Here is a 144,179-nt window from a genome sequence, read left to right as displayed (position 1 = left end):
TGTATCCAATTGGCTAGTTCACCCAAGAAACAAATGTAATGTCCTAGATAAGTCTAGTGCGCGGGGCACTTTGTAAGACCTAGCTAAAGTCCACGTAGCAACGTCTAAGCGTGTGCATAACCCCTCCATGATGTTTACATAATTAGCTACGAAACTAAATTTTATTTTTAGTTTTATAAATGATAACTTATTTGAAATTAATTAGCATATTATAAGTAATTTCGAACTCGTTACGTTTAGTCTTAACAGTTGAAACCTTGTCAGAAACATAAAATTCTTAGAGAAACGGTTAATCAGTAATCGTGAATTTTATAGTTTGCCGTAACCCTTGAGAAGGGATATTGCATGCTGACGAATTGAGTAAACCTAATTTATCATATGTTTGTTCAGTGGGCATGTCTGATGTATCCTAGGAGATGGTCACATGGCTGTCTCAGTGGGAGTTTTTCTTTTATATAAGTGCCCAGTACCCATCACCAGTACATGTAGGCATTTGGATATTCATTGAAGATCTTTGATTCTGCTGTGGAAATGGGATATCCTGCAATTTACTACATAGCGAGTATTTACTATCCTGCACTTGCAGCAGTCGGTATTCCTGGTAAGGTACTGGTTACTATTTGCAATTAAGAAAAAGTAATTACATGTCTTTTAATGAAATTTACAAGATATTTGAAGTAATCTGAATATTGTATAAAAGCTCTAACGTAGGATACTTACATAGGGATACACAGGAATTGCAAGATCAAGTTCAGCTTGACTTTTATTGTCATTTAATCATACCTATGCCTACAGCTAAACGAAACACCATTCATCTGGGCTGCAGAGGGTTTTAAATTTATTTGACTCCATCTTGGGTACTAGCCCACAAAGTACGCAGGACATCTTCAAGGAGCGGTATCTCAGAAAGACAGCATCCGTTATTAAGGACCTCCAACACACAGAGCATGCCCTTTTCTCACTGTTGGCATCAGGTAGGAGGTACAGAAGCCTGAAGGCACGCATTCAACGGTTCAGGAACAGCTTCTTCCCCTCTGCCATCCGATTCCTAAATGGGCATTGAACCCGTGACCACCACCTCACTTTTTTTTAAATATATATTATTTATGTTTGTGTACGATTTTTAATCTGCTCAATATACGTATACTGTAATTGATTTACTTATTTTATCTGTTATTATTATTATTTCTTCTTCTATATTATGTATTGTATTGAGCTACTGCTGCTAAGCTCACATATATCACGACACATGCCGGTGATAATAAACTAGGTTCCGATTCTGATTCAAGGTTTCAAGGTGCAAAACCCAGTACTTAAATTTACAAACAGTATATATAATTAGAATTCAGTACGGACTACGGCAGAAGTTAGGTTCTACTCGAACAGAGATTCTTCTGAAGGACTATCAGCAAATGCTATCTTAGTGACCTCTCCGTATACAGTACATGTTCGTATACATTTGCTGCCTTTGAATGTCGCCGATTAAGTGCCTGAGTAACTGACATTATGATATGTCTTCTTGATATTTCGCCTTTGTTTCTTTCGCTGATGTTAATTCATAGTTCACACATAAGTTCAAACCCCTTATAATAAATAGTCTAGTATTTATAGCAAATAAGCTATTGTCGATGCGCCATTCATTACATGATAACTCAGACTCTTATGCAGATATTTAAATCTTTCCTTTGTGAGTTACATACCGCTCCATTGCAATATGTTAATAACATTAAATTAAGCTGATAGTAATTCTCATCGCTATTCCATTCCCTCACTTCGGAAAGTCTGATCACCTGGCTGCACTTCTACTCTCTGAGTATAGGCAGGGATTAAAGTCTGCAGCACCAGTAGTGAGGACCAAGAACGTATGGACCAAGAAGCACAGAAGCGCTTACAGGACTGCTCTGAATCGATGAACAAGACTGTATTCAGGGATTCATCTTCGAACCTAGGTGAGTATGCTGCAGCTGTTACCGACTTCATTAAAACCTGTATGGATGAGTGTTTGCCTGAAAAGACTTACATTCCTAAACCAAAAGCCGTAGATGAACCAGGAGGTACGTGGTCTGCTGAAGGCTAGATCGCTGGCATTTAGGTCTGGCGACCAAGCCTGTACCAGAAAACCAGGTTTCATTTGCGGAGGGCTTTTTCAAGAACGAATAGACAATTTCGAACAAGCTTGGAGGCGACAACGGATGTACGAAAACTCTGGAAAGTTTGCAAGACATTACTTCCTATAAAGCGAAACCTAATAGCATGAATGGCAGCGATGCTTCACTACCAGATGAACTCAACGCCTTCTACACCTGCTTTGAAAGGGAGAATATAACGACAGCTGTGAAGATCCCTGCTGCACCTGATGTCCCTGTAATCTCTGTCTCAGAGGCCGATGTTAGGCTGTCTTTAATAGGAGTGAACCTTCGCAAGGCGGAAGGTCCCGTTGGAGCACCTGGTAAGGATCAGGAAACCTGTGCCAACCAACTGGCCGGAGATTTCAAGGACATTTTCAACCTCTCATTGCTACGGGCGTAAATTCCCACTTACTTCAAAAAGGCAACAATTATACCAGTGCCTAAGAAGAATAATTTGTGCTGCCTTAATGACTATAGGCCAGATACTTCTTCATTCGATTTATTCTTTATACCTGCAACGAAATTTGTATTGTTTCCATCGTATGTTCTTCATATGACTTTATCCAGTTTGTTAGAGATTTTGATTGAACAAGTCCATTTCTAAAGCAACCTTATTTCAGTGGTTTGAGATACCCTTGCACCGGCCTCGTCTTCTCCAAGAAGACCCCTGGAAGGAGTTTGTGTTTAGCCAGGCGTATGGCTACTCAGAACCCTTCCCTTGGGAACTCAGAATGAAATCTCTCAGATTGGGTTGCGTGCTTGCAACTAAAACTTAATTTTCTCTATGCATTTTTGTTTTCTTGCAGTGAATTTAATGGCAATCGTGATCCTCTCTCGTGGAAGATGCGGTCTTTCTAAGTGTATCACCCGCTACTTGGTGGGAATGGCAGTAGCAGATCTGATGGTTGTTCTCGTTGTGGCTATAGTGGAACAGACGAATAATATCTATATTTTTGCTCGTTGGTTGCTGATCACTCCGATTTGCGCACTAACACTGGTACTGAGAGTTGCAACAACCGACTGTTCCGTTTGGCTCACGGTAGCCTTCACTTTCGATCGGTTCATCGCAATTTGTTGCCAAAAGCTTCAGAAGAAATATTGTAGCGAAAGGACCGCGACTCTGATAACAGTAGCTGTGGTTGTGGTGAGCTGTGCGAGATGTGTTCCGTTTTACTTCTCAGTTGAGCCCTACGTCATAATTAACCACGTTCCATGGCGTTGCATAGATAAAGCAGAATACTATACTGCATCCGTGTGGAAAGGCTATGAGTTACTTGATAGTATTATAACACCACTATTACCAATCGGTTTAATTCTGCTGTTTAATGGGTTAACAATCAGACACATTTTAGCAGCAAACAGAGTTCGCCAAAGTCTCAGGAGCGGCACTGACAACCAGAGGGATCCAGAGGTAGAGAACCGGAGAAAGTCAATGATTCTGTTGTTCGCCCTGTCAACCAATTTTATATTACTGTGGATGCCCTATGTTGTATCTTCTATGAAATGGCAAACACAAAATTATTTTTACACCGATCGATATTTCAGCAACCCGATATATATCTTGCAACAATTTGGGTTTATGTTGAAGTTTCTCAGTACTTGCACCAACACGTGTATCTACACCCTGACACAGAGGAAATACAGAGAAGAATTAAAAAATGGGGTGACATATGTGTTTTCAAGGCTTGAACAGTTGTGTAAATGAAATAATAATCGAATTGTAATTTTGCTGTTTTCTATTATTAATTTTTTATTGCAGCACCAAGAAAGTACATTCAATACAACCAATTGCCAATTACATTTTGATTGTTTAACCAATCCCTCATTACTATCCCCCTCCACCCATCTCTCCCCCATCCCTCTCCCCTCCACCAACCAACTGAATAGTAGTACATACACAGACAAAGCATTCCTTTATTAACAAAAGATCTTTTAAGTTAGATATCAAATTTGTCCACATAAAGATTGTGTTTGTTCGTGCATCATTTACTCTTGCTGGTGAAAGTTCCAGGTAAGAAATGTCCAAAAAGCTCCGAAGCCAGTGCGTATTTGAAATATCATGGGGAGGTTTCCAACGCCAGATGACAGTCTTCTTAGCTGCAGTCAGGCCTGCCAGCCAGATTTTGCGTATTTTTTTTTCCGTAAGGGAAAGGTGGGAGTCATCATTTAGAAGATGTACAGAGGGGTCCATTGGTAATTGTACCCCTGTTAGTTCTGTAAGAGTACTGATAACCTTCCCCCACAAACCAAAAACCCCTGGACATTCCCATACAACATGAATAAAAGAACAGGAATTCCATCCCGTGTTCGCTGTTTGTTTACTAAACTATTCAGATAGTTGGTGATATCAGCTTTGCATATACTAGATCTAGTGGCCTCCTCTACTGTCGCGAGCAGGCCACACTCAAGATGGATGAGCAGCAGCTTTTCTACCCTTTGGACAGCCTCCAACCTGATGGCATGTACATCGATTTCCGAACTTCCGGTAATTGCCTTCCCCCGTCAACACTCCCTTTCCCGTTTTCCTGTCTGACCTCATCTCCTTACCTGCTCACGATTTTCCTCTGGTGCTTCTCCCTCTTTCTTTTGCTCGATGTTCGTCTCCCCCTCTCTTATCAGATTACTACATCACCTTCCACCTTGTACTTCTTTCCCCCCACTTTCCACCTTCGTGATCTACCTTCACACGCTGTTTTTCCCGTCATGATTAACGGTCTCAATCAGAAAATTCAACTATTTTCTCATTTCAATAAGTGCCGTTACAAGAATCACGCCTTGTAATAATGAGGCAGATACGGCAATTGCACTCATGAATATGCACGTGTTAGCTAATTATTATTTCATTGTGATAGCATTGAACTCCATTCATTCCAACGTAGTATTTTTCGAGACTTGCACACAGAAACGCTTCCCTTGCTGATTGCATTCTGCCTTTCCTTAGGAACTGGATGGTCGAGTCAACTGACTCTGAAGACTAGCTGCATTCGTTTTATTCTTAGTTGGTCTTTTTAGCCGCAGATTAGGCTTCGTTTTCCATTGGAGGATTTTAGTTAACGTCCCTGTTTGGACTGGCGTTTATTGTCTCCTTTTCCCTTTAACACTGTTTGCATTAAAGTCCGTGAAATATCGAATTTATTCACCAATAGTCATCACTTTTCATAGGCTATGGTAGTTTTTAATCAGAATTATTTGATTGCACCGAATTACTAACGGGATGGCTAGTGAAATAGAGAGTGTTGAGGTCATTTTGTCCCGCTTATGATGAAGTATAATTAAAAAGAGGAGAGGTGTCTGCCTCTAAAGGCTGATTTATACTTGTGCGACAAATTGACGCCGTAGGTACGGCGTAGCAGCGAACCCTAGGCGGATCATACGCGGATCCCTACGCCGTAGACTGACGCGCACCTCTCCCAAAATGTAACTACGCGTCGCGGCAACGCAGAACGCAACAACTGTGATTGGTCCGCTTGGTAGCGTCGAATTTCCTCCTTCGCTGCAATAGCTTCCCAATGGGCGACTGAAGGGCACGGAAGGAACTCTGGCTGCAATGCTTTCCATAAATACTTACATACCTCCGAAATTATGGAGGACACATTTCGCTTTTACGAAAAAAGACGCTCGCTTTAAACAACACCTTATATACTGTTTGGGTAGCCTCCAACCTGATGGCATGAACATTGACTTCTCTAACTTCCGCTAATGGCCCACCTCCTCCTCGTACCCCATCCGTTATTTATATACACACATTCTTTCTCTCACTCTCCTTTTCCTCCCTCTGTCCCTCTGACTATACCCCTTTGCCCATCCTCTGGTTCCCCCCTCCCCTTTTTCTTTCTCCCTGGGCCTCCTGTCCCATGATCCTCTCATACCCCTTTTCCCAATCACCTGTCCAGCTCTTGGCCCCGTCCCTCTCCCTCCTGTCTTCTCCTATCATTTTGGATCTCCCCCTCCCCCTCCCACTTTCAAATCCCTTACTCACTCTTCCTTCAGTTAGTCCTGACGAAGGTTCTCGGCCTGAGACGTCGAATATACCTCTTCCTAGAGATAACCAACAGGAATTCTGCAGATGCTGGAAATTCAAGCAACATACATCAAAGTTGCTGGTGAACGCAGCAGGCCAAGCAGCATCTATAGGAAGAGGCGCAGTCGACTTTTCAGGCCGAGACCCTTCGTCAGGACTAACTGAAGGAAGAGTGAGTAAGGGATTTGAAAGCTGGAGGGGGAGGGGGAGATGCAAAATGATAGGAGGAGACAGGAGGGGGAGGGATAGAGCCGAGAGCTGGACAGGTGATAGGCATAAGGGGATACGAGAGGATCATGGGACAGGAGGCCTAGGGAGAAAGACGGGGGGGGGGGTGACCCAGAGGATGGGCAAGAGGTATATTCAGAGGGACAGAGGCCACCTCCCCCTCGTACCCCAGCTGTTACTCATTTTTATGCACACATTCTTTCTCTCACTCTCCTTTTTCTCCCTCTGTCCCTCTGAATATACCTCTTGCCCATCCTCTGGGTCACCCCCCCCCCCGTCTTTCTCCCTAGGCCTCCTGTCCCATGATCCTCTCGTATCCCCTTTTGCCTATCACCTGTCCAGCTCTCGGCTCTATCCCTCCCCCTCCTGTCTTCTCCTATCATTTTGCATCTCCCCCTCCCCCTCCAGCTTTCAAATCCCTTACTCACTCTTCCTTCAGTTAGTCCTGACGAAGGGTCTCGGCCTGAAACGTCGACTGCGCCTCTTCCTATAGATGCTGCTCTTCCTAGAGATGCTGCCTGGCCTGCTGCGTTCACCAGCAACTTTGATGTGTGTTGCTTGAATTTCCAGCATCTGCAGAATTCCCCGTGTTTGTCGCTTTAAACTGGTTTACCCCGAGAAAGACGACCATGACCATGAAGCCTTGAACGGGCAGGTGTGTGCGCATGCGCATTCTGCGAATGCGTGACGTGCAAATGCGTGTACGTGCCCGATTTGCAGTCCGACGCAGACACGCCGACGCACAAGTATAAATGCTCACAGCGGCGTGGCCCTCTTGCGTAGGCTACGGCACAAGCTTGTTCGCACAAGTATAAATCAGCCTTAAGGCGGTAATACAATCATGCCACAGCGAGTGAGCATATGTAGATTTGTCTCGTGACAACTTAAACCTTTCTTCATGAACTTGTTAGCTAATCAATATGCACATGTGGTCTATTCTGCATTCAAAAAATGTTTACATTTGGAAAATGACAGGGAGGAGTAGAACGATGAGAACTTGGGTTGTCATCTGCTGTTGCATTCCTCCAGCCATTCGATGATGTGGACCGGTTTGAGGATGCTCTTTACTCGCTGCTGTCGTCGGGAAGGAGACAGAGAATCTTGAGACAACACACTGCCAGTTTCAGTACGAGTTATTGCCCTTCAACTGCCAGCCTCCTGAAGCAGTGTTTATAACTTCACTCAGCTGATTCCACAATCTACAGACTCACTTCCAACGAGTCTACAACTTATGTTTAGATTAATTAGTTCATTAAGTAATTTATGTATGTATCCATCTATTTATTGATCTATTCATTTATTTACCCATTTATTTGTCTGTTAATTTATTTAGCTATCTATGTATGCGTCCATCTATCCAACTCTTGATTAATAATTTAATTATTTTATTTGCCATTTAGTTTTTATTTTTTGAGTATTTGCCGAGTTTGTCTTCTTTTGCACGTTGAGTGCTTGACAGTCTTTCATTGATTCCATTATATTTCTTTATACTGTTACGAGAATACACATACAATTAAGATGTTTGCTGGCCTGGGCTAGCATCAGTGGTATCAGCAGTTGGTCTGCCACCTGCCCTCAGGGGAAGGAGAGATAAGGAACAATGGAGCAGCGTCTGGAGATGTGTAATGAAGGGATGTGGGAGGGAGAGCTGTCTGGAGCGGCTCCCCCCTTTGAACCCTGAACTGTTTGAAGTGATGGACAGGCGATACCCCAGCAGGGGGATAAAAAGGGGACAGGTTCGCTAAGACAGACACACACGCCACCCGAGGTAACGAGACCCTGGGAGCGGTACGCTTCTCACGAGTGGGTGAGAAGTATCAGACAACGACCAGGGTGGAAAGGTACGATCAGCGGGAACCCGGTGTGTGTCCGCCCTTGCCTGGGTGCCGGGGTCACTGCAGAGGATCGACCGCATCTGGAGGAGGGGTCACAGTCGGTGACCTCAGGTGACATCACCAAGGACCCGCCCAAAAGTTGCTCGTGAGCCATCCCGCCGGTCTGTGAGTGAAGCTGTGCTGAATGATGAGTTGTTCTCTCTGTCTCTCTTCCCCCACGTTGTCCACCGCCATGGCAACGATTACTGCGAACTGAACTACTAACTGGACTGAACTTTGAGTCATTTTCAAATTGGTCATTTACCCCTAGACAACGATAGAGCTTGATTGATGCTGTTATCTTAATTCTGTGCACATGTGCGTTTATCATCGCTGAACTGTTGCATTTATTATCCTTTCGATTAATGTGTTGCTTGTTTCTTTAATAAAACTTTCTTAGTTCTAGTACTCCAGACTCCAACTGAGTGATCCATTTCTGCTGGTTTGGCAACCCAGTTACGGGGTACGTAACAATACTACTGTAAATGCCTTTAAATACTATGAAAAAACTATATTTTGGGCTATTTTCAATCTCCATAGTAAGCGCTTACACCATTCCCAACAAATGTTTCAGATTGACTCCGTGGTTCTACTATCCTCAACTTATTCGCCATATGCGTCGGTGCAGGACGTTCAGCACCCCGGATTGTTGTGTTAACTGGTGACAAGGTAGTGATATCCAAATAAGCTTTGATCCAGTAAACAGGCAGGAATAACTCCTGCATAGGTCCTTAGGCCCCAACTGTGCAATATCCGCATACATGTCTTGGATGATATATGCATATTATCTGCAAGCCTGCCTAAAGTTGGAAGCCGGTTGGCGGTGTGGATTGTGAGGATGACGTAGAAAGTTTTCGATGTGATAATCTCTGAATCAGAATCAGGATAAATTATCTCGTGACATTTATTGTTTTCCCGCAGCAGTACATTGCATTGCAATACAATATTATAAAATCTATAAATTGCACTATATTAAAGGGGGAAAGTGTATAAAGCAAATATCAAAGCTAACGGAAAATATTTATTTTTACTTAGTAAAACAGCTATTGACTTCAATCATGGGATACTTCAGTGTCTTCTTCAACTCCTCTCTGAAGAGAGCCTGGGTCAGCGCGTACATAAATGAATTCGTGCAGAAACTCAGGGTCGAAAGAATGTTTGCGTTCTCTTGGAGATATCTCCAAAATCGATTCCGGTTACATAAGAACCACCTGTAATCCACACGTATACAAAAATAATGACGTACATAATCCACAAAACAGAAGATTAGCGGAAATGGTGAAAAGTAATATCATGGATTTTTTTCCATGTGAATTTCTCAGTGTCAACAAGACAAAGGATATGGTATCGACTTTAGGAGAACGCACATCACTCAAACCCCTCTTATATAGACGGCACCAGTGGAAGCTGGGAGTAGTTTCATACGCCTGGGAGTGCACATCTTTCACAAGCTGTTGTCTGTCCTGTTTGCTGTGGTATTTCATTAAATCTATTCTTTTTCTTCTGTTGCTGTCATTGACCACAATAAAGTGGATATCAGTGTCGTTTATGGTGACATATGATATAGTTTGAGAAGAAATATACTTTGAAATTTAAACAATACTCTCGTCCTTTTACGGATCCTCATTAGAGAGCACCATAGCAAGCTGCAATACTGCTTGGTATGGAAACTGCACTGCGGAAGACAGGAAGACTCCATAATGGGTAAACAAAACTGCCCAAGCCCATCGGTACTAGCCTCCCCGCCCTCAAGAGCAGTTGTAGAGAAAGATGTTGGAAAAGAGCATAATGAAGGATCGCACCCACCCTGGTCATAGATTGCTCGTTACACTCCCATCAGAGAACAAGCGACATAAAATCCACGGCAGGATCACCAGACTCAGGAACACCCACTTTCTACATCTCCCCCCATTAACCTACTCCACACCCCCACAACGACATATCCTGTCAGAGTCACTTTATGTACCGGCCAAGCGTCACTTTATGGACATACAGACAATCTATAGATATATTTTATCTAATTTTATACATATTATGTTTTTATTATTGTGTTCTTTATTTTACTTTTTTGTGCTGCATCGGATCTGGAGTGACAATCATATTTCTCTCCTTTACACTTGTGTACCGGAAATGACATGAAAATATCTTGAGTCTTTATTCCTGAATAAAGTTTTCGACAAAGGTGAGACCAGACGCTGCATTCGCATAATTTTTCGTTTGAGGCAATAAGCAATACAAGCACAATTAATATTACGGCTATTTTAAAAGATGGAGGGTTGTACGCCAAGGATTTATTTGCCCTCCAATCTAACGATCCACAAGCTCAGTCCTTTCAGATTTTATCTACCCCCGCCTCCCCGTTTATTATATCGGTGTAGGGGTACCCTATCGATCCAATCAGATATTATCTCTTCCACACGTTTAATTGACCTGTGCAAAATGATCCCGATATGTGCCATGGGAGATAAATAGCATGGCACAATCTTTCACTGATCCTCAACCCTTTCTTCGCTCAGAAATTAATGGTAATATCACTAATGTTTTCGGTCATGATATTCATTATATTCATCGGACAGTCCAACAGTGTTGTACGAAAGATCATCCCTGTACGCACAATGCGTCGCACCTTGTATTGGGTGGGTACAGAAACTGAAGACCAGAAACAAACACTCAGTGGCTACTTTATGAGGTAACGGAGCTACCTACTAAAGTGGCATCTGAGTGTATTATGATCAGTCAGTGAACAATTTATCCCCTTTTTAGTACTAAAGCTAACGCGTGGCAACATAATGCGATAGACAATTCTGTCGTTCTGTTTCGCTTAGGACAATTATTATAACCGCTAAAACCACAGTGAGCACTGGTCCAAGTGGTTAAGGCATTGGACTAGCTACCTGAAGGTCGTGAGTTCGAACCCCAGCCGAGGGAACGTGTTGTGTCCTTGAGTAAGGCACTTAATCACACATTGCTCCGCGACGACACCGGTGCCAAGCTGTATGGGTCCTAATGCCCTTCCCTTGGACAACATCGGTGTCGTGGAGAGGGGAGACTTGCAGCATGGACAACTGCTGGTCTTCCATACAACCTTGCCCAGGCCTGCGCCCTGGAGAGTGAAGACTTTCCAGGCGCAGATCCATGGTCTCGCAAGACTAATGGACAACTTTAATTTAATTTAATTTAGCTCTGTTCTTTCTTAGTAATGAAATGTTTGGAGAGAGAGAGAAAGAGAGAGAGAGAGAAAGAGAGAGAGACAGACAGACAGAGAGAGAGAAAGGGAGAGGGAGAAGCAGAGCAAGAGAACGAGGGAGAGAAATTAGAACGGCGGACTCAGAACATATACCACGTATGCAACTAGTACACATCTCACCTCTGATAACTGCCGGCCAGAAGGACAACTTTTCAATAATGATCTGCGTTGACTGTGCTCCCGATTTGAATGCGGGGTGAACCAAGGTCTAGCTTGGCTCCGAGGGAAAGATGATCTGGAAAGCCAAGGTGTAATTGACCGAAGCTGTCGGAAGTATTGAGAAGGCCCAGATGCCCCCCTAAACAGAGATTAGTATTCGTTTTTTTTTATTTTCCCATGTATCAAGATGTAGAGGCAAGCTTGTCTTGCATACTGTTTGTAAAGATCAAACTATTATATAGTGCATTGAATAAGAATAATGTAAGCTCGTGACAAGCAAATTACTCTGTAAACGTGCAGTGCAGGTAAACGTCAAGATCACAACGAGGTGGAAAGCGAGACCAAGAGTTCATAATGTCGTGGAAAAGACCTGTTCGAGTCTAATAATGCTCGGATAAAAACTTCCTTGAGTTTTCAAGCGTTTCTATCTTTTGCTCAATAGGAGAGTAAAGAAGAGAGTGTCGTGGATTCTTTGATAATGTTGGTTGATTTAGTGAGCCAACCAGAAATACAGACAGAGACCATGCAGCGGAGGCCAGTTCCTGTGATGTGCAGATCTGTGTCATGTACGTATCGCAATTTATTGCGGTATGTGCAGGTCACTTGTCATGCCAAGCCGTTAAGGATCCAGACGGAACGATTTCTATGGGGTACTGATAAAAAGTGGAAAGACTCGGCTTGTTATCTGTCATATTTCTTTATTCTCCTGAGAAAGTAGAAGCTTTGGTGAGCTTTCCTGTCCGAAACATCAGTGTGTTTGGAACAGCGCAGGCTATTGGCAATGTTCCCACCTCGGAATTTAATGCTCCCAACACTCAATCCGGAGGTCGTTAATGCAGACAGGAACACTAACCCACTCCTCTTTAGGATGTCAATGTGTCAATGACCAGCCCATTTTTGTTGTTGACATTGAGAGAAAGTTTGTTATCATGAAAACATGTCATTATGTTCACTATCTCCTTACTATACTCCAATTCATCGTCATTTGAGATGCGTCCCACTATAGTGGTATCATCTACGCACTGTTAGATAGAGTTAGAGCAGATTCTGGCCAAACCGTCATGAGCGTACAGGGAGTAGCAGGAATAAAATCAGAGGACACAGCCCCAGAATCTCCTTTTAAACGGAAATGTGGAGAGTGGTGAATCTGTGGAATTCTTAGCCATATGCGGCTGTAGAGGCCAAATTATTGGGTATATTTCAGGCAGAGGTTGATAGATTCTTGATTAGTCAGGGAATGAAGGGGTATAGAGAGAAGGCAGAACTTTGGGGCTGAGAGGGAAAATCGATAATCCATGATGAAATGGCGGAGTAGACTCGAGAGACTATGTGGCCAAATTTTGTTCCCATATCTTTTTTCCTTATAGTCTTATGTAATCAGTACTGCGAATATATCATGACGAGGGCTTGTTGTCTATCCTGACTGATTCGTGGAACATAGAATATAACAGATTATACCGCCGCCCAGGCCCCTCGGCCTACAATTTTGTGCAGAAGCAGCTAACTTAATGACTCTTAATGAATCTTAAGGTTTACTCGGTACAGTGTCTCTATCCTTAGAGTCATTGCATCTTCGTGTATCTATCTAAAATTCACTTAAATGCTCTTGTGCTCTCTGCTTCCATCTCCCTAGGACCTCGCCACTTTTTGTGCTATGAAATACTTGCCTTACATATCTTCCATTTACTTTCTCCTTCCACCTTTCAATACATGTCCTCTGTTCGAAGACATCTCAGTCCTAACCATCAAATCAAAATGGACACCATACATCCCCATTTTCTGCTTGAGCATCCCATTGCATTGGACATAAAAATATAATTGATCTGCTCCGGGAAATCAATAATATTGCCGATAGAGTAGATGGAGGAAGTGCAGAATAACGATGCAATATGAAGATATATTAAAATGTTTTAATGGGTGATACGTTTTTGATTTGATATCTAATGTAAACTGCTGGTTCGCTTCCTCTGCTCTCCATCTAGACTGTCCTCATCTGTCCTGTAACACGGCGATCCGAACTTCACGGAAAACTCCCAAAGTATTTTGGAGTACTGCAGTATTACTTGCGATATTTTTAAACTCAGTGCTTACTGATGAATCTAATTATGGCGTACACCTTCTTTGTTTGCCACCCTCTCTACGCATGTTAGCAAATACAGGGATATACGTTCAATGTCGCTAACCGCTCTGCCATTTACAGTCTGATTTGCCACATGTAAGTTCCCAATGTACATCTCTCCATTGTCACATTTCATTTGTTTAGGATAGACCGCCTGAAACCAAGCACAAATATAATTTCAGACGGCTTCTATTAGTAGTTAGGAGAAAGAAAATTAACAAATTGAATTCATTAGTTTCATTGCATAACAGCGCTGGCGCTAAGCTAAAATGCTATGTTGGTGATTTTCGTTTGTACTCAGTGTGCCTGAGGCTACTCGCTTGATTGTCCATCGATTACCTACAAGCATTAATGGATTCTAGTTGCCCTGATAGCGTTTCTCCATGACGGTCATGTTCTGGTAAAACCTTTCACTTTGTTCGTCACTGACAGCGCCAAGATATGCAGGGAAGAAGGATAAATGGGAATGCAGGAAATAAATCTTATGTGAGACATTGCATGTCATGGTTTTGTATGCTGGAAGCATGTTGTCAACTAGATGCACATCGTTTGGTGGTTTGTAGTTACCAAGAGAATTTTCAACAACATCCTTAAATGCCTTACATTTAAATTCCTTTGGTCCTAGTTGAAGTTCTTCGAATTGCCTATCGTCGCTGACCTGTTTGATTTGTGGACCAAAAATGCCTTCCTTAATCTTGGCATCAAATATTCTAACGAATTGTGAATTCAAATTTAAAAAATTAGGAATTTCAAATAAATTTTGCGTGTTCGGAAAATTTCATGGTGATTTTCATGCTCAGCAGTGCAAAATCCATATGATACAGCCAATAGCATTCAGAAAGCAAAATCCTTGTTGTTCAGTGTTATTCATAGTTAATTATGTGAGTAGGATTTCTTCCTCAGCACCTTTCTTTGCCAGTTCACTAATCCCTGTGCAAGATTCATTGGTATATAATTTCCTGGATTAAGCCATTGCCCTCAAAAAGAAAAAAAGTCATTATCTGTACAAGATATATACATCGGTGTTCATCCCCCGTCAATCTGCTTTCTCCCTTCTCTCAATAGCCTATGGTAGATAATCTCTGCCCCTGCAGACACATCCATCCTTTTGCTCTTCAAAGTCTAACACGCCCTCATTGTTGAGATCAACATGATCCGGATGGGAAGGAAGTACTTGTAATTGTCCTGAAGAATTGTCTCGGTACGAAAAGTCGATGGTTTGTTCAATTTCCTGGATACTGACTGACCTGCGGAGTTCCTCCATCATTGTCCGTGTGTTGCTTTGGAAATCCAGCATCTGAAGAACGTATCGTGTTTGTGATTGATTTCTTGATTCAGGGATGGGTTGATTGATATGCGAATATGGTTGATAGAGCAGCACCGGAAATGAATCTCCCACGGTATCTATGGTAACTATAATCCAAAATATAATCTATTCTTTTTGTTTGAACACAAAAACACACTTTATTTCCCTAAGTATTTACGTGCCTGTTTAGGTGCCTCATTGACCCTAAAGGCCACGCTGGACAATTTCCGGGGTTCGGTGCTGCTGATACGTCAGATACCTAAGGTTATCATTCATTTCCATTTATAATTCATTGCTTTCATGTAAATATAACTGATTAGATTATTGGACGTTATTGTACCTCTTCGTGCTTGACATTATTTTTACCGCCCTTTGCGCTGCGGGCATTTAGGGCAACAATGAAGATCGAACCATCTATGTCTGTCCATATTGTCGCACACAGATGTAGAAGACTTATTCATTACTGTTTATGTAACATCTTTCTTTTAACCAGTCAGGATCGTTAGCACTGAGCTGAACGCCGGAACTTGGAGGAAAGGTGGTCCACTCCTAGTCTATCCTTTCATATGATTGGCATGAGTAACTCTACCAAGAACCAAAATACAAGTCTCTGTCTCTGGTCGACGTAGTTCTCCGGGTCATTGCGGCACGCAAGCCTCCAAACCGTACAAGGCTGTGGTCCTCTTGGAGGTCGTGATTGACAGGTTAAGATATAACTTAGTGTCTTACCCATGAATCCACTTTCGCATTATACAGATTATTGAATGTAGGTTTATGTTTACATTATCACATGTATTCGTATCTGGATTGTTCAACGCTGTGCTCGCATGGTATATGCAATAGTTTTGCTGGGCAGGCAGGTGTTCTACCTTTGACTCCGTGAAGTGAAGTACAGCGCGTCATCCCGATCGTGTAGTTATCGCTGGTTATGGCTTAGTCCTGTGGTTGTAAAATTTCGTTGAGTTGGCTTATAGCGTAGAGGCTGCTTGACGTTCCTTGTATAACCGATCAGACATGGATACATTGTAGTTACTACCCGCGGCCTTGACCGATACTCCCGAGTGGCAATCGTGTTCAGGACTGTTAATGCTAATGTACCGTGAAACGTGGCGGCATCAAGGTCTTTGTTTCTGCCAAAGAAATCTGGGAGTGTTAAATTTGCTGCATCCGGTTGCTGTCATAGGGACGAGATAAGAGTAGCAAATATTGGTCAAGTGATACAGCAGGGGGTGGGAGTGGACTTATATTTAGCAGCATATCGGAATATTGGTGGAAGTCATTGTCGAGGTTCTGGTGGGTGGAATTTCTGGAACGCATGCTTCACTGACAGCCGTTTGTAACACTATACTACATCAAAACTTCGGCTGCACACATGGTAGTGTTAAACTGGCACCTCCATTGGTTGCTGTGTAACTGGGCCCTCCCTCCACAAAAGCAGTGTTAAAAGAGCATTGGTATCTATTCCTGTGACGTTACGTTGCCCCCAACCCCGCTCACAGAGCAGTGGAGAAACAACATTGTCCAAAGTTCAAGTCAAAACTGAAAAGAAAATTATCAAAGTATAGATAATGCATGCAACCAAGAAATTCATTTTCTTGTGGACATTCATCAGATAAAAATAAACACAATAAAGTCAATGATAAACGACACACAAACAAGGACGGATTAATGGTCAATCTGCAAAAGACGATAAATTGTACAATTACAAAAAGGGGAAACAAAATAATAAAAAATAATAAATAATATGGAGAACAAAGCTGAGTTATATATGGCGTTAACCTCACAGTCATAAGTATAAAGTGAGTAGAGTTGGATGCTAAGTACAACATTGTGGTGTAGCCTTACGTTTATCAGTCCCTATGACACCATGTATCTCCCTCCACAAACAGTAGTGTTTAACCAGATCAGAAAACTGTCTTTGCGACACTAGGAATCTCCCTCCACTCAGAGCAGCGCAAAACCGATGCTGGTATCTATCTATGTGTCGCTGGGACTGTCGCACCACACACATCAAGCTTTAAACCAGTACTGTTCTGCTATCGGTCCCTGCAGACGTTCTCAACCTGGGTTCCACAGACCCATCGGTTAATGGTAGGTGTTCATGGCATAAAAAGAATTGGGAACCCCTGGGTCTCTGTGACACCCTACCCTGTCGCTGTAACCTGAACAACGCCTGGAACTTTCCATTAATTCTAGCCAGTTTGCACAACTCATCTACACACAACGGATAATTTACAATGGTTATTTCGTCTCCCAACCAGCACAACAATGTAGTCTGAATGCAGGGCAACACAGGATGTAAATATGAACTGCACACATTTGACATTGGGCGTCAGAATTTAATACGAGCTCCTGGAGGTTTGAGACATCAGTTACGCTAACTTCTCCACAGTGCAGTGTTCTGAAAACCTTCAAGAACGGACTTAGTTGTAAATTTTCCCCCTTAAACATCCCTGGCATGGTTATCTTCACCTTTATGTCACCCCCTTCATGTTAATCTTTAACAAAGTGTCTACGTGGTAGGGAAACTTGGGGGGCGAGGGGTGTTGGCGGAGTGCGGGCTTCAGTCCACGGTTTTTGCTGACAATGAATATGATAATTGTTATTTGATGTTGCCTTCGATTATCTCCTTCGCAGCCTGCCAACATTCATTTTAACAGGGTCAGAGAGAACGTGGACCTGTGCAGCCCGAGATACAGATGCTAGAGAGCAGAAATTGTTAATGCCTACTCATCATTCCGCATGTACGACGCCAAACAAAAGAATTATACCAAATTTGTAAGTGAGTCAGTTCAATGATGCTGGATCACACGGCTATGATTGAAGATTTGGCTTACTACTGAGAGTCAATACTTTCATGTCAGATTTACAATAAATTTCATAGTGTTATTATATTATTACTTTAAAATCAACGACTGTGCCGAATCACAGACAGGGCGTGGCCATGTCAGTGGTAACCATTCTCCCTGTATATCCTCTGCAACCATCAGCAGACATGGGTATAGTTTCCAGTGAGCTTGAGATTCGCCTCACAGATTTGTACAGTGAAACGTCGTTACCCCCTGCGATGCCTGTGCTGAACTTTCTGCCCATCTAAACTAATCCAATCTGCCAACAATGCTAATATATCCTTCTCTGCTTTCCCCATTTGAACTGTCCTTCTGAATACTATTTACATCGCCTATAAGCTCTTCCATCTCGCGTTTATTTTTTTTTAAATCGCACGGCAGCAAAGGCATTCTGTCTATCTAACATACATATGTTGCCTGCTCTTTCATATTTTACTCTCAGATCACACTTAGCTTCATTCGCTCCAAAGCACACAGACACAGGCTATCCAATTTCTGTCCATAACTGAAGGCTCACGCCCCAGCAAGATCCCGATGTTTATCAAATGCATTCTCTGCTGTAGTTAACTGCTTATTGCTCTCTATACGGAAATGCAGACAATACTTAGTGAGACCGAACTAATGTCTTGCGACGTTGGAACATAACGACTGAATTCTAATGCGGGCCTATACAAGCAGGAAGTCTGACTTCTTCACCATCCTATCGATCTGAGTTACCACTTTACAGAAATAAAGGACATGGATTTTGCAATTAGTTAGCATAAACAGAGAAAGAGTGAGATAGATAGATAGATAGATAGAGAGTAGGATAGATAGATATATAGAGAGAGAGTAGGATAGATAGATATAAAGAGGGGAGGAGAGAAATATATATATATATAATAGAGAGGTGGGGAGAGGGAGGCAATGAGTGTATGAGAGACAGATAGTTGGCTGCAGGGATAGATAGACAGACAAGTAGACAGATAGAGAGAAATATATATATATAGACAGAGAGAGAGAGAGAGAGAGAGAGAGAGAGAGAGAGAGAGAGAGAGTGAGTGAGAGTGAGTGAGTGAGAGATAGAGAGAGGTAGTTCTAGTAGCATCATTCTGAATTATATCTGCATTTTTTAGGATTAATGGCTTCCTCCCTCTGCTCTTCGGAACAAACTGCACACAGTGCCCCTGTGCAGTCGGAAAAAACTATTTTGGACAACCGTACATTCGTTTCCCAGCTCTTTTACTCTTACAGCATTGTCAGCAGTCTGACAATCACAGGGAACCAATACTCACATCTCTATTGGTCATTTGTTTAACAATACTCCAAAGGACGTAACCACTGGGTGTTCATGTTCTGTCCTACTTCACCTCTCCAAAATGTAAAATCTTCAAGAAATGGATAGGCACACAAAGAACTTCATAGGAGCTAAAATAGGGAGGACTGAGAATTCTAGAACAATAGCAATGCTTCCAATAGCCGAGTGGGAAAATCACCAACGCTTTTCTCAATAAAGGTCAGTTTCCCTGGACAACAAGAGTACACAACAAGAGTCCCCCCCCATCCCTCCCCACTGATCTCCCTCCTGGCACTTATCCGTGTAAGTGGAACAAGTGCTACACATGCCCTTACACTTCCTCCCTTACCATCATTCAGGGCCCCAAACAGTCTTCCCAGGTGAGGCATCACTTCACCTGTGAGTCGACTGGGGTGATATACTGCGTCCGGTGCTCCCGATGTGGCCTTTTATATATTGGTGAGACCCGACGCAGACTGGGAGACCGCTTTGCTGAACATCTACGCTCTGTCCGCCAGAGAAAGCAGGATCTCCCAGTGGCCACACATTTTAATTCCACATCCCATTCCCATTCTGACATGTCTATCCACGGCCTCCTCTACTGTAAAGATGAAGCCACACTCAGGTTGGAGGAACAACACCTTATATTCCGTCTGGGTAGCCTCCAACCTGATGGCATGAACATCGACTTCTCTAACTTCCGCTAAGGCCCCACTCCCCCTCGTACCCCATCTGTTACTCATTTTTATGCACACATTCTTTCTCTCACTCTCCTTTTTCTCCCTCTGTCCCTCTGAATATACCTCTTGCCCATCCTCTGGGTCACCCCCTCCCCTTGTCTTTCTTCCCGGACCTCCTGTCCCATGATCCTCTCGTATCCCCTTTTGCCTATCACCTGTCCAGCTCTCGGCTCTATCCCTCCCCCTCCTGTCTTCTCCTATCATTTTGGATCTCCCCCTCCCCCTCCAACTTTCAAATCCCTTACTCACTCTTCCTTCAGTTAGTCCTGACGAAGGGTCTCGGCCTGAAACGTCGACTGCACCTCTTCCTACAGATGCTGCTTGGCCTGCTGCGTTCACCAGCAACTTTGATGTATGTTGCTTGAATTTCCAGCATCTGCAGAATTCCTGTAGTTTGTTGTACACAACATTACCTGGCTAACAACCTCAATAATATCTGAAAGATTTAAAGTCGCATTTCTATCTAACACCAGCATACGCTCGCCCACCCCCACCCACACACGCAAAATGACAGAGCGGGACAGAGATAGAGAGAATGAGAGGGTTGAGCCAAACAATAAATGCGCAAAACCACAATGTTCGTACTTTTTGTAGAAAAGGTTGGGATACATCGAGTCGAACTATGGCATTCTGTACCAAAAATCGTCGCTCTGCAATATTGCTGGAGCATACAGTTTGTTTTGTAAATGGGCTCACTGTGGTCTACACGGGCAAGTTCGATATTTGTTTGCATGCATTGATATATTTGGAAATCAGTAAATTTGTTAATCTCTGATTAAATCTCCAGTTATATCCTACTCTGACTTATTGCTTCACATTCTAAAACAGGGGTTTAATGGTATTGGTCCATGGCATAAAAAGGACTAAACCCAATGGAAATCCAAGACAATGCTGTGATAATTACATAATTAGCTTCGAAACTAAACAGTATTTTAGTTTTATCAATGGTATCTTGTTTGAAATGGATTGACATATTACTAGTAATTTCGAAACCAAGTTATGATCAGTTTAACAGCTGAAAACGTGTCAGAAAAATAGAATTCAGCGGTATGGATAATTGGTAATTGTAAAGTTTATAGCTTTCAATGTCCCTTGAGAAGCGAAATTCATTGCATGATGACGCATTGAGTAAACATACTTTACCGTATGTTTGTTTAGTGGGCATGTCTGATGTATCTGAGGAGATGGGCACATAGCTGTCTCAGTGGGATTTTTCTCTTTTATCTAAGAGCCCAGTAACCCATCACCAGTATACGTAGGCGTCTGGATATTCATTGAAGATCTCAGGTTCTGCTAAGGAAATGGGATATCCTGCAATTTACTACATAGCGAGTATTTACTATCCTGCACTTGCAGCGGTCGGCATTCCTGGTAAGGTACTGGTTACTATTTGTATTCTTATAGAGTACTATTTCAATCGAGTATTCTTATATTCTAGAGTAGTATTCAAATATAGAATTATTTTTACTCGTCTCCTACTGTATCTCCTGCATTGGAGAATATCATCCCAGATATGTATCACTAATGCTTCTTCACCTGATGTAGATCGAAAGTAATTACAGACTTTAAGTATTTGCAGTCATTTCAAAACTGACGTGTTCGTACTGCTTATACTGTTGCTGTAGATTACAAAACTTATTAATGAGTCTTATCATTAACCGAGAGGCCGAGTACCCAGGTTGGGAGCCCTTGTTAGGTGAATCCAATTAGTCTGAGTTTTGTCCTTATGGCTAGCACTATGCGTTACTCGGTTTTCCGAAATATCACTGCTGCATGTGGTCCATTGACATAGTCCTTATCAAGAGGGCCACTTGTATGCTTGCAGGACTAAGAGACGATTCTTGCCGTCGTTTCTGGTCTGTATCGAGAACCCTGATCTCTTCTATCATGTGTGTGAATGTGCCTTGTGTTTTATTTGCAGTTTAATTAGTTTTAAAGTTTCATTTTGTTTCTTAAGTCTAGAATACAGTTTTGTCATTACGAAAAAAGTTATTACATGTCTGAAAATGAAATTTAGAAGATACCTGAGCTGATTTATTGCATAAATATTCTACTTTGTAGTGAAATTTAGAGATTCTCAAGGTGTTCAAAATCAAGTTCAGATCCATTTTTATTGTTATTCAAACACACCTGTATACACGACTAAATAAAACATTATTCTTCTGGGCTCAAGATGCAAAACACAGTACATAAGGTCACATATCACATATAATTAAGATCCAGCACGGACCATGACAATAGGAAATATCTACTCGAACCGAGATTCTTATAAAAGAGATTCTTCTAACGCCGTCTTTGTGAGCTGTCTTTATACAGTACATTTTCACGTACATTTGCTGCCTTTGAAAGTTATTCATTCTTACGCGGCCAATTACAGAAGCAAATCAATGAAGCACGTTTTGACACCAAGTCTATTTAGAGAAAATAACTGATCAGGCAGAGAAAAGAAACGGGGGGATATCTTTCAGCCATACTTATATGAATGCCGCCCGATTAAGTGCCTGGGTCTGTGACATTATGATATACCTACTTGATATATCGTCAATGTTGCATTCAGCGATGTTGTTTCACAGTTCCCACATAAGTTCAGACAGTTTTTTGCACCATTCCTGTTAAAAGATTGAGTAATTGAGTTATACAATAGCAGACAATCCCTTCATAATAAATAGTCCATTAGTTATACTAAATAGACTGTAGTTATACTGCTATTCATTACATGATAATCCTGAAGCTTAAACTGATTTGTAAAATCTTTCCGTGGCGAGTTACATTCCTCTGCATTACAATACGTTAATTACAATAGGTTAACGTGCTAGTTGTTCTGATACATCTTCACTCTATTTGTTCTTTATACAAATTATTGATGTTTTCCTCGTATATTCTTCATTTCACTTTTTCAAGTTTGTTAGAGATTTTGATTGAACAAGTCTTTTACCGTTAGCAACCTTATGTCTGTGGGTTGGAATACGTCCGTCCCGACCTCGTCTTCTCCAGTGAGACCCCTGGAAGGGGTTCGTGTTTAGTCAGGTAGATAGTATCTTTCTTTGGCTACCCTGAACTAAATCTCTCTAATTGGGTGTGCTTGCAACTAAAACTTTATTATGTATGTACTTTTTTGTTTTCTTGCAGTGAATTTAACGGCGATCGTGATCCTCTCTCGTGGAAGATGCGGTCTTTCTAAATGTATCACCCGTTACTTGGTGGGAATGGCCGCAGCAGATCTGATGGTGGTCGTCGTTGTTGCTATAGTGGAACAGACTAATATTATCTATATTTTTGCGCGTTGGTTGCTGATCACTCCGATTTGCGCCCTAACACTGGTACTGAGGGTCGCAACAACCGACTGTTCCGTTTGGCTCACGGTTGCCTTCACGTTCGATCGGTTCATCGCAATTTGTTGCCAGAAACTTCAGAAGAAATATTGCAGCGAAAGGACTGCGACTCTGATAACAGTAGCCGTGGTTGTGGTGAGCTGTGCGAGATGTGTTCCGTTTTACTTCGCAGTTGAACCCTACGTCATAATTAACCACGTTCCATGGCGTTGCACATTTAAATCTGAATACTCTACTGCATCCGTGTGGAAAGGCTATGAATTACTTGATAGTATTATAACACCACTATTACCAATCAGTTTAATTCTGCTGTTTAATGGGTTAACAATCAGACATATTATAGCAGCAAATAGAGTCCGCCAAAGTCTCAGGAGCGGCACTGAAAATCAGAAGGATCCAGAGGTGGAGAACCGGAGAAAGTCAATGATTCTGCTATTCGCCCTGTCGACCAATTTTATATTACTGTGGATGCCCTATGTTGTATCTTCTATGAATTGGCAAACGCAAAATTATTTTTACACCGATAGATATGTGAACAATCCGATATATATCTTGCAACAATTTGGGTTTATGTTGAAGTTTCTCAGTGCCTGCACCAACACGTGTATCTACACCCTGACACAGAGGAAATACAGAGAAGAACTAAAAAATGGGGTGACGTATGTGTTTTCAAGGCTTGGACGGTTGTGCAAATAAAATGCAAATCCAGTTGTAATTTCTGTGTTAAAAATTCGCCCAGTCCCGAAGTTTTAGAAAATATACCTCCACTACATGTTGGTAGGGCCAATTACATTATCGCTATCACTGGATATGGCAATATCAGTGTGTACTCTGATAAGAGCTTATATGTGTATATATATATACCTACCACTGAAAAACTCACCGAATTATTCAAGAATTAAAGTAAATAACTGTTTAACCCTGATACATCTCTGTTCTCTTGCTAATTGCCCTCTCTACAAGCATAACCTCTCAGATACATTTCGGAAGGAGTGTCCTCTCAGTGTAAACATAACGGCTGCAATAGTTCAGTTCCCTCTTTATCCAGCAGCGCAGCATTAGGACCTGGAGTGCAATACTGTTCTAGGATTTTGTTCTTAAGCAGTTTCTGTTGTGTTTCTGTGGTCTTAAACGAGAGACCATAATTGTGTTCCTGGTTCTCGAGTGAGCATAACATCAAAGCTACTGCAGGATATTCTGAACGGGTGAACTGAGCAGTATCGTGATGCATGAAGTACAGATCACATTTCCAGTAGAATAGACGAGGTGCGCAACATCATTTTAGGCAGCAACGGAGCCCTTTTATTTGTGCCAAATCAGAGGTCGTAATTTCTCAGCTGTCGTTAGTTAGTGACTACTGCGTAACATGAGGAGGGCAATGCAGATGGATGTTCGATTGAAGTAATAGTGTTCAGATTTGCACATTGGGTTCTTTAATCAATAGAACGATGCCGGAGGACAATGCCACCAGTAAAAAGCAGAGGGTTGTTCATTAACTGGCTGGTACTAAATTCCTTGAGACTGAGTTAGAAGGATAAGGGGTGTAAAAAACCTCCCTAGAGTCAGAACAGGTAGGCAAATGCACAGCATCAAATGCAGTTAAAGGAATCGAACTCGGCAGCTGGATTGATAGATAGATATGGAGAGAGAGGAAGGGAGAGAGGGAGAGAGAGAGAATGTGAGAGAGGGAGAGACAGAGAGAGAGAGGGAGAGAAAGATACAGAGTAGTGAAGTGCTGTGACAAAGGAGCTGCACTCGCTCACATTTTGGAAGGGGATGAATTTTTTCAGTATTGAGGAAGATATCTTGGTATGCTACTTGTGAAAACATAAAACATAAAATAGTACAGCGGAAAAGCCGACATTTCGACCATTTCGACTCTCGATATCTGTACCGACTGTGACGTTACTTTAAAGTCTCCATTCGCTTGCACGACATCTATATCCTTAAATTTCCTGCCTGCTTGCTTGATTCGATAGCTTAGCTTTTGTTGCCTTCTTAATATCTATTTCCGCCACCTCACTCTGAAAGTGCGTGTCAGGGACCTGCTACATTCTGTGTGAAAATGAATGTCCCGAGTATATCCACTTTAACTTTACACTTCTCAAGGTAGAACTATTCCATCTGTTATTTGGTATTTATATCCCGGTCTCCGGAGATTGTTTTGCCACCCCTGCTCTCCATCAAATATATCTCAGTAACGTATTCCTTCTATGATAAGGTCAAATTTTTTCAGTTTATTCTACCCCGTCTCTGTCCTTCATAATTCAATATACTTCCAGAAGGCATCCGACGATCCAGAGAAAACAGTACGAGTTTTTGCTCCATCTCTTTATTGTTGCTACATTCCGATCCAGGTAACATTCCATTGAATCCTTTCTGCACTCTCTACAATGCCTCTGTCATTTTCCGGAATGGAACCACCTGAGGAGCAGAGAATAGACCAAACATGCCATGGCCTATGTTTTATACAACGAAATAAGCCTACATTAGAAGTTCGAACGAGAACAAGAGATATGCTGTCACTGCTGAGGGTAAATTACAAACCATCGAACAGTCAACAGGTAATAGAGACACAGATATGTAGGCAAACTGTAGATATGTAAGAAAAAAAGCAGGGTTATAATTTGCTATAATTTCGCAGTCTGTAGATGAGCGACGGAAAGAAAATTATCTTGGGGAATGTAGCTATAATGTGCAGAAAGCATGAGTGCAGAGCATTTGGGCACAGTGAACAGATCTCCGTACATTGCAAAATAGCTCTGGAAATAAAACGTGATGGATAGATTAGGAAAACACATGAATTTCATAAGAGGAAGATAATTTCAATAATCTAAGTGAGCGCCTTGCACTGGGCGCATATACTTGCAGGCAGCACTCTAGGTCTAGAGGCGTATTCAGATCGTGAGTATCATGATTGGAGCCAATGCGCTTCATAAGAATGAAAGGCTTGACTAGCAAGTACAAGAAACAGGAAACCAGTGGCGTGCCATCGAAAGTCAGGCAAAGAGCGAAAAGGAAACACATGGGCGGCATAAAGAGCTCAGGTCGTGGGAGAAGAGGCCAAGCCAGAAGATTAAAAGAAGTGCAGTTGGGAATTAGGCGAGCAAAGACGAGTCCCGAAATATCACTGGCAGACTGTATTAAGGTAAATCTGAAACTATGTTATGCGTATAATAAGGGTAAGGGACGGGCTGCAAAAATATACACAAACAGTGGTGACAAAAGGGTCAATGCTTTTATTGGACTCAAATGTTTCAGGTGAAGCTTTGATCGATTTGCCCCTTTTTTTTTGCTTATACCACACCAATTATGCTGCTGCGTAACGTTATTAAATGTTGCTTAAATAATTAAGGAGGGAGGGGGGAGGAGAAGATCGCAGCGCGACGCTGTGCGCGCAGGTCTCCGGTGTAATGATATCGTATCTGTTAAATAGGGGCCGTGGACAATTCTGATTTGATGAAGACAGACAATAGACAGTAGACAATAGACGCAGGAGTAGGCCATTTGGCCCCTCAAGCCAGCACCACCATTCACTGTGATCATGGCTGATCATCCACAATCAGTATCCAGTTCCTGTCTTATTCCCATAACCTTTGATTCCGCTATCTTTAAGAGCTCTATCCATCTCTTTCTTGAAAGCATCCAGAGACTTGGCCTCTACAGCCTTCTGGGGCAGAGCATTCCATATATCCACCACTCTCTGGGTGAAAAAGTTTTTCCTCAACTCCGTTCTAAATGGCCTACCCCTTATTCTCAAACCGTGGCCTCTGGTTCTAGACTCACCCATCAGCGGGAACATGCTTCCTGCCTCCGGCGTGTCCAATCCCTTAATAATCTTATATGTTTCAATAAGATCCCCACTCAGTCTTCTAAATTCCAAAGTATACAAGCCCGGTCACTCCAATCTTTCAACATATGACAGTCCCGCCATCCCGGGAATTAACCTTGTGAACCTATGCTGCACTCCCTCAATAGCAAGAATGTCCTTCCTCAAATTTGGAGACCAAAATTGCACACAGTACTCCAGGTGTGGTCTCACCAGGGCCCTGTACAACTGCAGAAGGACCTCTTTGCTCTTATACTCAATTCCCCTTGTTATGAAGGCCAGCATGCCATTAGCTTTCTTCACTGCCTGCTGTACTTGCATGCTTGCTTTCAGTGACTGATGTACAAGAACACCTAGATCTCTATGTACTTCCCCTTTTCCTAACGACTCCATTTAGATAATAATTTGCCTTCCTGTTCTTACCACCAAAGTGGATAACCTCACATTTATCCACATTAAACTGCATCTGCCATGCACCTGCCCACTCACCCAGCCTGTCTAAGTCACCCTGAATTCTCATAACATCCTCCTCACATTTCACACTGCCACCCAGCTTTGTGTCATCGGCAAATTTGCTAATGTTACTTTTAATTCCCTCATCTAAATCATTCCCAACACTGAACCCTGCGGTACCCCACTGGTCACCGCCTGCCATTCCGAAAGGGAGCCGTTAATCGCTACTCTTTGTTTTCTGCCAGCCAGCCAATTTTCAATCCATGTCAGTACTCTGCCCCCAATACCACGTGCCCGAATTATTTCCACTAATCTCCTATGTGGGACTTTATCAAAGACTTTCTGAAAGTCCAGGTACACTACATCCACTGTCTCTCCCTTGTCCATTTTCATCGTTACATCCTCAAAAAATTCCAGAGGATTAGTCAAGCACGATTTCCCCTTCGTAAATCCATGCTGACTCGGACCGATCCTGTTACTGCTATCCAGATGTGTCGTAATTTCATCTTTTATAGTTGACTCCAGCATCTTTCCCTCCACCGACGTCAGGCTAACCGGTCTATAATTCCCTGTTTTCTCTCTTCCTCCCTTCTTGAAGAAAGGGACAACATTAGCCACACTCCAATCCACAGGAACTGATCTTGAATCTATAGAACATTGGAAAATGATTACCAATGCGTCCACGATTTCTAAAGCCACCTCCTTAAGTACTCTGGGATGCAGACCATCAGGTTCCAGGGACTTATCAGCCTTCAGACCCAACAGTCTATCCAACACTACTTCCTGCCTAATATAAATTTCCTTCAGTTCACCCATTACCCTAGGTCCTTTGGCCACTATTATATCTGGGAAATTGTTTGTGTCTTCCCTAGTGCAGACAGATCCAAAGTACCTGTTCAACTCGTCTGCCATTTCCTTGTTCCCCATAATAAATTCATCCGTTTCTGTCTTCAAGGGCCCAATTTTGGTCTTAAATATTTTTTTCCTTTTCACACACCTAAAGAAGCTTTTACTATCCTCCTTCATATTCTTGGCTAGTTTACCTTCGTACCTCATTTTTTCTCCGCGTATTGCCTTTTTAGTTACCTTCTGTTGCTCTTTAAAAGTTTCCCAATCCTCCAGCTTCCCACACCTCTTTGCTATGTTATACTTCTTCTCTTTTAATTTTATACTGTCCATTACTCCCCTTGTCAGCCACGGCCTCCCCTTACTCCCCTTAGGATCTTTCTTCCTCTTTGGAATGAACTGATCCTGCATCTTCCGCATTATTCCCAGAAACACTTGCCATTTCTGTTCCACTATCATCCCTACTAGGGTATTGTTCCATTGAACTTTGGCCAGCTCCTCCCTCATAGCACCACAGTTCCCTTTGTTCAACTGTAATCCTGACATTTCCGAGTTTCCCTCCTCCTTCTCAAATTGTAGATTAAATCTTATCATATTATGGTCACTACCTCCTAATGGCTCCTTTACCTCGAGGTCCCTGATCAAATCCGGTTCATTGCCCAACACTAAATCTATAATTGCGTTCTCTCTGGTAGGCTCCAGTACAAGCTGTTCTAAGAATCCATCTCGGAGGGACTCCACAAACTCCCTTTGCTGGGGTCCAGTACCGACCTGATTCCTCCAGTCTACCTGGATGTTGAAATACCCCATAATAACTATAGCATTACCTTTGCGACATGCCAATTTTAACTCTTGATTCAACTTACACCCAACATCCAGACTACTGTTTGGGGGCCTGTAGATAACTCCCATTAGGGTCTTTCTACCCTGAGAATTTCTCAGTTCTATCCATACTGACTCTACGTCTCCTGATTCTATGTCCCTCCTCGCAAGGGACTGAATATCATTCCTCACCAACAGAGACACCTCACCCTCTGTGCCCATCAGTCTGTCCTTTTGATAGGACATATACCTTGAATATTCAATTCCCAGGCCCTGTCCACTTGAAGCCATGTCTCTGTTATTCCCACAACATCATACTTACCAATTTCCAACTGTGCCTCAAGCTCATCCACTTTATTTCTCATACTCCGTACATCCATATACAATACTTTTAATTTATTACTCCCCTCACCTCCTATATCAATTCCTATTTCACTTGGCCATACTGTACGATCCCTTCTTGAGCTTTCTGCTCTGTTGATTTGCTGTCTTTCTTAACTTTTCTTATTCTCACTTTTCCTTTACCTCCATCCTTATATTTCCAGTTCATCCCCTCCCCCTCCACTACTTAGTTTAAACACACCCGTGTTGCAGAGGCAAACTTGCCTGCCAGAATGCTGGTGCCCCGCTTATTAAGGTGCAATCCGTCCCTTTTGTACAATTCATCCTTACCCCGAAACATACTCCAGTGGTCCAAGAATGTAAATCCTTTCTTCCTGCACCAGTTCCTCAGCCACGCATTCAGATCCATTACCTCCCTGTTCTTGACCACTCCAGCACGGGAAACTGGAAGCAAACCGAAGATAACTACCCTCGAAGTCCTGCTTTTCAGCCTTCTTCCGAGTTCTCTGAAGTCACGCTGTAGAATATCTTTCCTCTTCTTCCCCACATCATTTGTGCCCACATGCACCACCACTTCCGGATGTTCACCTTCACTCTTGAGGATTCCCTGCAATCGGTCCGTGACGTCCTGGATCCCGGCACCAGGGAGGCAACACACCATCCTTCAATCTCGCCTGTTGCCAGAGAAACCCCTGTCTGTAGCTCTGACTATGGAGTCCCCTACTACCACGGCTCTGCCTGACGTCTGTCTGCTCGGCTTTGCTTCAGCGCCAATTGTTGACTCGCAGACCTGACCGCCTCTCAGGCTGGCATCATCTTCTATCCCGACAGCTTCCAAGAGGGTGAACCTGTTTACGAGAGGCACATCCCCAGGGTCTCCTGTACTTCAAGACGTGAGAAGCACAGGAACATCTGCAGAAATTTCTGAAATGCCTGGTTTCGCTGCCGTTCTTAATGTGCGATCGACAAACTCCGGAGTGAAGGTCCCAAAATCCCTGGCTTTGCCTGCTGCTGGCGACCGAGGCTGAGGTCGAAGCGTTCGGATAGAGACGGTGCTCGGTACTCGGTGTTGGAGGGCTGGTCAGAGCTCAAAGTTTTCGGACGACTCAGAGTCGAACTGTGGTCGGGCATGGCAGGGAGAGTTTTCTTCCTTCTTTCGTCTGCGTGAGATGTGGGACTTTCGAGAGACTTTGAACTTAAACGTAAAGTAGATCAACGACGGAAAGAAAATTATCTTGGGGAATGGAGCTATAAACTACAAAAAGCATGAGTGCACTTTAGGCACAGTGAACAGATATCTGTACATTGCAAAATAGTTCTGGAAAAAAATGGCAAATCGATCAAAGCTTCACCTAAAATATTTGAGTCCAATAAAAGCATTGACCCTTTTGTCACTACCATTTGTGTATGTGTTTGTAGTCCGTCCTTTACCCTTATAATACTCATAACATAGCTTCAAATTTACCTTAATACCTTACCTTAATTTTCTCTGCCAGTGATATTTCGGGACTAGACTTTGAACTTAAACGTAAAAGTTTTTTTAGGCAGAGAGTGTTGAGTGCGTGGAATAGGTGGTGGTGGAGGCGGAAACGATCGGGTCTTTTAAGAGACTCCTGGATGGCTACATGGAGCTTAGGTAAATTGATGGCTATGGGTAAAGCCCAGGTAGTTCTCAGGTAGGGACATGTTCGGCACAGCTTTGTGGGCCGAGGTGCCTGTATTGTGCTGTATGTTTTCTATGTCACACACACACACACACACACACACACACACAAATTGTCTTGTCATCCTGCTGTTGTCGCGCCTAGCATGTACACTCCAATATATTTCCCGCTATATTTTCATACGGCGTCCTAAACCAAACTGAAGAGTTCGGTTTTTTTTTGTCTCTTTCTCGCCATACACGGCGGATTATTCCAATTCTTTAGTAATGGAGCTGCGTATACGTGTATATGTTGTTAACATATCATATTTAACGTCGATACCTCTGTTCCTTTTGTAATATGATTGTAACTACGTTGTGGATGCATGATATCTAATCCACACTTAGTCGTAAGTTAACTTTGTGGGTAATTAAAGTTGGTATGTCTTCGTGCGTAAGAAACGGGGCAGCTCGCTGCCAGTAGGAGAGAAAGATCGGGGCTGCCAGGAATTCACACTGGACAAAGTAAGGAGATATTATTGTATTTTGTGGTGGAGTTTGTAAATACGGGCAGATTTCTTTTCACGACTTTTCCAAAAAATTTTTAAGTTTCATTTTGACGTATCTAATAAACGCCCTTGCGCTAAAATGATAAGGTACTCCAGCCATTTTACCTTTGTTTATCTTGAGAGAGGAATTGGATTGTAGTCGCATGTTAGGATCCCCATGAGGCTAAACGTGAAGCAGATGCCTGGGAAACAACGGAGACCTCAGAGGTGGAAGAACTGAAGCCCAGGACCAAATTCAGGCTAGAAGTAGAAGGGCCTTCAAGTGACATCGTCCCTAGAAAGTTTGTTCTGACCATTTTTTCTGTCTGGCAGAGAAGAGATGGTGCTTTCACTGAGAAACTCCAAAGCCTACGGAAGGGTTCAAAGATCCGTTCTTATCAACAAAGTGACGATTTTGGGAACTATCTCCTCTGAAGGGGGTGGAGCTTAGGAGGAATGATGGCACCTAACGGCGACTCCTTTGTTTACATCTTCGGAAACAGCTCTGTTTCTAACTTTAGTGCCTTTATTTTTTTCGTTTCAGGGTTCTTCTGAAGACCCTGACCTGGAGTTACACGCAGGCTTCTGTCCTTTCCCGGACTGGGACCCGTTCTCGGTGTTCAATGACTGGCCGCTATTCGACATGCCAAGGGTTTGGCCTGAGAATATCGAACGTGTTCGGAAGCCTAAGATCTCAGGGCTCTGGAGACTCAGGGCTCAGGGATCGAGGGTCGGTGTCACGGCCGGAGACTCGTTTGTCGTCAGGGAGGCCGGAAAATCTTTCGCTGTGGGCCCGAAGACACGAGGTCCTTGCGATATTTGGACACAGAGCTCAAAAAAGCGACGAAGCGGACTTTTAAGATCGTAAACGAGCGGGTTGTTGTTATGCAAACAACAGGAATTCTGCAGATGCTGGAAATTCAAGCAACATACATCAAAGTTGCTGGTGAACGCAGCAGGCCAGGCAGCATCTATAGGAAGAGGCGCAGTCGACGTTTCAGGCGAGACCCTTCGTCAGGACTAACTGAAGGAAGAGTGAGTAAGGGATTTGAAAGCTGGAGGGGGAGGGGGAGATACAAAATGATAGGAGAAGACAGGAGGGGGAGGGATAGAGCCGAGAGCTGGGCAGGTGATAGGCAAAAGGGGATACGAGAGGATCATGGGACAGGAGGTCCGGGAAGAAAGACGGGGGGGGGGGGCGGTGACCCAGAGGATGGGCAAGAGGTATATTCAGAGGGACAGAGGGAGAAAAAGGAGAGTGAGAGAAAGAATGTGTGCATAAAAATGAGTAACAGCTGGGGTACGAGGGGGAGGTGGGGCCTAGCGGAAGTTAGAGAAGTCAATGTTCATGCCATCAGGTTGGAGGCTACCCAGACGGAATATAAGGTGTTGTTCCTCCAACCTGAGTGTGGCTTCATCTTTACAGTAGAGGAGGCCGTGGATAGACATGTCAGAATACTGTAAAGATGAAGCCACACTCAGGTTGGAGGAACAACACCTTATATTCCGTCTGGGTAGCCTCCAACCTGATGGCATGAACATTGACTTCTCTAACTTCCGCTAGGCCCCACCTCCCCCTCGTACCCCAGCTGTTACTCATTTTATGCACACGTTCTTTCTCTCACTCTCCTTTTTCTCCCTCTGTCCCTCTGAATATACCTCTTGCCCATCCTCTGGGTCACCCCCCCCCCATCTTTCTTCCCGGACCTCCTGTCCCATGATCCTCTCGTATCCCCTTTTGCCTATCACCTGTCCAGCTCTCGGCTCTATCCCTCCCCCTCCTGTCTTCTCCTATCATTTTGCATCACCCCCTCCCCCTCCAGCTTTCAAATCCCTTACTCACTCTTCCTTCAGTTAGTCCTGACAAAGGGTCTCGGCCTGAAACGTCGACTGTGCCTCTTCCTATAGATGCTGCCTGGCCTGCTGCGTTCACCAGCAACTTTGATGTGGGTTGTTGTTATGTCTCCCGCTCGCTGGGAAGATCTGGGACACCTCCCCCTCCCTTGCCAGGGAGAGCGAGAACTTGTGGGTTGTCGAATTCGGATGAAATGCGAAGCCTTTGAGGTAACTTCGGTCTGTGTCTTTGCAATCGCTTAGTACACGCTTGGGCTCGGTGATGGTACCGATGCGCGCTTATTTTTGCTGCTAGGGAGGAGGGGAATTGTTGTTCACTGTGGCTTACGCGCGGGAGGGGGGAGATGGGGGTACTTTGGGGTTCTCAAGTTTAACTGCCGTTAATTTTTTGGGACACTTCTCTTTTTGCGTGGATGTTTTACGAAGAAAAAGCATTTCAGGATGTACATTGTATACATTTCTCTGACATTAAACTTGACCTTTGAACCGTTGAACCTTTGAACGTTCGAGAGGATCGATTGGGTATTGCAATGGCCAAGGAGGAGTAGACTTGGCAATCAGTTCCACAACTGACGGGTAATACTCTCTAAGCCTACGCTTCACTGAATGAAGAGAGGTCTAACAACTAACTGGACCTGCAGATGGCGCTGGTGGCTATATCTGATATCTCGGCGGAAACCTGTCATGAACGCTTCCGATTCAGTACTCTACCAACAGGGGAGGCACCCACTGAAACGTATCATCGCCTGAGGGCCTTTACTGCCGATGGATTCGACTGGAGCAGAAGTCCAATGAAGAGATTGGTGAGGCCGTTGTTCTGCAGCAGTCGCGGGTTCTTTCTCCAGACAACAGCACATGGGTCCGAGAGCATAAGCCAGCGGATGGACTCACATTAGGTCCGACCCGCCCTGCAGCACCCGAATGATCGCATGGAGGCGGGAAACACAGACTCCTAACTCTCCAAAGGCCTCTCAGGGTAACTTCACAGAATTGGGGGCTTGGAGAAAGCAGGGCAAAGAATATTTGGTAGTTTCTTCTAAGGTTTTTATTTGCAAGGATTATCAGCACCTGAAGTCCTCTGTGTGTCCTCCCAAGAAGTCCAATTTTTTAGGCATGTACTATGTATCAAGAACAGGACAATGTGATGATGATGATAATGACTGTACCGATTGTGAGTATGATGATGGAAAACAAGCGGAATGTAAGGAGAAAGAGTTTATGTTTGTAATAGATAAAGTTAATGGAAAACCTGTTGAAACTCCTTTAGATTTAGGTAGCTACTGTCGTTAATTAAATAAACGTATGCCTCGTTTTTAATGTTGACTACCGTCACCAAACACCTGTCCAATGTGGCCATAGTGACTGGGTCTGAACCACGGGAAGTACACACTACTGAGCTGGATCACCACAAGTACTTGACGGAAGCCAGGGCGTTGGAGAAACCACCGGTTGACACTATTCTGGGGAAAGGTTTGCTTGGGTTGCGTGAGTTGGTAAGGAAATGAATTGGTAAATCGTATCCATATGATACTCCAGGAGTAGATAGTGTTGTTTCGTATTCTGGCACGACTCTGCCTGACTTGAATGCTAGTCTGTACGAGGGAGGAAGCAAAAGGCATCAGCGCCGGGGGAAATATGTTGTTTCGCCCGCATCGGTTGATATCTGTACATTGGCAATGACTTGGAAGGGGTCGGTGAGGCCTGGAAAGGACCTTTGGGGGTTGTCCTCTCCCATATCGATGTCCTCCAACCAATGGAGTTGCAGAGAGAGGCTGTTGACTTTCTACAGCTGTTCTAGACGATATCATGGCTGACAAAGTTCCGAAAACATTTCACCAGGATCCGACCTGATCAGGGTTCAGTCCGGCAAAGCTGCTACAGATTGCCAGAGCGACTTCGAGGACCCTGAAGGATGAGATTCGGATTTGTTTTTTGATGCTCATCCTATGCTCCGCATTGATGACCTGCTAGAAAGAATTGGACGGGGACACTGTATTACAAAACAGACCCTTAGCAAATACTATTGGCAGGTTCCTATGGATGACCAATAAAAAATCCTCACTGCCTTACACATACCCCTGGATCTGTTCCAACTTAGTATGATGCCCTTCGGTCTTCATGGTGCACCAACAGCCATTCAGCGGCTGATGGACTGTGTGATCCAAGACTGTGAGGAATGCAGTGCGGTCTAACTATATAGATATTTAGATTATGAAGACACGCAGTCCTCTTTTATTGTCATTTAGTAATGCATGCATTAAGAAATGATAGAATATTTCCTCCGGTGTGATATCGCAAAACACAGGACAGACCAAGACTGAAAAAACTAACAAAACTATATTATAACATATAGTTACAACGGTGCAACAATATCATAACTTGATGAAGACCAGTCCATGAGCCAGTAAAAGTCTCTCAAATGTCCAGCATCTCACGCAGACAGGAGAAGGAAGAAAAACGCTCCCTGCCATGCCCGACCAGAGTCCGACTCTGAGTCGTCCGAAAACTTCGAGCCTCCGATCAGCTCTCCGACACCGAGTACGGAACACGATCTCTATCCGAGCGATTCGACCTCATTCTCGGTCGCCAACAGCAGGCAAAGCCGGGGATTTTGAGGCCTTCCCTCCGGAAGATTCTCGATCATGCAGTAACAGCAGCGAACCTGCGTTTCAGAAATTTCTCCAGAAGTTCCTCTGTGCTTTCACGTCTGTATCTATCAAATCAAATTGTCCAGGGCCCCTATTTAACGGATACGGTATCATTTTCACCGGAGGGCTGACGTGGTAGCCTACAGGCAGATATGTTCAAAGCACCTGGACCATCTTCGTAGGGTCCTGGGCAATATACATACTGCCGGTTCTACCCCTCAATCTACAGAGATGTGAGTGGCCAAAAAAGGAAACCAGATACCTTGACTATCTGTTGGGACATAGAAAGGTTCCAGCACTGGTTGCCAAAGTGGAAATGATCCGCAACAGCTCTTGACCTGCTTCCTGTGTCTGGTAGGGTGGTGTCGCAGATTCAATCCCCAATTCGACACTCCGGGCAGTCCACTGACTAATCTTACTGGGAAGCTTTTAAGCAAACCAGTGACGTAGAAAAATGCGAGTGAAAACGCTTTTCAAGCCCGTAAATCTCGCACCAGTTCTTCAACTGTTCTTCAAGAGACTAGACTTTTGACAGATTGTTTCTTGTCTTCAGGAGTAGGCATTGGAGCAGTGCTGACCCAAGGAGAACTTGGAGAAGAGCGACTTGTACTTTACATGAACTCAAAACTCCTCGCAAGGGACACCACGTATTGCGCAATTGAAAAGGAGTGTCTGTCCATTAAATGTTCCCCAAAAAGTTCTATTTTAACTTTATCAGTCCACAGGACTTGTTTCCAAAATACATCAGGCTTGTTTAGATGTTCCTTTGAACCTCTTGAATAGAACTTTCTGTCCACAGTGAGCAAAGGTATGTTTGGAGAAAAAAGAGTGTAGAATTTAATGAAAAGAACCCCTCTCCAACTGTTAAGCACGGGGCTGGGTGGATCAATCATGCTTTGGTCTTGTGTTGCAGTCAATGGCACGGGGAACATTTACTGGTAGAGGGAAGAATGAATTCAATTAAATACCAGCAAATTCTGGAAGCAAACTTCACACTGTCTGTAAAAAAAGCCGAAGATAAAAAGACGATGGCTTCTACAACAGGATAATGAACGTAAACACACCTCAAAATTCATAAATGACTACCTCGAGAGGTGCAAGCTGAAGGTTTTGCCATGGCCCTCACAGTCCCCTGACCTAAACATCATCGAGAATCTGTGGATAGAGCTCAAAAGAGCAGTGCATGCAAGACAGCTTACAGAATTAGAAGCCTTTTGCAAGGAAGAATGGGCGAGAATCCCCGACACAAGAATTGAAAGACTCGTAGCTGGTTACAAAAAGCGTTTGCAAGCTGTAATACAAAGGGGGTGTTACTAAGTATTGTTATGCAGGGTGCCCAAACTTTTGCTTTGGGCACGTTTCCTTTTTTTTTTGTTATTTTGAAACTGTAAAAGATGGAAATAAAGAAGTTTTCTTGCTTAAAATATTAAAGAAACGTGTCATCTTTAACTTTATACTTTTTGGAATTCAGTTCATTTTTTACTCGCTTGGCTATTCACAGTAACAGAAATTTTGACCAAGGGTGCCCAAACTTTTGCATGCCACTTTGTATATATATAGTTATTTATTTTATTTATTAATAAGGCCCGTCGTTGATCGTCTTTCTAGGTGACCGCCATCCTGTACGGAATCCAGAGATGTTGATTGATAATTATTATTGTTATTTGAATTCTTGCATTGGCGCTGTTTGTCTTCTTTTGCCTATTGCTTGTCAGTTTTCATCTGAGGTTCTTCATTGGTTGCCTTGTATTTCTCTGTTCTACTGTGAGTGCATGCAGGCAAATAAAATGTGGATGTAAAACTGAGCACCTAGAGGAAGATAGTGCCGCCACAGGGAGAACAATGAAAATTCCACACAGAGCAAATCAAATGTTCCAGCTCCCTCGAACTGCGGCAATTTGCTGCGATTACTTCGAATGCTCAGCGTCTAAGTGTAAACGCAGTGCATAATTCCGATGAGAAAGCTAACTCTACAGCATATAAAACACAAAGGGCCAATTCATATGTGAAGAACAGTGGGCGATATCGAATGGACACCCAGTTCTGAGGATCTAATTCAGCACCCCGATATATATGCAATCAAGACACTCTTAGATAGGCATATAAATAGTAGATATATAAGAGGGAAGTGTTTGATTACTCTTAGAGTAGACTAACAGTCGCCACAACATAGTGGGCCAAGTGGCCCGTGATATGCTGTACTATTCTCTGTTCTATGTCAGACTGAAAAGTGGTTCACAAATAGCCGAAGGATTTCTGATCGTCTGCACATGTATAACAGACATAATTAATCAAGGAGATATCCGCTGAGATTGATATTTTATTTCTCGGCTGTCGTCCAGGTAATTTGAGTTAAGGGTGAGTTTCTGACCTGAACCATGTGTTTTGTTGTTCTGATGATGATTAGCATCGTCAACGTCGTCAACAAAATCATCGACATAGAAACATAGAAACATAGAAAATAGGTGCAGGAGTAGGCCATTCGGCCCTTCGAGCCTGCACCGCCATTTATTATGATCATGGCTGATCATCCAACTCAGAACCCAGCCTTCTCTCCATACCCCCTGACCCCTGTAGCCACAAGGGCCATATCTAACTTCCTTTTAAACATAGCTAATGAACTGGCCTCAACAGTTTGCTGTGGCAGAGAATTCCACAGATTCACCACTCTCTGTGTGAAGAAGTTTTTCCTAACCTCGGTCCTAAAAGGCTTCCCCTCTATCCTCAAACTGTGACCCCTCGTTCTAGACCTCCCCAACATCGGGAACAATCTTCCTGCATCTAGCCTGTCCAATCCCTTTAGGATCTTATACGTTTCAATCAGATCCCCCCTCAATCTTCTAAATTCCAACGAGTACAAGCCCAGTTCATCCAGTCTTTCTTCATATGAAAGACCTGCCATCCCAGGAATCAATCTGGTGAACCTTCTTTGTACTCCCTCTATGGCAAAGATGTCTTTCCTCAGATTAGGGGACCAAAACTGCACACAATACTCCAGGTGTGGTCTCACCAAGGCCTTGTACAACTGCAGTAGTACCTCCCTGCTCCTGTACTCGAATCCTCTCGCTATAAATGCCAGCATACCGTTCGCCTTTTTCACCGCCTGCTGTACCTGCATGCCCACTTTCAATGACTGGTGTATAATGACACCCAGGTCTCGTTGCACCTCCCCTTTTCCTAATCGGCCACCATTCAGATAATAATCTGTTTTCCTATTTTTGCCACCAAAGTGGATAACTTCACATTTATCCACATTAAATTGCATCTGCCATGAGTTTGCCCACTCACCCAACCTATCCAAGTCACCCTGCATCCTCTTAGCATCCTCCTCACTGCTAACACTGCCACCCAGCTTCGTGTCATCCGCAAACTTGGAGATGCTGCATTTAATTCCCTCATCCAAGTCATTAATATATATTGTAAACAACTGGGGTCCCAGCACTGAGCCTTGCGGTACCCCACTAGTCACCGCCTGCCATTCTGAAAAGGTCCCGTTTATTCCCACTCTTTGCTTCCTGTCTGCTAACCAATTCTCCACCCACACCAATACCTTACCCCCAATACCGTGTGCTTTAAGTTTGCACACTAATCTCCTATGTGGGACCTTGTCAAAAGCCTTTTGAAAATCCAAATATACCACATCCACTGGTTCTCCCCTATCCACTCTACTAGTTACATCCTCAAAAAATTCTATGAGATTCGTCAGACATGATTTTCCTTTCACAAATCCATGCTGACTTTGTCCGATCATTTCACCGCTTTCCAAATGTGCTGTTATCACATCCTTGATAACTGACTCCAGCAGTTTCCCCACCACCGACGTTAGGCTAACCGGCCTATAATTCCCCGGTTTCTCTCTCCCTCCTTTTTTAAAAAGTGGGGTTACATTAGCCACCCTCCAATCCTCAGGAACTAGTCCAGAATCTAACGAGTTTTGAAAAATTATCACTAATGCATCCACTATTTCTTGGGCCACTTCCTTAAGCACTCTGGGATGCAGACCATCTGGCCCTGGGGATTTATCTGCCTTCAATCCCTTCAATTTACCTAACACCACTCATCATCATCATCACAATCATCATCAGTTATCACCATCATTATCATTATCGCCATAAACATTGTTATGTAGTTCAATAGCTTCTGAGTCAATTTAATAGATACCAGATCACAAGCAGAAAATTTAGTAGAAACAGAATATTCAATCCCTGCTTCACTCTTTAGCCATTCAAGGTGATTAGGGCTGATTTTCCAAGGCCAAACAATCCAATTAATGGTAACGTGGTGCTTTCTTTCTAGTCCAGTTACCTGTATTTAATGAAATTAATTTCGGTGAATTGGCTGGAAGTAATAGCCTTAATGGTCAAACATCAACATAGATTGATCTACGGGACAGTTCCTTAAACGGCAATATTTGTGCCGTTGTTCCAAAGTTACCATCAGGTCTCTGGGTTATTTGCACAGCCGGCCATTTATTTTAAACACATATTTAACACCTTTTTTAATTTCTTCCCTGAATTTCCTTTGTGTCACAGTGTAGATACACGTGTTGGTGCAGGTACTGAGAAGCCGCAACATGAATCCACATTGTTGCAATATATATATCGGGGTACTCAAATATTTGTTTGTGTAGAAGTAATTTTGCACTTGCCAGTTCGTGGAGTGAACTACATACGGCATCCACAATAATATGAAATTGGCTGATAGAGCGAACAACAAAATCATCGACTTTCTCCTGTTCTGCACCTCTGAATCCTTTTCATTGTCAGTGCTATTCCGCAGTCCCCGTCGGACTCCGTTTGCCTCTATAATATGTCTGACAGTTAAAACATTGAAAAGCAGAATTAAACAGATAGGTAACAATGGTGTTATTACGCTGTCAAATAACTCATAAGCTTTCCACATGAAGGAAGTATAGTATTCAGGACTTTGGACACAGCGCCAAGGCACATGGCCCAGTATGACGTAAGGGTCCACCGTAAAGTAAAACGGGACACATCTTGCGCAACTCACTGCCACTACAATCCCTATAACTATCGCCGCATTTCTCTCGGTGCAATATTTTTCACGCAGCCTTTGACAACAAATTGCAATACAGCGATCAAAAGTGAAAGCGACCGTGAACCAAACCGAGCAGTCCATTGCTGAAAACTTCAAGACCAGTGTCACAGAACACACCGGAGTTATGAGCAAGAAATCGACAAACAAGTAGATATTATTTATCTGGTCTAGTATGACAGCGACAAAAACAACCATTAGATCTGCTGCTGCCATGGCGACAAGGTAGCGGGTGATGCATTTGGAGAGACCGCATTTTCCGCGGGACAGGATCATAATCGCCATTAAGTTAACTGCAAAAAAAACCACGTACAATTAAGGAGTTAAATATAACAATATTAAACCCATCAGTTCTAATCGAACAGCTGTCTAAAGATAATGCGTTTTTCTACAGTGGGATTCCGTCGCCTATAGTTAATAACTGGCGAGATATGAAATGTATAAAGACACGATATTCTGCAGGTGCTGAAAATCCATAGTAACATGCACAATATTCTGGAGGAACTCAGTTGGGCAGGCAACCTCTATGGAAATGAACAAAGGATTGACGCTTCGAGCCAAGACCCTGATCACGACTTGAAAGCTAGGGTACGGAATAAGCCTCAAAGTGCGAAACCCAGACCACTACACTATCACTTACACCGTTCCGACCGTGTTTCTTCCTGTTCCACCTACTTCAAATATCGCTCTGCAAGAATAAAACCTGACCAACTACTTTAAGGACGAAAGCGTTAAACATTGTAATTTATGTAGTACTTAAACTTTGTATAACCATATAAAAAGTAGAATGATCTGGAACATGGAGTGCTTTCTTTTCCATAGATGTCGTTCTGAAGTCCGAGTTCTCACAGCATTTTCGGTTTTTTTTTGTTGTTTGCAAAATATTTCAAATTGCTCAAATGAGCATCGAACCCAGTTCCATTTTCACTCCAAGTAGAACCCCAAATCTACTCAAACAGATGCGTTACAATGGCTGCTTCTGTCATGGCAAATTAAATTCGGGAACCCAGGTACAGTCCACCCGTCAGTTCCTCACAGGACCGTTTCTTGGCGCTGTACCCGCTCTTCACTTCCAGAATAATTCTTACTGCTCTGCTTTGGAGTTTTCACCAGCTGTTACACTCAAATATGTTTCAAACATATTTTTATAAATGTATATCAACAACAAAGAAGTCACATTACTTTCAATAGAAGTCCAGATTTACCGCCCGTCCGTGAGCGGTAGAGCTGATTACTTAGAAGCAACACACATCAAAGTTGCTGGTGAACGCAGCAGGCCAGGCAGCATCTCAGGACGGTCCTGACGAAGGTTCTCGGTCTGAAACGTCAACTGTACCTCTTCCTAGAGATGCTGCCTGGCCTGCTGCGTTCACCAGCAACTTTGATGTGTGTTGCTTGAATTTCCAGCACCTGCAGAATTACTGTTGTTTGAGCTGATTACTTAGGGAGGCGGGCAAGAGGAGGAAAAGAAACATTTTTATCCATTGAATGTGAGCCGAAGGGTTGGCGAGTACGGGGTGTGTGATCTTGGACGGATGTGCAGAGACGAACAGGTTACTGGCAAATAGCGAACTTGAAAATATGGAGCTTACAAATAAAATTCAACCCCTTTGTGCAGCTTCAAAGTTTCCAACAAATTATAAACACGAGATATTCTGCAGATGCTGGAATTCCAAAGCAATATTGATTAACTGCTGGAGGAAATCAGGTACTTGGGCATCATCGGACTGGAAAGAGGAAGACGCCAGAATATATAAACAGGTAAACAATGTAAATAAAAAAGAAATGGTCGGCCAGAAAAGTCGACTGTTTCTTCATTTCCATAGAGGCTGCCAGCCCTGGCGAGCACCACTAACATTTTCAGAGTGTTGCTTCAAAAGGGGAAAACTTGTTTCTTTATTTTGTTGCAAAACGGTTCTTCCCTATTGGCATCTACAAATTCAGAAACAAGACAATAAAACAATACGCTACACTTGATTCAACGATAAATTTAACGATATCACTTAACAAATCATCTAAATTTTAAAAGAGTAGTCGTGTTTGCATCTTACCAGGAATACCAATCGCTGCAAGTACAGGATAGTAAACGCTGACTATGTAATATACCGCCGGGTATCCCATTGTATCCGTGCAGCAGTGATAGATTGAACTGAACCTTCCAAACGCCCAATCTGTTAACAACCTATTTAAGGAGGTCTTATACAGCAGAGGGAAGATAATCAGAGCTAATAAGTGCGAATATTTGCTCAATTGTATCAGTCACAACCCATTGAACTAATGATGTTGATCTATTTTTACTCCGTATATCACAGTGTAAGAAATTTCGCTCCTCGAGGGATTTTACATAAAATCGTTTGTTTAAACTTTGTGATGGGGTTTGTAAATTCTTATTTCTGTGACACGAACTTCGAGTTGCGTAATCTCATGGTTTTTCAGGAACTTTGTTATTTAAACTGTGACATTAACTATCCCAACTTAAATTGCATGTAACATATTAACTCGGAAAAATATGGATGGGGTTTAATATTGCGGTAGCTAGAAGGTATGACATACTAGTATGAGAAGATCTGATTCAGTGTGATCAGAGATAGTAACATTCGGCGAGATTTAATACAAGAAGGGCTGCTGTATTCTTTATCCCCAAAGGTGCAAGGAGTGAGGATGCTTAACAAGCTGCGTGCTCATGGCATTTGAGGAATGTTCTAGCATGGATAAAGCAGTGGCTGATTGACAGGAGGCAAAGAGTGGGAATAGATGGAGTCTTATCTGGTTGGCTGCCGGTGACTAGTGGTATGCCTGAGGAGCTAGGGCTATATATGTCACAAAACGTCCATACATGATAATCAGTCTTTGAAGCGCAAATTTACACTTTACAATACATTTTTAAAGCTAGTTCTTGTGAACTACAGCATTTAAGTATTTCATATTGCTGAAACCTGCAACTTCATTTTTTCACTGTACAGCATTTGCGAAATCAATGGTTGCACAGCAAACGGCTTACAATCGCCGCTTTAAAACTAGTTTACATCTGTCATTTCCAGCTGATGCAGATCTTTCTACAAGCCATGATAGCCTTCCTCACGGTCCACTGCACCCCGAATCCTGGTTTCATCCATAAACTTACTGACCACATTAACATCCAGATGGTTGATATAGATGACAGACAACAGAGGACCCAGCGCCGATCCCGGTGGCACACCATTAGTCACATGCCTCCAATCAGAGAGGCAACCTTCGACTACCACTCTCTGGCTTCTCCCACAAAGCCGATATCTAATCTAACTTGAATGCCAAGTGACTGAACATTCGTGACCACCCAGCCATACCCAACTTTGTCAAATGCCTAACGAAAATCCATGCAGACAAGATCCACTGTTTTTTCTTTCATCCACTTCCTGGTAACGTCCTCATGAAACCCTAGACGATTGATTAGACATAACCTACCACGCACGAAGAAATGCTGACTATCCTTAATACGTCTATGTCTATCCAAATACTTCTATATCCCGTCTCTTAGAATTCTTCCCACAACCAGCCTATAAATACATGATTTATGTTGAGAACCTTTTCTAAACAGTGTGGAGGATCAGAGGGATCTTGGGGTCCAAGTCCACAGGACATTCAAGGCTGCTGCGAAGGTTGACACTGTGGTTAAGAATCCATACGGTGCATTGGACCTCATCAAATATAGGATTGAGTTTAGGAGCCGAGAGGTAATGTTGCAGCTTTATAGGACCCCTGTCAAACTCCACTTGGAGTACTGTACTCAGTTCTGGTTGCCTCACAATAGGAAGGATGTGGAAACCATAGAAAGGGTGCAGAGGAGATCTACAAGGATGTTGCCTGGATTGGGGAGTATGCCTTATGAGAATAGGTTTGGTGAACTCGGCCTTTTTTTCGTTGGAGCGACGGAGGATGAGAGGCGACCTGATAGAGGTGTATATGACGATGAGAGGCATTGATCATGTGGATAGTTAAAGGATTTTTCCCGGGGCTTAAATGGCCAGCACGAGAGGGCACCGTTTGAAGGTGCTTGGAAGCAGGTACGGAGGAGATATTAGGGGTAGGTTTTTATGCAGAGAGTGGTGAGTCTGTGGAGTGGGCTGCCGCCGACTGTGGTGGAGGCGGATACGATAGGGTCTTTTAGGAGACTCTTGGACAGTTATATAGAGCTCAGAAAAATAGAGGCCTATGAGTAACCCTAGGTAATTTCTCAGGTAAGGACATGCTGAGCCAGATTTGTGGGCCGATGGGCCTGCATTACGCTGTAGGTTTTCTATCTTTCTATGTAAACAGCAGACCAATATCCTCCAATCCTCTGGTACCTCTGCTGTCAGTAACGATGAATTAAATACTTCTACTATGGCGCCAGCAGTTTCTGCACTTGCCTCCCGTAGGGTCGGACGGAGGACTCTGTCAGGCCCTGGGGTTTTATCCACCCTTGTTTTTACAGGGTATCAAGCACCTTCTTCTCTGTAATGAATTTGCTGCTGCTTTGCCTCACTTCTATGGATCCTACGTCCGTATCCTGAGTAACTATAGATACAAAGAATTAATTTAATATCTCCTCCATCTGGTTTGGCTCCATACATGGATTACCATTCTGTGCTTCCAGAAGACGAATTTTGTCCCTTTCAATCCCTTTGCGCTTATAGAATCGCTTAGGATACTCCTGCACATTGTCTGCTAGAGAAACTTCATGTTTTCTTCAGCCTTCCCGATTTCATTCTTCAGTGTTTCCTTGCGTTTCTTATATCCCATAAGCACCTCATTGTTCCTGCTTGCCATACCTACCATAAACTTCCCTTCTTTCTCTGAACGCGGGGCTCAATATCTCTTGAAAAATGAGGTTCCCCACACTTATCTTTACCTTTCATTCTGACAGGTATACACTATACACGCTTTGTACTGTCAAAATTTTGTTTCTGATGGTCTTGCATCTCCGAAACGCACCTTTGCCAGAAGGCAGCCTGTCCCAATCCACACTTACCAGATCATTTGTGATACCGTAAAAATTCACCCTTTCCAGCCTAGAATCTCATCCAAAAGACCTGAGCTATCTTTTGCATATTCACTTTGAAACTAATGGCATTGTGGTCACTGGATCTAAGATGTTCCCCCACACATACTTCTGACACCTACCCTGTCTCATTTCCTAATTACGGATCCAGTATCGCACGCACTCTCGTTGCGACTTCTACGTACTGATAAAAAAAAAACTCTTCTGAGCACATTTCACAAACTCTATCCCATTTAGTTCATTTCACAATATGGGATTCCCATTCAATAATTGGAAAGCTAAAATCACCTACTTTAACAATCGTATGTTTCTTACAACAGTCTGCGGTCTCGTTACAAATTTTTTCTTCTAAATTCCAAAGACTGTTGGGTGGTGTGCAATATCGCGCTATTAACGTGGTCAAACCTTTCCTAATTATCAGTTCCACCCATAACGGCACTCAAGTCGAGTTCTTCAGTCTGCACTGATGGAGTACTTCCGTGACAATTTCCCTGAGTAGTAACTATATCCCAGTCCTTTAATCCCTCCCGCTTTGTCACGTCCAAATAACAGACTCCCGGAATATTGAGTTGTCAGTCCCGTCCCTCCTGGAACCAAGTCTCACTAATGGCTACGACTTCATAATTCCATACTCTGAGCTCATCCGCCTTTCGTTCGATACTTGCTGCACTGAAATATACTCAGCCTAGGCTACTGGGCACATCATACTCAACGGTTTGTTTCCTGATTTTGTCTGAGGAAATACCAACATCTGTCTCGACAACCTCTCCACTTACTATTCACGCACACTAGTTCCCATTCCAATGCAACTCTTGTTTAAACCCCACCCTGCAGCATTAACAAAGTTTCCCGGTTGGAATTAAGTCCCTCTCCTGCTCAGGTGCAAACCGTTCCTTTTGTAAGGACCCCGCCTTCTCTAGAAGAGAGCTTAATGATTCAAAAATCTTATGCCCTTCCTGGTACACAAACTCCTTAGCCAGGTGTTAGACTGCACAATTGCCCTAGCTCTAGCCTCTCTAGCAGTTGGCATGGGTAACAATCCTGAGATCACATCCCTGGAGGTCCTACCCTTGAACTTTATACCTAATTCGCTGAACTCTCCTTACAGAGGCTCGGCCCTCGTTCTACCCAAGTCCTTGCCATCTCAATGGTCCACGATCTTTGGCTGTTCACTCTCCCACTTTAGAATACTGAGGATTCGATCCGAGTTTTTCAGGATCATGGTTTCCGGAAGGAAATATGCCTTCTCGCCTATAGAAGCTCCTGCCCACTCCTCTAACAAACGAATGCCCGATCACCACAGCACGCCTCTTCTACTCCCTTCGCTTCTGAGTGACAGAGCCAGAGACACGACCGCTCTAACTTTCCGCTGTTAGCTCTTCCGCACTTCTCCCCAAACTGAATCCAAAATGATAGACCTGTTGCTGAGGGGGTTGACCAGAAGGGTGCTCCGCACAGGCTCCTGAACTCCTTTCCCCTTTCTGACTGCCGCTCATTTTCCTTGACGGAACTTCGAGATGCGCATCTAGCTGCGGTTTCAACCAACCCGCGTTTAGGAGCTGGAGCTGGATCGGGATTAACTTCCGATCATTCTGTGGGCTGAATGATCCGACGTTCATCGTTTCCCAGCTCCAGCTCCATAACGAGGGTTATTTGAGCTGAATCTGAATCTCGAAGTTGTAGTAGTTAGAGACACAGGAGGTCTCCTTGCCTTCCCATATTCATCAGTCTAACTCGGTCCACTCAGACTATGGCCGCTGCGCTTGTCTCTGACTTCCTTTCATTTCTTTTGCGAATCAATCCCAGACTCTGACTGGTCGTTGGTCAAACTGCAAGTCAGCTACCGCGACCCGGCGCTGCCATTTTTTATTCAGGTAGTGGACCTGAGTGAAATCCCCTGCTCACAAACTTCTGATGTCCGGATGAGAGAAAACTTCACTCCCATAAACCAGAACTGATTCCATAAGCGATGGACTGACTTTCAACGACTCCAATCCTCATGTCCTCAGTAGTGCTTTTTATATATTTATCTTCTAATCCATCTATTTATCAGCAATGTATCTGTCTATCTATTGTTATATATGTACGCATATGTGACGCAGAGTACTCGTTAAATGCACTGCTTAGACACAGAGAGAGAGAGAGAGAGAGAGAGAGAGAGAGCGAGAGAGAGAGAGAGAGAGAGAGCGAGAGAGAGAGAGAGAGAGAGAGAGAGAGCGAGAGAGAGAGAGAGAGAGAGAGAGAGAGGGAGAGAGAGAACATTGTCTTGTCATTCTGCTGCGGTTGGGCCGAGTATACGGACTTCAGTATCTTTCCCGCTATATTTTAATACTGCGTCCTAAACCGAACTGATACGCTCGGTTGTTTTTTATTGTCGCTATCTCACCATACACAGCGGATGTTCCAATTCTTTAGAAAATGCAGCTGCGTAAATGTGTATATCTTGTTAGGATATCGCATTTAACGTCGATACTTTTTTTCTTTTGTAATATGATTGTAACTACATTGTGGATGCATCATATTCTAATCCACGCGTAGTCATAAGTTAACTTTGTGAGTAATTAAAGTTCGCATGTCTTGGTGCGTAAGAAACGGGGCTGTTCGCTGCCAGTAAGTGAGAGAGATTGGGGCTGCCAGGGGTCCACACTGGACAAAGTATGGAGCTATTATGGTCTTTCCTGGTGGAGTTTGTAAATATTGGCAGCTTTCTTTTCACGATTTTCCCTAAGTTTTGTAAGTTTGATTTTGTGACGTATCTAATAAACACACTTGAGCGAAAATACTAAACGACTCCAGCCTTTTTTCCCTTGGTCATGACCTACGTATATATGGTGACAGTGGTGGGATGAGCAGTCGTAAACAGGCGTGTTTAACTTGAAAGGGGAATGGGATTGTGGTCGCATGAAAGGAAAAACCCTGAGGCTAAACGTGACGCTGATTCCTGGGGAAAAAAGGAAACCACAGAGAGGTGGAAGAACTTAAGCTTTGGACCAAACTGAGGCTAGAAGCAGAAGGGTCTTCAAGTAGCACCCTCTCTGGAAAATATGTTCTGGACATTTTGTCTGCCCAGCAGAGGAGAGATGGTGCTTTCACTGAGGAGCTCCAAAGCCTGTGGAAGGGTCCAAAGATCAATTCTTATCAACATAATGATTATTTGGGGAATATCTCCTCAAGTTCGAGAGGATCGATTGGATACGGCAACAGCCAGAGGAGGAGTAGGCTTGACAACTGACTGGTAATGCGCTCAAAGCCTGCACTGCAATGAATGAGCAGAGGTACAACAGCTAACTGGACCTGAAGGAGGCACTGGTGGCTAAAACTGATATCTCGGCAGAGTCCAGTCATGAACGCTTCTGTTCCAGTACTCTACCACCAGGAGAGACACCCACTGAGACGTATCATCGCCTGAGGGTCTTCATTGCCGATGGAGTCGACCAGAGCAGAACTCCACGGAAGAGATTGGTGAGGCCATTGTCCTGCAGAAGTCATGGGTTCTTTCTCCAGACACATTGGTCCGACAGCATGAGCCGGCGGATAGAGTCACTGCGGCACGATTTTCCCTGCAGTACCTGAATGCTCGCAAGGGTGCGTGACCACGTTCATCATTCCGAAGAAACACAGACTCTTAACGCTCCTAAGGGCTCTTAGGGTAACTACGGAATTCGAGATTGGGAGCAAGGAGAGCAAAGAATCTTTGGTAGTTTCTTCTAAGTCTTGTATTTGCTATAATTACCAGCACCCGAAGTCCTCTGTCTGTCCTTTCAAGAAGCCCAAAGTTTCAGGAATGTGCTATATATCAAGGACAATGTAATGATGACGACAATGACTGTACTGATTGTGAGTATGGCAATGAAAAACAAGAAGAATGTAAGGAAAAAGTTAAAGGAAAACCTGTTGAAGCTCTTATAGATTTAGGTAACTCACTGTCATTATTTAAGTAAACTTATGCCTTTGTTTTTAGTGTTGACTACTGTCAACAAACACCTGCCCAATCTGGTCAGGGTGACTGGAAGTCTGAACCACTGCCAGAACTCACGATTGAGCTGGAACACCACAAGTACTTAACGAAAGTAAGGATTTTAGAGAAACCACTGGTTGGTATTATTCTAGGAAAGATTTGCTTGTGTTGCGTGAGGTGGTAAGGATGGGAATTAGCAAATCACATCCATCTGATATTCGAGGAGTAGATAGTGTTTTTTCGTAATTCGGCACAACTCTGCCTGACTTGATCGCTAATCTGTGCGAGGGAGGAACCAAAAGGCAACGGCTCCGTAGGAAATATGATGTTTCGCCTGCATCTGCTGATATTTGCACATTAACGATGACTTGGAAGGGGTCGTGGAGACCTGGATCGGGCTTATGAAGGTTGACGTTTTCCATCTCGATTCCGCCAACCAATGTAGTTGCAGAGGGTATCTATCGACTTTCCACTGCTGCTCTAGCCGAGACCATGACTGACAAACGTCCTAAAACATTCCAGCAGGATCATGGTTCTGTACGCCAACGCTGCTGCAGATTGCCAGAGACACTTCGGCGGCCCTGAAATATGTGATTCCGATTTACTCTTTTGATGCTTATCCTATTCTCCGCATTGATGAACTACTAGAAAGATTTGGACGGGCAAACTGCATTACTGAAGAACTGCAAATGCTATTGGCAGGTTCCTGTTGATGACCAATAAAAAAAAAATCCTCACTGCCTTCCTCATGTCGCTAGGTCTGTTTCAAATAACTGTGATGCCCTTCTGTCTTCATGGTGGATCAGCAGCCTTATAGCGGCTGACGGGCTGGGTGATCCAAGGCTGTGTGGACAGCTGTGCGGTCGAACTAGCTGAAGTGGTAGTCTACAGGCAGACAATATTAAAGCACCTGGACCATCTTCGCAGGTTCCTGGGAAATATGCATACTGCCGGCCCCACTCTCAATCTAAAACGATGGGCAAAAAGGGAAACCAGATACCTTGAATATCTACTGGGTCATGGACAGATTCCAGCACAAATGGACAACGTGGAAGTGCTCCGCAACAGGTCTCGCACTGCCACCTGTGTTTGGTAGCGTGGTATCCCCAATTCGACACACTGGCCACACCGCAGACTAACCTTACTGGGAAACTTGTCAGCAACCCAGTGACCTGGACAAGTGAGAGTGAAAACGCTTTTCAAGCCTTTAAAGCTCAGACCTCTTCTTCTCCTGTCCTTCAGAGCCTAGACTTTGACAGACTGTTCCTCAGAATGCCTCGGGAGTAGGCATTGCAGCAGTGCTGGCCCAAGGAGAATCTGGAGAAGAGCGACCTGTAATTTACCTGAACCCAAAACTCCTTCCAACGGACACCACGCATTCCACTACTGCAAAGGAGTATTTGCCCATTAAGCGGGCCATTGACAGCCTCTGGCCCTATCACGTTAGCAGGGAGCTTGGCCTTCACATAGACCACACAGCGCTGACATAGATTCAGTGAAGGACCGTAATATCAGAGTGACACGAAAGTATCTGGGGTTCCAGCTCTTGAAATTTCGTGACCACCATTAAGTAGGGAAAGGAAATGTCACTGCAGGTACCTGTCTCGCCGCCGAGGACCGTCACCGCAAGAGAGTAAGTTGGTAACGTCACAGAGAGCACTCGGTAAGCACAATCGTTACACACAAACACACCAAACACACACACACACACACACACACACACACACACAGAGTAACGTCTTCTTGTCCTTCCACTAAGCGTACGCACTTCAATACCATCCCCGGTATGTTCTCATAATGGGTCTTCAACCGAGCTGATGCACGGACGGTTTGAGATTATGGTGCCTTCCCTGTCATGCACGGCGTAATATTCCATTTCATTAATAATGGGGATGTATAAGTGTGTATATGCTGTTGTTTGCTGTACTTAAGTGAGATACTTCTGGTTATTTTGTAGAATGATTGCAACTACATTGTGGGGTTCATCATGTTCGACCATTGTTGGTAGAGTGACGGGATCCTGAATTATCCCTATGAACCGTGCTTTTAAAAAGAGAGAGAGAGAGAGAGAGAGAGAGAGAGAGAGAGAGAGAGAGAGAGAGAGAGAGAGAGAGAGAGAGAGAGCTGTACAGCACAAACATCTTGTTATTAAGAGAGAGAGAGAGGCGAAGACTGCTTACAGTTTGCTCGGAATTTCTGCAAGGACGCTGCCAACGTCTGAGTTCCTACAGAGAGAGAAGGGAGGAGCTACTTAATGGACAGCTGGTGTTTAGCACAACAGTATTTAAACCAGGGTAATTGCTTGTTTTCAGGACACGCAGACGCACTCTCCTGTTCAGGTGCCTGCAAGCGTGGGACTGAGGATCGATTCAGAGGGATCGATCTGTGACTGTTAGTGCGTGAAAGAGCGATCTTGTGGAGTTTACTAGTGTGCCCAACCCTCGCCTGGGTTGGCAGACTATCAGCTGAAGACGGTGCTCTTAAGTTGTTCAAGTTTGGTTAACTTGAAAGTTTCGGAGGACAACGGAACCGTGGAACACATCAGCTCACCTGAAGAACTAAACACCCCTCAACTCAACTCAACATCACTACTCAACTCAATATCACGAACTGAACTGAATTTTACTCATCATCGTAAGACTGTATCTATTTACCCCTAGACTTGAAGAAGCTTGTTTTTTTTTATATTTCCACACTTATATAGATAATCATTACTGACCTGCCTGATATATCTGATTTTATATTACTGTATTGCGTAGTTACTAATAAACGAATATTAGTTAATAGCAATACCAGACTCCCATGTATCTTTCATTTCTGCTGGTTATTTAACCCGTCACAGGGTACGTGACAGTAGAAACTCAGGTAGTGACTAGGGGGCGTACAGGAGTGAGATATGCCAACTAGTGGAATGGTGCCGCAGCAACAACCTGCCACTCAAAGTTAGTAAGACGAAAGAGCTGAGTGTGGACTTCAGGAAGGGTAAGACGAAGGAACGGAACTGGAGCTGCAGCTCGATGACCTTCGCCTGGTCAGGGAGAGCGAGGAGGTGATAGAGAGGAGTGGAAGGCAGGTGGTCACGCCGGGGCCACGGGAGGCAGACAAGTGGGTCACGGTTAGGAGGGGGAAGGGGAAAAGTCAGGTGATGGGGAGTACCCCGGTGGCTATGCCCCTTAACAACAGGTACTCCTGTTTGAGTACTGTTGGGGGGGACAGCTTACCCGGGGGAAGCGACAGTGGCCGTGCCTCCGGCACAGAGTCTGGCCCTGTAGCTCAGAAGGGTAGGGCAAGGAAGAGGAGGGCAGTTGTGATAGGGGACTCGATAGTAAGGGGGTCAGATAGGCGATTCTGTGGACGCAGTCCAGAGACCCGGATGGTAGTTTGCCTCCCTGGTGCCAGGGTCCGGTATATTTCTGATCGTGTCCAAGATATCCTGAAGTGGGAGGGTGAGGAGCTAGAGGTCGTGGTACATATAGGTACCAATGACATAGGTAGAAAAAGGGATGAGGTCCTGAAAGGAGAATATAGGGAGCTAGGAAGGGAGTTGAGAAAAAGGACCGCAAAGGTAGTAATCTCCGGATTACTGCCTGTGCCACGCGATAGTGAGAGTAGGAATGCGATGAGGTGGAGGATAAATGCGTGGCTGAGGGATTGGAGCAGGGGGCAGGGATTCAAGTTTTTGGATCATTGGGACCTCTTTTGGCGCAGGCGTGACCTGTTCAAAAAGGACGGGTTACACTTGAATCCTAGGGGGACCAATATCCTGGCAGGGAGATTAGCGGGTCTACTGAGGTGACTTTAAACTAGAATGGTTGGGGGGTGGGAATCAAATTAAAGAGGCTAGGCGTGAGGAGGTTAGTTCACAACAGAGGGATGGGAACCAGTGCAGAGAGACAGAGGGGTGTAAAGTGAGCGTAGAAGCAAAAAGTACAAATGAGAAAAGTAAAAGTGGCAGGCCGACAAATCCAGGGCAAGCATTAAAAAGTCCACTTTTCAACATAATTGTACAAGGGCTAAGAGGGTTGTAAAAGAGCGCCTGAAGGCTTTATGTGTCAATGCAAGGAGCATTCGTAATAAGGTGGATGAATTGAAAGTGCAGATTGTTATTAATGATTATGATATAGTTGGGATCACAGAGACATGGCTCCAGGGTGACCAGGGATGGGAGCTCAACGTTCAGGGATATTCAATATTCAGGAGGGATAGACATGAAGGAAGGGGAGGTGGGGTGGCGTTGCTGGTTAGAGAAGAGATTAACGCAATAGAAAGGAAGGACATAAGCCGGGAAGATGTGGAATCGATATGGGTAGAGCTGCGTAACACTAAGGGGCAGAAGACGCTGGTGGGAGTTGTGTACAGGCCACCTAACAGTAGTAGTGAGGTCGGAGATGGTATTAAATAGGAAATTAGAAATGTGTGCAATAAAGGAACAGCAGTTATAATGGGTGACTTCAATCTACATGTAGACTGGGTGAACCAAATTGGTAAAGGTGCTGAGAAAGAGGATTTCTTGGAATGTATGCGGGATGGTTTTTTGAACCAACATGTCGAGGAACCGACTAGAGAGCAGGCTATTCTGGACTGGGTTTTGAGCAATGAGGAAGGGTTAATTAGCGATCTTGTCGTGAGAGGCCCCTTGGGTAAGAGTGACCATAATATGGTGGAATTCTTCATTAATATGGAGAGTGACATAGTTAATTCAGAAACAAAGGTTCTGAACTTAAAGAGGGGTAACTTTGAAGGTATGAGACGTGAATTAGCTAAGATAGACTGGCAACTGACACTTAAAGGATTGACGGTGGATATGCAATGGCAAGCATTTAAAGGTTGCATGGATGAACTACAACAATTGTTCATCCCAGTTTGGCAAAAGAATAAATCAAGGAAGGTAGTGCACCCGTGGCTGACAAGAGAAATTAGGGATAATATCAATTCCAAAGAAGTAGCATACAAATTAGCCAGAGAAAGTGGCTCACCTGAGGACTGGGAGAAATTCAGAGTTCAGCAGAGGAGGACAAAGGGCTTAATTAGGAAGGGGAAAAAAGATTATGAGAGAAAACTGGCAGAGAACATAAAAACGGACTGTAAAAGCTTTTATAGATATGTAAAAAGGAAAAGACTGGTAAAGACAAATGTAGGTCCCCTGCAGACAGAAACAGGTGAATTGATTATGGGGAGCAAGGACATGGCAGACCAATTGAATAATTACTTTGGTTCTGTCTTCACTAAGGAGGACATAAATAATCTTCCAGAAATAGTAAGGGACAGAGGGTCCAGTGAGATGGAGGAACTGAGTGAAATACATGTTAGTAGGGAAGTGGTGTTAGGTAAATTGAAGGGATTGAAGGCAGATAAATCCCCAGGGCCAGATGGTCTGCATCCTAGAGTGCTTAAGGAAGTAGCCCAAGAAATAGTGGATGCATTACTGATAATTTTTCAAAATTCGTTAGATTCTGGACTAGTTCCTGAGGATTGGAGGGTGGCTAATGTAACCCCACTTTTTAAAAAAAGAGGGAGAGAGAAACCGGGGAATTGTAGACCGGTTAGCCTAACGTCGGTGGTGGGGAAACTGCTGGAGTCAGTTATCAAGGATGTGATAACAGCACATTTGGAAAGCGGTGAAATGATCGGACAAAGTCAGCATGGATTTGTGAAAGGAAAATCATGTCTGAAGAATCTCACAGAATTTTTTGAGGATGTAACTAGTAGAGTGGATAGGGGAGAACCAGTGGATGTGGTATATTTGGATTTTCAAAAGGCTTTTGACAAGGTCCCACACAGGAGATTAGTGTGCAAACTTAAAGCACACGGTATTGGGTGTAAGGTATTGGTGTGGGTGGAGAATTGGTTAGCAGACAGGAAGCAAAGAGTGGGAATAAACGGGACCTTTTCAGAATGGCAGGCGGTGACTAGTGGGGTACCGCAAGGCTCAGTGCTGGGACCCCAGTTGTTTACAATATATATTAATGACTTGGATGAGGGAATTAAATGCAGCATCTCCAAGTTTGCGGATGACACGAAGCTGGGTGGCAGTGTTAGCAGTGAGGAGGATGCTAAGAGGATGCAGGGTGACTTGGATAGGTTGGGTGAGTGGGCAAACTCATGGCAGATGCAATTTAATGTGGATAAATGTGAAGTTATCCACTTTGGTGGCAAAAATAGGAAAACAGATTATTATCTGAATGATGGCCGATTAGGAAAAGGGGAGGTGCAACGAGACCTGGGTGTCATTATACACCAGTCATTGAAAGTGGGCATGCAGGTACAGCAGGCGGTGAAAAAGGCGAATGGTATGCTGGCATTTATAGCGAGAGGATTCGAGTACAGGAGCAGGGTGGTACTACTGCAGTTGTACAAGGCCTTGGTGAGACCACACCTGGAGTATTGTGTGCAGTTTTGGTCCCCTAATCTGAGGAAAGACATCTTTGCCATAGAGGGAGTACAAAGAAGGTTCACCAGATTGATTCCTGGGATGGCAGGACTTTCATATGAAGAAAGACTGGATGAACTGGGCTTGTACTCGTTGGAATTTAGAAGATTGAGGGGGGATCTGATTGAAACGTATAAGATCCTAAAGGGATTGGACAGGCTAGATGCAGGAAGATTGTTCCCGATGTTTGGGAAGTCCAGAACGAGGGGTCACAGTTTGAGGATAGAGGGGAAGCCTTTTAGGACCGAGATTAGGAAAAACGTCTTCACACAGAGAGTGGTGAATCTGTGGAATTCTCTGCCACAGCAAACTGTTGAGGCCAGTTCATTGGCTATGTTTAAGAGGGAGTTAGATATGGCCCTTGTGACTACAGGGGTCAGGGGGTATGGAGGGAAGGCTGGGACGGGGTTCTGAGTTGGATGATCAGCCGTGATCATAATAAATGGCGGTGCAGGCTCGAGGGGCCGAATGGCCTACTCCTGCACCTATTTTCTATGTTTCTATGTTTCTATGAACACGTACCAATACTCAGAGAGGGATCAGAAGTAGAGAGAGTGAGCAGCTCCAACATCCTGGCTGTCAAGATCTCTGAGGATCTAACCTGGTCCCAGCATATTGATGTAGTCATAAAGAAGGCAAAACAGCTGCTATGCTCTATTAGGAGTTTGAAGCGATTTGGCACGTCAACAAATACACTCAAAAACTTCTATAGTTGTACCGTAGAGAGCATTCTGACAGGCTTCATAAGTGTCTGGTCAGGACAAAAAGAAGCTGCAGAAGGTTGTAAATCTAGGCAGCTCCATCTTGGGTACGAGCCTACAAAGTATCCAGGACATCTTTAGGAAGTGGTGTCTCCGAAAGGCAGCGTTTATTATTAATGACCTCCATCACCCAGGGCATGCACTTTTCTCACTGTTACCATCAGGTACGAGATGCAGAAGCCTGAAGGCTCAGCGATTCAGGAACAGTTTCTTCCCCCTGCCATCCGATTCCGAAATGGACATTGAAGTTTTGGACACGACCTCACTTTTTTAATGTACAGACTTCTGTTTTTGCACATTTTTAAAAATAATCTATTTTGCTTTACTTGTTTATTTATTATGTTTATTACTTTTTCTCTCTCTCTGTTATATTATGTATTGCATTGCACGGTTGCTGCTAAGTTAACAAATTTCACGTCACATGTCGTGATAATGAACTGATTCTGATGTTCTAATTCTTGTGTAGTCTTGTTAACTTTCTGGGTAATTAAGTATAGCATGTCCTGCTGTTCACTCTCAGTAGGAGAGAGAGAACGGGGATACTGAGTGTTCACACTGAACAAAATACTGAGCTATTATTGTGTATTCTGGTAGGTATATGTTTGTAAACATTGGCCGTTTTCTTTTCAATATTTTTGCTAATTCATGTAAGTTTGAGTTTTAAGCAACTAATGCACGCCCTTGCGCTAAAGTGTTAAGCGATTCCAACTATTTTTCCTTTGGTCATAACCCACATATATAACAGTATTTATTTATTTACTTACATATTTATATATTCATAAGGCCCGTCGTTGGTCGGTCTCTCTATGTGACCGCAAGCCAGGACAGAGATAAATAATAATAATTATTATTATTACTTGAATTCTTGCGTGGGCGCCCTTTGTCTTCTTTTGCACATTTGATTTTCAGTTTTCGTGTGTAGTTTTTCATTGATCCTGATGTATTGGTCTGTTCTCCACTGTTCTATCTAATGTGAATGCATGCAGACAAGTGAAATGAGGATGTTAAAGTGTAAACAGCGAGAGGAAAATAGCGCCGCCACAGGGAGAACAATGAAAACTCCACACAGAGCAAATCAAATGTCCCGGGACACACGAACTGCGGCGCTTTGCTGCCATTAGCTCGAATGTGCAGTGTCTATTCCTATGAGAAAGATAAGTATAAAGCATATAAAATTCAAAGGGCCGATTTATAAGGGAATAGCAGTGGGCGATATTGAATGGACACCCAGTTCTGAGGATCTAATTCAGCATCCCAAGACCTACGCAATCAAGAAACTTAGATAGGCACATAAATGGTATACATATATAATTTATTGATAATTTCTTGATATTGAGATTGATATTTTATTTCTCAGCTGTCGTACAGTTAATTTGACTTAACGGCGAGCTTCTGATCTGAAAAATTTGTTTTGTTGTTCTGATGATGACGTTTAGCATTATCATCGCCGTCAACGTCGTCAACATAATCATCGACACCATCATCGCCATCATCATCATCACCATCAATGTAATAATCATCATCATTATCGCCATAAACATTGTTAAGTAAGTTCAACAGCTTCTGGGTCAATTTAACAGACGCCACGTTCAGAACCAAGAAGAACATTGAAGTAGAAACAGAACATTAAATCCCGCTTCTCCCGTTAGCCATTCAAGATGATCAGGATGATTTTCCAAGACCGAAGAATTCAATTAATGGTAATGTGGTGCTTTTTTCTAGTCCAGTTCCGCGTATTTAATGAAATTAATTTCGGTGAATTGGCTGGAAGTAATAGCCTTAATGGTCAAACATCACCACAGATTACTCTACAGGACAGTTTTTTAAACTGCAATATTTGTGCAGTTGTTTCAAAGTTGTTATCAGGTCTCCAAGTTATTTGCACAGCCGGCCATTTATTTTAAACATATATTTAATACCTTTTTTAATTTCTTCCCTGAATTTCCTTTGTGTCACAGTGTAGATACACGTGTTGGTGCAAGTACTGAGAAGTCGTAACATGAACCCAAATTGTTGCAGTATATATACCGGGGTGTTCAAATATTTGTTTGTGTAGAAGTAATTTCGCACTTGCCAATTTGTGGAGTGAACTACATATGGCATCCACAATAATATAAAATTGGCTGATAGAGCGAACAACAAAATCATCGACTTTCTCCTGTTCTCCACCTCTGAATCTTTTTCATTGTCAATGCTATTCCGCAGTCCCCGTCGGACTCTGTTTGCCTCTATAATATGTCTGACAGTTAAAACATTGAACAGCAGAATTAAACAGATAGGTAACAATGGTGTTATTACGCTGTCAAATAACTCATAAGCTTTCCACATGAGTGAAGTAAAGTATTCAGGTCTTTGGACACAGCGCCAAGGCACGTGGCCCAGTAAGACGTAAGGTTCCACCGCAAAGTAAAACGGGACACATCTTGCGCAACTCACTGCCACTACAATCCCTATAACTATCGCCGCATTTCTCTCCGTGCAATATTTTTCACGCAGCCTTTGACAACAAATTGCGATACAGCGATCAAAGGTGAAAGCGACCGTGAACCAAACCGAGCAGTCCATTGCTGAAAACTTCATGACCAGTGTCACAGAACACACCGGAGTTATGAGCAAGAAATCGACAAACAAATAGATATTATTAATCTGTTCCACTATGACAGCGACAAAAACAACCACTAGATCTGCTGCTGCCATGGCGACGAGGTAGCGGGTGATGCATTTGGAGAGACCGCATTTTCCGCGGGACAGGATCACAATCGCCATTAAGTTAACTGCAAAAAAAAAACACAAGAAAAACACGCACGCATAAGGAGTTAAATGTAATCATATTAAACACATCAGTTATAATCGAACAGATGGTTGAAGATAATGCGTTTTACCAGAGTTGGAGACCGTTGCCTATATTTGATAACTGGGTGGAGATGGAAAGTATAAAGACACGAAATACTGCAGGAGCTGGAAATTTACAACAACATGCACAATAATTTGGAGGAACTCAGTATGTCAGACAACATCTTTGAAAGTAAATAAAGGGTCAGAGTTTCGAGCCGAGACCCCTGATCAGGACTTGATAGCAAGGGTACATCATAAGCTTCAAAATGCGAAACCCAGACCATTATGCTATCTCTGATACTGTTCCGACCGTCTTTCCACTTGTTCCACCGACTTCAAATATCCCGCTACAAGAATAAAACCTGATCAATACTTTAAAGACGAAAACATTAAACACTGTATAACCATCTAAACATCAGAATAATACTGAACATGGAGTGTTTTCTATTTCCATCGATGTCGTTTTCCCTAGTTCTCCCAGCATTTCCTGTCTTTTTTGTTGTTTGCAAAGTTTTTCCAGTTGTTTAAATGAGCATCGAACTCCCTTTTCACTCGAAGTAGTACCCCAAATCCACTCAGGGATGCGTTTTGTTGGCTGCTTCCGTCATGGCTAATTAAATCAAGGAACCCCGATACAGCCCTCCGCTCAGTTCTCAACAGGACCGTTCCTTGGCGCTATACCCACTCTTCACTTCCGGAATAATTCTTACTGCTTGGCTTTGGAGCTTTCACCAGTTGTTACTTTTAAATATTACATTGAAATAGGTTTCAAGCATATTTTTAAAAATGTATATAAACAACAAAGAAATGGCATTTCTTTCTAGAGAAGTCCAGATTTACCGTCCAATCAGTGAGTACTAGAGCGCTCTCTGATTGCTCAGGAAAGCGGCCAACAGGAGAAAAAGAAAGATTTTTCTCCCCATTGAAACTGAGCCGAGGGGTTGGTGAATGCGGGGAGTGTGCTCTTGGATGAACAGAGTACTGGCAAATGGCAAACCTGAAAATATGAAGCTTACAAATAAAACTCAACACTATTATGCAGCTTCAAACGACCAACAAATTATAAACAAAAGAAATTCTGCAGGTGCTGCAAATCCAATGCAATGCACACCAAATGCTGGAGGAAATCATGCAGTCAAGCAGCATTGGACTGGAAAGTGAAGGACACCAGAATATCCTAAACAGGTAAGCTAAGTAAAAAAAAAAGAATGGAATGTCTCGGTCCGAAAAGCCGACTGTTTCTTCATTTCCATAGATGCTGCCAGCCCTGGTGAGTTCCCAGAGCATTTTTAGAGTGCTGCTTCAAAAGGAGAAAACTTGTTTCTTTATTTTTTTGCAAAACGGTTCTTCCCTATTCGCATGTACAAATTCCTAAATAACAAAATAACACCATACGCGGCACTTGATTCAACGATAAATTTATCGATATCACTTAAATAAAAACCTCTAAATTTTGAAATAGTAGCCGTGTTTGTATCTTACCAGGAATACCAATCACTGCAAGTACAGGATAGTAAATGCTGACTATGTAATATACCGCCGGGTAGCCCATTGTATCCGTGCAGCAGTGATGGATTGATCTGAACCTTCCAACCGCCCAATCTGTTAACAACCTATTTAAGTAGGTCTTATACAACAGAGGGAAGATAGTCAGAGCTAATGAGTGGGAATTTTTGCTCAATTGCATTAGTCACAAACCATTGCACTAATGATATTGACCTATTTTTACTCCGTATTTCACACTGTAATAAATTTCGCTTCTCGAGGGATTTTACATAAAATCGCTTGTTAAAGCTTTGTGGTTGCGTTTTGTAAGTTCTATTTCTGTGACACGAATGTCGAGTTGCGCAATCTCACGTCTTTTCGGGAACTTTGTTATTTAGACTGTGACAATAACTAACCCTACTTAAATTACGTGCAACATATTAACTCCAAAATTATGGAAGGGGTTTAATTTTGCAGTAGTCAGAAGATAGGGCATACTGGTATGGGAAGATCTGTTTTAGTGTGATCAGAGATAGTAACCATCGGCAAGGTTTAATATGGGAAGGTATGCGGTATTCTTTATTTCCGAAGGTGTCACACATGAGGAGGCTTAACAGGCTACGATCCCATAGTATTACAGGAACGTTCTAGCATGGCTAAAGCAGTCGCTCATTGATCGGAGGCAAAGAGTGGGAATAAATGGAGTCTTTTTTGCTTGGCTGCCGGTGACTAGTGGCATGCCTGAAGAGCTGGTGCTAATTATGACTCAAAATGTCTATGCTGGATAATCAGTCTTTGCAGGGTAAATTTACACTTTACAAGGCAATTTTGACAATTTTGAGAGAGGAACAAAGAGAGAAAGAGAAAGAGAGAGAGAGAGAGGGAGAGAGAGAGAGAAGGAGAGAGAGAAAGTACAATAAATACTTTGCTTCTATTCACAATGGAAAAGGATCTTGGCGATTGTAATGATTACTTACAGCAGATTGAAAATTTCATAAAGCATCAAGTTAGATAAATCCCTGGGACCGAGGGAGGAGATTGCTGAGACTCTGGAAATGGTCTTTATATCATCAATGGGGACGGGAGAGATTCCAGAGGATTGGAGGGTTGCAGATCTTGTTCCGTTTTTTTCAAGAAAGGGAGTAGAGATAGTGCAGGAAATTATAGACCAGTGAGTCTTACTTTAGTGGTTGGTACGTTGATGGAAAAGATCCTGAAAGGCAGGATTTATGAACAATTGGAGAGGCATAATATGATTAGGAATAGTCAGCATGGCTTTGTCAAAGGCAGATTGTACCTTACGAGCCTGATTGACTTTTTTGAGGATGTGACTAAACACGTTGATGAAGGTAGAGCAGTATATGTAGTGAATATGGATTTCAGCAAGGCATCTGATAAAGCACACCATGCAAGGCTTATTAAGAAAGTAAGGACTCATGGGATCCAAGGGGACCTTGCTTTGTGGATCCAGAAATGGTTTGCCGACAGAAGGCGAAGAGTGGTTGTAGAAGGGTCATATTCTGTATGGAGGTCGGTGACCAGTGTTGTGCCTCGGGGATCTGTTCTAGGATCCTTACTCTTCGTGATTTTTATAAATGACCTGGATGAGGAAGTGGAGGGATGGGTTAGTAAATTTGCTGATGGCACAAAGGTTGTTGGTGTTGTGGATAGTGTGGAGGGCTGTCAGGGGTTACAGCGGGACATCGAAAGGATTCAAAACTGTGTGAGAAGTGGCAGATGGAGTTCAACCAAGATATGTGTGAGGTCACTCATTTTGGTAGGTCAAATATGATGGCAGAATATAGTGTTAATGGTAAGACTCTTTGCAGTGTGGAGGATCAGAGGTATCTTGGGGCCCGAGTCCATAGGACACTCAAAGCTGCTGAGCAGGTTGACTCTCTGGTTAAGAAGGCATATGGGGCATTGGTCTTCAACAACCGTGGGAATGCATTTAAGTGCCGAGTGGTAAATGTTACAGCTATATAGGAACCTGGTCAGACCCCACTTGGAGTACTGTGGTCAGTTCTGTTCACCTCACTACAGGAAGGATGTGGAAACCTTAGAAAGGGTGCAATGGAGATTTACGAGGATGTTGCCTAGATTGGATAGCATGACTTATGAGAATCCGTTCAGTGAACTCGGCCATTTCTTCTTGGAGCGGCAGAGGATGAGAGTTGGCTTGATAGAGGTGCTTAAGATGCTGAGAGTCATTGATCGTGTGGATAGTAAGTTGACTTTTCCCATGGCTGAAATGGCTAAAATGAGAGGGCACAGATTTAAGTTGCTTGGGAGTAGGTATGGAGGAGATGTGTGGTGTATGTTTTTTACTCAGAGAGCGGTGAGTGCGTGGCATGGGCTGCAGGCGATGGTGGTGGAGTCGGATACAATAGGGTCTTTTAAGAGACTCCGGGATAGGTACGTGGAGCTTAGGAAAATACAGAGCTATGGGCAACCCTTGGTAATTTCAAAAGTAAGTACATGTTCGCCACAGCATTGTGAGTGGAAGTGCCTGTATTGTGCTGTCTTTTCTTTGTTTTTATGTTTCTAACTATGTAGAGAATGAAGGACCATGGAACAGGTGCAGACCTACAGGATTCGGTATCGATAGTTTAACAGAACACTGCGGTCCCAAGGAGCTGTTTGGGCTCTGTTCTGGAGTACTTGCAAAAGCCGTGCGTTCATACATGTAGCTAGGGTGCCTGAGACTTTTCCACAGTACTGCATGTTGATTTCTTTCCAAACGTGTTGATGGACTAGTTGTCAGTTTCTAGTTCTTTTCATTTTTACTCTCATTCAGTATAGTAGGTATGGTTATGATAAAAAGAGACTTCAGATGCTGGAATATGGAGCAACAAACAATCTTCAGTGTCTTCTTCTAATCCCTCTACAGCAGGGGTGTCCAGCCATTTTTAGGGCATGAACCCTTACCGACGTTGTGATCTACGGTGTACAGTTTCATCGTGGATGCTCAGTTTTCTGTATCTTATTCTTTTTTCTCCATAGCTCTTTGTTTACCAATGGTAATTTTGTTCAACGCTTCATTTCAGTTGTGATCACTACATTGTAGAGATCATCGCAAAGAGAATAAGGGCTAAGGATTGCGAAATAGAGAAGAAATGAAAATTATCTTCTTGGTATGGACGATGCATTAATCACTTGTCTAAGAAGTTATGCTACGTTCCTTTCACTCATTATTTAAGGACAATGTCGCCCCGAAGTTCCTATTCTATTTTTTTTTATTAAGTGCAATCGTGAACAATATCCAGATCAGAAATGCTGATCTTGTCAGCTAGTTCCCAAAGAGAACTCTGATATGCCAATCAGATGGTTCACTGCTGCTCAGCGATAGAACACAAAAAAAAATCATATGTACAATTAAGGAACCTTAAAAAGTAGTATAAGTACTGGAGTCATGATCATCATGATGAGGTCTGCTAGAGAGAGACATTTATACACATGCTGTCCTCCATAATTCAAAGAGGTTGAAGGATAAGGTTGCAGAGTGACAAAACGTGGCAGGAGCACTTGGAACTAAAAACGAATCCCTACCGGGAGAAAACAGCGCCTATTCTTTGCGCACTGTTCCCCAGCAGTTTAAGGACTAAGTCTAGCCGAAACATAACTCACAAGAGCTCTTGAAAGTCAGGAATTAACCCTACCTACCAACAACAAAGCATTGCCATCCTGGTCCTCTTCATGACAGCTTATGAAGAAGCCTGTGACTTTCCTCCCAGAGACGACTTTTGAAGGATTGGACCCCATCGTTGCAGATGTTTCCAACCACAGCATCTGGAAAGCTGTTCCAAATTCTGATAGCACAGTGAAGGAAACTTCTATCCAGTGTGCGGGTTCTCGCATCAGGCATAGAAGCAGCATGAGCAGGCATAGATAAACTTGATCGTGTGGTGCACCGTCTCTCATAAGATGAAGGCGGCATGACGCGAAGGTCTGCAGGGCTGTGGCTGGTGTGCATTTTGTATAGCACAGCAACCTGTCGTCGTGGTGTAAGCTACTTATGGCTAGCTTCTCACGAGCTCTGGCTTCATCTACACCTATAATTCTGAGAGCCTTTCTTTGAATGGAATCAAGCTGGCTGAGGACACTCTGTGAGGCATTCATCCATGATAACCAGGCATTCTCCATGATACTTCGTACCTGGGCTTTGTAAACCGTGGCCTGCTCTCTTTGTCTAGTTTGGATGCTACTTTCCGCAGGGCTCCAAGCCTTTGTCCAGCCTTGTTTGAAATAGTGGAAAGGTGTTTACCGCACACCAACCTGCTGTCAATATTAACACCAAGGATTACTAGCTCCTTCTTTAAATCCAGTTTGCAGTTCCCAAAATACAGGTCGAGGTTAGATGGATTCCTCTTCCTAGACATCACCATCGCCTTGCACTTAGTAGGCTCAAAGGTGATATTCCAGTCGTCTGCCCAGGTTTTCATCCTGTCAAGATCCCTATTCAGGCCAACTGCCACAGTATTACTCTCTTCTGCTCTAATTGGTGCAAATAGTGTGGAGTCATCACCGTACAGGTATAGCTCGTTACTGCATGCATCAACCAAGTCGTCAATAAAGATGGAAAACAGAATTGGCCCAAGTATTGAACCCTGTGGTACAGATGCTTTGATGGTTGAAGAATCAGAAGCCTAACCAGAGGTAACAACTTTGACGGTCCGTCCATGAAGGTAGCTCTGCAGCCATCTAAGCAGCTTTCCCGATATTCCTTTGGATCTCAGCTTAACACAGAGTCCATTATGCCAGACCTTGTCAAGTGCTCCTTTGATATCCAGGGCTATGACACACACTTCTCCACCTTTGTCTAAGAGGGTGTTCCACGTTTGAGATAAGGTGGTAAGGAGATCGGCTGTACTGTGATCAGGTTTAAATCCATACTGCTTAATTGAAATTAAGTTGTTACAGAGTAGGTAGTTCTGAACTTGTTTGTGGAATACTTGCTGATGACACTGAGTAAGGATATGGCACGGTAATTTGTAAGATCAGCTTTGGAAATCCGCTTGTGTACTGGTGTTACTGACGCTATTTTCCATTGTTCTGGGAATGCACCACTCGAGAAGCATACCTGGAAGAGGCGGAAGAGAGGAGTTGCAAATTCTGAACTGCATTCCTTTAAGACCCTAGTTGGAACCAGATGATTTATTAGGCTGAAGCTGTTGGATAATTTTCCTGATGTCTGGAGGTTTGAAGATAGTTTTGTTCACCGAGGTGGTGGAAAGCTGCCTGACATCTGGTGGCTGGTCATTAGTATTTGTGAGTGTGCATTTAACTACAAAAGCCCGACAGAAAACATTGGCCTTATCCTTTGCTGTTGTATGTACAGACGCATTGTGCTCAATGACAGGGATGTTAGAGTGTACTGTTCTTCCAGAAAGGGAGTTCACAACATTCTACCACTTCTGCTGCTCAGGTTACCACTCGTTAAGTCATTATTGAGTTTGATATTATGGTTTCTTATGGCCTGTCTCTCTGCTCGATTGTATGACTGCCTAGCCTGTGCAAACTTCTCCTTAATAGCAGGGGTGTTGCATTTCTTTAGATGGCGGTAGAGACGTTATTAAATATGCCCCGTTTGCCTCAAACTTGCAAACTTATGGATTCCCAAATATTACGAAGAAATACTGGCTGCACTACCCTCTATGTGACCTTAATGCGTTCCTGTACTTGTATAAGATCCCCTCTCAGTCTCCTGCTCTGTAAGGCAGAAAATCCCAGTGAATACAAGCTATCATCCTTTCAACCTGTCACTCAATTCCCTGTTTTGCAACTGTCCTGAATTATGGAATATTTGTAAAGTTTTCCCAGATTAATTTGGAATAACCTATTTTTTTCTTACACAAAAGTGAAAATACAACATATTTGCAGTAGTATGAGAGGAGATGTGCATGGAAAAGTAGCACAGGGACTGGAACAAGGGTCTAGAAATGACTGGAAGTTTTAGCAGTTGAGAAAGGATCTTCACCCAAGTACATTTTCTTCTTTCTCCATCGCCATCCGTTGCTTGTTTCATACCTTTATTCCCCTTTATTTAAATTAAAATAACAATGCAATTTTCCAGAGAAACCGTGGCCTGCAGATCTACGGAGCAAAGTGAGGTTCTGGAGAGCTGGATGGTTGAACCAACTTTTTCTGCAGTGTCATGACATTTCAGATGACTTTAAATTGATGTAACGTCTGTGACCTCAACTGACTCCAGTTGCCTAGGGTGAATAGCCGTCGACCCCGTCAAACAGTGCAAATGCTTTGATGCAGATACGGTGTGAGGCACCCGAATATCAGCCACGACACAAATATCAAACGATATACAAAGTGCGAGTAAAGAAATATACTTTATAGTAATTCTTGGTGATGGGTTAGTAGAAACAACTAAAAGAAAAGGCGCCACATAAGTAACTTATCAGTCTTGTGCACATAATATTTTAATACGTTGGAGCTCACGCCTCCGATTCCATCCACAACGTCCTTCCGAGACTTCGGCCACCATCCGAACCGCCGAGGCTCGGTATCTGTCGCCCTGGAACCGCTGTCCGTTCCCTACACGTCCGTGCACTCTGCTAGCCTCCTGAAAAAGCCCACGAACCCCAGCTCAGCACACACATGCGAGTTAGCATAACATAACTTCCACTGGTTAGTTCCTCCGTTATCTATAACTATTACCCAAACATTTCAGCTACAGAGAACATTACCTGATAGTTAGCATTACAACGAAGTCATTTCATTACAACACTTCAGAGAAGTCATTTTATAACAAGCAGTTGACAGTTAATATTACTGAGAATCCTACATTGGCACTTAGTTCACAATTTCTTTTGCCCGCCGTCCATACTGTTCATTTCTTCACATCAATAAAACGAGGTAGTTCAAAGAAAAAAAGCGATTACATCATGCAGAATATCGACTTACAGTTGCGGAGAAAGTGCAATGTGGACAGAAAATATGATAAAAGGCCATGAGGAGATAAATTATAAAGACTCAATCTCATTGTATCGGGGGACCATTCAATTGTCTTACATCAGCAGGATAAACGATGACCTTGAGCCTGGTGATAAATACTTCCAGACTATTGAATCTTCTGTCTGATGGGCGTGAACGTGGAGGGACTGGAAATAATGACCAAGGTGGGCGGAGTCTTTGATTGTGTTGGCTGCTATTAAGAGGCAGTTAGATGCGCAGATTCCGGCTGCAATCAGCAGAAAATGTCTGTAACAATATACTGGAACATGAAATACGCTGATAATGATAACATTTAGTAAAATTACCAGACGAAACACGTCATATCTGATAAATGTTTGAAGTGAAGATTCTGAGAAACGTCGGTCCGATACTTTGAAATATTCATTTTGCCGATGCATGCAGTTTTTTTTACGTTGTACGTTACTTATGCAAACATGTGAGCAGAGTATTACAATAAATGTATCAGCTTCATACAGCTTTTGCAGCTGCTGGATACACATCGCGCTTACATACTTCTCGACTATGATATGAATTATTGATCATCCAGTTCTGTGCAAAAACCTTAATCTCACACACACACACACACACACACAAATATATATATATATATATATATATATATATATATATATATATACACACATACATATGTGTGTGTGTGTATGTATGTATGTATATATATATAGGGAGAGAGAGAGAGAGAGCTAGGGTGCCTAAGACTGTACAGTGCTCTGGTAATTTTATGTATTGCACTGTACTTCTGTCGCAAACCACAGCATAAAAAAATAAACTTTGTGACACGTGAGTGATGATAAACCTGCTTCTGATAAGGGTCTCTATTGAGGACTGAGATTGAGCGCGGAGAGGGGAATCATGGCTAGGAAAAGGGGACGAGAGCGAGAAGTACCAGAGAAATATTTTGAATGATCAATAATCCGATTGTTGGGATCGTGCTGGATGTGTCTGCACCCGCTCCACCCGGCTTCATCTGAACCTCATCTGCCTCCTGTACCAAACCCTCCCGCGGCACTCCACCCGCAGCATTCCCAATATCCCTTGCTCCCGCCCGCCAGATTTGCAAACTCTCTCTCCGCTGCAAGTTGAGAAATACACTATTGGGAAAAAGCCTTAGGAACCCTAGACTTATATACATGTGTTTAAGACTTTAGCACGGTACTGTATAAAGCCTTTCCACATTGTCAATGCATAACGCTAGGTCTGGAGCAGTTCTCTTTACGTTTGTGTCTGGACATTAATGACATTTTTCTCGAGGGGAACACCATATAAGCAGTGGTAAACACAACGGAAGCCCAGTACTGTGCAAAAGTTCTAGGTATAGAAATGTAGTCAGCGTGCCATTGCTGTACTGTAGTCCTCAGCAGGGTCATGGTTTGGTTGAAGAATCGAATTTTTGAAGGGAAGTGGCTATTCCTGATCTGAACCTAATTATGTGAAACGTCAGGTTCTCTACCACCTTCCCGCTGATAGCTGTTAGAAGATATCGTGAGTTCAGAAACGAACTGCAGTTCGGAAATAAAAGACTCATGTTTCATCTCTGACTAAACTGAACAGAATAAAATAAATCAATTATAATATAAATGATTATCAACACTGGCCTTTCGAAAGGGTATGACATCATCTTGTATACTGGTTACCTACCCGTTGCGAGCAGAAACATAATTTTTGATTTCTTATGTACTAGTTTATTCGAATCAAGCTGAAAATGATTCTCTTACACATCTGCGGCAACAGTGTCTTAGTGGGCTGTAAGTGTTTCCTCCACACGCCTTTAACCAAAGCATACAAATCGACATTTCACCACTCGAACATTATCCGTCAAATCCCAATATTGCAGCAAATAAACTACATGCCCTTTTCTCATCCCTACCACCGGGAAGGAGGTACACGAGCCGAATGCCCAGAGTCCAAGAATCAGAAACAACATCGACCCTTCCGCCACCAATGCATAACTTAGGAATACTACGTCACTATTATTTGTTGCACTGTTTAGCTTTTTGCAATTATCAATAATTTTCACCATACGGGTGGCGCAAAACAACATTTTACGTCATCTACAATACTAGGCAGCTAGGTGCCGAAGACATATACGCAATATTGTGGTAATTTTATGTATTGCGCTGTACTGTTGACGAACGAGAAAAAATTTCATGACATATGTGAGTGTTCATAATCCTAATTCTGATATGGGTCCCTATTGTGGACCTAGTGTGGGAAGTGGGCAGGCAGAGGGAGATCATGGTTGGGAATAGGTGAGGAAGAAAGGATGGAGCGAGAAGCACCAGAGAGGCATTTTGTAATGATCAATAAACCAAATGTTCGGAATTAATTGACCTTGCCTGAAGTCGCAGGAATTGGCGCGTCTGGACCCACGCCATCCCCGACCCTGGCACTGCTTCTGAGCCACCTGTCCCGCTCCGCTCCCGCGGCGCTTCCCCTCTCGCCATTCCTAACATCCTCTGTTACGGCCAGATTTACAAAACTTGTTCTCCGCTCTTCCAAGACTTTTGCACGTCCGTCCGACAAAATAACAGATTTCCTCCAAACACTTATGAGCAGTGAAGACTACTAGATCAGGCTTTAATCTAAAGTGGTATTGACTCTGCCATTAGTTTTATTGCATGTGATTCCCTCACGGCACAGCTCGCTCTCTCTTCTGCTATTCTATTCTCCATTTCCCTGCCACGAGGAGAGTTTCGACAAGCCGGGGCTGAATTCTTTAGAGCGGCGCAGTACGTAAGAAGACCTGATACACAGGTATAAGATTATCAGAGGTATCGTCGTTATTTGTTTTCTAGCGTCAAAACGTCTCATACTAAATGAATGCAATTAATGGGGCAGGGGTACATTCCAATTAGATATGCAGGGCTATCTTTTACCTGGAGACAATCGCTGTCAGAGACGGTGGTGTCAGCAGATTTGATAAAGGAGTTGAAGATGCTTGTAGGCACATGCATATATAGACGAGGGTGGGATATGGTGAATGTATACGGAAGAGGAATTAGATTAATTCAGCAATTTTGTTTTAATTAGTTCGGCTAAACATTGTGGGCCTAAGGATGTGTCCTGAGCTGTTCTTGTACAACATGTTCATTGTTTCCATATTCTATGTACAGTCGAATTTGTAACAGTTGTGACAGTCTGCAGCCTTGATGCAAGGCCACGAAGAAGAAACATTTATCATGCTTCTTACTCTCACGGAGATCGCCTTGTCTGCTGATCTTTCTCCTTTCTCATTTTGAATGTCAGATTCGCTTGACTGAACAACTCGGCATTCTTCATGCGCCAGACCCTGTTTTAAAATGGATGAAATTTTCGCCGTACTTCTCCTCAGTAAGTAATGAAATATTTTAATATATATGGGATATTCGATGACGGGGTGGGGCACTGGGGGCTGGGTTCGTACCTCCAAGTGGAAGAAGTGTTCTAAATGGTAGGAGACTAAGATCACTCACTGGCGCTCTGTGCATTGAACAAAAACATAAACATAACGATGGAGCGAGCAGCCAGATATTTCCCCCTCAGATTTAAGGGACTAATAAAAGAGGGCATAATTTTAAGGTGTTAACGTAAAGGTTTTGCGGTGTCGAAGTCAGTTTATTTTTACCTAGAAAGTGCGAAGTGCGTGGAAAGTTTACGTCAAGTGCAAACTACACACAAAGAAACCCCAACTCCTGACTGCACACCGTCATCAAGACAAATTACTACTACCCAGACCATACACCACAATCTAGTCCACACACATGCAAGGCCAAATAATACCAACTAGGCCACAGAACGCATTACACAAACTTCTGAATACACCACCCGGAACATCATGTCGCCCCGTTCAGACATCCCTTAGCTTCAGTCGTTACAGGGCAAGAACAGTGGAACCGTACAAACAAATGCAACGTTGAAGTAGAGGCAGATCAGGTAAAGTGGGGTAAGGACAAAGTGAGCTCTCCTTATATTGTCCGCCATTTGGACTAACTTGTTTACCTCTTTCTCAGTACTCTGAGCCGAATCCTCGACTATCTCTCTCCATAGATGCTGCCTTCCCGACTTCTGTGTCCATGAGAGACAAAACACTGTCTCTCTGGACATTCTCCAGAGGATGTTTTTTGGTCAGCTTCCCTTTTGCGTTTAGTTTTGAGTTTTCTTTGTGCGGAGTTTTGCCCTTCACCCAATCGTCCGGTTTTGTCCCAGGGATTTGATGATAGTTGTAATATGATAGTTGATAGTTCTTTAAATTACCCTAAGGATTAGGGGCGTAATGGAAGACCAGGTTGGGTCTGAATAAGCATCTGTGAAAGAAGAGGTGAGAAGTGAAGTAAGTGGCGTGATGCTGTTTCTCTGAGATCCAGCAGGCACACGATGATTCGAATTTCCACCTTCTGGATTATCGGGAATGTTGGGGCTTTCCACGGGGTCGACCATGGAAGTTGCGTCCAAGCTGTTATACGGAAGCGGTTTGTCAAGCCAGGGCAGTGCGAGATTGAGAACAAGTTGTTCCCCATGCAGCAGGATCCCCCGCTCCACGCAGCGGATGAATCCAAAGGAACGGCAGAGACAATTTGGGACCAGCTGCGGCATTGCAGAAGTGGCAAGTCAGTGTAGGAGTGCATTGGCTCCAAATATCTCGCTCGGGATTTACATCCGAAGTGTTCCCCATGAGTGGGTATAGCCGCAGGGCAAAGAAGGTTCAAGGTCAAATTCAAGTTTAATTCCTATTTAATTGCCACACTTGAGAAATCATGACAACACTCACAACATGCTGGAGGACCTCAGCAGGTCGGGCAGCAACCGTGGAAATGATCAGTCGACGTTTCGGGCCGGAACCTTTCGTCAGGACTGTAGAGGGAAGGGGCAGAGGCCCTATAGAGAAGGTGGGGGGTGGGTGGGAAGGAGAAGGCTGGTAGGTTCCAGGTGAAAAACCAGTAAGGGTAAAGATAAAGGGGTGGGGGAGAGGACGCAGGGAGGTGATAGGCAGGAAAGCAGAAGGAATAGAGGAAAACAGAATGGGTAGTAGAAGGAGGCGGAACCATGAGGGAGGTGATAGGCAGCTGGAGGAGGGGGAAGAGTGAAATAGGGATAGAAGAAGGGAGTGTGAGTCTGTTGGGGTCATCTATTGCATCCGGTGCTCCCGTTGCTGCCTCCTCTACATCGGTGAAACCCGGCGCAGATTTTGTGTTGAGAGATCATGACTACGGCCAAAAGAAACAGCATAACTCAGGAGCCAAGGTGCAAAACATAGCACCAACAAGTCATACGCTGCGCAAAGCACATATAACACATATACGATCAGAACCTGGAACACAGAACATAAAAATCTACAGCACATTACAGGCCCTTCCGTCCACAATGTTGTGACGGCCACGTAACCTGCTCTAGAATTTTCCAAACACGTAGACTTCTATTTTTCTAAGCACCATGTACCTATCTGAGTCTGTTAAATGACCCTATTTTATCCGCCCCACCACTGTCTCCGGCAGAGCATTACACGCACCCAGCACTCTCTGTATGAAAAACTTACCCCTGACATCCCCTCTGTACCTACTTCCAAAAACCTAAAAACTAGCCAACCTCGTATTAGCTATTTCAGCCCTAGGGAAATAAAAACCTCTGGGTACCCACACGATCAATGCCTCTTTCTCACAATGGGAGTTGGGAACGGACCCAATTGCAAGACACAGACACTGAAGTACAAGGAACAGGACTTGACTAGTGTACGGACGTGACAGGATTCAGACCAGGGACAGGGACAAGAACAAAGACTTGGGCTATGGAAAGCGGGACCAGGACTAGAAACCATGGACTACAAGGCTTCAACCCCGAGCCCGAAAGTGGACAAGGACCCAGAATCTGGGTCTTGCCTCAGGCTCGGACCCCAGAACCAGACAAGGACATGACATGGCTTCAGGACAGGACGTGGCTGGGGTCTAGAGGCCTGAGCTTGGAGACAGGCTGGGGTCTTTGTTCTTGAGACTTGAGGCTGGGGTCTTGGGTCTTGAGATTGGCTGCAGGCTGGGGACTTCAGGCTTGTGTTCTTGGAGCTTGGCTTGGGATCCTCGAGGCTTGGGTTCTTGGAACTTGGCTGCGGGATCTTCGTTTTGTAATGCGGAGGCTGATAACTCGAAGGCTGGAGCTGAGAGACAGACTGGTTTCTGAACATCAACATAGAGCCAGGACTTGTACTTCGAAAAGCCGGGACTCATCGTTAACACGACACCAACATGAGACAGGACAGTACGTAGACATAGAGCCGGGACTTATACTTAGACATAGAGCCAGGACCCAACTTCTCCACACCAAGGTGGGACAGGACCATCCGTCGGGCAACGGCAAAACGCCGTGACGTACCTCACAGAGGCGAGGACAAGACAAGACAAGACCGCCCCCCCACAGGGAAACGGCAGAACAGCCTGACTTATCCCACGGAGGCGAGGTCAAAGTAAGACAAGACCCCCCGCAGGGTAATGGCAGAACGGCCTGACTTACCCCACGGAGGCGAGGACAAGAAGAGACAACACCAACGAACGACAGACAGTCTCATTTCTGCTCCGGGGTAGCTCCGAATCTCAGTTCAGCCAGCAACCTCAGCTGGCTACGGAAACAGCCGGATCCCTGTCTAGCTCAGAGTAGCTGGCAGACACTCAGATGGCCCGGGAAACAGCCGAATCCATACCGAAAGACTACTCCAACAAGTGGCAACAAGGCTTCATGAAGTGGTGGTCCTCCAACCAGGCCTAGAGATCACAAATAGTTACACTAGCCTCCCATCAACAGGTTGTTCTAAGGGGGACAGACAAGACAAGCCAGCAGCCCACACTCAACCCCAAGGCTACTTATATTCCAAGCTCCAAGATGGGAATCAACTGCCTATGATTAACTCAATCAAAGCAAGGGACAGCTGGAAGACCCAGAGTCCTGAATCCACGGACCGGACCGTGAACTGGAATGCGGACTTCACGGATCCGATACACCGTGATCAGGACCCATCGCTCCAATGAGAAAAGGCCAAGTTCACTCAACCTATTCTCATTAGGTGCGCTCTCCAATTCAGGCAACATCGTTGTAAATCTCCTTTGCACTGTTTCTATAGTATCCACATGCTTTCTGTAATGACGTGACCAGTACTGAACACAGCACTAAAAGTTCTTATATCGCTGTTACATCACCTTACCACCCTTGAACTCAATCCCACCGTTGATGAATACCAACACACCGTACACCTTCTTAACAACATTGTCAACCTGCACAACAGTTTTGTGTCTCTCATGGACACGGAACCCAAGATCTCTAATTCTCCGCACTGCCAGGAGTTTTACCATTAATATTGCATTCTGTCTTCAAATTTGATCAGCCAAAATGAACAACTTCACACTTATCTGGGCTAAACTCCGTCTAGCACTTCGCAGTCCAGTACTGCAACCTATCGATGTCCCGCCGTAATCTCTGACAACCCTGCAGAGTATCCACAACACCCTAACCTTTGTGTCACTAACAAACGTACTAACCCACCCTTCTTCATCCAGGTCATTAAAAAAAATCACAAAAAGGAGGGGTCCCAGAACACACACTTGCGGAACACAGCTGGTCATCAACTTCTATGTAGAATAAGAACCATCTGCAATTACCCTTTTCCTTCTCTGGGCAAGCCAACACTGGATTCAGAAGGCAAAGTCTACTTCGATCCCATGCCTCCTTACTTTCTGAATGGGTCTTGCATGGAGAACCTTATCAAATGCCTTAATGAAACCTATATAGAGTACATCCTCTGTTCTACCTTCATCAATGTGTTTTGTTACATTCTCAAAGAATACAATCAGGCTCGTAAGACATGGTCTGCCCTTGACAAAGCCATGCTGGCTATCCCTAATGAGATGAGGTCTCTCTAAGTCCTCGAATCCTGCCTCTCAGCATATTTAACAACTTGCACACCACTGAAATAAGACTCACTGGTCTATAATTTCCTGGGTTATTTCTACTCCTTTTCTTGAGCAAGTGAACAACATTTGCAATCCTCCAGTCCTCCGGTACTTCTCTTGTTACTATTCATGATCGAAAGGTCATCGCCAGAAGTACAGCAATTTTCCCCCTCGTGTCCCACAGTAGCCTGTGTTTAGGTCCCGGCGACTTGTCTAACTTAATGCTTATTAAAAGCTCCAGCATATCTTGGAAACATATATAAGATATCAGCAAAATACAGTCACAAAAATATGTATCTACTCAAGACTGTGAGTCGATGAATTTTGCATAAATCTACAGACGACCACATTAGAACTTGTCTTCTGCAGAGCGAACACTGAGGTGGGGTGGGGACAGCACCGACCCCATTTTAAACTCTGCGCCGCTCCGTCTCCAGTGGAGCGCAACGAATCCGACGCCTCTCTCCTGGGCGGCAGTAAGCAGGCGACATGGCGGGTTGAGGCCTCGTCCTTGCCATGAATGCTCGCACGCAGCTGCTCCGCCGTCCGCCCTTGACGTTTGCCAATACATCGTTGAATTGGACTTGCATGATCAGTCGCTGTTAGACTGCACACCACTTTGGTCCACCGTCTCCTCCAACGCTTCTTTGATGTAGGCAGCAGCCTCATCCGCACTGTCTAGTGCTTTCACTTTCTCCGCCAACGAGCAACTCCCTGACGTGGTAAACTTGCAACACTTCAAATTCTTAATACCCAGCAAGGCCTTGCAATCGTAAAAATATTTTTAAAAGGACGGTAACACCATTGGTTGACCCCGTAGAATGCTGATGGGCAGCATTCTTACCGGAACAGTTCTTCTCAATGAGCTGTCAACTACGGCTGACCAGTTCCATCTGCCCGAAGCGATTAGTTATGAGGGGCCAGTAACACGCCTTTGCCATTTCTCCTGTCAATTGACATGGTGTCACCGGGCTTAGTAGCCAAGCCTCACATGAAAGCTAGGAGCTTGTCTAATTTGTCAAAGGCTATTTGAGACGCACACCATTCGATGCATTTAATAGGTGATGGAAGCATACCCTCACTACACTCCCACCCCGGCATCTGGCAACCTTAATGAACCTATAAAGATATAGTTAGTAATAAAGAAACCCTTCCATGATACATAGTGGGCTTTCGGGCAATAATGTCTGGCCATAGAAGAGCTTTGGTATGATTAGGAGATTTTTAAATAACACGTTATTAAGCAGAGAAGTGGGGTAAATGTCCAATGTACGGAGAACAGCGATTGCATTAATGAAATAGACCGGCACAGCAGTGCGGTTGAAGTACCTATGTGATACTGTACAGTTCCGTTGTGCGTTCAGAATGGAATGACGAGACGTTTTAGTATCGAACTAACTGCCTCCACTAGAATGGCGATTTCCATTATTGGTTAAAGTAGCTTTCAGTATGTTCCTGAGTAGATACTGCTAAGTTAAGGTTTACCACAAAGGATAACATGACCATATCATCGCCACTTTGGAGCACCGGTTATTCAAAATGAATATTTACTCTTTGTAGCCATTGTATTATAATATCTATTCTCCTCTTTTGGTAGTTTATGGGATCAAATGCAGCATTTCCCAAGGTTAGTGTTCACTTTTTACCTTACATCATTGATACATAGTTTTAATGTAACGTACTGATTGATAATGTAACATAATTGTATCTTATTTGGTGCATATACACTTGGTAGTTATCATCACCACTGCAGTGACGATAAAATAGGTAATGCAGTTCGGAATTTGCGACGGACTGCAGGATGTGTCTTTGGTTTTGAAACATACATTTTTTTTTTGCCGTGACGGAGCAAAATGTACAGAGTCTAAAGAACTTTTATACAGCAGGGATGCAGACCTTTCAGCACAATTCGTCCATGCCCACCACAGTTCGTTACTGACGTAGTAATATTTCCTCGCTTTTGGCCCCAACCGAAACTAAACCATTCCTAAACCATGTACGTGCTTAAATATCTCCTACACAGTGCAAGTATACCCTTCCATCACTTCTTCCGACAGACTGCTAAATATATTCGGTACTTGCTGTGTGAAGATCTTGCCTTTCAAAACCCGCTTTAACTTTAACTCCTGCGACATTTAGTTGGAGACTCGCCTTCCGCTGAGAAAACGTGACCACGCACCACTTCCTTCACAATGAAAAAGAAAGAAATATACAAAATCATTCGCAGGTTACTTTCTTCCAGAGGAAACCGTCCCAGTCTATCCAAACCGCCCTAACTGTGTGAAGCCAAGTCCACATTTACCTGCGAATCCGCATTGACGTTTTTCAAGCTAAGTCACAAGCTTCCTCTCGGATGGTAACCAGAACGGTTGCAATTATTGGAATAAAAGTAATAACAGTAAATGCATGCCTAAAATAAACAAGAGAAGAAGCAAGTCTTTCAGAACACAGTCAGGAGTTTGAACATGATGGGATGTGTTTAAGGTGTTGGGGTCACATTCAAATCGGAAGGGACTAAGTTTTTTTGTAGCTGACGTGATAGGAGAGAAAGGACGAAATTGGAGAAGAGTGGAAGTGAGGAGACATTTGAGATAGTAGGTGGTATTAGGGTATTAGATATTAGAGGGTATTCGTGATTTTTCTGAGGGCTGTTATTAGGGAAAAGTAGTTGTGTTCTCCGTCCTCCAAATGTAGGGTAGTAGAGTTGGGTTGGTGTGGGGAAGAATAGAAATGCAGAAAGGTTGTTAGCGTGTTGTAAGGAAAAAGAAGTGTGAGACAGCAGAAAAATTGGACTAGTAGAGGGTGAGAAGAATAGAGGGATAAAGGGGGCAATGGGAGGTTAGGGACGGTGGAGGGGAGATTTGGAGAACTTGGGAAAAGGGTGAGCCTGGGGACAGCGGGAGAGAAGTCGGGAAAGCAGAGGTATGGGAACAGGAGAGAATGGGATAGAGGAATGATGCAGAGCAATGTGGGAGGGAAAGATGAGTAGAGAGGTAGCCATGGAAAATTATGATTGGAAGAGGAGAATGGGAAAGAGAGGAAAGAAGAGGAAGAGTGGAAAGCGGCAAAGAGGCAACCTTAAATTGTGAGAATTATAGACCGAGTAAATACACTTAGTCTCCCCCCCGCCACCCCACGACTAAGTTAGGGAATCAAGTACCAGGAGGCATAGGTTTAAAATGAAAGGGAAAATATGTACTAGAAACGTGAGGAGCTTTCTTTTCGAAAAGTGTGGTATCTATATGAAATGAAGTGCCAGGTAAGTGGTCGAGGGAGGTAAAATAACGGCGTTGAAAAGGCACTTGGATAAAAACGTTGATCGGGTATATTTCGAAGGATGATTCGCAAATGTGGGAAAGTGGCACTCCATTAGTTGGGCAACACTGTAGACGCGGACGAGTTAGGCCGAAAAGCAAGTTGCAAGCTGATTAATTCCATGACTACGGATAAAACAGAGCTGGTTTAAATGAAAGTTTGGCTCTGATAGCTCGGATGCCATATCATTCGGACCAAGCGATGTTCCAGCATTAAAATATATATTTATGTTAGCTTGGCTGTGTTTCACGTTTCACAAGTGCTTATTTCAGAAAACGATAGCATCACAGCGCTCTTCGATAGAAAATAACGAACCCTTTATCTCATCAATATCCTCTATCTCCATTAATTACATCTTTCGCTCCCATCCCTCAGTTTACATCTAGTTGCTCGCATTTTCTTTAAACTTGTTCGATTTCTGCACATATTCTAATGACTGCTCTTGCTCTGCTATAGTGTAAGAGAGAGACAGGGGAACCGGGCACTTCAGTCCACTGAGCACACGTCCGTTTTTACAATATAACTTCTCAATCTCATTTTAATCCTCCTAATTGTCATCAGCTCCAAAGGCTATCAAATTCTATCTCTGATTTCTCTTTCAATTTCAGTTTTACCATTTCTGCGAATATAGCATTTCAACTTTAATCGTAGTCACAGATTTTTTTAAAGCTTGCCTGACTTCACCATCCATACATTTTGTATTAATATATTAAAGGAGAACATAGAATGAAGAAAAAAAACATCACAGGAAGTGGCCCTTCGGCCGGGCAGATCTATGACAACGCTGCATATTATGGGATTGACATCTTTCTGTGTACACTGCATATATGCCCTTCAATTCGCTGCGTATTATGCGTCCATGCAACTGTCTCTGAAAAATTGATATCTTAGCTTATACCTCCACTATCCCCGGCATCCTCCATCACCCCGTTCTAGCAATCCAGAATTCCATCTGTGGAAAGCATTCCCCACACAATTCCACTGAACTTTTCTCCCCTCACCTTGAATGCATGTCCTCTGCTGCCTGACATTTCCACCTCGACAAACAGAATTTGGCTATATACGCCATCTAAAACTCCCTAATTTTATGAAATGCTAACAACACTGACTTTTCAGAAACAATACATAGTTTTCTAGGACATTTCCAAATAGCTTTAACTTTGTAATGCATAGTTGTAATTTATTTTGGGACACTCTTCGAAGCGTGTTACAAGGATTACCCCCCAATAGTAATGATCAATTGGGCACAGAGAGGATTTGTACTTACAAACCAAGTGCCCTTATTGTCGCAGCTAAAAATCTCGTGAATTTACACAACCAATTACCAGTGTGCACACCTACTAAGTTTCTCTGACACTGTATGAACAATCAAGCAAAAGAAAACGTAGCACCCGATAAAGGAGTCTACGCATGCCAGGTGTTCCCGATCAAAATCCATGTGTCCGAATTTGGGTTATTTACTCTAGCGATCTACGATTGTTTTTCTCAGGAGAGTTGTCGCTGCTTTGACTTCGACACCCATTACCTTTAAACACTTCTCATCAGTTAAAATGATGCAATTCAGTCTCCTGGTCGTGAAGTAATCTGAATAACCAGTGTCATCTTTCTGCCCCCTTCCGCAGCGACAACTGGTAATTTAAGGCATTTATGAAGTCAGTAACTAGGTCGAGTAGCTCAGGGCAGACACTGACCCCACCACTCACAACCCGCAAGGTCTATCATATGAAAGAATACCTGAGAAATAACTTCTAAGGTTACCTGGAATATCACTGTGTCTACGTTAAAATACTGATTCACCCGGGAAACAGCAATTAACAAAATGGAGAACACTGAGCAGCTTCACAAAATGGAAGCCGCCATTCCTTCGATTTCATGGCAAGAACAAAGACAATTGGCTCCTCTACCTCCAGTCCTCCAGTGTTCTTGATTCACTGGAAACCACTGATTTGTTCTTTCTGGCCAACAAACCTTTACGTTCTTTCTGTATTGGCGCAATTCTAATTGCAAAACTTGCTTCACGCGTAGCCTATTCAAATTTCAAAGCACCTGCGACATATTTTTACGTACTTTTATATTGATTTCCTCGCCCAGTGAAGGAAAGCTTCCCGTACGCCTCCTTTAGCGCTTAATCTAATTTTGTGAGCATTTTCAGGGAGCTTTCGACTTCCATTCATAGAATCCTCTGTAGATTATTAGTGTGATATCCTGCCACTAATGGTGTACTGTGTCCCTACATTTGACTTTCGAAAATTTTGTATAGCAGCAAAGAAAGTATGAGTGTTTGTCAAATGTACTTAAGTCAAAGTATCTTTTTGCAGATTCTCCATTGATTCCACGAATTGATCTGGATCAACACGTGGGCGTTTACATTAAGGGAGAGTCCGTCGTGCTAACTTGTAACAGCCTCGGTCCCTACAGCGGCAGTCCGTTCACGTTCTACAGGAACAGAGAGGAACTGTCTCCGACGGATGAAGGAGAACGCTGGGCCAAACTACGCCTTGTGCGCATTTCTGATGCGGACAAAGGATCGTACACATGTCAGGACTCGAAAACCATCGCCGGAAGGAAAATCCAATCTGCACACAGCAAGCCAGTTGAGATACATGTAACAGGTAATATATCTCGATCGAAACACCTTATTAACACAGAATACAAAATAGAAGTACGACCTTCACCCACAAAGTCTGCGCAATGCATAGTTAAATTCAATATCTTCGGTCTGAACGTGTTCCTAATCCTTCTATTGTTCGCATTTTGGTGTGTATTTCCCAAAGCCCGTTATCAACGACGCTTTGCAGCCCGATTCTGTTAAAGTTGCTCTGCCAATCTCCTTTTCGCCTTTAATGCATGCTCTCGAGTATTTGACATTTAGACCCTAAGAAAAGTATGTTGACTTTTTAATCCCATCAATGCCCCTCATAATCTTATAAATTTATGCGAAGACTCGTCTCAGCCTCCGCCACACCAAAGATAAGTTGGCCAGTTAGTCTTTGGTTGAGTCAATTGATTTAGCTATTTATGTGATGTTTAATAAATATAGTATTTACAATATTAGAACCTAGACGCGATATTGTGCCCTGCAAGCCCTTCCCCAGAGGAACACAGTAGAATCTCTCCATGGCAGCAGTGTTTTACCTAATATAACAGCGATTTGATGGTGTGCGTGTTCTGTAAAATTGTGACACTCGCATGTTATCGTTTAGTTCGAGGACAAATCTAATCGCTGACGTCGGTTACCTTAGTGACAGTACCTCAAGTATGTCTTGTGCATTTTTGTTTTGTTTTGTTTTGTTCCCTCACTCCAGAAATAAGTTAATTGCAGTTCAGCAAGTTTGCAGCATGTGCATAAATTGTGCTTATTGTGTAAATGTGATACGAAAGGAAGGAAATCTCATTGAAACACAGATCTGACAAATTAGATGCACAGCGAATGCTCCTGCTTAGAGGAGAGGTGAGGTCAAAGACAAGCGGATGTAGTTTCAGAATATGTGCAGGTTATTTAGAGCCATGACTGCCTATTTGGAATTCCCTACCCTTGAGCACTGTGAAAATTCAATTGCTATGCAGTATTGCTGGTGAAAGTGGAATCGGTAAACATGAAGGTGAATATGTGGGTCGGGATGTAACATGGCAGTAACGCAGCAGAACAGTCCTGATCACAATGTATGTCCATAGAGGGGAACATGATGAGTTGCTTCATACCACTTCAGTCCTTATGTCCTTAAGATTTCGTTTTTGAATTTCAATTGAAATCAAATGTTTTTCACCGACAATTAACGCATTATCGTTTTTACCTTTTCTTTCCCGTATTACTTAATAAAAATATTAAGCATCAGATAGAGTGGTTAAGAAAGCGGACCATGAATCACACAAGTTGTGTTATTGAATATAAGAGTTGGAAGTTATGTTGCAGTTACATACATCTTTAGGTAGGCCAGTTTTGGAGGATTGTGAGCGTTTTTGGAAGTCCCATTTCAGGAATAATATGAAGGGCTTTAGTGCATAAGAGATTGAAAGGTTGTTGCCTGGATTAGCTGTAAAGAGAGGTTGGACACATTTGGATTGTTTTCACTGAAGTATTGGAGGTCGAGGGGAGGCATTATTGAAGCTTATAAATTTATGATATGTGAGATAGTTGGAGTCTTTTACAGAGTAGACTGGAGCATATGCATTACGATGAGATAGGAACGTTCAAAGGGGATGCGTGACGCCGTCTCTTTTTACACAAAGAGATGGGTGCCTGGAATACGCTGCCAGCGGTGGTGGTTGGAAGCAAGTTCAAAAGGGCTGTTTACGAGTAATGGAGACAAAGACATGAACATGCAGCAAGTTTATAATGTCACGTAAAAGAGATTAAAGTAGTTTGGCGCCGTGCTCATGCAACTATTTCCGGCTTCGGGATCTGCTTCACCTAATACTTGTCTACTTACAACCCATTATGCCATTGGCGATTTGATCCGCAATGAAGTTCCTCTATCTCTGTCTGTCCATGGCCATATTCTCTATTGTCCCCCAGGTGTGACTCAGGGTCCTCAGTGTCACAGTGATATAGAAGGATTTCTCTTTGATGCTTCCGTACCCTGAGGTGAACCCCCGAACCTGGAGGACCAGTGGATCACTCTTAATCTGGCCGCTACCCTTCGACCTGTTTGTCATGGGTGACCCTATCAAGAGTCACAGCACAAGGCCCTAACTCCAGCAACCGTAACTCCCCGGGTCATTGAAGCAAGTAAGCTTCCAAATCCTACGGCAAGTCTGTGGTCCCCTTGGAGAAATACTTCTATGCTCAGACTAAAATGCAATGCCAAGCATTTCCCTAGCCGATTTATTTCAGTTTGCTGGTTCGAACGGTTGCTGTTTCTATGTAAGGTGCCATATATTGTTTTGTTTAGTCGCCAACACCCATGAACCCATAGAAGGTGCAATCAGATTTATGCATAATTGTTTTATTTAATCTACAGATCCGCTGTTGCCACCAGTGTTGTCTCTTTATCCACAAATGGTGGTTTATTTAGTGGGAGAGACTGTTACTCTCACCTGCAACACAACGGAAAAATATATCGGAGAGGTCTTCTCCTTTTACAGAAACGATCGACTGATCATCTACAGCCACATGGTGAAGAGGGGCAACACGGCAACATTGACGCTGGTCGGTGAGGACTACCAAGGCAGATACCAGTGCCGGTATGGAAAATCAGCCAGGAAAAGGTGGCTGTGGTCTCAGATCAGTGAAGCTATAGAAATAAACGTAACAGGTAAACCGGAAGGAGATATAGTGTTCTCTGAGTAATACGTTAATCACATATCACGCGTATGAACTTCAAACGCAGGCTTCAGGCTTTGGAATGGAATCTAATTCAGTATACGTACCGTACGTGGAACAGTAGAACTGATGATTTGTGCCTAATAATGTTACTGGTACTGTATACAGTGTCGCATCGCAGCAAGAACTCCTGCACATTTGTCATATTGAAAAATAAGAATGTCGTTGCAACTAGTGCAATGTTGCACCGCTTAAAGTCCCTTGAAACATTCAGCATTTTACAGATCTCAGGGCGCAACAAGTGATTTATTCCCACCGTCTGAGCCCAAAACGTCACTGAATAAGGTGCTTCGGCCCAACCTGTCCGTGTCGATCAAAGTGCAGAACCAAGCCCGTTATATCTTCGTTCCATTGTTATCCTGTTCATGGAACTGAACAGATTATATTCAGACGATGTCATTATATCCACCTCTGTCACTTTCTTTTGCATAATCCATATAAACCATCGCCAAGTGTCGGCGAAAAAATTGCCCTTCGTTTTTTTTATATATACCTTTCCACTCTCACTTTAAAACGATGCTCTCCAGTCTTAGTAGTACACACACAACGATAAAGGAACTCAATTGGCATCTATGTATAACAGTAAACAGTCGACGTTTCGGCCCGAAACTTGACTGTTTACTCTTTTCCATAGATGCTGCCTGGTTTGCTGAGTTCCCCCAGCATTTTATGTGTATTAGTTCGATTTCCATTATCTGCACAATTTCTCTTGTGCGTCCTAGTTTTAAGGAGCCCTGCCTCAAGGAAAAGACTGTAACCGCTCACGTATCTATGAATGTCATAAATTTCCAGATTTCTTCTTAAGGTCACCTTCCAGTTTTCTCCAGGAAAAGGAGCTATGGCTTATCTAGATGCTGTTTATATCGAAAACTTCCCAGTGTCAGTGATATCCTCATAAACCTTTTCGTAAACTCTCCCCGGTTTAATAGCATCTTCCTCACAGGAGGGCAAATGAAGCTCGACGCCGTACGCTAGATGAGGCCTTTTTGACCTCTTGTGTAATTGTACCATGACAATTCTGTACTAAACATACAAAGTGAAGACGGCAAACATGCCAGACGCCTTATTCAACACCCAGTATAGTCATGTCGCCAGCTTCAGTGCCTGAATCGATCTCCGTTCTACAACACTCCCAGAGTCAACCATTATTATGCCAGTTCTAACGTTGAATGCCTCAACAAAATGAAATACCATATAGCATGTCATTTCTTGGCCCAATGGTCAAATGGTTCAAGACCTAATTGTGGTTTTAGATAACTTTATTAAATGTCCACTCTGCGAACATTCTCGGTATCATCCACAAACTTATCACGTCCGAAACATTTGCACAAAAATCATTTACAACTTCGACTCCAGAAACGATAGCACCGCTCGTTAAAGGACTCTAGCCTTTCACCCACAACTCCGTTTCGCACTTTTTAATAGACTGAATTGTCGAAGTGTATTGCGAAATGGTTTTTATCCAGGGTGTGCACATTTTCCACAACCCATCTGGAGAAGTGAAGAAAGACCGTGACACAACCACGCTTGTATCTTCCTGAGCGTAGGTATTATGAGTGCAGAGTTTTCACCCGGGAGAATGGGAACTAAGAACTGGTTGAAGGTGAGAGAGAAGAGAGTTAAGACGAACCCAAGGGGTAATTTCACGCTGAAAGTTGTTCGTATATGGAATAAGCAGACGTAGGAAGTGGTTGAGGAAAGTTCAGTTTAATAGTAAAATAATTCAAAGGATATTTTTGGTAAGAACATTGAGGGGAGATATTTACAGGTAAGTGAGCACGCACAGTTAAGATACTGCGTATATTGATCCATACGATATAGGAGCAGAATTAGGCCAGTGACTGCTCCGTCATCATGGATGATTTATTACCCCTCTCAACCACGTTCCTCTCCATTCTCCCCGCAACCGTTGACGCCCGGACTAATCAGGAATCTAAGCTCCGCTTTGCATAAACCAGATGACTTGATTACACAAGTATCTGCAGCAACGTATTTCACAGATTCAACATACTCTGCCGAAATAAATGCCTCCTCACTTCTGTTCTAAAGGAACGTCCTTCTATTATGAGACTATGCCCCCTGGTCCTTGACTCCCCCTGTATCGGAAACATCCACTCTATCGGGACCTTTCAATATTCCTTCAGTTTCTTGACGACTTCCGTGCATGTTTCGATAACTATGTAGTTCCTTCCTGTCATGCGCTCTGTGCCAGTTCCTGCTTTCGACAGAGACGTAATATATTTTCGTTTTTGCAGATTATCCTCAGAAACCGTCAGTATCCGTTAGCCGCGATGATCATGTGTTCCTGACAGAGGAAACGGCCACGTTGACTTGCCGGTCGTCAGTTCCATATCCGGTCAGCAATTTCTACTTGCACAAAATTGGTCAGACCTCCCCCGTTCAGACGGCCACCGTCAACACAACTGAGCCCAGCGTCGTCTTCAACCTTGCAAGTACCTGGAAAATCGGGACAGAAGATTACTCCTGTGGTTATAAAAGCACTGTCATGCTGCGGGAAATATTATCAGAAAGAAGTGATTACGTGAAGATAACAGTCGTGGGTAAGCTCCATTTTCGTTACACTCAAGGGAAATTACCCGATATTACTTCAGACTGGGATTTGTGTGCGGGTGAAGGGTATAATTTATCACCTGCCAACTCTGGCCTCGGCCTTTCCCTTCACAGTTTTATACTTGCTAACACCCTCCGTGTTTTCAACTAGACAAATGATTTGAATACTAATGGTCGCCTGTCCGTTTCCCTTCCTATACACTCTCTGACTGGCTGAGATCTACCATCTACCATATTTTATGAATTAAGATAGAAACAACCGTCTGATTATAATTTACCTTTTTGTAACCGCGGCTGCAGCACTCGATGATAACGTAACACTATTCGCAAATTTTAATTTATTAGACTTTGATTTTGATCGTGGGGCAAAACTGACAGCTCTTTATTCCGGGGTTTTGTTGTTTTACACATGACAGCGCGGGGGTTTTAAAGGAGTAGGCGTGGCGTTACAATTCAGGGAAAATGTCATGGCATTGCTCCGTTAGGACAGACAGGAGAACTCATCTAGTGAGGTGTTATGGATAGAAATGAACAATAAGAAAGGAACAAACTGTAGCGAGTTTGAAGACTGTGCCAGAAACATAAGGTTGTTTATAGTTGGTGATTTTGACTCTTCACATATTGACCAGGAATTCAATACTGTAAAATTTGTTCAGGAAAGTTTCCTTAATCAGTAAGTAGAAGTCCCAACGAGAGAGTGTGCGGTACTTCATCTGCTATTAGGGAATGAGGCAGGGTAGGTGACACAAGTTTGCGGAGGAGATCATTCTGCTATTAGATAGAAAGGAAATATGCAAAAAAAAAGTCTGGTCCACCAGCTGAGATTCTAAAATGGAGAAAGGTCAACTTTGATGGTATCAGAAATTATCTGGCAAGTGTGAATTGGGACAGGCTGTTCCCTGACAAAGGTGCAATTGGTAAGTGACAGGCCTTTCAAAGTGAAATTCCGACTGTACAAAACTCGCCTGTGCCTGTCAGAGTAAAAGGTAAAGATAAAATGTGCAGTGACCATGATTTTCCAGAAATATTGATGACCCGGTTAAGAGAGAAAAAAAAATAGAGGTGTATAGCAGGTACAGGCAGGTCGGAACAGATGCGGTACATATTGAGTATAAGAAATGCGGGAGAACACTTAAGAAAGAACTCAGGATGGAGAAAACAAAGGCATGGAGGTTCTCTAGCAGAGAAGATGATGGAGAATCCTAAGGGACTCTAAGGGATTCTTCAGATATGTTAACACAGAACATAGAACATAGAATAGCACAGCACAGTTCAGGCCCTTCGGCCCACAATGTTGTGCCCACCCTCAAACCCTGCCTCCTATATAAGCCCCCCCTTAAATTCCTCCATATACCTGTCTAGTAGACTCTTAAATTTCTCTAGTGTATCTGCCTCCACCACTGACTCAGGCAGTGCATTCCACGCACCAAACACTCTCTGAGTAAAAACACTTCCTCTAATACCCCCTTTGAACTTCCGACCTCTTACCTTAAAGCCATGCCCTCTTGTATTGAGCAGTGGTGCCCTGGGGATGAGGCGCTGGCTATCCACTCTATCTATTCCTCTTACTATCTTGTACACCTCTATCATGTCTCCTCTCATCCTCCTTCTCTCCAAAGAGTAAAGCCCTAGCTCCCTTAATCTCTGATCATAATGCATACTCTCTAAACCAGGCAGCATCCTGGTAGATCTCCTCTGTACCCTTTCCAATGCTTCCACATCCTTCCTATAGTGTGGTGACCAGAACTGGACACAGTACTCCAAGTGTGGCCTAACCAGAGTTTTATAGAGCTGCACCATTACATCGCGACTCTTAAACTCTGTCCTTCGACTTATGAAAGCTAACACCCCATAAGATTTCTGAACTACCCTATCCACCGGTGAGGCAGCTTTCAGGGATCTGGGGACATCCCCAGATCCCTCTGCTCCTCCACACTACCAAGTATCCTGCCATTTACTTTTTAATCTGCCTTGGAGTTTGTCCTTCCAAAGTGTACCACCTCACACTGCTCCGGGTTGAACTCGATCCGCCACTTCTCAGCCCACTTCTGCATCCTATCAATGTCTCTCTTCAATCTCTGACAATCTTCTACACTATCTACAACACCACCAACCTTTGTGTCGTCTGCAAACTTGCCAACCCACCCTTCTATTCCCACATCCAGGTCGTTAATAAAAATCACGATAAGTAGAGGTCCCAGAACAGATCCTTGTGGAACACCACTAGTCACAATCCTCCAATCTGAATGTGACCCCTCCACCACGACCCTCTGCTTTCTGCAGGCAAGCGAATTCTGAATCCACCTGGTCAAACTTCCCTGGATCCCATGCCTTCTGACTTTCTGAATAAGCCTGCCGTGTGGAACCTTGTCAAATGCCTTACTAAAATCCATATAGATCACATCCACTGCACTACCATGCTGACTGTGCTGACTGTGTCTGTTCAGACCATGATTCTCTAGATGCCCAGAGATCCGATCTCTAAGAATCTTTTCCAACAGCTTTCCCACCACAGACCTAAGGCTCACTGGTCTATAATTACCCGGACTATCCCTACTACCTTTTTTGAACAGGGGAACAGCATTCGCCTCCCTCCAGTCCTCCGGTACCATTCCCGTGGACAACGAGGACATAAAGATCCTAGCCAGAGGCTCAACAATCTCTTCCCTCGCCTCGTGGAGCAGCCTGGGGAATATTCCGTCAGGCCCCGGAGATTTATCAGTCCTAATCTATTTTAACAACTCCAATACCACCTCTCCCTTAATATCAACATGCTGCAGAACATCAACCTCACTCATATTGTCCTCACCATCATCAAGTTCCCTCTGATTAGTGAATACCGAAGAGAAGTATTCATTGAGGACCTCGCTCACTTCCACAGCCTCCAGGCACATCTTCCCACCTTTATCTCTAATCGGTCCTACCTTCACTCCTGTCATCCTTTTCTTCTTCACATAATTGAAGAATGCCTTGGAGTTTTCCTTTACTCGCCAAGACCTTCTCATGCCCCCTTCTTGCTCTTCTCAACCCCTTCTTAAGCTCCTTTCTTGCTTCCGTATATTCCTCAATAGACCCATATGATCCCTACTTCCTAAACCTCTTGTATGCTGCCTTCTTCCACCTGTCTAGATTTTCCACCTCACTTGTCACCCATGGTTCCTTCACCCTACCATTCTTTATCTTCCTCACAGGGACAAATATATCCCTAATATCCTGCAAGAGATCTGTAAACATCGACCACATGTCCATAGGACATTTCCCTGCAAAAACATCATCCCAATTCACACCCGCAAGTTCTAGCCTTATAGCCTCATAATTTGCCCTTCCCCAACTGAAAATTTTCCAGTCCTCTCTGATTGTGTCCTTTTCCATGATAATACTAAAGGCTATGGAGCGGTGGTCACTGTCCCCCAGATGCTCACCCACTGAGAGATCTGTGACCTGACGCGTTTCATTACCTAGTACTAGATCTAGTATGGCATTCCCCCGTGTCGGCCTGTCCACATACTGTGACAGGAATCCGTCCTGGACACACTTAGCAAACTCTGCCCCATCTAAACCCTTGGAACGAATCAGGTGCCAATCAATATTAGGGAAGTTAGAGTCACCCATGATAACAACCCTGTTATTTTTGCACCGTTCCAAAATCTGCCTCCCAATCTGCTACTCTGTATCTCCGCTGCTACCAGGGTCCTATAGAATACCCCCAGTAGAATAACTGCTCCCTTCCTGTTCCTGACTTCCACCCATACTGACTCAAAAGAGCATCCTGCTACATTACCCACCCTTTCTGTAGCTGTAATAGTATCCCTGACCAGTAATACCACCCCTCCTCCCCTTTTTTCGCCCTTTCTATCCCCTTTGAAGCACTGAAATCCCGGAATATTGAGAATCCATTCCTGCGCTGGTGCCAGCCAAGACTCTGTGATGGCCACTACATCATAATTCCATGTATGTATCCAAGCTCTCAGTTCATCACCTTTGTTCCTGATGCTTCTTGCATTGAGGTACACATATTTCAGCCCTTCTACCTTACTGTCTTTAGACCGTTTATTCTGCTTCTCTTTCGTCAAAGCCTCTCTATATGTTAGATCTGGCTTTACTCCATGCACTTCTTTCACTGCTCTATCGCTCTGGGTCCCATCCCCCTTGCAAATTAGTTTAAACCCCCCCGAACCATGCCAGAGAACCGACCTTCAAGGATATTGCTCCCCGTCGATTTCAGGTGCAACTATCCAATCTGTACAGGTTCCACCTTCCCCAGAACTGATCCCTATGATCCAAAAATCTAAAACCTTCCTCCCTGCACCAACTCCTCAGCCACGCATTCAACTGCCATCTCCTCCAATTCTTACCATCACTGTCACGTAGCACTGGCAGCAATCCTGAGAACGCCACCCTTGAGGTCCTGTTCTTCAGCCTTCTGCCTAGTTCCCGAAACTCTCACTTCAGGACCCCATCCCTTTTCCTGCCTGTGTCGTTGGTCCCAACATGTATCGCGACTTCTGGTTGCTTTTCCTCTCGTACCAGGATGTCGTGCACCCGATCAGAGACATTCCGGACCCTGGCACCCGGGAAGCAACAAACCATGCGGGTGTCCTTCTCACGTCCGCAAAATCTCCTGTCTGCTCCCCTAACTATAGAGTCTCCAATGACAACAGCTCTCCTCTTCTCCATCCCTCCCTTCTGCACCACCGGGTCAGACTCAGTTCTGGAGGCCCTGCCACCGTAGCTCACACTTGGTCGGTCGTCCCCGCCAACAGTATCCAGGACGGTAAACTTATTATTCAGAGGAATGGCTACAGGTGTGCTCTGCACTACCTGTCTGCTCACCTTCACTTTCCCCCTCTGACTAACCCAACGACCTGCTTCCGACAGCCTAGGTGTGACTACCTCTCTTAGCTCTCATCTATGACTGCCTCATTCTCCCTTATGAGTCGAAGGTCATCCAGGTGTTGGTCCAGAATTTCCTTACACAGTCTTCCAAATCGCCCAGCCGTATGCACTTCTGGCAGATGTGACTCTGCGGGAGAGGGGCGTTCCCCCAAGACTGCCACATCTCAAAAGAGCAAAATGATTGCAAGCGACAATATTGGTTCGCTGGAAGTTCAGAAAAACAATCCATGTGTGTAGCTAAAACAGATGGAGTAGATATTAATTTTTTTTGGCATCTGTATTTACTCAGGAGACGGTCTCAGAGCTAATAGAAGTGAGGTAAAACGGCATCCATTTCCTGGAGCTTGAATTAGGCTGAAATATGGACGAGAGATGGTCGGTATGAAGTGGGGATGTGGTGGGTGGACAACTGCTGATAGATGGGGCTCGTAGAATGCGAAGTAATAGTTGGACATGTCAAAAGGTCTGAAGGTGACGGAATCTGATAGGAGCGGAAAGTGAGCATGAAAGCCGCGCCCCACTGCATCTCAGCCAATCGACCTTATCTTACATGGGTTCACCTACCGACTTACCACCTCCCCCTGCACAGTAATAGCGACTACATCACCTTATTTTGTTTTATTGACTATATTTCAGTTCAACTGAGTAGCCTCTACTCCTAATGTCAACTGTCCATTTCTCCTTTCGATTGGGGGTGTGGTGGACAGCGATAAAGGCTATCATGGCTTACAGAGGGATGTGCATCAGCTGGAAAAATGGGCTTAAAATGACCGATGGAATTTATTGTAGAAAAGTGTGAGATGTTGCTCTTCGGTAGGACCAACCCAGGGTAGGTTTTACTCTGTGAACGGTAGGGCACTGTGGATTCTGGCAGAACAAAGGGATCTGGGAATACAGATCTATTCTTTGTTGGAAGTGGCATCATAAGTAGATAGCGTCATAAAGAAAACTTTTGCACATTAGCTTTCATAAATCAATGTACTGATTACAGGAGATGGGATGTTATCTTGAAGTAGTGGAAGACGTCGACGAGGCCTAAATTTGGAGTACTGTGTGCGCAGCTTTGCTCTCCTACCTGCAGGAATGATATAAATAAGGTTGAAAGCATGCAGAGAAAATTTACAAATATGTTCCCGGGTCTGGAGAACCTGAGTTATAAGGAAAGATTGAATAGGTCAAGATTTTTTTCCTCGAAGGATTGATGATTCCGGGAATAATTGACATAGGTATACAAATTTATGAAGGATATAGATAAGGTAAAAGCAAGCAGGTTGTTCTACTGCGGTTGTGGGGGCGGGGAGGGGACAACCAGAGGTCGTTGGTTAAGGGTGAAAGGTGAAAAGGTTAAGGAGAACATGAGGGGAAACCTCTTCACTCAGAGGGCTGTGAGAGTGTGGAATGGGCTGCCAGCACGTGGTGCATGAGAGCTCTATTTCAACGTTTAAGAAAAATTTGGATAGCTTCATGGATAGTGGGAGTATGTGGTCTATGGTCCCGGTGTAGATCGATGAGAATAGGTGGTTTAAATGGTATCAGCATGGTCCGAATTGCCTATTTCTGAGCAGTACCCATGTATGACTCTGTGTCGTAAAGTGACAATCCGGAAACAACAAAAATGAGACACAAGACAACAGATAATGTAATATGGAGCAATACACAAGCAAAAGACCGGGCGATCTCTGCGATTCGGACAGCATAGGTGCAGGGAAAAGGCAAATAACGTTTGGGGGTCAAGGTCCTTAAACAGCGCTGAAATATGGAAGGGAGATGGTCCGTATAAAGTGGGGCTGTGCTGGGTAGACTACTGCTGGTAGATGGGGCTGGTAGAATAGGAGGTGATAGCTGGATGTGTCAAAAAGGCTAAAGATGACGGAATCTGATAGGAGAGGAAGGTGAGCTTGAAAACTACGCTGCCCTCCTGCATCTCAGCCAATTGACCTTACGTTACATGGGTTCACCTGTCGAATTGCCACCTCCCCCTACACGTTGTAATATCGCCTAAATCACCTCATTTGGTTTGATTGAATATATTTCAGTTCATTTGAATACCCCCTCCTTCTTCAAAAGCTGCCTGGCCGCCGAGTTCTCAGCAGAATTTTTTTTTCTGTGAGTTAATATGGAAACGGCAGGCTGCTTGTTTTCATTAGGTTTTAACAGCGGTTGCATCCCGCACGGACAATGAAATTGGTTGTTGAATACTCCAGTAACTGCAGATGATCAGTGTCGACTCCTTGCAGTATGAATCACGCAGGTCGGGTATAAATTAGAGTACTATTGCTAGAGCTAAGTGATTTTTTGTTCTTTCATCACTCCACCACCCCTCCCACCATGTATCGGTTTTCTGTCTGCATTGTGTTTTATGTTGTGCGTTTATGTTTATTATGATAGTTAGTCACGCGGATGGGAGCAGGATCTCCCAGTGGCCACACATTTTAATTCCACATCCCATTCCCATTCTGATATGTCTAACCACGGCCTGCTCTACTGTAAAGATGAAGCCACACTCAGGTTGGAGGAACAATACCTTATATTCTGTCTGGGTCGCCTCCAACCTGATAGCATGAACATTGACTTCTCTAACTTCCGCTAAGGCCGCACCTCCCCCTCGTACCCCATCCGTTATTTATTTTTATACACACGTTCTTTTTCTCTCTCTCTCTCTCCTTTTTCTCCCTCTGTCCCTCTGACAATACCCCTTGCTCATCCTCTGTTTCCCCCACTTTCCTTCCCCCTGGGCCTCCTGTCCCATGATCCTCTCATATCCCTTTTGCCAATCACCTGTCCAGCTCTTGGCTCCATCCCTCCCCCTCCTGTCCTCTCCTATCATTTTGGATCTCCCCCTCCCCCTCCCACTTTCAAATCTCTTACTAGCTCTTCCTTCAGTTAGTCCGACAAAGGGTCTCGGCCCGAAACGCCGACTGTACCTCTTCCTAGCGATGCTGCCTGGTCTGCTGCGCTCACCAGCAACTTTGATGTGTGTTACTGTGCTATAATTGTCCACCCTGCTATTCCTCGTTAACACAGGCTTAATTACATCATAACGGGTTTTGCATGACTATTATTGAGCAAGGTAATTTATTAATCTGTTTGTCCTTTCCGTTGCCTTGACGACAGAGCCTCTTCCGGCGCCCAGAATATCATCTGATCAGTCCAGTGGCGTGTATGTAACTGGCGAGACGGTCACCATTACCTGTAACACGAAAGGAAAACATCGTGGCTCCATCTACTTCTACAAAAACGATAAATTATTGGCTACTCGGCATCATTTCCTGAAGGAAAACATCTTAAGTTTCCGTGCTACCAACAGAAACCAAGTCGGGCGGTATCAGTGTCAGTTCGAAGCTATCATCCGAAAGAGAAGACTTCTATCTCAGAATAGCGAGATTTTGATGTTAACACTATCGGGTAAGTGCGGGAAACAGAATAAGTTAACTTTTCATACATACAGGTAACTGGTTTCCATTAGGCAACTCAAATATCATCCTGTTTCAGCAGTAACAGCGAAAATAAATTATTAATTTTGTTCGACTTCTTAGCTTATTTTATTTAGCTGAATTTGTTCCATGCCGACGCATCTTTTCGGATCAACCCCTAATCTATTTGGAATGTCATTCTTCGTAAAACTTAGTTTTCGAATAGCGTCAGTAGGTGTATTAAGATGAAGCACGTTTTCCTTTTACCACACTCTTGTGAGCAGAGAGGAAATGGTCATTACCATCCTTTCCGTGGTATTGAGTAAATATGAGGCCTGAAAGACGGCTCCTCATTTGAATAGTTACCTCCAGTTAACCGATTAAGTTAAAACAATGTTGCGGCCAACGGAGTAATTTCAGAATATCAGACGGTTGATTGCATTAGATTTTTTACACAGCATGGAGTCAGGACCTTGTGGTTCAATGGTCCATATCGACCAAGATGCTCCATCCAAATTAATCCCACTTGTCAGCATAACGATCTGAAACTTCCCAGTCCAAACACCTTTTCGACTGTCTTTTAGAAGTTGTTAATTAACCTGTCTCCACTACTTAGTCTGGGAGCCCAGTCTACATACATACTGCCGATTGTGTAAAGTATTTGTCTTTTAAGTTTCTGTTAACCATTTCTCATTCTCGTCTTTAAAATATGCCCTTGAATCTTGACAGTATGCATATACCCCATCGATGCCTCTCATGGGCTTATATATATGTGGGTATGTCTTCATGTCTCCTACGTAAACCGACTAAAATCATCGCCTTCCCAAACTCGCCCTATAGGATCGACCCTTCCTATGACGAAATCGCTGTAAATCTCCTCTGCACCCTTTCCAGATTGATAACACCTTTTGTATAGCATAAGGACAAACAGAGAACGCAATTTTTCAAGTGCGACCTCCTCGTAGCATTACCTGGCACATAATATGACGTATGTGAGTGATGATAAACTTGATTCTGACGTCGGTCGTTATTGTGGACTGAGAGTGAGAAGGGGCAGAGAGAGAGGGGGGAATCAAGCTTGTAAAAAGGTGGAGAGAGGAGAGAGGTGAGGCACCAGAGAGACATTCTGTAATGATCAATAAATCAATTGTTTGAAATCAAATGGCCTTGCCTGGTATCTCAGGACTGGTGACTCTACAACCGCGCCATGCTCACCCCAGCACTTTCTCTCTACCACCTGACACATACTGCCTCCGGGGCGCTCCACCCTCGCCATTCCTCACATGATTTGCCGCCGACAGCTTTCCAAATTCGCTCTCCGGCCTACCTTGACAATTAGAGCACTGTGCAAATGTTTTAGGCACCCTGGCTATGTATATGTGCCTGAGACTTTAGTACTGAACTGTACTTTAGTATTGTGCTTGTAATCTCTTCTGCACCATCCTCAGGTTTTCAATATATCTCCTCTAAAATGGTAACCCGAACTGTGCAAAATTCCTCACATGTGGCTTTCCTTAGGAATTATAAAACTGCTACATAATGCCACTACTTCAAAACTCCATTTTCTGATTGATGACGGTCAATAGTCTCAATGCCTTCTTCACCATCCTGTCTACTTGTGCGGTCCATTTCAGGTCAACTGTGCAATTTTTCTCCCACTGCTTTAGAAGACTTGCCTGTGCATTGCCCATTGACCGCTCATATACCGTCCTGGCTCGAATGTCCAATTAAAAACCCATTTGCCATTTCTCACGCTATCATCCTAACTTATCAAAATCACTTTGTCAACCTGCTTCAGTCATATCAATACGCTCTAAGCAGTCTAATTTTGCCATGTATATTTATTGTCTTGACCCAAATCAGATTACACCTCTCCAGTTAACAGGAATAAGGAATCTGAGTCAATTTATTTCTTCCTGTACTCTGGTGAGGTGACTTCGACCAGTAATATTTTTCTCACTACATCCTGTTGTGTTCTAATGACTGTGTCTAGTTTTTCTGCTTCTTTTGATTTTCGGTTTCCAGCATATTCATTTTCCCTCAATGTGTGCTTTCCCTTCTCCGTTTCCAACAGAGAACTTCAATTGATTATGTTGATTGATCTAGACAGATTTAGCCGATTTCTTCAAATGGTTTCACAATGGTGTTGACAGACTTTTTCAAGATAAATTATTTTTAAAATTTCCTGCTTAATTTTGTTGCAGAACCATTAACCCCTCCAACGATCTCGCTTGATCAGTTGAGTGGCGTTTATTTAGAAGGAGAGACTGCCACAGCCACCTGCAGTATAAATCAAGACTACGACAGCATTTACTTTTACCGAGATAACGAACAACTTAGCTCTCACCAACTGCTGATAAAGAACAATACTGGGACATTTCCCGTCTCTAGGCAGAGCACCGGAGGTCAGTACAAGTGTCAGTATCGAACAACAATCGGGAAAAGGCAGTTGTGGTCACCGACCAGCAAAGATCTCACATTGACCGTGGTAGGTAAGTACAGCCAAAGTGAAAACCGAACAACGCTCCATTATTATTGCATAGTTAGTTCAAATAGACGATATCGAATCCCCACATTGATATCCATCGACCTGTCCAAACCTAGATCTGATCACATTCCAGATGAAATACAAAATGAATTGACTGCACCAATCCGTGATTTATTGAACTTTGACCTATTCAGATTCCACAGTCTCAGATTCTTTGGTTTAAGTTATAAACCCATCAGTCACGAAGGGTTATATAAGATATAGGAAGAATTTATTTAGATAAAACGTTCAATTGTAAACGATATTCCTTCCGTCACTACTTTTCTGGTGTGCGGTTGCAGTGAAGAGCCAAACGTATCATGTAATTAACCAATTTAATCACGGAAAAGAACATACATGGACAGCACTAAAGCAAGCCCTACAGCCCACTATAGCATGTCTGTGCCGAACAGGATACCGAATTAAAACAAGCCTCTTCTGCATTTATAATCCATATTCCTACAGCATTTGCATATTTCTATGCTTCCCAGAACCTGTTTAAAAGTCCCTACAGTATCTGCTACCGCCACGGCCCTGAGACCACTATTTCCTTCAAATCTGAAATGTATGTCCATGTCTGCCCTAACAGAAATCTTATGACTGTGTAGTCTATGTATGCGTGAATCTATACACTTAGATCGGCTTTTCCCTTAGCCTCAGAAGCTCCAAAGAAAACAACACCCGTTTGAACAAACTCTCTGCATAGCTCATTCACTCTGTCCCTCGCAGGTTTCTCCCAAGCCCCCTTTGCACAACTTCCAAAGCTTCCACATTCAGAATTGCACACAATACAAGTACGGTGCAGGCAAAGTTTTATACAAAAGCCACATGACATTCTAATCTAATACCTAATGCTTCGAGCAATGTAAATCTTGCAATAGGATTTCTGTTCCAGACTACCTACTTGTCTGTTGATTTTCAGTGAGCTTTGGGCTTGCACACTTATATTCCTCTGTAAAGCAAAATTCAGATCTGACTTCATGCGGAAGCGTGGCCTTCAACACATAAATGAAAGCCGCACTTCACTGTAATGTCTCAAATATCTTACATTTACTGCAGATTCTCTGGCACAACCAGTGTTGTCACTTGATGAACCCTCCGGTGTGTATCTAGAAGGAGAGACCGTCACGATGACATGCAACGTGTATGGGAAGTACACTGGTTCAACCCACTTCTACAGAAATCACGTTCAACTCACAACCGGTCAACTCCTTACGAAGGGAAACATTGGAAAATTTTCGGTAACGAACACAAAGCAAATGGGTCTCTATCAGTGCAATTATGTAATCTCCTTCAGAACAAGATCATTTGACTCGCCATTCAGCCAGCACGTGAGGCTTTCGATAGCAGGTGAGTTATAGGGGATTATGAAGCTGCGTATTATTCATTGTAATTTTGTAAATTGTCTGACAATTCCTACTGAACATTCTTAATAAACTTTGTGGCTGTAACGTAGATTTGGTTGAGAGAAAGTCAGAGGTGGATGCTTAATTTCTCAGTATTTCCATATTTTAGAAAAGATAGAGCAAGAGCATTAAAAAGTGTCAGGAAGCTGTGCCGTTAATGAGGAGCAATTTCATAGCTGCATGCAGAAGGGACATGACGGAGGGTTCATCCGTCGACTCTATTGGGATACAAATCAAAAATAAGAAAGATACAATGACTATGATGGGATAATACTACAGGTCTTCAATAGCTATCAGTAGCCCCGGGATACTGCAGAGCAGAAATACAGGCAGAATAGTCAGCAGTGTAAAAGGAAACTGGTTGTTGCAGTGGATATCTTCAGCTTCACTATTAGGAACTTACTTAGTGAAAGATGTTTGAATGACGCAGAATTCTGCATGTGCATTCCGGGAGGTTTTTAACGGTATGCAGTTTATCCAATAAGTGGACGGACAATACTGGGCCTGGTGTTGAACAATCAACCTGGCCAGATGATCGCCCTTTCAATTGCAGAACAGTAAGGAACACTGGTGTCAACTCCTGAAATTTTAAGAAAGCTCCAGAACAGGGTAACTATCGAACTTCTGGGAGAGCATAGAATTGGAACAAAGCAAATTACGAGAATATTAGGCAGGAATTTACAAGGATTAAATTGGGAGATCTGCTTTTGTGCAAGTTCGCACCTGGCATGTCTAGGAAGCTTAAGGTAACCAGAGCTCTTAAGGAATACAACGAATGTATAAAAGAGCTCGCGAAGGAAATTACGAGAGCCTGGAGGTACATGAAATTTCATTGGCAAGTAGGATTAAAGAGAATCCCAAGGGCTATATATGCAACAAAACTGAGGGATAACTTGGTAGTGGGAAGGGCACAGAACGATAAAGAAAGGAGCATTTCCCTGGAGAAAGAATATATTCTAAATTTTAAAAATTAATATATGTTTCCTTGCACCTCCCTTACTTCCATTTGCGCTTTATGTGTGAAGTAGTTTCTATCACTTTATGTTCTGAAGGTCCCAATTAAGATGAAAAGAGTGGAAAAAGCTTGACGAGAATCAACATTCCGTCTGTTGTTTTTACAGCTGAGCGGACTAACCATTGTTCTGAGCAGAAAATGTTTACACGGCCGCTAACGACGCGGCTCATTTCATTTTTTTTTTGTTTTGTTTTTTTTTTCGCGTAAGATGCACAGCAAACAAACATAAGACAGAGCTCACAACACAAATAAACGATGTCAGATATTCAAAACAACTGACAGGCACAAAGGCAAATGTAAAACGTTTTGACTAGACAGTATCGGCGTTCAGCGGGCCGACCGTTTGTTCACGTTGAACTACCGACTTCCATTCTGTGTTGAGAGCTCCAATTTGCAACATTGCTGTAGCTTGAAACACTGACAATGTAATTCCGTCGAAGCTCTAAAATGTTCCAAATTAAGGGTTGTAATGCATTTATTATCTAGAAAATTTTGCGATTATCTTCATTAAAACACAAATGATAGTGGCATCCGTCTGTCTGGAAGGACAATGGAGTGTATGCTATGGTTCAGTCCGTTTTAGAGCTAAAATGCTGCGAACAGCTGCACTGGAGTATCCTGTCCTGGGCACAGGCCTGAGCGGAAAGTATGGAGATTCTGGAATGCGTAGTCTTCAAGATCGCACTCTCGACCTCACTGGTGCCGTCCAAAGGAAGGCGAAGCAATACGTCTGGCACCAGTTTGGCTGCAGGAGCTACCGGAACGATGTTAAGTAACGTCCAGCTGCCTTTCTGTCTCGGTTAACTCCCGCAGCCTTCGTTTCTCCCAAGGCTACCCACAAGGCGGGGGACCTATTTACCCGTACTTGCAGACCTGGTTTACCAGCACCAGTGCGTGTCGACATGACAGTGGGCCTCTGTGCTACGTGTTCAGGGGCCAGACCACCTCCCCGTCCTCTGTAGTTCAACTTAAGTCCGAAAGGAGTTCAGTTTCCGCGTGTCGCCAGCGGGGAAGTACTACATGAGGCTTGTTGGTGGAGAGGCTATGTACCGGCATGGAGAGACTTCCGCATGCAGCTCTTCTTTTCGCGAGACTGCTAGCCAGCCATTAACGCTGAAAGTTAGAGAGACAAGCACTATCCACTACACTAATACATTTAACGCATCACAGCAACCACTAACACAAATTAATAGCAGGCTATTTCACAATTATATTAACAGGAATTTAAAAATTGTATTAGCATAATTTCAATATTATATTATTTAGATTATGAGAGCACTCAGTCCTCTTTTATTGTCATTTAGAAATGCGTACATGTATTAAGAAATGATACAATGTTTCTCCGGAGTGATATCACAGAAAACAGGACAAAGCAAAGACTAACACTGACAGAACCACATAATTATAACATATAGTTACAGCAGTGCAAAGCAATACCATAATTTGATAAAGAACAAACCATGAGCACGGTAAATAAAGTCTCAAAAGCCCCCGAGTCGATCGACTCCCAAGTCCCCGATAGCAGGCGGCAAAAGGGAGAAACTCTCTGCCATAAACCTCCAGGCACTGTCAACTTGCCGATACCTTGGAAGCAGCCGACCACAGCCGACACTGAGTCCATCGGTCCGAAAGCTTCGAGCTTCCGACCAACCCTTCGATACAGCCTCCCGAGCACCATCCTCTGCCGAGCAGCTTCGACCTCGCCCGGGCCGCGGAAACAGGCAAAGCCGAGGATTTCGGGGCCTTCTGCTCTGGAGATTCCGGTTACCACACAGTAGCAGCGGCAGCGAAGCGGGCATTTCAGAAGTTTTCCAGATGTTCCCCCGTACTCTCACGTCCGTCTCCATCAAATCAGAATTGTGCACGGTCCCCTACTTGACAGATAACAGATATCACCACCGAAGTGGCCGCGCGCGCCTGCCTCCGTGTTGCATTACTCCAGGATTCTCAGATCAATCGCGAGAAAACCAAGCTCCAGAAACCTGGCACAACTACCCATATACTTCACATACTCAATTTATATTCGAACATCTGCAGAATATCTGCTCTATATAATCCCCGTCTTGTCGAGCTTAAAGTTCTACCGTTCGGTTCACCGCGATTGTAACGCACTGACGCATTGTTTAACGCATTGCACTGATTGAGAGATTTAGCAGAAATCAGAGACCAAAATTCCGTCCTCCCAAGTTTATCAACTTCATAGATAAAATTCCGTAAAGAAATCGATTTCATTCAGAGTATCCAATGATACTGCTCTTGATGCTAACGTTGACTTTTTGTTGAATCTGTCAGCATATAAATCTCCCGCAGTGGAAAATCAGAATACTGGAAGGTATAGTTTGAAAGAGGGAGGTGCGAAAGTTTAAAGGAGATTTACGAGGCAAAACATTTTTTGACACAGAGTTTAATGCCTGAAACGCTTTTCTGAGAGAGGTGGTGGAGCACAAAGTAATACTAACGTTTTACAAGCATTTAGACTAGGATATGATCTTTCTTGGTTAACTGCAGGATATTGCGATTGATTTAGACAAACGGCGATGTAAAGTATTTGGTTAAAAGTCTGCTCCTCTCATGCACTGTACCTTTCAACATAATCACCTGAGAATATAGTTTCCAGGTCCCAAGGTGTAGACACATAGAAACGTCGAAAAAATAACGGAGTAGGAATAAGTCATAAAATGTTTCTATTCTTCCGCTATTCCAGGTACATTAAAGTTCAAAGTAAATTTCTTATCATAGTAGATATATGTCCCTTTTACTACCCTGAGATTCATTTACTTGTGGGCAGTCCCAGTAAATATAACGAAACACACAGAATGAATGAAAAACTGCAGACAACAGTGAATGATAAACAACTAATGTGAAAAACACAACAAATAATGCAGATACAAAAAAAAAGAAAACTAAAGTAATAAAAACATAGGTGCATATTCAATAAATAATTTTGGATCAGTACAGTGTTTTGGAGCCCGATTTTTGAGGGGTAAACACTGTTCCTAAACCTGATGGTGTGGAACCTAAGGCTCCTGTACCACTTTCCTGATGCAGCAGGGAACAGTGGAAATTTCCTGGATGGTGGGGGTCCGTGATGATGGATGCTACTTTCTTACAGCAGCACTCCTTGTAGATGCTCTCAGTGGTAGAAACTAGGAACACCAGAACATAGAAAACCTGGATTAGTGGAAGAATACTCAGCATCTCGGAGCCAATCCAACATTTAAAGTGATCTAAGCGACACCTCATCTCATTTTCTCTGAGGGTTCACATTAATCCCCACTAGACTGATAATTCCTGCGTGGTATGAAATATATCATAGCCTCCAATCGATATATAACTATTATTTCCGTTAATTTGAACACAGATCCGCTGACACCACCCGATATTGCTCTTGATCGGCCGAACGGGGTGTACGCAGAAGGAGAAACTGCTACATTAACATGCACCGTGTCCGGCGAACACCGTGGTAAAATGTTCTTTTATAAAAACAAAAGACTGATGACCACCCATGAGCTACGGACCAAAGATAACACGGGAGTATTTGTCGTAACCAGCAGTTTCCATGGAAGCCGCTACCAGTGCAAATATGGAACGTACGCTAAAGCAAGATGGCTGGAGTCGCAGTTAAGCGAAGCTGTGACGCTGACTGTTGTGGGTGAGTAAAACAATTGTAAGTTGATGTTTAATGGGCTTAACTGATTGTTAGGTCGTATAAATGTAACGTCACGATGATTTACGACGAAAAATCTCCTCAGGAACGAAAGGCACCCATTACAGCGGGTAATAAGAACATTAATCATCGCAATGACATATTCATTAGACATCAAAATAAATAAATACAATTGACTTCGACGACAGGACATGTATCCAAGGCTTATGTTCTGCATGTTTTATGATAATTCTTGGCGGCCGGGATGGCATTTATATTTCTGGATATTGATTTTCTATATTCTGCCTCCAGCAGCTCAATCAATGCGCTATAAACGACGAAACAAATAGTTTTCTGCTTAAGCAAGTGGAGGCCTGATAAGAGTACAGTGAAAACTGGAGAAGCGTCAATACGATAGTTCTGTTTTCCAAATTGTCGATGTTGAGCAACAGAAGGTGTAGCTTTAAGGGAAGACCGGGGAAAATTTAAAGGAGCTGCATTGAAAAAAAAATCATTTTTTTTCCATTCAGGCAGCCGAGGTTGCTAGCAACGCGCTACCAGTGGAAGTGGTAAAAACAGATACACCACAGAAGTTCGAGATGCATTGCCACAGAGATGTGAACAGGTCTTGAATGACCAGGTGCACAAGAAGTGCAGGTTAAGTCGGATACTGCTTGGCACTGGCCAAGTGCCCTGGTCCTGCACTGCAATGTTCCACATTCTGTTTTCTCCTGTGTTCAAACATTGCAGGCAGTACCATGGCAGACCTGAGGTCTGTTGAGTGGAGCATCATTTCAGAGCCTCTGTCAAAACAAGCTTCGTTGCAGATGGCTTCACTCTATAATGGATAGATTGTTGGGTATGATTGAAATGCGTTGATCGGATGTTTGCCACCTTCTGGTATCCAGTTGATTGTTTTGACAGTCGGCGCTTATAATTTACTGATATGTTCGACCCTGAATATCAGACCACTTTACATTCTATTCATTCGAAAGACCAAGTATTTTAGCGGATACTTTTTTGTCCATTAAGCGTGGGGTGCGTGTAAGTTATTTACAAAAGTCAGTTTAAATCAGCAAAAGGAAAGTACGTCTGTCGTCAGTTTTGAAACTGGACCCCCCCCCAACCCCACCCCAGAAATATCTTATTTTTTTTCTGAGCCCGTAACCTTGTGAATAGTCCAAAATTCATATAATGATACTTTACTATTAGACTATTCAGCACTGGGTATCCGCGCCTATCAAGAACAATCCTTTGCCCTAAAGCTGCTGACAACTTGTTTGGTTCTCCCTTTTGTGAACATGAGATCCTTTGTAAATCTTGCCTAAATTGAAGTAAAACTTAATTTCTCTTCGTTTGGAAAATTAATAAAAAAAACTGTGTCGTTTAAGGACCGTGATTATTTACATTCACTTTGTCTGCAGCTGCAGTGCCAGTGCCAAAGATCAGTCTTGATAAATCAGTTGGAGTGTACTCGACAGGAGAGACGATCATTCTTCTCTGCGACGTCAATGGAAAAAGTCGCGGTAAAGCCTATTTCTACAGAGAAAATGAACTACTGAAGCGTCATCAAATCTTCAGTAAAGGCAACATCGGAAAACTTACGGTCACCAGTTCGAAACACGGAGGATGGTATCGGTGCAAATATAAAACGGTCGTGAAAAGAAGACCATTCTGGTCCGAATTTAGCGAACCTGTGATGGTTACTATAGCAGGTGAGTATGTATGAGTGCGTGTTTGAACACTGGCTTGTGTGCAGGTGCGCAACTGTTAAGATGAGTGGATGACTGGGGCGAGGGCGAGTGAGCTGATCGAAGAGAGCTGGCTGAACTAATTGTGACCAGTAAACCAGTTCACAGAACGGAATTATCGATGCTAAGTTAAATATTGTGCGCTGCAATGCTGCTAGGTACCTGGTGGATATAAACAATGTGGTATATGTCGAGATTATTAAGCCTGAGGACGATCAATTTAGAGGACGGATCAGTACGTGGAACTACGACGTAGTTGCAATTAAAGATATCTGACTACAGAAATACAGTGATTTGCTGGTTCATGTTCCAGGATTTCTTTCATTTAAAAGATAAGAGGACGGAGGAAAATGAGGCACTGAACGTTATAATATTAGTCAGGGACAATATGACAGGAATCGGTGCTGGGTCCATTGTTGTTTGTCATCTATATCAATGATCTGGAAAATAATGTTTTTTAACTGGATCAGCAAATTTGCCGATGACACCAAGATTGTGGGTATAGCGGACTGCGAAGAAAGCTATCATGGCTTGCAGCGGGATCTGAACGTCATGGAAAAATGGGCTGAAACATGGTAGATGGAATTTAATGAATGTAATGCAGACAAGTGTAGCGTGTTGCAGTTTGGTAGAACCAACCAGGGTAGATTGTACAAGGTGAATGGTCAGACACTGAGGAGTGCGGTAGAACAAAGGGAGCTGGGAATACAGATCTATCATTCATTGAAAGTAGTGTAACAGGTAGATGAGGTCGTAAATAAAGTTTTTGGCACATGGCCTTCATTAATCAAAGTATTATGTATAGGAGGCAGTATGGTATGTTGAAATTCTATAAGACATAGGTGAGGCCCAATTTAGAGTATTTAATGCAGATTTGTTTACCTACCTGTATGTAAGATGTAAAACAAAATTGAAAGACTACAGAGAATATTTACAAGAATGTTCCGTAGTCTGTAGGAGCTGAGTTATATAGATAGACCGAATAGGTTTTGACTTTATACCTTGGAGCGTAGTAGATTAAGAGGAGATTTGACAGAGGTATACAAAATTATGAGCACTTTCCTACTGAGTTTGGGTGGAACTCCAACTAGAGGTCTTGGCTAAGGGGGAATAGGTGAGACATTCAAGGAGAACATGAGGGGAAACATCTTCACTCGGAAAGTCGTAAGAGTGTGGAGCAAGTTGCCAGCCAGGAAGCGCAAGCGGTGCATGCGAAGTTGATTTCAATGATTAAGGGATGCTTGGATAGGTACATGGATGGTAGGGATAGGAGGGTATGGTCCCGATGCAGGTCGATGGGAATAGGCTGTTTAACCGACTCGGACTAGAAGGGCCGATGGGATATTTTCTGTACTTTTTAATGACTCTTTGACCCTATGGTAGCTGCACTATGATAGGCAGAAATCAAGCACGTCTATGTTGGCTAAACTCGAAAATGAGAAAGGTGCGATTGTTCCGATGGGTTTATGCAAAAGACGCCGTGAGAGTCGTCTGAGTCCATGTTGGTTAAGCTCGAAAATAAGAAAGGTGCGATTGTTCCGATGGGTTTATGCAAAAGACACCCTGAGAGTCATATAGAAACGGGGGAGCATATATGCCGGCAGATTAAGGAAAACAGAAAAGGCAACAACATTATCATTATGGGTGAATTCAACTTTTTCAACTAAGACAGGGAAATTCTTACTCCAGCGGGTTGTGATGAACAGAATTTAAGTCTTTCCAAAGGGGTTTATTGAGACAGTATGTGGGAAATCGAAGTACAGGGGTGGACTATACTGTTTCTTGTACTGATTAATGAGCCCGGCCCTGTCACTGAACAGTCAGCGGATGAACAGTTGGGAAAGAATTTTCAGAATTCGTTCACCTTTAAGCGAGATATGCATGAATAAGAATAACGAATGTATCCTGCAGCGGAATGTTAATTGGGAGAGGAAAATTATGACAGTAGTATCCAGAAAATAGAAACATTAGAAAAAGTTGTTTTCGGCCAAACCCACATCTGGCATCTGGATCTTGTTTGAAGAAAACTGCCGAATTTCGAGGTCGGTTTATTACAACAAGAGGGAAGTGGGAAAGGGATGGGGACCTTGGACGCTGAGTCTTCGGAAATTTACTCAAGATGGAGTACATTGAAGCATTAGGAAGACAAAAGTGGAACGGGACACTTCAGGAATATAAAAGAGCCTGAAGGGAACATAGAGACCCTTTTGGAGAGCTATAACGCGACCTGCAAACCCTTTGGCACGTAGGATTAAAGATTAAAGGATTAAAAATACAAAAGAGAAAAAGGATTTCTGATCACATCTCAAAGGTAATGCGGATGGAGAATACTGGTGCGATCCTAAAGGATAACTTTGCCTCGGTATTTACCGAAGCAGACCTAAAGGGTAGTGGGATCAAAGTGAACCATTTTAATAGGAAAGGGTATTTCAGGCTGGTTTCAACTCAAACACTAAAAGAGTCTGCAGGCGCTGGAAATCCAAAGCAACACACGGAAACTGCTAGAGGAACTCAGCAGCTCAGACAGCTTCTATGGATAAGAGTAGACGTTTCGGACCAATACCCTACTTGAAGACTGAGAAGGAAGGAGGATAATGCCTGAATAAAAAGGCGAGGGAGAGGAAAGAGGCTAGGCTGAAGATGATTGGTGAAGCCAGGTGAGAAAGGTCAGTAGCTGGAGAAGAAAGAGTCAGATAGCAGCGGATAGTCTGCAATAGGAGGAAGAGAACAAGCAGGGAACCCAGGGGGAAGTAATAGGCAGATGAGGTGAAAAGTCAGAGTGGGGAACAGAGGAAGTGGGGGTGGGGTAGAATTGGTTCATCGGAAATCGATATTCATGCCATTAGGTTGGAAGGTATCAGGCTGGAGTCTGCCCAAACGGAATATGAGATCTTGGTCATCCTACCTGAATTTTGCCTCATTGTACGAACCCCTAATTTTCTGAATCTTACCCCAATTCGCAGACGCTATAAATTTCCCGCCGAAAAGTTGAATATTCCATGTTCGAGGGAAGGATAGGTGACTTCAGGTCTGTTCACCCAGTCGGAAACAATGAAAATTTCATCGTGCGATGGAAATAACGATTGTCGTTGCAATGCAGACAGAAAGTGGCGTTCAGAGCTATTACGTGCTTCCGTTCATCTGTCGTATTACAGCTTGCTTCACGAATGTTGTCTGTATGATATTAACTTATTCCTCCCCTTGTGTATTTCGCATTCCAGATTCACCAAAACCACGTTTAACCCTGAATCCTCGTCGTGCTGTGAGAGGCGGACAAGTCACTTTTAATTGCACGAGCCCCCTGGAACCCCCTGGCTTCCTGTTTTACTTGTTCAAGCAGGGAGATACAAATTATTTGGATATCCAACCGGCGGCGGCAGGCAGCAAAACAGTCAACTTCACCCTGAAGAACGTAGAGCAGGCCAATGGAGGAAACTACACCTGTCTGTATAAAGCGGAGGGCAAGAGAACTCTGCTAACCTCAGCACTGAGTGACAGCGTACATTTAACTGTATATAGCGAAGGGAAGATAATGGTCAACGCATCACTTTGCACAGTAAACTTGGCTTAACAGGAGGGAAAATTGATATCCTACTTCTATTCACTTCATTATAACCGTTAGAAGGAACATTCAAGCTATGTGCTTGATGTATCGATTGTACAGCAATGATACACGCTTCTCATGCTGAATCATGCCAGTTCCCTATGCTCGTTATCATGCATGTCCTGCTTTCTGCCAACGTGGGCAATCATAACGTGGACTTGTTGCAGCAGATCAGGCACTAATGGAATGGAAACAGATTAAAATATCTGATTGAAGCATGTTGTTAAAACGGAAAAGCAGAAAGCATGCTAATACTGAAAATCTACGGTACAATGACTTTCATTTAAATGAAACTATCAATATCAATTTAATTTTGATAAGGTGAAAAACTTGGAAGCATTCTGTAGTTGGAGACAAAAGTGAATACAGTGCCTTGAAAAATTCTTCAGAAAAAACGTATCTTCTAAATTTAAAATATAATAAAGTAGGACTTTTGAGCTAATCTACAAAGCATTGTGCATCATGTCAAAAGCCAAAATCCAAAATCCGTCAACGATTTATTAAATGTTAAAAAGAAAATTGTGAGGCTGAAAAAGTGTTCACCCCTTTGTAATTACTATGCTAACTTCCCTCAACTACAATACTGTATGTTACCTTACCAACCCGCCCAATGTGTTGATACAGAAAATTGGAAGATCATCTGTTTTCAATGACTTCATAATAATAAACACCCCCTCGTTCAGTCAGAGCTAACAGAATGGTCGATTTTCAACAGACAAAAGATCATTCGAAACAAATCAGGGAAAGGATGATAGAGAAAGACCAACCTGGGGAACGAAACATGAGCATCTTAAAGGCAATGAACCTTGGTGCTCACCACAGTCAATCCTGAAAAAGTGGAAAAAATATGAAGCCCCAGCTGCACTGTAGGTTAGGAGTCCCCTCTAAACTTAGTCCTCGGAGAAGAATTGCACTTGCAAGAGATGTTACTGTGACGCAGTTACGCTGAGTGAGCATCAAAAGTTAGTGGATGCAACTGGAGATGAAGTTCATGACTCCACAATCTCTAAGGCCTTCCACATAAAGGATATTTATTGGAAGTGCCAAGGAATAAACCGCAGCATAATAAAAAAAGACATTCCTTTGCCCGTGAAGACTTCGCAAAGTGTCACGAAGAAAATATTGTAAAGGTATGGAAGAAGGTCTTGTGGTCTTATGATAATAAAGTGGAACTCTTCGGCTTGCACAGTAGTTGGCGTAAATCTAATACCACGCATCATGGCTTAAATCTAAAACCACGTCACATACCGATTGTGGTGGAGGTCGAATCATGCTATGTGGATGCTTTTCACCAGCAGGGACTTGAAAACAAGTTAGGACTGATGGGAAAATAACTTCTGCTAATTACAGAGAGATCCAGAATAAAAACCTGTTAGCCTTGACAAAAAGCTTAAACTGGGGAGGGAAGTTCGTCTTTTAACAGGTCAACGAGCAGCAACACTACCAGAGCAAACACGTAGTGGTCTGAAGTGAATAAAATTTATGTCCTTGATTGGCTCATTCAGAGCTCTGACCTTAACCTGCCTGAACATCTCTGGCAAGATCTTGAGATATCTGTGCGCCACCGTTCCTCAAGTAACCTAGCACAGCTTCAGCAATTTTCCAAGGATGGGTGGACAAATCTTACTCTATCATGTTGCGCAAACCCAAGAGAGATTTCTTCAAAAAGACTACTGACTGCAATAGCTGCGAGGGGTGGTTCAACTAAGTGCTGAGCAAGGGGCAAGGAATACCTTTGAACAGCTGACATTTCTGTTCCCGAATATCAATTTTTCAAGCCTTACAATTTTCCCTTCTCTTTGGGCTGTACTGTGAAAACAGGAGCATGCGATTCACAAATAAAAATTCTCAGTTGAGTTGATCAAAATCTCTGATTGTAATATTCATTCTGTGAGCAAAAGTTTGGGGCTGAATAATTCTGCAGGGCACTGTAAAGCACATTTACAAATTTCACTGCTTGGTGAATATGTAACAAAGAGAAAGTTGAACATATGCCTAGTGTTTCACACCAGAGCGACGCATAAAGGAATGCACCCACAGGACTTACTTTTAAAGTTAAAATAGTGTAATTACTTAGCCGGTCTAATAGCATCTATGTAGTTAACGTGATAGTGTAAACTTCGTGTGAAGGCTTGCTGTGTTCATCCAGAAAACAAAGTATACTACTTGTTGCTTACACGCCAGATCTGATAATGTTCCAGACAAATAGATAATCCATTGATGGTATTATATTTTGCCAGGAATTAATCGAAAATTTAACAGGGCCTGTTCCATTGTTTTATACTCGATCTCCATAAGTATTAATCTAATCAGATGGATGTGAATTCTATTTTCATTATGGCTGATTGAAGCAAATAGAAAGGAAATCACTTGTCACGTGATAATTTAGCTTTGTTTTATGCTTCGCTACATTTCTTTGGTGATCAATGTGCCCGTCTTTTTTGAAAACCTTTCGAGATGATGAACATGCAACACACACAAGATGCTGGAGGAACTCAACAGATCAGGCGGCATCTATGGAAAAGAGTTAACAGTTAACGTTCCGGGCCGAGACCCTATGTCAGAACTGAAAGATTTCGGACCGTCACGTCGACCGTTTACTCTTTTCCATAGATGCTGCCTGGCCTGCTGAGTTCCTCCAGCATTTTGTGTGTGTTGCTTGAATCCAGTATCTGTAGATTTTCTTTGTGAGATAATGAACATCTCCAACAACGACAGAAATGGCCAACCTTTCCCTATCGCTCTTTAACACATCATCGTCCGAATTATTAAAATAGTTGACAAGCAGCAACACGGCCAGCAACCGATCGTACGGCACATAACTTGCCACAGGCCTTTAGTAAGCAGGGAACCATCTCTGGTTTCTCCCACGAAGCTCAGCTTAAAAACAATCTGAAGCTTACGTGATGGTCTTCCAGCAGGACGTTTCAAATGCGTTCAAACGTCCATGTAAACATCGTCCACTGTCTTTCATACATTAATTTTCCTAGTGATCTCATCGATGAAAAATACGTAAGATTGATTAGGCAGGACCTACAAAGCACAAACCCATGTTTGCTATTCCGAATCAGACCCTTATATGTCGTGACACATAGAACGCCTTACAATAACTCACCGACTACGAACGTCAGGCTCACTGGACTATAATTTTCTTAATAATGTTCAGATCCATTCTTAGACAATGCAACAGTGTTAGCCATTTTCCAAATTTTTAACCATCGTCTACTTCAACCACTTCCACTGGCAGTTCTTTCAACATATTGACCAGCCTTTGGGTCAAGAGCTCTTCGCTCAATTTCCCATTAAATGTCTCCTCTGTCAACGTAAACTAATACCCTCAAGATCTTGATGTTTCCTTACTACGAAAGAACCTGTGCATATTCGCTCAACTCATACCTCCCATGAGTTTACACACCTCGATAGGATCATCCCTGTTTTCCTACTCGTCTATGCAAAAAAGTTCCATTCTGATCAACTTCTTGCCATAACACAGACTCTCGAGCATCGGCAACATTTTCCAAGTTTTATCTACATTATTCCCAGTTTCGTTAAGCGTTTCTCGAAGAAGCGTGAGCAGCACCGAACGATTTAAACATGGACCTTTGCAACGTATGAAAACTGTCGCAGAGGTTTCCGAAACTAAGCATTCTAAATGTAACCGCAGCACTTTCTCATAGAACTACAGGATATGATACCAATTTTATGCTCAGTGCCCCGTTTGTTGAAGGCTAGCGTACCAATGGATTCCATAACCACTCTGTCACCCAGCGAGACCCTCAGGGAACAGGGCGTTATTTGGAGATTTACTTAATTATTGCTGTGCAGGCCTTATTGCTTAAAGCAATTGTGTCGTGACATTGAGTTGATATTCGTTGTAGATATTATTATTCATGTTCGATCGTCTTTCAGTTTTCTCTTGTAATTCAGCATATTTCTGGCGATGTTCATGTATTGTTTTCTGTATGTTTTGTGTGTTTACAATGCCTATATCTCTTCAGTAAGAAGTCCTTGTTTGTTTACTTTGTAATATTATATCCAGATGGTTATTACGGCGAGTCTTTTTGTCACGGTCCCGACCGTTAATTCCCTATTTTCTCCTTATTCCCTTTGATTGTGCCACGATTCCAACCGTTAATCCCCCATTTTCTCCTAATTCCCTTTGATAGTGGCACACCTGGTTTTCATCAAGACCTGCAGCGCAAGAACCCCGGCTTTGCACCCACTAGTTGCCAGAGCGTTGGTTTTCCCAGAGTGGTAATTAACGTTTCCCGGCCGTTTAGGATTGTCTGTTCTAAGTTTTACTTCAGTACCAAGGTTTACCGGTGTAACTCCGTCTCTCCTTGCTAAGAGAAGTTTCATCTGCCGCTTTCCTTCCTACGCTCCGTGTCCAGATAAGTTCTGCCTGCCTCCTGCTTTCCTGCACTCCCTCCGGCTTGCCGTTCAACGCTTACGCCCACGTCTGCATCCTAACTCAATCTCCATGCCTGTGTCCTGCGTTTGGGTTCGCTCGATCGTTGCAACACTTTTCTGTAATAATGCATCGATTGCAATATAATTGGCAGGGTCCCGATTCTAAAACCGGTATGGTGTGGTGTATTTTACGAGCTTGTATTTTATAGGTAAATTTTGGTAAAAAGGTATTTTCCACTTGATTTTGCCTGTGCAAGCAATTAGAATGAGTTAAGCTGTTGCAGGAGCCTATAACATGTTGGATTGTGTCTGGCTTCTCTTGGCATTTTCAGCATTTATCATGAAAATACCAGAGAAGCCGGACAATTCAACACATTACAGGATAATATATTATATACGTATATATAATATCCTTTGTCATAACCACCGGGCCCTGCATTGCCACAAGGAATCGTTCTGCTTCTGGAAACTGGTCTCAAACTCTGCACCAGGCGTTTGAAACTTTCTTGTCGACAGCCAGTCTCTTCAGATCATGAGGATGTTTTCAATGGAGCGTCATGCTCTTCCAGCTTAAATTTATCTTGTGTAGTGTTCTTCAGTTTTCTAGCTTGTGCTTTCATTTATTTTTTTAAGTTTATACTGGTTTGTAATTCTTATTAAAATTGCATATACTCATTTGGAGTTTTGAATCCTGTTTACGTTGATGAAATTACATGCTTAACAAGTTTTATCTGACTGTTGTGTAATTTTTTAAATCTGTTATTCCTCGTCCTACTTCTGTCTGAGGTAATGTTAATTTCCGTGGTTCGATTCTACACAATATGTCATGGTCCGGTCCGTCAAATCCGTATTCCGGTTCACGGTCCAGTCCATCGACCCTTGCTCCAGGTTTTCCTGTCTACCCTGTTTCTGTTCTTGTTGAGCTCTAATTAAGGCAGCTGATACTCGTTGGGGCTGGCTGCATAAATACCTTCAGAGACCAGGGCGTGGCTGCTGGATTGTTCTTGTCTTTACTCCTTGTATCCCTTCCTCTGCCGTCTGTTTCCTTGCCTGAAGCCTTGTCTTGTCTTGTCGGTAACTCTCGCCACGCCTGAAGTTCTCGTTTTGCCTTGCATTGCCTGAAGCCTTGCCTGGTCTTGCTGGTAACTCTCGCCTCGTCTCGCCTTCAGTCTTGTCCTGGAGCCACCCTGTACCTAGCTCCATTCCTGTCCCTTGCCTCCGCCGGGTAAGTCAGGCTGTCTTGCCATTACCCTGCGACTGGTTCTGTCCCTTCCTGTCCCTTGCCTCCGTCTGGTAAGCCAGACCGTCTTGCCGTTACCTGCGGTTGTTCTGTCCCTTCCTGTCCCTTGACACCGTCAGATGGTGATCCGCGCCCTGCTCAGGAGAACCACGCCCTGCCCAGGAATACCGCTCCCTGCCCAACAGGAGCCTCTAGCCTCCGGCCTCCAGCCAAGACTCTAGCCTCCGGCCTTCAGCCAAGCCGCTAGTCTCCTGCCTCCTGCCAAGCCTCGTCTCTAGTCTCTAGCCTCAAGCCTGAAGACTACAGCCTCCTGCCTCCTGCCAAGCGTCGCCTCTAGTCTCTAGCCTCAGGCCTGAAGACTCCAGCCTCCGGCCTCCTGCCAAGCCTCGCCTCTAGTCTCTAAAGTCAAGCCTGAAGACTCCAGTCTCGTCCTTGCCTAGTTCTGGGGCCCGAGCCAGAGACAAGACCCAGGTACTGGGTCCTTATCCAGTCTCTGGATCGGAGTCCAAGCCAGGGCTCTTAGCTCTCTTGTCCAGTCCTGTTCCAGGTTCCCGGTTTTCCTGTCCATGTCCTTGCCCTCACCCTGTATCCTCGTCCGTTCCCTAGTACTTCAGTGTCTGTGTCTTGCACTTGGGTCCGTTCCCAGCCACCCCCATATGACACAATCTTTCTAAAACTTGTCGTTTCAGTTCTTATTTTCCTTTACAAATTTTCCAGATCAGGTTCGGACCAAGATATTATGCCAAAAGGATGCGTTGTTTTTTTTTTTTTTACTTTTTCTCAGCTCAGGCTGTTAAAACCTAAGATACGGGCCTGGCCAAGCACACACATTTCTGAATTTCTGGGAACTATTAGACTATTCTAGTGGTGTTTAGTATTGTGGCTTTCTGGAGGTTTAAACAAACATTGCGGTGTAGCTTTGATTGTGTATGCTATTGTGTCGTGAATTTAGAATGATAACAGTTGTCGATATTGCTCTGTATATACACTGTTTATGTTCGTCTTTCAATTTCCTCTTTTACTTCTGCGTATTTTTGGAGTTTCCACTTTTTGATTTCTGTATGTTGTACGTATTTGGAATTATTAAGTAACTTATTCTTGCTTGTTTATCCTGTAATATTCTGATGTTATTATATATTGTCCTATCCAGTGGATTGGTCGCAATATATTTTGTAGGACTCTGACTCTAAAACTGTATCAGGCTTGTATGGTCTCTCAAACCTACCTATGCCTCACAGAATTTATAATTATGATATCAGCTCGCATGTCAGCTGCAGAAGAATAAAAGCAGTTCAGATTCATCACCCTCATACCATACTGAATTGCCTCAATTTCAGGCAGCATCCTTACATATCCTTCTGGACCTCCTGGCAAGATTCCTCTTTCTTCGCGTGGCCTGGAGATCAGAAATGCCGGAAACGCTCCCAAAGAGGAGAAGCCAACGTTTTCTGTCATTTCTTGAATTTATATACATTGTTCTGATCAAAGAAAGGAAGCATGTCTTATATCTTCTTTACAGACTTATCTGCTGGTACTGGTTCTTTCAGTGAGCTGTGGACCTACACACAAACATCATACTGCGCGATTGACGAATGGTCCTAACGTTACGTATATTTGCTGTTCACTTCCCTCCTGCCATTGCTAATGTGAGATAGAAATACACTATTAACTACACTTATTAAAGTCCATCTGCCATTTCTCCGCCCGAATGTCTGTATCTCGTGTATCTTTGTATAACGTTCTGTGGAATGAAGATCCTTGTCAATTGTCATCTCGTCTGAAAAGTTAGTGATCAGACCACCTACCCTCTTATCGATGTCAATGCCACATACATGCAGAAGTTCTAGCACCTACCCTGTTGACCTCTAGTCAGAGAAACTCTACAGCGGCACACTGTGTGTCCACTTTCAGCACGAAAAAATTGCACTCGACGGACCAAGTCACCCGAATCTCTGCAGCTGTAAGCTGGTGGATCTAACCCTGACCCTACCGAAACTCAACACAAATTCCAACATAAGTAGGACCTGAAACAATAGATTTTACTCTGCCTGAGCATATTACAGCCATATAGAATAAACACTAATTTTCCCATCTCGAGGAATACTACTTCCTCTCCCTTACCATGCCTTTGTTTTCTCCTCAACTAGTTTCAACATAATGCTTCGGCAGCGTTCGTATCTCAAACGCCTATCACCCTACCTGTCTTATCCAATGTTTCTCTCTTGCACATAAGCCCTTCCCAGATCTTGTTTGTGAGCTCTTAGCACTCTGTCGCCCCCACCCACATTCGCAGGCTACAAAGGTCATTAGAATACCAGCATAATCTATCTGAATGGTGACCGATTAGGAAAAGGGGAGGTGCAACGAAACCTGGCTGTCATTATACACCAGTCATTGAAAGTGGGCATGCAGGTACAGCAGGCGGTGAAAAAGGTGAATGGTATGCTGGCATTTATAGCGAGAGGATACGAGTACAGGAGCAGGGAGGTACTACTGCAGTTGTACAAGGCCTTGATGAGACCACACCTGGAGTATTGTGTGCAGTTTTGGTCCCCTAATCTGAGGAAAGACATCTTTGCCATAGAGGGAGTACGAAGAAGGTTCACCAGATTGATTCCTGGGATGGCAGGACTTTCATATGAAGAGATTAGGAAAAACTTCTTCACACAGAGAGTGGTGAATCTGTGGAATTCTCTGCCACAGGAAACTGTTGAGGCCAGTTCATTGGCTATATTTAAGAGGGAGTTAGATATGGTCCTTGTGACTACGGGGGTCAGGGGGTATGGAGGGAAGGCTGGGGCGGGGTTCTGAGTTGGATGATCAGCCATGATCAGAATAAATGGCGTTGCAGGCTCGAAGGGCCGAATGGCCTACTCCTGCATCTATTTTCTATGTTTCTATGTTTCTATAAGTACCAAGTTGCAATGAAAAACTCCCCTATATATATGCTAGCTAGAGAAATAAGTCCATTCTGTTCTATAAATATATTAAGCTAGTAGAAAAAGTAAAGGTTATACGAAACATAATGCATAGTATATTGCTACAATTACAGAGTTGAAGTAATCCGATAAAGGTGCAGGATGTATGAGGCTAAATTTTATTAATCAATAGGGCAATTCAATAGCGTAATAAGAACAGTACAGTTCCAAAATTTTTGTACGATCTCCCCAACAGCAAAGGGCAGAACAAAAGAAAACCCGCAGTGAGGCGTGTGATTATGCTTGCTGATTCACCAAGGCAACGAGAAATGTAGACCGAGTCCCTGGAGAGGAGGCTGATCTCAGCAAAGTAATAACTTGGATACGCAACTCCTTAGAGATTTTGTCGTTTTAAGTTGTGTGTGTCACAGGAATAATTGGGTAATCATGCATTCGGATAGAGATTCTTTTTTATTCTATGGCGCATCGTGAGACATCAGCGAGAGTCATCGAAGACATGCATAATTTTCTTAGCCTCCTGAGGAGGTAAAAGTACTTGGGTGCACTTTCTTTTCTTAATTCATTCCTCTTTCCACAGATGCTGCTTTACTGACTGAGTTCTTCCATCACTTTCTAGTTCTATGCTCTGCATGCAGATATGCCATAACTCATTCTGGTTTTCATGAAACATTTGGACAGATGGAATTGGGAAATTGTAAGGAGGAGCTGCCCAAGAGAGCCGAAATGAAAAGAGGTCGATGTTTAATCTCTCCCTCATTTATATCAGCGATGTAAAACCAGAAAGCCACAGTTGATACTATGTCGCTTTGTGAGATCTCCGCCCTTCAGAATGAAGCGCATTATTTCAACATTAATTTCGTGAAATTTGTCGCTTTGCAGCAGAACATCATCGCAAAAGATTAAAAATGCAATAAAGTACAACATAAATAGATAGGTTACAAATACAAAGCGACGTCGTGTTTGTGGGATCGTAGACCGTTCTGATACCTGATGGCGAAAAGGTTTCCACATGGTCGTTTGCGGGTCTTCAGACTCCAGCACCTCCTCATCTTGTACTTCCGAAAGGAAGGTATATCACGGATGGCTAAGGTCCTCAACGGTGGATGCCGCATTCTTGAGGCATTATCTTTTCATGATGTCTTTGATGCTGGGGTTTGGGTGTCGGTGATGAGAGTGTGTTTGAATCTACAACCCTCTGCAGACTCTTCAGACCAGGCTGTGATGTAAGCCGTCAGTGTCTTCTGCACTCTACATCAGTAGACGTTTACAAGTTTCTTTGTTAAAATAGCCAATTGTCTTAAACTCTAAATGAAGTAGAGCATTAATAGAGCACGGTAAAAGCTGCATTCTGCTACCTATTGTGTAATGTCGTGATGCATGTGATTCCCCAAAATCAAAGCCTCACATGTGACGGTAAATAAGACTGTCCGTTGATGCGATGTCATGTGAATAATATGAATTTGTCCAATTTCGTTCAAAATAAAAGTGCCACAATAAAATGAAACACATCAGGTTGTATTCTCTTCAATACACTGACTTAGTTATTCGAAGTTTATGGTAGCCAAGAGGGAAACTGTAGGAAGCTCTTCACGAAACACATACATGCTTCGGCTTCAGCAATATATTGAAATAAGACTTATGGTCTTATACTGAAAGAATTGGACCAACCCATGATTGAATGGCAGAGCAGACTCGATGGGCCGAATGGCCTACTTCTGCTCCTATATCTCATGATCTTATGGTCTTATACTGAATCTATTGAGAATTCAAGTTTGTTTGGGATGATTTTCACGTTTGCGACTTGGTAGCTATGCTTTGTAGCGAAGTTAAGGAAAGGTTTAAAAGAACAGCATCTCGACTTTGGTTATTTACGTCTTTGTGTGCAGACGACGTTTATGTTCGAAGTTAGTTAATATTTTATCATACAAACAGAGAGAGATCGAAAGTTATACTACACAGGGACTGCCCCGTCAGTCCATATCTATTCCCATTTGCCCATTTCCAGCTATGTATTAGCTCAATTGAGGCACTCATCTTTTTATGTTTCGCTTGTTTATGAGTCTATATTAAACGGAACGTGCAACGCAACAATAGAATAATACCAAGAGTTGGTGATGCATTACCCCTTGTGCCTTTTGTCATTCAGTTACCTGTAATAGGCGACGTGGGAAAACTGATGTGTTTTTGTTCACGCGTTTCTATATCAAGCAGGTACAAATCTAGCACTTCTGCTGACATATAGTATTTTAAGAGCCTCGTTGATAGGTACATGGAGCTTAGAAAAATAGAGGCTGTGCGGTAGGGAAATTCGAAGCAGCTTCTAGAGTTGATCACATAGTCGGCTCAACACTATGGGCCGAAGGGCCTATGTGCCATGTTCTATATAGTGTCCTTGCTAATTTAGAATGGATTCTGTTTATTTTTTCTCCTTAATAATTGTGTGGTAATCCAAGATAGTATAGAATTCACTGATATGAGGGATATCCAGTGCTTCCGCTGTGTTTTACCCATGTCCTTGCCAATCTGATGTAAATATTTATTTAGTAATCCAGACCGTCCAGCAGATAACAACGATACATGATCACGTGGGATACAGGGGCAAACGAATATATCCTAAATTATACCTAAACAGTGCAAAATGGATAATAGTCGACTACTAAATACCGAGATCCCACTTTAATTCGATAGCCAGTCTTTACCCTTTTCCAAGTTTCTTCTTGTTCCTACCCGAACTCAGGGACTGGTCACCGGCGGTTCGGGACGACTCTCTGCTGATCCCTTCTTGATTTCTGTCTTTCAAGGAAGTTTCACGGGTTGAAGCAACACTCAAAACACGCTGGAGGAACTCAGCAGGTCGGACAGCATCCGTGGAAACGATCAGTCAACGTTTCTGGCCGAGACCCTTCGTCAGGACTGAAGAGGGAAGGGGCAGAGGTCCTATAAAGAAAGTGGGTGGGGGGGAAGGAGAAGGCTGGTAGTTTCCAGCTGAAAAACCAATAAAGGGAAAGATAAAGGGGTGGGGGAAGGGAAGCAGGGAGGAGATAGGCCGGAAAGGTGAAGAAGGAATAGGGGAAAGAAAAATAGGTACTGGAAGGAGGCGGAACTGTGAGGGAGGTAGTAGGCAGCTGGGGGAGGGGGAAGCGTGAAACTGGAATAGCGGAAGGTAGGGGGAGAGTATTATCGGAAGTTCGAGAATTCAATGTTCATACCAAGGGGCTAGAGACTACCCAGATGGTATATGAGGTGTTACTCCTCCAACCTGAGTTTAGCCTCATCATGGCAGTAGAGGAGGCCATGTATAGACATATCCGAATGGGAATGTGAAACAGAGTTGAAGTGGGTGGCAACCGGGATATCCCATCTGTTGCGACAGACAGAGTGGAGGTGCTCGACGAAGCGGTCCCCCTGTTTGCGTCGGGTTTTACCGATGTAGAGGAGGCGGCACCGGGAGCACCGGATGCAATAGATGACCCCAACTGACTCACAAGTGAGCCTGCAGAGTATTTTGTGTTTAAACGTCATGGGTTTGTTTTCCCCACCGAGGTTCTAATTTCTCTGTAGGAGATCGCTTGGATTCCGTATCTAGAGGGATCCAAACCTCGTCGTCAAATTGTCAGAGAAATTTAATATCACCGATTAGACTTAAGCAAAGAGATATATGTACGGGGTCTTTCTTTTTGTTAAATTTTAAATGGCGTCTTTTGGCCTGTCTGAGTGGTGCGCAGTGGTTCAGCGTATTGGATTTGTGGAGTGGGTATTACCAGATTCCGATGAGTGAGACCGATAAAGAGAAGACGGCCTTTATCTGCCCCCTGGGATTTTTCCAGTTCGAACGAATGCCCCAAGGCATCTCGGGGGCCCTAGCCACCTTCCAGCGGCTCATGGAGAGGACAGTAGGGGATATGAACCTGCTAGAGGTATTGGTGTACCTGGACGACCTGATAGTGTTTGGATCTACGTTGGAGGAAGATGAGGAGCGGCTGCTGAAGTTGCTGAGTCGGCTGAAGGAGGAAGGGTTAAAACTTTCCCTGGATAAATGTCAGTTCTGTAAGATGTCGGTCAGTTATGTCGAGCACACAATCTCGCGAAATGGAGTGGCCACTGATCCGGGTAAGATAGCCGCAGTAACCACCTGGCCGAGACCTCAGAAGGTGAGCGCCTTACTCTCGTTTTTGAGGTTTTGCGAATATTACCGGCGATTCGTGAAAGGATATGCGAAAATGAGTCATCCACTGAACCAGCTGCTGTGTGACTATCCACCTGTGGGGAGGAAGAGGAAGGGAGACCGAGGGCCGGAGGTAGGAGGATAATTGAACCCGGGGGAGTCTTTTGGATCGAGGTGGGATGCTCAATGTGAGGAGGCGCTCCAATGTCTGAAAAGGGCGCTGACACAGGCCCCGGTGTTGGCTTTTGCTAATCCCCGGAACCCGTATGTTCTACACACTGATGCCAGTCACGAGGGTCTGGGGGCTGTCCTGTACCAGGAACTGGGCAATGGATTGAGGCCGGTGGCATTTGCCAGTCGGAGCTTGTCGCCATCTGAGAGAAACTATCCTACTCACAAGCTGGAGTTCCTGGCATTGAAATGGGTGGTGGTGGACAAGTTGAGTGACTACCTATACGGGGCCCAGTTTGAGGTGAGAACTGACAACAACCTCCTCACTTATATCCTGACCTCGGCGAAGCTGGACGCTACTGGGCACCGGCGGTTAGCCGCCTTGTCTGCCTATGAGTTCAGCCTGAAGTACCGCCCGGGTAGTCGGAACATCGATGCAGATGCCCTGTCTCGTCGGGCGCACGACGAGTTGGGCACGGCTGAGGAGTGGAAGAGTATCCCTGCCCAGGGTGTAAAGGCCATGTGTCAAGTTGGGAGCGACAGGGAAGCAGGAGCACAGATGGGAACGGATCGGGCAGTAGATCAATTGGGGGTTGACGATGACGCGCTACCCACTGTTTACTGTGATTTGACTGCTCTGAGGAACAGGCAGCTGCCGGAGTTGAGCCCCCAGCATGTGGACGCGGCTCAGCGTGATGACCCGAGCATTGGCACTATCTGGTACGCGGTTAGCCAGGGTGATATGGGGCAGGTGGAGAAGGCGAAACATGCCTCCGTTCCCCTACTACTGAAGGAGTGGCCTCGGTTGAAGCTGAAGAACCACGTCCTGTGCCGGGTCACGTCGCCTCCAGACCACCCCCGGCGCTGGCAGCTGGTCATGCCTGAGAAGTATCGGAAGACTGTGCTCCAGGCTCTATATGATGATTCCGGGCACTTAGGGGTAGAGAAGACCTATGGATTAGTCAAGGACCGGGTTTACTGGCCCCGGATGCGGGGGGAGGTGGAAGAATATTCTAAGACCTGTAGTCGTTGCATCAGGAGGAAGACCTTGCCTGCGCAGGCGGCTCTTCTGTCCCACTTGCAGAGTGCGGGACCCATGGACCTGGTATGTATGGATTTCCTGTCTATTGAGCCAGACACCAGCAATATCGCGATTGTCTTGGTCCTCTCGGATCACTACACTAAATATGCGCAGGCTTTTCCTACTAAGGATCAGAAAGCGACTACCGTGGCGAAGGTGTTATGGAAGAAGTACTTTGCTCATTATGGCCTTCCCCGGCGGATTCACAGTGATCAGGGACGGGACTTCGAGAGCAGGTTTATCCAGGAATTGCTGGTTAGGGGAACCGAGGGAGGGTGTTGCAGAGCCGCCTGTATTACAGCCGGAATTGGGGGAGGAGAGGGTGGAGGCAGAACCCGAGTCAGAGGGTACACAGGGGCAGAGGGATCCCTGTGAGGGGGAAGATCCGACAGATAGGCCCAGGGGGTCACCTGGGGTGTCTGAACAGGGAGAGTCAGGAGAGGAAGTCCAGAGGCCTCAGAGGAGTAGACATCCCCCGGAGAGACTAACTTATACAGCGCCGGGAGAGCAGGGTGTGATCTCTACTGCCCTAGAAAGTTATGTCACTGCTTTATGCACCTGGGTTGGGTTTGGTTTTACAAGGAGCACTGGTGAGCTATGTTAACGTCATGAGGGCATGACTTTTTGTGGTGGCGCGGGGGGGAGAGTGTACGGGGTCTTTCTTTTTGTTAAATTTAAAATCGCGTCTTTGTTATGTTAATCTAGGGAATGCGGCTTTGCTGTGTTAAACGTTGAAGAGAGTTTGCGCTAGCAGCGTGTTTTACTTTAGAGTGAGATAGCAGGGTTCTATTAACCAATGGGTGGTCATGTATCGTTTTGTTTTCGGATACTTTGCTGTATGATATGACTGTGGATTGGGTTTGGCGGGGAGTCGGAGAGACAAGGAGTCGGAGGAGAGACGGGTAGTCGGAGGAGAGACAGGGAGGACGGTGGAGAGACGGGGAGTCGGGGGAGAGACGAGGAGGACGGTGGAGAGACGGGGAGTCGGGGGAGAGACGGGAGGTCGGAGGAGAGACGGGGAGTCGGAGGAGAGACGGGGAGGACGGCGGACGTGCGGGGGTTTTTTTGGGGGGGAGTCGGAGGAGAGACGGGGAGGACCGCGGATGTGCGGAGAGGCTCCGGTCGATCACTCCGGGTGGTCCCGAGCCGTGAGTCGACAGGATTCGGGTGGTCGTCAGGAATCGATTGAGCTCCAACGATAGCGCGTGAAGAACTTGGACTTTGATAAGTGTTGGCGCTTTTTTTTTCGTTACTTTCCGCTCTGTATCAAATTCATATTAATGTCATAGAATTAGTAATATCTGTAAAGTGTATTTGTTAAAATTTACTGGGTGCGCTGGCTGATGATTGATGTTTGGGATTGATTCGGGCGGCGACTGACCCGGTGGGGGAGTGTTGAGGCAGGTGCTGGGCGGGATTTCCCCTAGACATATACGAGCCAATATAACGGAACGTTACACATATATTCCGTTTAATTACTTTATTACGTGATTACGGAGAACCCACTAAGAGACTCTGCTAAAGTGAGCCGAAGAACGGTCTTTTATACCTCAAAGTACATGCTGTTCTGCAGTTTTCAGGGGTCAAGAGGTTCCTATTGAGACCTTATGGACAAAGATCTGGATTCTTCCATACCTTACACACAACCTGGCATATGGTACCCACATATTTCCCCATTAATCAGATGAAGCCAAGCAGTTTGTCCTGTAGCCTTGAAGCCCGAATGAAACTCCCCATTAATTATACGAAACCAAGGCATTATTCATGTTCTCTTGAAGGCCAATGGTTCCTCTTCATTGAATATAAACAACATGTCATATCGCCTTGAGGTCCAAGGGTTCTCCTTACAGACAATACACGTGCTATATCAGTTCTACATTTCTAACAGGACTTATTGCTAATTAGTATGATCGGAGAGACAGATCCCATCTGCTTCTCACCCTGCTATTCTCATGATTTTAACCCCTAATTCTCAAGCTTAATTTTTTTCCACATTGGGGAATTCCGTATTCATTCTGTATGACTATAATATGCACAAGTAGAAGAAAATATACTCTTTTCTCTAGTTTCTCTGACGAAGAGGTCAACAGGGTGTGCGTTGGGAACTGTGTTCATCTATCTAGCATTGACATCGATAAAAATGTAAATGGTGTGATTCAAGATTCAAGATTCAAGATTCAAAAGATTCAGAAAACTTTATTGTCATTCTAACCGTACATCAGCTCTGCAGGGCAGAATGAGACAGCGTTTCCCAGGAGCAGTGCAATCATAACATAACAAACGCAGCACTAAATAATAAACATAACAATAAATAGTAAAACACAACAGCCACATGTCAGTTAAAATCAAGTTATAAGTGTCCAGTGCAAGTCAAAAGTGTCCAAAAGCACAGTCAGGTGGAGCAGCTATTTAGCAGTCTGACTGCCTGTGGAAGGAAGCTGTTTAGTAGCCTTGTGGTTTTAGTTTTGATGCTCCTGTAACGTTTGCCTGATGGTAGAAGAACAAATAGTTCATGGAAAGGGTGTGAGGGGTCTTTAGTGATGTACCGTGTCTTCTGGAGGCATCGACTCTGAAAGAGGTCTTGGACGGAAGATAGGGAGACCTTAATAACCTTCTCTGCTCCCCTAACCACCCTCTGTAAGGCTTTTTTTTTGTCGACAACACTGCAGCTGGAGTATCAGGTTGTGATGCAAAAGGTCAGCACTGTCTCAACCACGCCTCTGTAGAATGTAGTTAAGATGTTAGTGGGGAGTGATGTTTGTTTAAGCTTCCTCAGAAAATGCAATCTCTGTTGTGCTCGTTTCACAATCCTAGTGTTGTTCCTGGACCAGGTGAGATTGTCCGAGATCTGCACCCCAAGGAACTTGATGTTTTCCACTCTCTCCACTGTGGTGCCACTGATGCCGAGGGGTGTGTGCTCAGGCTGGGACCGTCTGAAATCGACGATCATCTCCTTGGTTTTGGTGACATTAAGCATCAAGTTGTTATCACCGCACCAGCTCTCAAGGTGTTTGACCTCCTCCCTGTACATTGTTTCATCATTTTTGCTGATGAGCCCCACCACTGTGGTATCATTAGAAAATTTAATGATCAGGTTCTCCTTGAATCTGGCTGCACAGTCATGTGTTAGCAGTGTAAACAGCAAAGGGCTAAGCACACAGCCTTGTGGGGATCCAATGCTCAGTGTGATGGAGTCAGAGATGTACCTGCCAACACGGACTGACCTGTGGTCTCTCTGTCAAGAAATCCAGAATCCAGCGACACATGGCAGTGTTAAGGCCAAGCAGCGACAATTTCTCCACTAGTCTCTGCGAGATGATGGTATTGAACTCCGGACTGAAATCAATGTACAGGATTCTGGCATAAGTGTCTTTGTTGTTAATCATAATGATGATTATGTTTTCAGACAGGATGACCATTGTCGAGCCTTTGGATTCCACAGAATGCTGTCCAAAGATACACCAAGGTATAGACATTTGGGAGGAGAAACGGCAGATGGAGTTTAATAAGTGCGAGCAGAACTTCGACATCTTGCATTACCAACGGCTGGAGGGAAGTGAATGAGAAAATATATGTAACGTCAGGACGAATGATCAACAGAGAGATGTTTGTGTGCAAGACCACACGAAAGAAATCAATACCAGTGGTAAAGAAGGCGTAAGATATGCTTGCATTCAGTGTTCGAAGCAATGGATATAAAGGTCAGGAAACAATGATAGAACTGCAGAAAACGGAAATTGGTCCTCATTAAGTGCACTTTCGGTATTTCCGATCGCCAGGTCACACGAAGGAAGAGGAAGCTTTCGAAGCGGTGCAGAAGGATGCTGATGAAGTGTCTCGGCCCAAAACATCGACTATACTCTTTTCCACAGGTGCTACCCAGCCTGATGAATTCCTCCAGAATTTGGCTCGTGTTGCTTGGATTTCCAGTATCTACAGATTCCCTTTTGCTTATAAATTTGAACTGTTAGTTTGCTCCTCTGCAGCTAACGGGCAAGTTGATAGCAGAATATCAAATTATGAGAGTGATCCGTAGGATTGACAGACGATCACATGCCAAATACTGTTTTAGGGTTAGAGTCCTACAATGTATATTCTGAACGATCCAATATTACGGATGGGACAATGCATCTGGAATTAATATTACAAGACAAACAAGCAAGAACAACTTACTTAATAGGTCTAGCTATTCCATAAACATATAAAATTCAGAAATCAATGTGAAGAACATCAGAAATATACGAAATTAAAAAGGGAGATTGAAAGAGTATGGAACATAGAAACGATATACTTACATTGTCCCAGCAGTAATATCTAGAACTGGCATCACCCCAAGTCACTACACAGCAGCATTAAGCAATATGGGCTGTTCAGTAATATCTATGTAAATCTCCAGAAAACCACCAGAATAGTCCGAAAGTTCTCAGCAATTGAGAAATGAGTGTTCTTAGCTGTGCCCGTTCCTCGGGGTTTTTTTTCAGCCTGCGCAGAGAAAAAAAAAGAGACAAATAATAATAAACCATACTACGTATTTTTTTCGCATAATATATTAGTCCAGAACCGATCTGGAAAATTTATAAAGGAAACCATAACCTGAAATGACAAAATTTAGAAAATGTACACTCTAACGCACTTATTTCAACGCAACCCAAGAGAGAAGAACAGGAATAACAAACATAGAAACTTACACAAAAGACAGATGAAACTTCTAAAGATATATTTTTATCAACATAAACAGGATTCAGCACGCCTCGTGAGCATATGCAAAACTGATTAAAAGTGCATACTACGAAACTTAAATGAAAGCACAATCCAGAAAAGTGGAGAAATTATCATTTCAGAAGAAAGAGTTTACCAACTAAGCGCATGGCCTTCCATGGAAGACTGAGCAGACTAGATCTCGATAAAGAAATGTTGAACGCCTGGCTCAGAGTTGGAGATCTCTTCCCAGAAGTAGGAAGATTACTTGCGAAAATACAAGACCTGGTGGTTAACAAAAAATATCAAAGTTATAGAATGAAAGACCAACAAATTCACAACGATAATACCAAGGAAAAGCAGAAACAATCCCCCAGCAGCTTATCTAAATCTGATTACTTACACAAGCACAATCAGGTGGAAAACATTATTCACCAAAATTTGCTTCAGAATACAAACTCATAAATTACACCATACTTTACTGTAAATACAAAATCCGATCCAGTTTTAGAGTCAGAGTCCTACAAATTATATTACAAACTATCCATTATTGCTGATAAGACAATTCATAGTAGCAGTCCGGATATTATATTCCAGGATAAACAAACAAGGACATCTAACTTATTAGATATAGGCATTCAAAATATACACAACATACAGAAAACAAGAAGTGATAAACACAAGAAATATGCGGAAGGGAAAGCGAGAATTGAAAGACTTTCGATCATGAACAGGATATACGTTATCTCGGTAGTAATATCCACCAATGGTATCGTCCCGAAGTCACCACAATAGCGTCAGAAAATTAAGCCTACAAAGCAATATTTATGCAAATCTCCAGAAAGCCACAGTGATAAACACCACTAGAATTGTCTGAATGTTCTAGCAATTGATAAATAAGTCTTCTTGGATATGCTAATAGCTCGGGCTTACCAGCTTGATCTGAGGACAGAATAGAAACACAGTAATATCTTATTTCCGCGAACACGAGGAAATCTGCAGATGCTGGAATTTCAAGCAACAGACACACAAAATGCTAGTGAACGCAGCAGGCCAGGCAGCATCTATAAGAAGAGGTACAGTCGACGTTTTGGGCAGAGACTCTTCGTCAGGACTTTTGTTGCTTTTCATACAAACGATGTTGTTAGAAGTGCTGTACAATGGCATAGAGTGCAAACATTGAAAAGTCAATGTCTTGGCCTCTAGGATATAAATGTCATGTTCCCGAGAGCATAATTAAACTTCCAGAACATGGATAATCTTGGAGCAGCTGCCGAAATAAGTTATTTCGATGAGTGTAATTAATATCGTACCTATGAGACTTGCACCAGAGGAGATGTCTTATAAAGAATGCCCTAAGCAATTAATCAGAAATTCACATCAAATCTGCCATCTTCACCGACAGCGGGATCCCATAAGAAGATTGCGAGGCTCAATGTTTATATATTACTCTATTCTGATAGTTCTTCAGTTTCCTTCTACGTGTTAACCATCTGATATTATTTCTCATAACTCCGCAGATGCCAGGTGATAGTTCTCTATTACTTCTTTCACCGTTCTGTTAGAATTCTTCTATCCCTTGAGCTGCTCATGCCACAGCTTCCTTCTGCAGAAACTACGTGGCTGGCCAAAGTGCACTCAGCTACTGATGACCTTGTCATAAGGGGAAGTTGGGAGCGCACCCAAATGGAAGACACAGACACTGAAGTGCTGGGAACAGGACTCGGTGTGTCAAGAAATCAAGGGAAGTGGGGAAGAAAGGACGCTGGACATTGACAGAGGCCCTGGACGAGACTAGGATGCAAGGCCTGGGCTAGGACATGGACAAGAAACACGGAATCCGGACAAGGAACTAGGAACAAGGAGCCTGGACCAGGGACACGGAACTCCGGAACTAGAGCCTGGACAAGGACCCTGAACCTGGGTCTTGACTCGGAACCGGAATCCAGGTTTAGGCAAGGACAAGACCTGGGTACAGGTTGTAGCGTGGCTACAGGACTGGACGTGAGACTCCTGGACAGGACGAGGGAACTCCAGCACCGGATGAGGGAATTCCAGCACAGGGCGGGGCGAGGTACTACTGGGCTGGGCGAGGCACATGGACAGGACGAGAACACGAAACTTTGACTTGGTCTTGGAAGACAGGAACCTCGGATCCTTGGACTTGGAACTCAGGAACCTCGGAGCCTTGGACTTGAGCACGGGAACATGGAACACAGAGCCAAGACACTCTCCTTGGGAACAGGACCAAAGGTCGGGGCTCTTTCTATATACGGTACACTGAACACGAAGAGATAGTTCTCCACTCAAGGTAGTGGCAAACGGCCGGACCTACCTAGCGAAGGCGAGGACTCAAAGAGACAATTCCAAACAACGATAGACTGTTCCTTATCTTGACACAGCAAGGGCCCGGTCTTGCTCCGGCTGTTGAACTTGACGGCGCTACAGGCGAGGACGCAGGAAAGTTTGCAGGCGATACTTCAGGCGAAGGTTGCAGGCAAGGCTTCAGGCAAGGCTTCAGGCAGGGCTTCAGAAGGAAGAGGGACGGAAGGGAACAGTCCCGCAAGCAATCCCTGGTTTGCAGAGGTATTTATGTGCCAGACCGAATTGAGAATCGGGTGCCTCAAGTAAGGCACCCAACAGAACAAAGGAGAAAACAGGAAAACCCGGAACAAGTATCGATAGACTGGACCGTGAACCGGATTGCGGTCTTTACGGACCGAACAATGACAGATCTTCTGCGAACCCACGTTGGAATATTATGGGATAAGCTGCCCAATAAGTTTACGCCCAAAGGTAACCTACTGCACTTTCATTTTCTTTATTTTCTAATCAGTCCAGTGGAAATTTCAACATTGCTGTAAAAAAAATTGATCTGTAAACCTAAGTCAAACATCCCCCAGCTACGTAAAGTTTAATGTTGAATCACCCAGGCTGTGCACAAACGGGAGGAGATACGGAAACATCTTCGCATTTCTTCAGCGCGTACAAATGTACCAGCTCTAAAATAATGCTGTTTCTATGGTGCTCTCCTGAAGAATGTTGTTTGCTTTGTTGAAGGAGCAGGAAGATGCATTTTTGTCGTATTAGTGCCGCGACTTTCTTAAAGCAAATTTCTCCCCTGACAGTTCCTATCGTTTGTGCTAAATTCATTTTAGTGGCTGCCCTCCTCACGTCTCTGTCTAACACCATGCCTGCGTTGTTCGAAATAATTCTTCGGCAGGGGTGAGTCCGTCAGTTCTTGCTCTTTCCTCTTTCTATCTGTGGAAAACGTTCATTCTTCACTCCTTGGTGTTGATGCGGTTTACACAGCTGTGTAGGTAGCGAAGCGTGATCGTTAATTTGTTAATGAGCGAACTGATTAATTGGTTCAGGCAGAGAATATAAGAGCCTAGGGACAAAGACCTCAATATAACTTCTTCAACGATAGCTTCTTCTCAGCTGTCTTCACGTTCTTGAACAGAAAACCTTAACACTAAGATAATATATTTTCTATAAATATTTCACTTGTCGTGACTCGTTGTTTATTTTGTTGCTTATTTTCCATGCTTAAATGTTTGAATTAGCCATGTAAATTTACATTTATAGTGAATGCCATATTGGTTCATTACTGTCACGAGAACCAATGTACAGTATAAACTTGGATAAAATAATAGAATAAAACGTTATTTTGCATGAAGTCCACACCGGTAATTTGATTACATCAGTCCATTGAAGAGTTACCGAAGCGAGGTGTGAACTTAATTATAGCAACAAAATGCAATCTGAACAGTTGTATTTACAAAGAAAGTGTCGCGATGTTAGAAAATAAAGTGAAGGACCACAATACGTTCGATCCTGAGATCAATATTTCATCGTATCGTGCTTGGGTTGGTTGAATAATCATATTATCAGCAGGTAAAGACTTTCTTTCGCCCGGTGTTGCGTGCTTTCATATCCTTTACCTTTTCGTGGATGAGACGGGGAGAACAAAGAATGGCAGAGTCTTCGGGGTCTTTTATTATGTTGAATGCTGTTTTTCTCAGCGCGACAGCATAAAAGTAAGATGACAGCGACTTCGATCCCAGCGAACTCTACGGTGTCAGGCAGAGGTGTTAATGTTTTATAAGCTTATTGTGTACGATCCCAGGACCCTGCTGGACATTATGAAGTCAAGGTATTGCAGGACTACCCCATCACCGAGTTGATCGTTGGCAGCGAAAGTTAAGGAACTAAAATTGGTGCGGGTTGTGCTGCTGCTTGCGTCAGAGCGGCGTCGGAAGAATCGGTACACGAAGGCAGTGTACATTCCAACAGTGAGTCCCTTTTAGTCGCTTTTCTTGTGATAGCAAGACCTCGTTGGGCATTCTTAATGTAGAATGCTGCAAGTCCGAATCGCTGGTTTATTGGCGGAGAGCAGGGTCGAACGCCAGGGTTTCTGCGTGCCTTGGTTGTAGGAATTACTAGGCCTCAAACCGAGGAATCGCATGTTTGTAGTTGTCCACAAGAGAGGCGTCGGAGCCAGTGCACTCCACCGCAGGCGGTGTGGCTTGACTTCCAGGCTGGAGACGATGATGCCTCCCAGTTTTTGCCCGGCAGAGCACAAGTTGAATTGCTTTCGTCTGCGACTGCCGCAACATATAGGCCCTGCGTCTTGGACTATATATTTTTCGTGATTGTATATTATTGGTATCTTGTATGTACTTACTATTTTATTTGTGCTATATGTATCTTGTGCTGTGTTCGACTGCCGGTACTGTGTTTTACACCTTGGCCCCGGAGTAGCCCTGTTTCGTTTGGCTATAGCCATCTGTATTCGTGTATAGTTGAATGAGAGATAAACTTGAAATTGAAGGGTGCATATTTTCTGTCTGCAATGCTTCTTTGAGCCGTGGATTGTAGCTGCTGAATTGCTGATGGCAATTCAAGATGATAACGAAACAAATGTGTGTAATATGTCTCTCTTTTGGACATACACAGATTGTGGCACTGAAGGGAGAAGTGGAATTTAGAATATAGAACAGAACACATAACACAGCTGTACAATATACTACAGGAACAACTCGTTCGTGTTACGATGCTGTGTCGAACTAATTAAGTTAATGACCCCTCGTCTCTTCTGCCTGAATATGACATATATCTTCCTATTATCTGCACATTTATATGTCAAATAATATCGCAATGCCTATATCATAGCTTCCTCACCCCCACAACCACGCAAAGCAGCTCATTCCAGACATCTACCGTTTCCTATGTAAAAAAAAAATCCATCCCACATAACCATTGATTTTTTTGCTTCTCACCTTGTCGATGTTAGTATTGAAATATACTGTATATTTATTCTACTTAAACATTTCATTATATTACAAACCTTTTTTAAGTCTTTCCTCTTTAACAGCGTTAAAGTGCCAACATTACAGACGGATGACTTAGAGCAGAATCGCCCATTATTAATGCAGACAGTGAAAGCGCCTTACCTGCGTCCAACACGACTGGAGGACGTGCAGGTCTAAGCCCACAAGTTGCCATAGTTACGGCCCCAAAATCCTATGCCCACTTCTTACTAACCTACATATTAAAATATCAGGGTAGATTAGATTAGATTACATTAGGTTGCATTACATTAGGATAATTTTATTTGTCAAGTGCACAAGACACTGAAACACCTAAATATACAATGGGATGTGCAGCTTTGCCGCAGCGACCAACGTGGTTGTTGGACGTGCTGGTGTAAGCCCGCAAATATTGCCAATGGTTAGGTCTCCAAGCAAGCATGCCCGCAATTTACTAACCCATATGTTTTGTAATGTAGGAGGAAACCAAAACATCCAGCGAAATCCACGCGGTCTCGTAGAGAACATAACATTTCCTTGGAGATTGCTGCAAGAAATTAATTCATTTTCATGCCTTCCGCAGCAATGCGTTATACTAGGCGTTAGGCTACCGAGCTGCTCCTTTAAAGTTCAAAGTAAATTTATTTTCAATGTACAGACATGATACCATATACAACCTCGAGTTTCATTTTATTGCGGGTATTTACAGGGAAACTATATCCAAGAGAAATTTGCAAATAAACCTATATAAAGAGAGAACAACAACGTGTTTAATTGGCAGCAGCGCGAAAATATGCGGATAATCTCAGAAAATCCCTCCCATTTATATAAGGGAGGATTTGGCTTCATTTTAACAAAATATTATATAGTGAGGGGTGTGGATACAACTGAAAAAAAAAGTATCCGCCATGTTTTCCATGTTAAGACGCGTGTCGGTTGGGTAGGATTCAAAGTATGCTTATTGTTAAAGTATGCATAAACTGTGGAACTTTGATATTCCTCTGCTTACAAGCAACCACAAAACATGAAACGCGAAAGAGCCCAAAAGAGCCCAACTAACGGGAAATCTAGAGACAGAGAGACAGAGAGAGGGGGTGGAGAGAGGGAGAGACAGAGAGAGAGAGAGAGAGAAAGAGAGAGAGAGAGAGAGAGAGAGAGAGAGAGAGATGGAGGAAAATATCATTAAAAAAAACAAGTATCAACATCCAGAACGAAATTGATGCCCGAAACAACCAGAGTACCCCATAGTCCCTGTCTCAGTTCATCACACAGAGGGGAGAATCGCCGCGAAATTCGCAGACACTAAGCCCTGAGCCCGAGACAACCTTACGGTCGAGGAGAGCGGAGTAAACCGTCGCGGAGCTGAATCGCTCAACCCTTGCCTCCTGTATCGACACCCTGCGTTTTCAGTCCATCTGGCCCGGCGTTTCAATCGTCAAAGCACCAGGTCGTGCCCCGCCGCGCTCTGGGAGTAGTCCCCGCGTTCCGTCCAGTGGTCGTACTTTCTAAATCGTCCTTGCGCTTAGATCAATCCAACCTCGCTCCCGGTTTAGGTGGACGGACTCGGGAACAATCCTGCTTCGACTTCTCTCCGATCCACTCACTCCAAATCCTTTTCCGGCTCCTCGTTGTTTGCGGTGATCGTTTACCACAATTTGCCACATAAATAGTGCTAAAAGTGTTAAACATGAAGCAGCCGAGACCGTTGACCTCTTTTGATTTGGGATGAACAGAGTGGAGGGATTGCATGCTGTTTTGTGAATTTGAGCCAGTTTGGCCGGAAAATCTTTAACTAGCGAATTCAGCGTTCTAAAACGGGTAAGTTTTCCACAACAAAACTGCATCAGACAACACATTTTTTTATCATTTACTTTATGAAAATATCTCTTTCCATAAGATCATAAGACCATAAGATATAGGAGTAGAATGAGCCATTTGGCAATCATGGCTGATCCAATGTTCCTCTTAGCCCGTTAACTTAGCTTGTTATTTCTTCAGAGAAATCCAACAGATTGTCAGACAAAATTTCCACTTGAGGAAACCATGCTGACTACAGCCCGTTTTGACATGTGCCTTCAAGTACTCTGAGACATCTTCCTTAATAATCTACTCCAATACTTCCCAACCACTGAGATCAGACCAACTGGATTTTAGCTTCCTTTCTTCTACCCCTCTCCCTTCTTTAAGAGCGGAGTGACTTTTGCAATTTTCCAGTCTTCTGGAACAAATCAAGAATCTATTATTTCTTGAAGCATCATTGCTGATGCCTCCACGATCTCTTCAATCACCTCTTTCAGAACACTGCAGTGTACGCCGTCTGCTCCAGATGACTTATCTTCCTTCAGAACTTTCCCAAGTTGCCAAGAACCTTTTGTCCAGTTATGGTAGCTTCATACACTTCATTGTCACTGCGCCTGGAACTTTCACCATACGCCGAATGCCTCCCACAACGATGACGGACGCAAAATACTTAATTAGTTCGTCCGCCATTTCCTTGTCCCTGATTATTACCTCTCCAGCATCATTTTCCAGCAGTCTGATCTGCACGTTTACCTCTCTTTTATACTAGCTTCTATCTGAAGGAACGTTTGGTATCTCGTTTAATATTTTTGGCTAGCTTTCTTTCGTAATCCATCTTTACATTCTTAACGACTTTTTTATTTGCCTTCTTCTGGTTTTTGAAAGTTTACTAATCCTTTAATGTCCCATTAATTTTTGCACTATTCTATGCCCTCTCTCTGCCGTTTATGATGTCATCTTTCTTTTATAATACTTCCACCTCTTTGGAATGTATATATACTGAGCCTTCCGAATTATTTTCAGATAGGTATCTCTAAAGAACTTGATCGGATATAGACATTAAAAAAACTGAAATATAGATGAGTTAATCTTCAAATCCCAAAGTAAAATCACCACTGGAAACTTTTCACGCTTAAGCCTCAGAAAGATGAATAATTAACAAACTTATCCCATGCATATACGTAACAATTCCTGTTCTATGCTCTGAAGTCGGGAATGATGTTGTTCAAAACCAATGGCTGTGCTGAAATAACGGTTAAGTTTTAAAGTACGATATGCTGCAGAAAAAAAGGAAGTAAATTCATCCACTGGTCACTATTAATGCACTCGTATTCCTGTTCATTACCGCAATTATCTTATCAGTCAATCATGTAGTGGCAACACAATGCATAAAAGCACACATATATGCTCAAGGAGTACAGCTGTTGTTTAGAGCAAACATCAGCAAGGAGAGGACAAGTGATATAAGTGACATTCACCGTGGAGTGATTTTAGTGCCAGACGGGGTGATATGAGTATTTCAGAAACAGTTGATCTTCTGGGATTTTCACACACAGCAGTCTCCAGGGTTAACGGGGAATTGTGCAAAAAACATAGAGAACAAACCATTCAGTGAACAGCAATACTACAAAAAAAAAGGAGCTGGTGATCTTCTGCGACATTCCGCCGGCTACGTACAATACTTCTAAATGTACCTGCTTTCAATTTCTTTCTCTGAAACCTGCAGCACGTAATTTCTCCTTAAGCAATGCACTTTTAAATCAATGTAACTATCTCTGGATTTCACAATTTGTGAAGAACCCGGTGAACCTCACCTAAACTGAAGTCCTGAGAGGAAGGATCCTATATCGGAGAGAAATGAGAGATTGTGATGTTCTGTGTCTGCCAGCACTCCAGAAACGGGGAACAGACCTGAAGGCTTTTGCAGATTTTGAAAAAGGCAAGGTGTTTTATGGGGCTCCGAAGTGGCTGTTTCATTGAACTTGTGTTCCCTCGATGCTGAGCACCGAATAGCCAAATGCCGTCCCTTTTGCTTACCTCGGGAGCTCTTCTTTACATCCTGACCGCAGCTTACAGACCACCAGCAGCGGACTATATCAAGCGCCCGAGATTCTGCATGATGCCCATCAAAAAAGAAACAGTTCATCCCGACGCACTTCAATTAACAGTTGGAACATCAGACAAGCTTTTGTGAAGGAAACACTGTCCAATTAACATCGGTATATAACCTGAAGTACCTGAGACCAAAAACACCAGACCATTGATATACAAAGATACGTAATGCTCACCGTCCCATTCCGAGATCGCATTTCGGTAAATTTAAACACTTGGCTCTACTTCGGAGATTTGGACAACAAGGGGGTAGTCGTGAGAGGCAGAGGAGTGGCTGCGGGATTGACTCGAGTCAATGCTCTCGGTGGTGTTTAAGGACTCATTTGGGGATCGGAATGAGTCACTGACTTTATTAAAATGTTGCGGGGAATGTGTCCCCAAAACTCATTCAGAAGCCCAAACAAAATCCTTAGATGATACATGAGATCCGCAGTCTCTGAAGCGTCAGAAGCATTCATATCTGGTGCCTAATAAAGTTACAAGAGATACACATACGGTCAGCAGAAATCCATCTCATGGGCAAAGTGTCAATTCCGGACTAAACTTCAATCATCGAAGGATGCTTAACATTTGTAGCAGGTTTTGAATACTATAATCCTTCGTAAAGTTAAATCAAGCGACATCGGTGACAACAAGTCTCGCTTCCAGATGAGCTCAATGCTTTGTATGCGCGGTTTGACCGTCATAATATGCAGGAACTATCATGAACTCCTACAGCCTGCAATGATCCGGTGATTTAAGTCTATGAGGCCGACGTGACACCATCCTGGAGGGGGGCAGAGGAGTCTGAAAAGAGAAACCAGCGAATTAAGGCGTAAGGTGAGAGGGATGGAGAGAATTTCAGCAGACTTGAGGGGTACGGTATGGAGCAATACAGCAAAGTACAGGCCCTACGGCCCACAATATTTTGGCGACCATTAAGCTATTCTAAAATCAATCTAACTCTTCTCTTCCATACAGTTCCGAAGTTTTTGATCACACGTGTTCCTATCTAAGTGTTTCTTAAATGTTCCTAATGTACCTGCTTCTACCACAACTCCCGGCAGAGCGTTGCGTTCACCCACTATTGGCTCTGTGAAGAAATTCCTTTGACACCCCTCTATAATTTCCTCTATTCACCTTAACATAGTGCACCCCACTCCCCCGTATAAACCATATCTGCCCTGGGTATATATAGCATCTCTGAGCATCCACTCAAACTAAGCTTCTAATCATCTTCAACATCTCGACAAGTCATCTGTCGTCCTCTTTCGCCTCAAGGTGAAAAGCCCTAACTCTTTATTGGAAGATAGTGCGCATGCGCAGGTCGTGCATGCAGCCTGTTACAGTTGCCCTCGGGATCAATAAAGTAAGACTATGACTATGACTATGACTATTAATCCTGATCCTAATAAAACTCCTCTGCACACTCTCTAAAACTTCCATATCCTTCCTATATGAGCCGATCAGAATGAACACAATATTCCAAGGGCAGAGTTAGCAGGATTTTGTAGAGCTGCAACATTACTTCGTGGGTCTTCAATTCAATCCCCGAATAATCAAGGCGTAGGTATCATTCGCGTTCTTAAAGATCTTGTCAACTTGCATGACAACTTTAAGGATATGGACCTGGATGTTAAGATACAAATATGACTGTATATTGCTCAGAATCTTGCCATTTGCCTTGTAATTTGCCTTGAAGTTCGACTTTCTAAAGTGAATCAATCGACCCTTTTCTGGGTTGAACATCATCTGCCACCTCTCAGCCTAGATCCGCATCCTATCAACATAACTTCATGACCTACGACAAGCTATACTATGCACAAAACCACTTATCTTCATGTCACATACAATTTTCTAACCCACCTTCCCACTTCCTCATCCAACTCATTCAAATTATTTATGAAAATCACCCCAAGATCTACGGTTGCTCTTGTCGCTGACCTCTATGCAGAATGCAGACAGTTGCCCTGTATCCTATCCTTCCTGAATTTCTTAATGAAGCTACCACGGAGAACGTTAATGGACGCCGGGAAATCAGTATACGGCAAATCCATTGCATTACCTCCTTTAAGGGGCTTTTCCCATCCTCAAATAGTTCAACCAGGTTCGTGAGGTATGACCAACTACTCACAAAACCGCGCTAACTATGGCTTTTCAGACTGTACTTCTCCAATGCACAGATCCATTATGGAAATTTCTCTAGTTGGTGTATCTTCATATTATGTCAGAGATACTTTCTGGACACAGTTAAAATGCAGCCCTATTTTTTATTTAGACATTAAGAGGTGTCAATGAAAATTAGAAAAGATGAAATCACCAATTACATGAACCCAACTATTTTTGCATCCTTCCACTATCGGCCTCCCCATTTGCTTTTCTGGGTCTCTGCTTCTATCGGTATTGTTGGTGGGATGGGGTGGCTGTGTTATAAAGTACTTCCAATAGTCTCATTATTCTCTTCTTGGTTTTGAAATTAAGTTGATAATCTTTCCACAGCATCCTCCCTTTGTGCAGTTGCGATCCTATTCCTGATAAGCAAGGCCTCTCTTCCACCCCTTTTCTCCCGTCTCCATTCGTTTTCAAACATCTAATCTCCGAAACGTTCGCCAGATATTCCTACCTTATGAAATCAAAGTCTCCATAATGGCCATTAGCTCGTATTTCCATGTATGTCACTCATGTTTCCGATACAACATGCATTAAGAGCGACAATTTTAAACTGATTCCACTGACTACAATTCTGGCTTATTAATTGCTTATCCTTCCACAATGTTTCTTATCAACGCTGTATCAACCTGCATACGAAATGTCCCATCCTTTGACATACCACTCTGAATCCAATCTAACAAATTGAAGTTTTCCACACAAAAGCTGGCGAATTTGGAAAACAATCTACCGGCAAGGGCACTGGAAGCAGACAGAAATACATCGTTGCAATTACGTTTGGACGGGTAATTGGATGGGAAGTGTGCAACAGCATCGGACCATAACCTTCGTATATAGGGTTATCGTAAAACAGCATCACGGGCGGCGTTGATAGTCGTGAAAGAGTGGTCAGTTTCTGCGCTTGATGATTCAGAAATTCAATGAGGCGAAAGGGGTACAGAAGAATACACAAACATTTATGTCCCTCGCATTTTCTTTTAAAAACAGAATACTTTAATTTGGAAGCTTACAAACCTTTTGAAATTGCAATACTTATGCAGAGTTCTTGCTGCTTAGAGGCCTGTATCGCTGGATGCGATGGTCATAGGCGAGTTAGACTGAATATAATGCAGGCTTATCCTACCCATTTCTGAGTTACGAAATTCAAAACGACATCAGAGCCCCTAGTGTGCCATGAGTATCCAGATTGTTTACAGCAAACTGCTGCAATGTCAGCTAATCTTACTAAACTCAAAAACAGCATGAGACTTGTACATGTGCGTCATGTTTCTATAAACTGGCAAGGGTCGTGCTTCAGTTTCCTGCAATCAACTCTGAATAAACCTAGTATATCAAATCTCTCCTTGTGACGACAGTTCTTATTACAGGCAACGCCTTTGTGTTGTTTTTTATTTTTTGTTAGCTTCTGTTTACCAAAATATGCTGCAGCCAATTAATCTCGTCCACATTTACTTCATTACCAGCTGGCAATACAGCCGGTCTCATGTTTCGAACCATAGTGATGTAAATGCTCAGATTATAACGAATGTTGTTTCCCAGGTAAATCATAGTTTAGATACAGTACTTCAAATATCGTTCAAAAACAAATATTGTGCAATATTTCCCACGAAGATATAACGTCCATGGGACATGAAATTAAATTATTTGTATTATTCCATGAGGTTGGAAAATTATCATACCAAAGCAAGGTGAATAAAAACAGATTATTGCAATTATGTTTCGTTTTGTTCTCAAATGTAATTTTGCTGTGCTTAAACAGGAGGCGTTCCCACTAATCAGCTAAGAGCATCAAACCCCTCCCACCCAGCTTGCTATAAATGCTTAATAGCTCAATCGATAGTACAAGTGGACAGTTAGAAATTTTGGTGCAGCTGATTACTTCATCGCGCAGAAAATGGGATACCCAGCAATTCACTATGTAGCAAGTGTTTACTATCCTATACTTGGCATCGTTGGCATCCCAAGTAAGAAGCAGTGTCTGGAAATACGCTGGCTTCCTTCAGCATGTTAAGTGTTAGCAATACAGTGGCTTCCTAGTTTTAGTTTACTCCATGCCTTTTCATGTCCACCTCCTTCGGAATTCCATCATTTCTGTGAGTCAGAATACTGTTTTTATTTTAAACTTTCGACGTTCGTGACAATAATTGTTTAGTATTGTGCTACATTCCTGTTTAAAAAAAGCGTCGGGTGTTAGGCACTGGAGTCAAGTCCCATTGCAGCTTAGAAAAGTTGTAGATTATTAAAACGATCGACAATAATTTGGAAAAAGGTTTTCATTTATTCTTTGGTGTATTCTACTCTTTGCTATTTATTTTTAAATCTGCATTTACCGTTGCCGCGTGGATTTATACCATAAGATGCTCCTTTCACCTGGACAAAATCTGGGTGACAGATATATTTGGCCGATTAATGCCGAGCAGTCCTCTGATTTCCATTGAATGAGTCTGAAAATTACCGAACACGGCAGTGGCGAATGATCGGGAATGTTGGAATTGTGTGTTGTAATTTATTATTACCTGTGTAAACTGCGCATTACTAATGTTTTATTGACGTAATCATATTTCAGAGAGTTTTAAAAATTTTATTTGGAATCTGTATTAGTGTTGGTTTGATATTAGATTATTATTACCATATATGCCGAGGCACAGTGAAGTACTTCGATCGGAACCCATCCAGACGGATCGGTATTTCCAAATGATGAAAACAAAACAGAATGCATGATATAGTTTAGCTGTTATGAGGAAAATGCAGTACAGTTAGACAGTATCGTGAGAAGTCCCAGATGGGAAAGCGAGTTTCATTCTCAGGCCAATTGTCATTGATTTCTAACACGTCAGACTCTCGCAAGACCTCAGTTGATGTAGCTACTGATTTCAAGATGAAAACATAAAGAAATGGAAATTCAATTCCGCATGCATTCAACATAAGTAAGTTAACTTAAAAAAAAAAGATAAAGTATTGGAAATAACGTAACAATAACTTCTCAGTTTAAATGTAAGCTAGATGTACCTGGTGTGAATAGGGCAAAGATGCTTTAATGCAAAATACAGACAACACCTGGGGTTCGATTGTCAATTAAGTCAAGTCAAGTCAAGTCACTTTTTATTGTCATTTCCACCATAAGTGCTGGTACAGTACACAGTAAAAACGAGACAACGTTTTTGAGGAACATGGTGCAACATGAAACAATACAAAAACTGCACTGAACTACGTAAAAAAACAACACAAAACGACACTAGACTACAGACCTACCCAGGACTGCATAAAGTGCACAACGCAGTGCAGGCATTACAATAAATAATAAACAGGGCAATAGGCACAGCAGAGGGCAGTAGGTTGGTGTCAGTCCAGGCTCTGGGTATTGAGGCGTCTGATGGCTTGGAGGAAGAACTGTTACATAGTGTGGTCGTGAGAACCCGAATGCTTCGGTGCCTTTTGCCAGGACACAGGAGGGAGAACAGTTTGTATGAGGGGTGCGTGGGGTCCTTAATAATGCTGTTTGCTTTATGGATGCAGCGTGTGTTGTAAATGTCTGTGATGGCGGGAAGAGAGACCCCGATGATCTCAGCTGCCCTCACTATCCGCTGAAGGGTCTTGCGATCCGAGATGGTGCAATTTCCGAACCAGGCAGTGATGCATCTGCTCAGGATGCTCTCAATACAACCTCTGTAGAATGTGGTGAGGATGGAGGGGTGGGAGATGGACTTTTCACAGCCTTTGCCGAAAGTAGAGACGCTGCTGGGCTTTCTTTGCTATGGAGATGGTGTTGAGGTACCAAGTGAGATTCTTCGCCAGGTGAACACGAAGAATCATCTGCTAGGTCTTCTAAATATTTGAACATTTTCAGTGCCGCGATGTCGTCGGTATCTGATCCGGCATGTCTCTAAGTAGCACAGGACCAATAGTGCAATCATAACTGAACCTGATCGTA

Source organism: Mobula hypostoma, chromosome 28 (genome assembly GCF_963921235.1).
Source record: "Mobula hypostoma chromosome 28, sMobHyp1.1, whole genome shotgun sequence".
Taxonomy (NCBI): Eukaryota; Metazoa; Chordata; class Chondrichthyes; order Myliobatiformes; family Myliobatidae; genus Mobula; species Mobula hypostoma.
Note: the sequence above shows the minus strand (reverse complement) of the source record.